The sequence below is a fragment of the Carassius gibelio genome, chromosome A23, assembly GCF_023724105.1.
Source record: "Carassius gibelio isolate Cgi1373 ecotype wild population from Czech Republic chromosome A23, carGib1.2-hapl.c, whole genome shotgun sequence".
Lineage (NCBI taxonomy): Eukaryota > Metazoa > Chordata > Actinopteri > Cypriniformes > Cyprinidae > Carassius > Carassius gibelio.
Genome location: NC_068393.1, coordinates 21,240,006 through 21,384,184, shown reverse-complemented (window position 1 = coordinate 21,384,184; position 144,179 = coordinate 21,240,006). Strand labels below are relative to the sequence as shown.

At 36.3% G+C, this 144,179-nt stretch overlaps 8 protein-coding genes and 1 long non-coding RNA gene across 15 annotated transcripts; 4 read left to right on the top strand and 5 right to left on the bottom strand.

The window, feature by feature from the left end:
* Positions 1–4,164: 4,164 nt before the first annotated feature.
* Positions 4,165–9,509, bottom strand: LOC127944974 (terminal nucleotidyltransferase 5A). The gene is made up of 4 exons (XM_052541424.1): positions 9,363–9,509; positions 8,997–9,254; positions 8,412–8,839; positions 4,165–7,029 (listed from the first exon to the last, which is right to left on the bottom strand). The coding sequence occupies exons 3-4, from the start codon at positions 8,796–8,798 to the stop codon at positions 6,247–6,249; spliced, it is 1,170 nt and encodes a 389-aa protein (XP_052397384.1). The 5' UTR covers positions 8,799–8,839; positions 8,997–9,254; positions 9,363–9,509; the 3' UTR covers positions 4,165–6,246.
* Positions 9,510–22,171: 12,662 nt separating this feature from the next.
* LOC127944487 (uncharacterized) lies at positions 22,172–24,172 on the bottom strand. Its single transcript, XR_008150368.1, has 3 exons — positions 23,916–24,172; positions 23,750–23,853; positions 22,172–22,422 (listed from the first exon to the last, which is right to left on the bottom strand). It is a non-coding gene; the product is annotated as an uncharacterized LOC127944487 (long non-coding RNA).
* Positions 24,173–25,327: 1,155 nt separating this feature from the next.
* On the top strand, positions 25,328–29,925 carry LOC127944389 (protein-glutamine gamma-glutamyltransferase K-like). The gene is made up of 14 exons (XM_052540278.1): positions 25,328–25,476; positions 25,802–26,298; positions 26,433–26,624; positions 26,755–27,006; positions 27,122–27,240; positions 27,435–27,542; positions 27,622–27,799; positions 27,887–28,025; positions 28,116–28,308; positions 28,389–28,542; positions 28,684–28,968; positions 29,129–29,289; positions 29,381–29,517; positions 29,707–29,925. Exons 2-14 carry the CDS (start codon positions 25,803–25,805, stop codon positions 29,852–29,854), a joined length of 2,562 nt encoding a protein of 853 aa, XP_052396238.1. The 5' UTR covers positions 25,328–25,476; position 25,802; the 3' UTR covers positions 29,855–29,925.
* Positions 29,926–37,060: 7,135 nt separating this feature from the next.
* LOC127944839 (chemokine XC receptor 1-like) lies at positions 37,061–40,914 on the bottom strand. Of its 2 annotated transcripts, XM_052541147.1 has the most exons (3): positions 40,839–40,914; positions 39,099–39,156; positions 37,061–38,987 (listed from the first exon to the last, which is right to left on the bottom strand). In XM_052541147.1, the coding sequence occupies exon 3, from the start codon at positions 38,877–38,879 to the stop codon at positions 37,896–37,898; it is 984 nt and encodes a 327-aa protein (XP_052397107.1). In that variant the 5' UTR covers positions 38,880–38,987; positions 39,099–39,156; positions 40,839–40,914; the 3' UTR covers positions 37,061–37,895. The 2 variants fall into 2 exon arrangements, with proteins under 2 accessions (XP_052397107.1, XP_052397108.1); XM_052541148.1 differs by lacking the exon at positions 40,839–40,914 and having other exon boundaries at positions 37,061–38,983; positions 39,099–39,231.
* A 1,396-nt stretch (positions 40,915–42,310) lies between these two features.
* LOC127944582 (FYVE and coiled-coil domain-containing protein 1) lies at positions 42,311–72,933 on the top strand. 4 transcript variants are annotated; one of them, XM_052540626.1, is made up of 18 exons: positions 42,311–42,411; positions 43,951–44,057; positions 44,457–44,563; positions 46,795–46,920; positions 47,867–47,973; positions 50,625–50,768; positions 50,979–51,072; positions 51,219–53,705; positions 54,210–54,302; positions 54,990–55,108; positions 55,311–55,478; positions 56,669–56,821; positions 59,049–59,272; positions 60,754–60,895; positions 62,321–62,413; positions 62,533–62,743; positions 70,720–70,829; positions 71,416–72,933. In XM_052540626.1, the coding sequence occupies exons 2-18, from the start codon at positions 43,997–43,999 to the stop codon at positions 71,489–71,491; spliced, it is 4,515 nt and encodes a 1,504-aa protein (XP_052396586.1). In that variant the 5' UTR covers positions 42,311–42,411; positions 43,951–43,996; the 3' UTR covers positions 71,492–72,933. The 4 variants fall into 4 exon arrangements, with proteins under 4 accessions (XP_052396586.1, XP_052396585.1, XP_052396584.1 ...); XM_052540625.1 differs by having other exon boundaries at positions 42,320–42,411; positions 43,948–44,057; XM_052540624.1 differs by lacking the exons at positions 42,311–42,411; positions 43,951–44,057 and adding an exon at positions 44,074–44,267 and having other exon boundaries at positions 62,324–62,413.
* A 1,384-nt stretch (positions 72,934–74,317) lies between these two features.
* Positions 74,318–102,099, top strand: LOC127944416 (growth hormone-releasing hormone receptor-like). The gene is made up of 13 exons (XM_052540322.1): positions 74,318–74,419; positions 85,949–86,057; positions 87,263–87,370; positions 88,148–88,239; positions 89,311–89,408; positions 89,664–89,796; positions 90,635–90,788; positions 93,099–93,159; positions 93,568–93,637; positions 93,743–93,834; positions 96,075–96,204; positions 98,328–98,369; positions 99,842–102,099. The coding sequence occupies exons 1-13, from the start codon at positions 74,375–74,377 to the stop codon at positions 99,941–99,943; spliced, it is 1,236 nt and encodes a 411-aa protein (XP_052396282.1). The 5' UTR covers positions 74,318–74,374; the 3' UTR covers positions 99,944–102,099.
* Positions 102,100–102,692: 593 nt separating this feature from the next.
* On the top strand, positions 102,693–124,477 carry LOC127944743 (G-protein-signaling modulator 2-like). Of its 2 annotated transcripts, none has more exons than XM_052540950.1 (14): positions 102,693–102,899; positions 114,532–114,753; positions 114,846–114,981; positions 116,458–116,597; positions 116,798–116,921; positions 117,995–118,110; positions 118,764–118,919; positions 118,999–119,107; positions 120,184–120,307; positions 121,348–121,424; positions 121,557–121,745; positions 121,861–122,020; positions 123,484–123,710; positions 123,781–124,477. In XM_052540950.1, exons 2-14 carry the CDS (start codon positions 114,533–114,535, stop codon positions 123,952–123,954), a joined length of 1,953 nt encoding a protein of 650 aa, XP_052396910.1. In that variant the 5' UTR covers positions 102,693–102,899; position 114,532; the 3' UTR covers positions 123,955–124,477. The 2 variants fall into 2 exon arrangements, with proteins under 2 accessions (XP_052396910.1, XP_052396909.1); XM_052540949.1 differs by lacking the exon at positions 102,693–102,899 and adding an exon at positions 112,847–113,023.
* A 366-nt stretch (positions 124,478–124,843) lies between these two features.
* Positions 124,844–141,486, bottom strand: LOC127944742 (protein-glutamine gamma-glutamyltransferase K-like). 2 transcript variants are annotated; one of them, XM_052540948.1, is made up of 14 exons: positions 141,339–141,486; positions 128,464–128,864; positions 128,138–128,329; positions 127,756–128,007; positions 127,522–127,640; positions 127,220–127,327; positions 126,918–127,095; positions 126,692–126,830; positions 126,409–126,601; positions 126,165–126,318; positions 125,739–126,023; positions 125,416–125,576; positions 125,188–125,324; positions 124,844–125,042 (listed from the first exon to the last, which is right to left on the bottom strand). In XM_052540948.1, the coding sequence occupies exons 2-14, from the start codon at positions 128,861–128,863 to the stop codon at positions 124,895–124,897; spliced, it is 2,466 nt and encodes an 821-aa protein (XP_052396908.1). In that variant the 5' UTR covers position 128,864; positions 141,339–141,486; the 3' UTR covers positions 124,844–124,894. The 2 variants fall into 2 exon arrangements, with proteins under 2 accessions (XP_052396908.1, XP_052396907.1); XM_052540947.1 differs by lacking the exon at positions 141,339–141,486 and adding an exon at positions 129,193–129,340.
* LOC127944739 (protein-glutamine gamma-glutamyltransferase K-like) lies at positions 136,930–141,010 on the bottom strand. Its single transcript, XM_052540941.1, has 13 exons — positions 140,562–141,010; positions 140,236–140,427; positions 139,854–140,105; positions 139,620–139,738; positions 139,311–139,418; positions 138,986–139,163; positions 138,760–138,898; positions 138,477–138,669; positions 138,243–138,396; positions 137,817–138,101; positions 137,494–137,654; positions 137,266–137,402; positions 136,930–137,120 (listed from the first exon to the last, which is right to left on the bottom strand). Exons 1-13 carry the CDS (start codon positions 141,007–141,009, stop codon positions 136,973–136,975), a joined length of 2,514 nt encoding a protein of 837 aa, XP_052396901.1. The 5' UTR covers position 141,010; the 3' UTR covers positions 136,930–136,972.
* Positions 141,487–144,179: the final 2,693 nt, after the last annotated feature.

Here is a 144,179-nt window from a genome sequence, read left to right as displayed (position 1 = left end):
TTTATATAAATTTTAACAATAATTGCAAACAAAATTCTTTTTGAGGTTGTCTGTGAAATTAAATGTCATCACACCGAGCATGAAAACTCATCTTCTTATAGTCACTTTTACTGTCTCATTTGTAATCATGCTCTTTCAAATATTCTAATGCATATTTTCCAATTTGTGGATTTTAAATGAAGATTGAAAGAGCTGGAAGATCAGTGGTGGAATGTGACCATGTTGTGATTTGTAAATGTTTAGCTTTTTAGTTTTAGTGACTGCATTTTGGCTTCAAAATGCAAACAGTGTGTGCTCATTGGTTAATATTATTATTAAACCATGTAGGGATAATAAACATTTATTTTCTGCAGTAATCCAAAAGCCATTCAAATTTAATCATGTTTTCTGACATAATATTACACATTATTATAGATAATCTAAGCAATGTAAAAATAACAATAATGAGTGTGCTATCATAGCAAATGACATTGTTTTGCTATATGATCATTTTAAAAGGTCCAGAGGGCCAAAAGTGTTCATAAATGAAGGAACTAAATGTATGGTTAAGAACCAGAGTCCATTGTGTAACACACTTTATGAAATCTGGACCAAACCCAGGTTTTCGAGAACTAGTGCAAAACCTTCTGTAATCCATTAATCAAACAGCTCTGATATGGCATGCACTAGTTTTGAAAGTACGAAGCCATTAAACAGTATTCATTGGCCATCCTACAGATCAATTTATCTGTTGCAATATTGTGAAGCAGCTGAAGTATTTTTCCGCAGCTCATTAAAGATGCAGTATGTCATTTTTGTCACAAGGAGGCACTCCAGATTGAACAAAGACAGACAGTAGGACTGTTGGTTTCAATTCTCTCAAAATAGCACATGAGGTGCCAGTTCATAGTCTTGGGAAGGGATTGCCTAGCATGAAGAACTGCATACAAATGGCACAAATGAATAAGTAAAAACACACCGTCAGATTAATTAGCATGTCACATGGTTAGCTTGAGGCTGGGTCAGTGGATGACTTGTCCAAGATTGCAGCTTAGCAGAGCGAGCTTTTGTTTGCTTTGTCTCAAAGCATGAGAAGGAGGTGAACTTGAGAAGGAAAGAACTTTCAGCATACCATTTTCTTTCTGAATCATTTTTTTTTTCTTTCTGTATCTTCATCTCAATAAAATGTAGGACACACTGACAAAACAATCTTAATTTGACAGTAAGGGAATGCGCTCTCACCTGGGCGAATGTGTACAATACTCATGAACCCGAGCACTTTAACTGCCCTAGACTGTTGAGCACAGGGCTATTAAGCATTTAATCAGATTAGGGGAGATGGGTTAATATCCCTCTCATGGAGTGCTAAATATAGCATATTCAAAGTGCTGCTTAACAAGAGGATAACACACAGCCCAGCCCACTTTACGTTAACATGCCCTCAGACCCAATTTATCGGCCAGCTGAACCCAGAGTGCAAGGTAAACTAGTGCACGTATGCCAAAGCGGGAACTAAACTATTTAGGCTCCTATTAATGTGGGTGTTAGCTATGTTAGCTCCCTTTGCCACATAGCTAATGTAACACTCACTGTTAACTTTAATGCATTATGGCATGAACTTTTATGTGAATTCCCTGGAAATCAAACTCCATGACCAAGTTGTTGCTTGTGTCACATTTAACTATTTAAGGTACAAAAAAACTGTTAGCAACAGTGAGCAACATTTAACAAATTTATTTGTGTAAGGATAGAATTTTACCTTCCAACATTAAGAGAGGGAATGTAAATTATTTGTCTGAACAAAAGTCTAAATATTAAAGTGAACCAAATCTACTGATTTCCCAAAATGCCTTTTAAATTTAAATTTGATTTCAAATTGAGGTAGCAAACAGGATGCAGAATTGCAATTTGAATGTAGAGAAGTAGACATGTAATTATTAACTAGAAAAACAACGTTCATCAGTGCCACGTTCGTTGACTTCACAGCCATGTTTTGAAAAATAACAATAAAAATTAAATTCAGATTCACATTAATTCAAAGGAACTCAGTTATGTTAATCTTAATTTTGCAAAACCATATGTTAGATCAGGTGAATATAAACAAAAACTTCAAAAAAGTCATTTAGCAAACGCTTTTATCTAAAGCGACTTACAAATGAGGAAAATGGAAGCAATCAAAATCAACAAAACAGAAATGATATACAAGTGCTATAACAAGTCTCAGTTATCTTAACGCAGTACACAGATTTTAAAATAATATAATAAATAAATAAAAATAAAAAATATAGAATACAAAAAGAATAGAGCAAGCTAGTGTTAGAGGTCTTTTTTTGCTTTTGTTAATTTTTATAGTAAATTAAAATAAAACAGAATACAAAAAGATGAGAAAGCTAGTTGTTTTTTTTTTTTTTAAGAATAGAATTTCAATTCTTGAAGATGGCTAAGGACTCGGCTGCTCTGATTGAGTTGGGTAGGTCATTCCACCAGGAGGGAACATTAAATTTATAAGTCCGTAAAAGTGAGTTTGTGCTTCTTTGGGATGGCAAAATAAACACAATCTTCTAGAGGGCATATAAGTCTGAAGTAATGAAGGTGTGCAGAGCCAGTGGTAGTTTTGTAGGCAAACATCAATGCCTTGAATGTTATGCGTGCAGCTATTGGTAGCCAGTGCAAATTGATAAACAGAAGTGTGATGTGCATTCTTTTCAGCTCATTAAAAATGTATATTGCTGCCTCATTCTGGATTAATTATACATTAAGGTTTGATAGAACTGGCTGGCAGACCTGCCAAGAGAGCATTGCAATAGTCCAGCCTGGACAGAACAAGAGCTTGAACAAGGAGTTGTGCAGCATGTTCTGAAAGAAATGGTCTGATCTTCTTGATGTTGAATAAAGCAAATCTGCAGGACAGGGCAGTTTTAGCAATGTTGTTTGAGAATGTCAGCTGATCATCAGTCATAACGCCATGGTTTCTGGCTGTTTTTGATGGAGTGTTGATGTGCCTAACTTGATGGTGAAATTGTGATGAAAAGATGAGTTTGCTGGAAACACAAGCAGTTCTGTCTTGGCAAGGTTGAGTTGAAGGTGATGGTCTTTCATCCAGCAAGAAATGTCTGTTAGACGAGCTGAGATGCGAGCAGCTACCGTCGGACCATCAGGATGGAATGAGAGGTAGAGTTGAGTGTCAACAGCATAGCAGTGATATGAAAAGCCATGTTTCTTAATGACAGAACCTAATGATGCCATGTAGACAGAGAAGAGAAGTGGTCCAAGAACTGATCCCTGAAGCACCCCAGTGGGTGGGTTTCTTAAGAACTGGGGTTATACGAGCCTGTCTAAATGTTTGGTGGGACAAAGGAGCAAGAAAAACGTTTTAAAGTGAATGTGAGAGTTAGACAAATTGTTTATTATGTTATAGTAGTATGTCCTTTTAGCAGTTGATGCATTAGCAGAGAAGGAAGAAAGGAGTGACTGATAAACATTTCAGCAGCTCTAAGCTTAGAGCGATGTTGGTGGAGAACATCAGATAACCAAGGGGTAGAAGGTGTGGTGCAAGAAGTGTCTTAACAAAATGTAAGAGTGGAGCAGAAAGTATCAATAGCACTGTTAGCATCAAAAGATGCTAACAGTTTAGAGGAAGGAAGCGAAGATGAAACCATAGCAGATAGCTTGGAGGGTGAGAGATGTACCGTTGCCAAAGTACAAAGTTTAAGAAATCGTTAAACAGGTAGATTGATGCATTGTTTAGCCTACATGATGTACTATAAACAGACTGACCAACTGCTACTTTAAGCATTAGAGACTAACAGATCAGTTTCTGTTGCATTGCAACAACAGATGGCATGGTAACAAAGTGTTAATTAGTTACATTCGAAAAAAATGTAGGTTTTTAACACAGTTTCCTGGTGAAAACATTATCTTACAACGGCACTGCGCTTTTAGGCTAGTCAAGGCTTGTTTGTGCTAGAAAGTGCTCGTGTTGGTTTAGCATGCTTTTAACCAGTAAAACCATCCAAAACACAACAAATGCTGGCTTATCAGCAGGGTGTGAATATCATATTTTTTTTTTTTTTTTTTAAACCACACAACAGGAAGAGATAATCTATAGAACAACAACATGATACAAGGGTTAAATAGAGACTTGTGTGTGACATTTTGTTGGTAACAAACATCATTGAGGCAATGTATTTAAAAAAGAAATCACCTTTTAATGAGTCATTCATATTTGCAAATACATGATGCATCGCAATATTGACAGCAGTGAGCTCAGAATTCCACATCTGAATTCACATACAAGTTTAATTTAGAAGATAAAACACACATAGACTGAGACATACTCACTTGTTTGGCCACCCAAATGCAATGACTCAAAATGAAATTTTACATCAACAGTTGTTGAGAATTTGCTGCACTACTGCTTGGCCGGTTCTTTCGACTCATAAAACACAACAGTAACTTTTCACAGCATTAGACTAAGGTCCTAACCTAGACCTCAGCTCAAACATGTACAAAAATAGAAGGTTCAGTAGAAAAATAGGAGATTATGTGTGAGTGAGAATATGGGAGGAAAGTGTCCATCTCTGTATGATCAGTTAATGCAAATCTACTGGACAGACTATGCAACATTGTATCACCAGAGTGTAGGCTCATATGAGGACCGCAAGGGCTTAGGGGAGCATCTAGAACAAGGCCTTGACATATGGCCATTTATTTTTTTATTCTGAAAGGTGCTCCTGAGTGCCCCAATGCCCTCCTTTTACCCATTTTACACCTTTGGACTGCTACTGGAAAATCTATGCAGCATTAAATCACTGAATTGTAGACTTTGCTGAGGACCACAAAGCCTTAGAGGAGCATTTGGGACATGGCCTTAAGATACAGCCATCAAATGCATGTGAACGAAGGGGGTCCCATTTCTTTAGATTCTAAACAAGAATGTGCCCAAGTGCCCCTAATGTCCCCCTTTTGCCCAGTCTCCACCCTAAGTCTACTACTGGACAGGCTATGCAGCATTGCGTCGCCAAAGTGTGGATTTGGGAGCATTGGGGGCCTTAACATATGTCAGAGCACTCACTTTCAGACTTCATGGAATAATTCAAGTGGGGGATTGTGTTGCATTAATTTCCAACAGCATGTAGATGCTTTTACGACAAATATTGTAATGAAGAATATCAAGAATATCTTTGGTATATGTCTTAAATGAGCTTCTGCTTCTCACTGCTGTTTCTCTGTTGGTCTTAATCCCCCAGGTTATGCAGGTTAGATGTGTCAAAGATTTAATCTCTGGATTTGGTGGCTGTGTGATAATTAGGTCTTCAGAAAGACGCCAGGTAACCTGGATATTACAACAACAATTTGGACATAACCTATTTTTACTAATTGTATTCCTGTTCAAAAGTGACCTGTTTTACTTCTCTGCATTAGATATAATGGCATTGCCCTGGACAGTTTAATCTGAGCTAAACCCGCACTGAGCCAACAGTACATTGAGGTAAATTTAGATGAGACAAGAAACTGTGGAAAACTCTCATGTTCAATCTTGCACACAGATATACAAATCTTGCCAGTTGCTTTAGATGGAAAAATGGCTCTTCATACAGCAACCCTTTCATACGGACCCCCCAAATTAATAAATTATAAAAAAATAAGTCTTACAACTATCTGTTGGAAATCCATGATCAAATGGCCTTCAAAATTCATCATCCATTTGCTATTGTACATTACCTTCACTCATATGTGTCTCCATAAAGATGTCTTGACTAACATACTTCAGGGTCATTCACGGAGTGACTTTAATTTTTCAGTATAAGGCACTGTTTTGGGTATCTGGTATCTATGAGAATATCCTTGGCTCAAGAAATGTGTCCATTCATTTCAGTCTGGTAGCATGAGTAATGAGCATCAAAAATGTATCTTGCTAATCTGTCTGCCCTTTCAACACATTATGTGGTATACCTTTGATTCTTCAAGTATGTCTGTTACACACACATATGTTCAAAAACAGTGTTGTGCTTCTGTAGGTCTGTAGGAAAGCCTAGGTAGACCGTGCTGCCTGACTGGAACAAATCCAAGGTACCTCACCTCCCCTACACCCCCTTTCTCTCATCCGGCGTGCTCGTAGCTTCTTCTGGCAGCAAGCAGGCAACAGCCAACTGGGAAAGTATTGGTTTTCCTCATGTTGTAGAGCACACAAAAAACTTGTCAACTAGTCTCATTGGGCGAGTGCTCTGATTAAACATGTTGGACAAAATTTGAGTTAAAAGTTGATCAGTTGCAGGGCAACCATGGCGAGAATGTGTGGGTGGGCTGGCAGGCATAGACTGGCTGCACCTGAGCAATGTAGTAATTGCTAAAGTTGCCATCTGCAATGTATGGTGCAGGCTGGTAATAGCAAGTGACATTAGCCACATTGGGAATTACATTCTGTTCTGCTAGAACACGTACCGCCAACATGGTGATGAGGCTCAGAGTCTGTCGCCTTTCATGTCCCATCAAGCATACTGTACTTTCATTGACGACACTGTATAACGTGGTCAGGTACTCATACTTCCTATCCTCTAATCCCACAAAGTGATTCTGCAGATAGGACTCTAACTTGCGCCTCTGTTCCGCCACATCTGAGAAGTCGATGAAGAACCGGGAACACATGTAGCGTTCGAGAAGCTTCATCTCGACTTCCGAGGCCGCACGGAAACCCCGCACCAGCAGGTGGCAGTACTTCAACAAGCCGCCCCCCCGGATCTCTTCTGGATTTCGCGTGCAGATCAGTTTCCGCTGCAGGTGGTCCAAGGCTACATTGAAGTCTCCGTAAACGCTCTCTCCCACGATGGAGGGGTGGAATGTCTCAGCCATAGGGTTTTCAGAGCACCCATAGAAGAGGAGGAGGGAGTCCAGACGGATCTGAAAAGAGTCAACGCTGAACTCAAACTGACGCCGCAGGGAATCCACAAACTTTAGTTCGACATTCTTCCCGCTGTTGTTGGAGAGGGAGATTAGACTCCAGCGGTCTGAATCATTACACACTTTCACCATCTTTTGCACATAAGCCTCCTGAGGAAAGAGAAAAAAGGTTTTCAAAAACTACAATGAACGACTCGTTTGGACTACAATGCATATTTTCTGGGATTTGTAATATCACAAATACTGGTTGAGCTGCACTATAAGTCAGAGAAGGGAGTGACATCACTATGAAGATGGACAAGAAAGATGGACTTAGAGTGTTTACAATCATCCGAGTTTAAATCGTGCTGGAATTGATTTGATTTTGACTAAATATTTACACTGAAGCTGGCAGTTGGCTATAATAATGGGCATGACATTTCCAGATCAGGCGCCAAGTGGTGTCAAACACAACACACACTGGACCAGCTAACCAATCACAGCACATTTCGTATTTCAGAAGGTGGGCCTTCATTGGATAAAGGGAACCATTTGAGCCTTTTGTGCCAGACTGGGGAGAGAGGTGTTGTAATAATGTAAAATGTAAAATGAGATCCTGTTCTAATACACCCCCAAAACAAAATCTTTGTAAAAGAGCAAAATACGACCCTTTTAAAATATAAATATGTTAAAAGATGCACAAAAGGGTATGTGGGTGCAGTATGAAATGTTTAAGCAGAGAAATAAATAATTATTTAAGTCATTGCCCTTGGTATTATTTAAATGTGTGCAAGAAAAAAAATGAATATATCTGCAATAGGCATACTCTCAAAAGCAGAAGACTACAGTTGCTAATTTTGTCATTGTAAAGTGTGTTTGCATATGAAGGCATTCCTTCACAATGCTATTGCTTTTAATTATATTTGCCTAATTTGCATACACGTAAAGGCTGTCTGCCTTTGCATACATTAAATAGAGAGAGGAGAAAGCGGATCCATAGTAAATTGGTTTAGACAAATCCTATTTGTAGTAGAAACCAGAATTTTTACTGTGGCCTTATCTTATTACAGCTTAAATGTAATATACGCTCTCTAGGACATGTCTAGATCCAGTCAGTGTTTAATCATAGCAGGTCGTGCACTTCCCCTTTATTAAACACATTAAACATATACATTATATCAGTAACAAAGTGGTTATTTAGCTGAATCTCTCTTATCCAAACTGACAGTATAAGGACAGTCCTGATGGAGTAACCTGAGGTTAAGTGATTTGCCGGAGGGTGACGAAACAACTCTTGCGAGGTTTGAACCCACAGCTTTTCAATTCCTAGCTAGGATTTTTAGCTAACTTGCTTAAAAACATCTTAAACCAGACTAAGCTGGTTTGCTGAAATTTATAGCTGGTCTCCAGGCTGAAAAATAGCCAAAACCCCTTAAAAAAAAAAAAAAAAAAGTATAATAATAATACAAAAGAGACCAGTTTATGATGGTTTAAACTAAGTAGGGCGCAACACAATTAAACAAATCAACATAATTTTCAAATAATATGGTCACCTTTAATGTAACTGGGGTGATTTTCTCTTTATTCACTCCTTCAGGCAGGAAATCCAGGAGCGAGTCGAGAACGATATCCTTGACGGTCTGAAACTCCACTTCTCCTTTCAGGTCCGCGCAAAATATGAGGTCAAGGTCTTTGTAGCCCAAACCGCTGTCCTCGTGCAGAACGTGACTGGCCGCGGAACCGTTCAGCCGGACCTCCCGGACGTGAATCTTGCGCTCCTCCATGCGCCTCCGCACGACTTTGACGATATCCCGAGGCTTCATCTCCAAAGTGGGGAAGTTCCATTTGCCGTGAATGGGGATGGATTCGGTGAGGATGACATCGAGACGCTTCACCTGCTCCCAGTTCAGCACGCTCAAGTTACTTAGATTCGCTTCCATGGCGAGTGGTTACAGATCGGTCTGTTATAGCCTATATAGTCCTACAATCGAGTCGTTTTGGGCCAAATCACACGAAACAAGTAGCGGATGAAAGAAGAAAATATCACAATTTCATTAAATAATTTTAGAAAAAGTATTTTTAGTCGGGCAAGAGTTTATATGCACGTCTATGCATTGCGTTTCGCCGCTGCGCCTCACCTCTGTGCGTAAAAGCTCTCCAGATGTCCAGTTTGCGCCTTTGCTCAGAGAGCTGGAGTTCGTGGCGAGCGTGGTTCTCTGGGGGACCGTGATGATCAAAATGATTGCTGCATGATTGCAAAGAGTTTTAGTGTCCGACAATAAAGGGTTTCGTGTTTCCAAGAATACGTATGTCAAATAGCAGAAGACCCCGTCCCTCTCCTCAACCAAAGCGAAAGTTGGAAGCTTCGAGTTTTTACATGTTGTTTTTGTTTTTATCTGTAAATAATAAATATATAGGTCAACCAGTAATATGCAGATCATGTTCAAGTGCGGACTAAAGAATACTGATGTGCATAATCATTAATAATTAAATGGAAGACCTACTTGCAGGATCACATTGTCTGCTGTGGCTCTGTGTAAACTGCTGGTTACTCATGTCATCTCGGTTGCACACAGTGAGGACGCGTAGAGATTAACCCGTAAACTAATGCAGGAGTGACGGAGACTTTGACTGATAGCTGCGCGCACCAATCCAGACAGTCCTCACCTACTACAGTGATATTATTCACAGTTATACCCATATACCGACCTGTTAAAACAGTACAGCAACATTTATAATGAGCAAAGTATAGCTTAGAATTTTTGTCTTATGTTATTTATTCTGTTTCTATGGCACAACGAAACAACTTTATTGATACAGGACAACACAATGTTTAAAATTCTACTTGCTATATGAGTCAAAAATGACAGAATTTCTAAAGGAAATTAGAGTGTAGGTACATAATTACTTAAAAATCGACCTTTCTGCCTTTATAGACAACAGTGAATGTCAATGCTGCCCTCTAGAGAAAGAAGTTGAATTGTACTTTTATAAATGTGAGTAAAAATGTTTCAGTCTCTGAAGCACATTAAGCAAGCCATGTGACATAAATAAAACCATGCTTTATTTCAGGGGATATTTTGCTGAAAAATGCACCTAGCTACTCCATATATGTCCTAAGTGGACATCCTTAAAAGAAAAATGCTTCATAAAGACTCCAGTGTCTTTATTCGCTTCCAAAAGTGCTGCAGATTTATTTTAGGGCTTGGATTGTGTGTTAGGGTTAGTCTATAGTAATTGAATTACTAGACTAAGGGAAAATCAACTCCCTGTTTAGATGGCTATGCAAACGTGTGTTTGTGAGGGAGTGAGACGGATGTGTGTAACTGTGTGTGTGTGTGTGTGTGTGTGTGTGTGTGTGTGTGTGTGTGTGTGTGTGTGTGTGTGTGTATGTGTGTCTGTGTAAGGAAGACTAGTTGGTAAGTGCGTGAGTATAAAGGACTGGCCGTAATGTCAGGTCAGGTTAGATGTCACCCAGAATCTATCAGGGGGAGCGGACCTGCGTCACAGTGGTAACAGCCAATAAAGCAGGATTATTCTAGATTACCCCCTACACCATGACTCTTGAACGACTTCTGAATGTGTGAGTTTGTGTGTTTAAGAGAGGAAAAGAAAGAAAAATTTGTATTTATTTTGAATCTGGACAGCATAAATTTACTGTAACTATGAATACATTTTATTAATTAGATTTTTTTTATAGAATTTTGACATTTACATTTTTTTTCTTCGTTAAACCATTTACATAAAATGATAGAAATAATGATAAAAACATTTATTGTCATGAAATGCAATTTAAAAAATCTTAATAGTTCTTAAAATGTGCTTTGTTTTCTTTAATGCAAACAATATCATTTTCTTTTAATTTCCTGGGGGAAATGTGATCTGGCCCATTAGCTGCTGGCATGTGATGTTGACTGGATCTGTAGGAATCTGACATTCCTCAGGGTCAGTTGAAGTGGTCAGGAGTTTCCTGTCTCTCTCTCTCCACACACAAACCAAGAGTCATAAACTTTATCACACTGTTTTTCTTTTAATTGCCCATATGCTTTCTCTTTAGCTCACACTAAAATATATGTTACAAAATTAGAAATGTGAGGGCCTACTATATATAAGTGTCTTCCTCACAAAATCTTTCTACTTAGGTAGCTAGACAGTGTCAAGGTAAAACAAAGACTGATGTTTGACTTCTTCAATGAGATCAGTTGAAGCTTTAGCCAATCCACCACCACAGCTATAACGGCGAGATAGTTACACACTTTCTCTCACTCTCTCTTTCTAACCCACACCACTAGCCACGTTAGCTTTTACAAAACTCACAGTATCATTATATACAGTATAATTCACAACCATGAAGCATACAGTATGTCCTTATTTGCATATTTGCTGTGTCAATGTCATTGATTGGGTGAATACAGTCTATAGCCTTGTGCATCCTCATACTAAAAATCACTATGTACTACCAAGGTTTTTTAATTGACTTTTCATTCTACAAAGGAAACAATAAAACAGTGTCTTCTTCACTAAAAATGCATGTCAGTATAAACATAACATAACTTGCATTTTTACAGTACTATGTTGTAGGTCTGTGCCATTGGTTAATCAGAAGTTATTCACAAACTTGTGGTCTTCACACCCACTTACACTTGGGCCAAACAGAGGAAAAACGTCATGTGAGTAAGCATGCTGAAGTGTAAAGACTGCCAATGTGGGTACTGGGATAAATTACTACAACAGAACATGAATGACCCCAAAATCTCAATTAAGCTATTTCACTGTAGTATATATATTATGTAACGTACATTGCCTTAATCAAAAATGTTCATTAACTGTTACTGTAGCCTGGACCTTAGGCTGAATGTCTGATCCATTCGACACACAAAATTTGAAACACTTCAGGAGTTTCAAAGTCATCATTGGATTGGTTGAAATATACAGGGAAAGTGTGTGTCACGCTCTTTAACATATCCTTCTGCCATCAGTCTGAATGACTGGCTACGTGTAAATAGAGGTTATAAACAGATGAAATACTATAACATTCCCAACAGTTAGTATTACATTTTATTGCTGTTTAATATTTCAATTAGAATTAAAACCGAATTTGATTACCACGGTTTTTAAAAACTCACAGTAAATACTGTCCAGCATTAAGCAACTCCAGCCAGTTAGGCAACTATGACTGAAGACAGACCTATTTGGAAGTCCTTTGGGTTTACATTTTTATTTGATTATTTTTAATAATATATATATATATATATATATATATATATATATATATATATATATATATATATATATATATATATATATATATATATATTTATTTATTTATTTTTATTTTTTTGCCGTATTTTTTGGACTATAAGTCGCACCTGAGTATAAGTCGCATCAGTCCAAAGATACATCATGATGAGGTAAAAAACATATATCAGTCACACTGGACTATAAGTCGCATTTATTTAGAACCATGAACCAATAGAAAACATTACCGTCTCCAGCCACGAGAGGGCGCTTTATGTTTTCAGTGTCGACTACAGGAGCACTGAGCAGTATAGAGCGCCCTCTCGCGGCTGTAGACGGTAATGTTTTCTCTTGGTTCATTTCTCTCAGTTCATGTCAAATTAATTTTGATAAATAAGTCGCACCTGACTATAAGTCGCAAGACCAGCCAAACTATGAAAAAAAGTGCCACTTACAGTCCAGAAAATACGATATATATATATATTGTCTGCTTATACGCGACTCAGCAGTATCTACAATTTCTCGACGTTAACTCTCTTGGTAAATATCTATTTCATCCAGCACTGTTTAGTCACTGTACTCTTGAATCGATTCACACCGTTTAACAAACTCATTTTGCCAAATAAACAAATTATTGCCATTGCTGATTAATATTAGAGTGGGGAAGGTTGCACTACTTTTTTTGCATTTCTTTTAGTTTCTCAGATATTGTTTGTATTACAAAGTAAAATATAAAAATAAAAATATGAAAACATCCACATCTGACAGCTACTTACCTGCACTACTTTAACATGTACACATGATAGTTGTCAAATGTTGCAACTGACCCCACAACAGGGGATGTTTGCAATAGTCCAGAGGGGCAGTTGCAACATTCATTAAAATGAAATGAAAATATATTCTTAAATATTATTTTGCAATATCTTTATTTTATTTGTGCACAGACAGGGTTTACAATAAGTTAAATTGGCTGTATAAAATAAAAAATAGTAAATGAAAAAAACAAAAACAAGTAACAACCATGTTTTGGTTAACTATTACAACACATTTGAACTTTTAATTCAATCATATTCAAGACACTGAAATTTAATAATAGCCTACTTCTGTTAACATCCGTGAAAGTTTACTGAACTGGGACCAGTTACATAAACAAAGCCACTAAGTTAAGACTGTGTCTAGTTTAACCAACTAGCAGTTAACCAAGGGGTAATCAGTCTTACTTTACAAATTCAAATTAGACAAATAACATTTTATGTAATTGACTTTATAAGTCTCTCTCTCTCTCTCTCTCTCTCTCTCTGTGTGTGTGTGTGTGTGTTTGTGTATGTGTGTTGCTTTGTTATTCTGTATTGTTGCCAGTGGCCAGGCAAAACATAAATAAATAAATTATCAATCAATCTAAAAGAGAAATCATGAGAAAATAATATGTTTACCTTCTCAAGCACCACCAACATAGGCCATAAAAATTTGCAACAATTCATAATAAATATGTATAATATTTATTATTTATTAATGCTACAACTTTACAAATAACTGCATTATTTTTCATTTGTTCAGATGTCTGTTGCCATCAGTTGGGCAACTTTCAGAGATTTCGCTAGCTTGTTTTGTTTGTTCATGATACTAACCTCATTGGGTGCATGACTGGTTTGTGGTTAGTCAGAACTTGAAGTGTACATGTTGTGTTTTCATGCCTCTGTGTGAAGTGGGAGTAAAAAAAAAAAGTGTTTGAAGAGTTTTAAACCTGATACATACTGTACAGTATGATTTACAAAGAGACCTGCCTGACTGTTGATGTTTTTTGGTGGACAGGCATTCAACCTGAGGCTGCTTTAACCAATTTGACCTTCGTCCTGTTTGGGGAAGTGTGTCTTCCTCTTAGAGAGGCTGGCCGCAATAATACATCAGATTTTCTTCCAAGGAACTGCCTCAAAATAAGTCTTAAGCAACTAAGCAAGATAAACATATATGAACAAGCATTTTGTAATTGAATCACATTTTATGAAGTATGTACAACATACATGTAAGCTTGAAAACGTGCAGTTATTACTGTACCTTACAAATGTCTTTGTTGGTGTCATTTTCTAATTAAGTCATGTTAGATATGATTTCTGATAGAAATTAAACTTCTTAAAATTTGTATAAATTACTTAACATGCACATTTTTAGGGTACTGGAAACAAACATTGGACAAATATAAGATATTTTGAAAAGGTTTTGTTTATTTTTTTCTGTTATTATTTATATTTTGTTTAAAATAAAACATTTATATATATTAACATAAATAATAAAAAACATTAATTGTCATGAAAAGCAATTCAAAATGCAATTCAAAGTCCTTAAAATATGCTTGATTCTTTATGCAAAATATAAATATTTTTATTTGAAAATAAATTTAGCTTAAATTAAATGAAAGTCATTGTGATAATATATATACATGAAATTTGCAAATTGATTGATATGACTTCCATATTAATTTATATCAATTTATATTAAATGTAGTTTTGTTCATTGGATGAAGGCACGTCACACAATCGGTCATTGTCTCAGTTTGATTAGTTTCTACCAAATGACAAATGAATTACTGTGTTTTGTGGCTAAGCCTATTTGCCTACCTATCTGTGATTACATGGTTAGTTGCAATTAGCATTGTGTTTTTCCGTTGCAACAGTTTTTAAGTTATGACTTAAACTGAAACGCCAGTGATCCTTACATTAATTAATTACTATTGAATTATGAATTATCATTGATCATTTAAATGAAATGGTGTTGTTTTGATACTCTTGTTTTCATGTTGTGGAATATGGACTGAATCCAGCAGAGGAGAGGTTGCTTACAACAACATGGAGAGGAAATGAAATGGCTTTCACAGTTCTGCTGAAATCGCATGTTCACTCCGGATTCTGTTTCCTGGTGATGTGTGGTTTCACACTCACACATATACACACACTCATGCTTTCTCTCTCACACAAAACACAATAATAACTCATTCCAGATGTGTGTTCTTAACTTTATAGTATGTTTATGGCCTTTTCATTTATATATTTGTCACAAAACCTTCACATACCATTCACGCAGATATGTGCAATGTACTGTAGAAACCTGTATATGTTTACATATATTTTACTACTAGTTTGGAAAGACATTTTTTATTAAGAAATGAACACTGTGGTCATTTAATTGTAATTTGCATATTTCTAAAACTCACTTGAATTTGTTTTAGTGAACCAGTCGCTTGACTGTTATGTCTTTCTGGGTGGTGAAACAGTGAGACAGCAGTTTGCGGTTTCACTCACAGCCTCGAGCTCAATCAAGGACTGAAGGTTAAGATGCTCATTAGAGCCCCCTTATGGCCACTATACTGATATTGCATATAATCATACAGTAGTCTACTTGTTTACTGAGAAATGCAATTTTGCTAATTCTGAACGAACTTGCTTAGTTAATTTAAACATGTATGTATGAACAGATATATAAACCGTAACCATAAATATATAAACCACTTTCCACAATGTTCTCTTGTTAGACACTTTATGATGACACAATTTAAGATGACTGAACCATGGGAAAAAACATGTGCAGCTTTGCTAAATCAGTGAGCAGGTAAAGATGCGTACAAGCTGACTCCTTTTTTTTTATATGACGACCTGACAATTCTTCCTTTTATTTCTCATCACAACATAAGTTGCGTTTCCATTACCTTTCAATCTGCACAAATCGAAAATAGGCCGAGGTGAAACATGCCAATTTCGTAAACACTCCCAAAACACAAAAAAGTGTCTATGCTCCCATGAGGTGGTTTTTAAGGCAATTTGAGAAAGGAATATTAAGCAAAACTGCATTGGAAACAGTTTTGTCACATTTACAGGTCACCTGGTGTAAAAGTGAAAGTCACATGATCATTCTTTAGTAGATTATAAGCTCCAAGAAACACCTTGTACGTGGCTGCTCTCAAGTATAAGGGGCTTACCTTGCCATTATATACAGTATATATCATATTGTGAGAATAATGGAGAATTTTTGTGTGCCCCTATCTGATCAGTACCATAAATGCAACACTTTACTGACCTAATTAGTGCCATTAGTATCCAGAATAAATAATTTACTGAGAAAGTCATTTATTCTGAAACTGTAACGTAACATTATATAATACGTGTCCTCCCTAAACTTCAAAGCACAAGAACTACCCAAATGAGGAGACACAAACTAAGGTCAAGTTGTATGGCAAGCAAAGGGATCTGATCTGATAATTCACTGGGAAAACCAGCCGTTCCTGCAGAGGCTAATATAGAGGTGTTATAACACGCAGGATGATTGTGCATAATAGCTTTTAATTGAGGCCAGATCAAACATATTGCAAGGTTAGATTTATCATTCATATAAAGCGCTTCCCACCATTAATGGTTAATTTACTCAAATGCATGTGTCCAACCCCTGATCAGAAATTAGGCAAATTGTGTGTCAGTTAATAGACACTGGACAAATAATTTGACTGATGGTATATCATTATTGCCAAACCTAACATTTATATTTACATTAGCATTAAAAAAAATGTTCCTACTCTGATTATTGTTTGATGATTAAGATGTAAATTACACTTAATTTCACGTTCTGATTCCTTCCTTTTATGCTTTTTGCCATTTTTGGGATGGTTTTGATGATGGAGGTTATGTGACAGTTATGAACCTCAGAATTAAATAGTTTACACACCTGCAGTGTTTCTGCGTTTCTAAAGATCTTTGGGTGTGTAAAGAAGGAGTTTTCTTGGTATACGTGTGTCTGAGACACTTGCTATTACCAGACCAACACAGAAATGATTTTGCCAACATTGAAGATTGATATGTAGTTTTGGATGCTGAGCATTTTACACTGCACTGAATACGAAACAATTACAAATGTATTTAATACTTTGCAAAAAGATTTTATTATTATTATTATTATTATTATTTGTATTATTATTATTATTTGTATTATTATTATTAGAGTATGTTCTACAAGGAAATACAATTTTAATGTTATTTGCCATTTCTTTGTAATAAATTTTAATTAAATAAAAAAATTAATTTATGCATTTAGCAGACGCTTTTATCCAAAGCGACTTACAGTACAGTGCATTCAGGCTATCAATTTTTACCTATCATTTGTTATTAAACTTATTATAGTAAGTTTCGTAGTTTTAAATTAAATAAATTGCAGGGTTTGATGTGATATGAGTTAATCGATCATTAGAAACAGATTCATCCGCACTGGATCACAACCCACGCATAGAATATAATTCCGCAAAGAACTGCAATTCCAGTTTTTCAAACATATAATATCATTCAGTATGAAGCCCAAGAGTAATTGAATAGACAGAGGGTGGCGAGTTTGAAAAAAAGCTGTTTTCATTCATTTACATAAACCTCATTGTATTTTAGTGACTTCACTATGATTCTAAAATATAGAAAACAGCAATAACAAAGAATGTTTGGGTGTGTCTAAACTGCTATTGTACAGCTAGCATATTCCATAAACTGGCTTATGTGTTCCTTTATGCTGGAATTGCTCAATTACAAGCTCTGCCTGTGAGTTTAATCATTCTTCTGTCAATTATAATCAGAACACTTACACTAAGCCATAAATGTGCACCATCACAGTTTGTTTTTCAAATTAACCTGTGTGATTTATCTCAAATCCTTTCACGGGGAAGAGAACAAAAAGTGAATATATTAAGATTAAAGTGTAGAGTAGTGTCACAGCGCAAGAAGCCGTGGTTCCAGCCAGACTTGCTCTGCTTTAGTAATTTGAGTTTAACTTTTACCAAACAGGGACAAAAATATCTTCAGATTCAGAATCACGCCAGAGCATGAACTAAATCAATCAACTAAAAATGATCAAAATGTTTTTTTTTAAAAGAGAAACACCACTATATGCAATTCATATATTTATTGCAGATTGTTTGTTCTTTCTTGATGGATAAAAGGCAACAAAATATCTTAGATCACTTAAATGACAACTAATATCAATCTCATTCTTTATATTTTGCCTCTCACCGTATGTCTCAGTTCAAGTATGGCCCGAACAACGACTTCTGCAACACTGGCCGTTTGGGGAAGTCGTGGCCTAATGGTAAGAGGGTTGGACTCCCAATCGAAGGGTTGTGAGTTGGAGTCTCGGGCCGGACGGAATTGTGGGTGGGGGGAGTGCATGAACAGTTCTCTCTCCACCTTCAATACCATGACTTAGGTGCCCTTGAGCAAGGCATCGAACCCCCAACTGCTCCCCGGGCGCTGCAGCATAAATGGCTGCCCACTGCTCCGGGTGTGTGCTCACAGTGTGTGTGTGTGTGTGTGTTCACTGCTCTGTGTGTGTGCATTTTGGATGGGTTTAATGCAGAGCACAAATTCTGAGTATGGGTCACCATACTTGGCTGAATGTCACTTCACTTTCACTTTTCACTTTCACTTTTCCCAGGCATTAATCTGGAGTCTGACAGTTTCTGGAAAGGGTCTGGCTGTGCATCACACCAGTTGTTGCCACAGTGATCACCTCATTGCCCGTAGAGGACAGTGTTTCCAGATGTGGATTGAGCTTTTCAGGGCATTCAATCCAAAATCTGACCAACTTCACCTGGAGCTGAAACTTGGTCGGTTAGGTCCTATCGATCAGTCTAGCGATGATGTGATTTTAAGACCATCACTGTTGTTTACAGTGCTATTTCAGTATCATTTATATACTATTTCGCATTCATTTTGTATCTTCTGTTTTCATTGTAATTTTTAAGTTTTAGTAATTCTGTTGTGTTTGTGTCATTTTATTTATTTTTTATACATTTTTATTTAATTTTTAGTTATTTTATTACTTTAAACTACAAAAATAAATGAGAAATGCTGCCTTGGTAACTAACTGAAATAAACTGAATGTTTTTTTTATTATTATTATTTGAGTTAATGAATATTTTATATTAAGTAACACAAGTTTTTTTTATATATATATAGTTTTAGTTTATGATGATAACCCTGGTTATTTCTTGTTGTTTTTATTCCACAGGGAATGTTCCATCAATTTGCAATGTCACTCTGGTGATTGTTCCATTAGTGGAAGAATTCAAGAAATGTCGCTGGGACGCCAAGATTGTCGAACGAGTACAAAACCGAATCAAACTGTGTGTGCACTCCTTTCCAACTGCTTGAACGCCAGTCAAGTATGGACAGAGCTTGGCCTTTGCTGGGGTCACCAACACACATAAGAGTTCCTGCAGAATGGACAAGGAGAAAAAGTTTTGAGAAAGAGATGTAATCCACTTATATTCCTCTCTTTCTCGTAGTGTTGAGGTGCTTTGGCATTCCTGCTCGTCCAGGAACAAACAATGACACTGATGTGTCTATGACAGTAGACATTTATTTTGATGAGAACTATGATCTGATTGATAACCTGAACCTGAACTGATGATTCAATCTGATAAGGTTTTGTATAAACCTCTTTCATTGTGTACAGTAACATCAGCATAGTGTCATGGGACAAGTACAAAAATAGAACAGTTTCTAAAACTGCTTATTATGAATATTTAAAAATGAATATTTTTTGCACACCTGTTATTAATAAATTATTACTGTTTATTACTAAACAGTTTATTAGTGCTTTGATGAGCACCACCTGTTGGTGAGAAATGTATATGCACTGAACATACATTGAATATTTTATTTTTTTGCAGTTTTGATCTAAACTTTGCAGTGTTCCTGAAAAAGCATAAAGTGAAGAATCTCCATTGCAACATTTTCTTGTATGCATTATTATAAAGTGAAAGTGAAAGTGAAGTGACATTCAGCCAAGTATGGTGACCCATACTCAGAATTTGTGCTCTGCATTTAACCCATCCGAAATGCACACGCACAGAGCAGTGAACACAAACACACACACTGTGAGCACACACCCGGAGCAGTGGGCAGCCATTTATGCTGCGGCGCCCGGGGAGCAGTTGGGGGTTCGATGCCTTGCTCAAGGGCACCTAAGTCATGGTATTGAAGGTGGAGAGAGAGCTGTTCGTGCACTACTCCCACCCACAATTCCGTCTGGCCCGAGACTAGAACTCACAACCCTTTGATTGGGAGTCCAACCCTCTAACCATTAGGCCACGACTTCCCTTAAAGACTCCGGAAATCCTGCTTTTCACTGGATTAGATAGTTTAAGCAGATTTAAGACATCTTCCTGCTTACACTAATTTGAATTAGTTAAAACTTACCGAAATATTTGCAGGCAGGTGGAAGCTATCTAATGTTCAAAAATAGTTTCTCTGTCTCCTCTATTTTGAATCTGTTCACAAAGATCATACTTCTAATCTTCTTCTTCTCTTCCATGTAGGAACTACCATGTGTGGAATGCGGCCTTGATGACTCGACCTGATCTGGTTTTGGAGGTTGGGAGGAGGTTGATTCCACTCCTCAGGAAACCAGTCTGGGCATCTTCCGTTGTGGCCTTGCCTCTGCTGCTGTGATCCGCAGCGGGCAGGTCTTCCTCAAATATGACACACCCTTTATTTTTGCTGAGGTATGAAAATGATTTTTAATTTAGTCATTAAGCATATACTGTTTTGAGGCAGTTATTCATGTAACTTGGATCTTTTTCTCAGTTTCTCTGTCTCACATACACACCATGGATGTTAAAGGTTCTTCATGGAACCATCAATGCCAATAAAGAACCTTTATTTTTAAGAGTCCAGAGACTCAGTACACTGTGAACCTGACCGATACATTTATTCCTAAGTGTCCTGGCCCTTACAAACTTCTGGCTTTGCTTGATTTTCCTCAGCTGACTCAGGTGCATGTATTCCTAGACATTGCTGTCAAAGAAAAGTGTACAATCTCTCAAATAAGCGGAGGAGCAGAAAGCTTTCAGCATGCTTTTCACATGGATTGATTTGCAGAGTTAAAAAAAGAGAACTTTAGATATGTAATCCATATAAAGGGTTAACCAAAGGGTGCATTTAATATTAGGAACTTGCTTTTATTATGATTTATGCCAGACATTGTTTTTATGGGGGTAATATTTTGGAATTATGTGATGAAATTGTAGTTGCACATATTTTAAGATAAAGTATTGAACTATTATAGTAATACACAACTTCAACTGCTTCATGTTGTTAGTCAACCTACCAAATAACAATATGTGGTTGTGTTCAATGATTTATTTACTCCTTTTAGCTGCACTGATAATCTGTCCTCACTCTTGCATCAATAAAAGTTTTTCTCTTGCAGTACTATGAATCTGTGGATGAAATGATCATGAAATCAACAACAACTCTATGGTTCTAATTAGGCTGTTGAGCATTACAGTATAGATTCATGTTTATAAGGTTTGTAAGTTTTTGTAAGTTTAAGCAATGTTTAAACTTTATTTAGTAAGTTAGTTCTTTGAACGTTTAAAAGGTTGCTGAAAACACATCCTGACATGAATAATTACACTTCTTAACCCTGAGGAATGTGGCATAATATGGAGAGAAAACAGTAAAAAATACCTAACAGATGTGGAATATAATTGCTGGGTTAGTGGCTTTAAAATGCTAAAAATATTCAAAGTTTCCCATACGATAACAAACATAAAAATAAATAGTCTGTCCAAGATGTATTTTAAATATGTACTAAATATATGTTGTAAACTGTGAAGCTCAGTAAAATCTATTTTCAACTCGAATATCATATACCAATAGATTTAAAAATATATTTCAGGAATATACCTTTCCATTCTTTTGAGACAGGGATAGCTGCAGCCTTAAGCCATTGACATGTAGAAAGTTGAATCAGTACAACATACAACAGAAACTACCCCTAGCCCAGACCTAATCCTACTCCCACACCCTGACAGACAGCTTTGTCGACCAATCATGACCTTTCTCCATGCCCATTGCTCCAGCCTGCAATTAACCCTACTTAGGATCTTTCAGTAGCCTGCTTTAGCCTTTATTTATTATTGTGTGTAATAGGCAACAAACCTTAAAGGGACAGTACACCCAAAATGAAAATGTAATGTTTATCTGCTTACCCCAAGGGCATCCAAGATGTAGGTGACTGTCACAGCAAAAAGGGACGGAAGCAAATGCAAGTTCAATAAGTTTAATGAAATAAGATAACACAGAACATCAGAGAGTAAACAAGGTCACACTGTGAATACGGGGTAAGAACTCCGATAGCCAGGGATCAGGTCCAGAAACAGACAGCAGGAGAGCGTGACACAGGGACTGAGATGGTCCCACGGTGAAACAAGAGTGAGCGATCATTGGTCTTTAGTGACACAGGAAACTATGAAGGACGAAAAGACCAGGCACGCACACAGGAGACTGCAACAACGATCTGACAAACACAAGACGAAAGACAGGGCAATAAATAGTGAGCTGGAAATGAATCACAGCTGCCGCTGATGTCACAAATAGCGGTCAGGCCCACATAAAACAATCAGTGATAATGAGACAAACACCAGACCCTACCCACCCAAGATCAAAATGAGACAACGGTTCTTCCAGCCGTGACACTGTTTCTTCAGTAGAACACAAACCAAGATTTTTAACTCAAACCATTGCAGTATATCACTTATAGTATAATGTAATTGGATGGGAATCCTGGTTTAAACATACGATAAAACAAAACCAAAAAAAAACATGCCAAATTAAACCCTGCAGCTCGTGATGATACATTGATGTGTAAAGACACAAAACGATCGGTCTGTACAAGAAACTGAACAGTATTTTAATGGCTTTTTACCTCTGATTCAGACAATGTCCGAACTGTTAGAACTCTCCTGAGCACCACCTCCTGAGCTGTTCTCTCAAGCAGGAGCATGAGGTGTCTTCTTCTTCTTGCTTTATGGTGGATTCCAGACTTATAAGTGCATTACCACCCCATTCTTTCAATTGAACCATTGACACTCCTCCTATGGTCCACTTGAGGGACAGGTGCCGGTAACACACTTCTAAGTCTGCATTCCAACATAAAGCAAGAAGTTTGCGGATATGCTTGGTCCTGGCAGATTTTAGAGACTATCTATACCTGGACATACTGTTTTTCCGTGCAATTCTAAAAACTTCCATGTTAGTTTTTCTGCATTTGCGTTCAAGTGGGGAAGTCGTGGCCTAGTGGTTAGGGAGTTTGACTCCTAACCCTAGGGTTGTGGGTTTGACTCTCGGGCCAGCAATACCATGACAATACCCTTGAGCAGGGCACCGAACCCCCGGGTGCTGAAGCATAAAAATGGCTGCCCACTGCTCCGGGTGTGTGTTCACTGCTATGTGTGTGCACTTTGGATGGGTTAATTGCAGAGCACGAATTCTGAGTATGGGTCACCATACTTGGCTGAATGTCACTTCACTTCAAGATTCAGAGTATCTTTTGAGGATTTCCTGAGAGAATGGATATTGCTCTGGTATCATAGCGTTTTTCAGTGTTTCTGTCTGCCGCAGCTTGGTGTTGTTAACCCTCATGTGCAAAATGCTCTTGCACCCTTCAGGATCAAGAGTTTCTGTGCAGAAACATAGAGAACACGTGCAACTAGAAACCAGTGAGTGTGCACTTTAATGATGAAGTCTCTGACGATCACAGCATTGCGTTCCATCTCGTGGAGGAGAGCGAAATGGTTCTGGGTGGATATATCAAAAACCGGTGGCGGAGGTGGATATGTCCTCACCTGGGGCCTCCTTGCCGCTTCCGCTGGTGGTGCACCCAGGGTACGTGGTGGCCTGCAACGGAGTGAAGGAGACCTGGGTAGATTGCATCCTGGCTGCATAGGGCCTGTGCAGAGAAACACATGGAGTAAAGGTGGTGGGAGTGTTAGCAGCTCACTGTATACTTACCCCCGGACTTGTGAGCATCAGCCTGAGATGTTTCCAGTGGAACTCTCCGCTCAGCTGGGCCTGCTTCCCCAACAAGTCACAGATCTGCTTGAGATCAGGTTGAATTAATCTTACCCACAGCTAACAATTCTGGCATGCTTCACTCCCAGATCATCGTTTTTCACCTCATGAATCTTTGAGGGGTGTGTGATATCAGTTTGTCTGAGCTGACATCTTTGGTGCTGATGCAGCAACCAACTGCATTTTTCAACACCAGAATTCCCATCACATCTCTGCTGCCAGTAGACTATAATTGTTCTCCTAGAACACAATCAACTTATATATCCCTTGACTTTTCTTAATTTTCTCTTGAAGTTTGAGTTGACAAGATAATTGTCAGGAAGAAATGAACTAAAATTATTTCACACAAAGACATTTTAAGTAAATCCATTTTGACATGGATTGATTTTGAACTGGATTAAAGGATGGATTGATGGATGGTCGGTCGGACTGAATTAATACTGAATAAATTAATATTGTCCTTTTCATTGTTTTCTGTCAAGTTTGAAAAGAATTACTAGACACACTGTAGTTATATAGATTTGCTAAAGCCTTTGCAGAGTTATTATTCATTTAATAATGTGCTGAACAGTTGATTTATGGATGTATTTGGGTCATTTTAATTTAATTGGTCATATTAAAGGCTTTTTCTACTTATTTTCTCATACGCCTTCTGGGTGGAGGATAAGGTTCAGGTTGGGGTTGGTGAACAATTATATTGTCCCTAAAAAATTAAATAAAATCATGACATACTTGAAAATGCTTTTTATAAAAAAAAAGTTTATAAATTCAAAGGTGCATAATGATTTGAAGTTATGAAATCAGCTTCCATACTTCCAAAAATTGTATTAAATTTAATTAAAGAATAAAACATGAAAATTAAATAAATACATTCTCTTGCATGATAATTTTCATATTCATTTTCTCTGCTTTCCAATTTTATGAGTCATTCTATTTAATAACTGACTAACAGTCATATATCAAAGAGTCATCCTTGTTCTGACAATCATGAGAATAAATGTAAGAGTAATAGACTCTTAACAATGCTGCAATTTACTTGCAGAGAATGTATATACTACTTAATGTTTATGTTGCATTTTAATTATCGCTATATACATTAACATTCTCTCAGAGATTGAGATATCAGAAACATTTTTTAAGCAACATGTGTCTATATATTTCTTAATGACCCTGTTTGTTAATCTCTGGTATAGATGTTAATCTAAAATTAAAGTTCAGAACAACTCAACTAAGATGTTAATTTGTCCCATTAATTCTCTAAAAGAAACAATTAAATGAATATGACTCAAAATCCTTTAATGGCTTTCTTAAGAGGACAACTATTCACACTTCAGCTATGAGCTGTGGATGGGGTGGAGATGGAGATGTAGTATAAATATCCCGTCTGCTGTAGAGACAAACTACAGAACGAGCCACAAGCTGGTTAAAGCAGGACTTACTGTTCACTTTCTGCAGCAGTTTTCAGTTCAGTTTCTCTTGAACAGACAAGGACAACATCCATGTAAGTAATCATCTCAGACATTGTTTGAAACTTTTTCAAATTATTAATTTCTATTAGAAAGCTGACATCTAGAATTCATAGTTTTGTGGATCAAGAGTTGTTTAAAAAGTATTGTACTGGTATGAAATTTATATAGTTAAATTTTGGGGGAACAGCCTGATGTTTCATGTAAGGATATGTCTTTTGCTGTCTAGTAATTGCAGCTTAAAAAGAAACTGGAGATCTGATTTCTAAGAACAAAGAGACTTAATTTATGAATTATTAACTATCTACTGACCAATTACAGATCACACTCATGACTCTCATTTCTTTCTTTTTTGCCCAGCATGCCTTTTGTATACAACCCATACAAAAACCTCTGCAGCGTTGGCCGTTTCCCAGCCATTAAACTGCAGGAGTACAACTGGAGGAAACCAGCATACTACACACCGGTTCACACCAACCCTCGCGTTAACCCATGCACTATCCCTTATCATTACCCATATGTTAACCCTTGCACTGACCCATGCACTACCCCTTATGCCTACCCATATGTTAACCCTTGTGTTAACCCATGCACTACTCCATATGCTACTCCTTGCGCTACTTCATATGATTATCCTTGCGGTACTTCATATGATTATCCTTGGGGTACTTCATATGATTATCCTTGGGGTACTTCATATGATTATCCTTGCGGTACTTCATATGATTATCCTTGCGGTACTTCATACGCTAATCCTTACGGTTTTGTTGCTCAATGCCATGATTATGACACAAAGGAAGTCGTCGTCAAGAATTATGTGGATGACTGTACAAGCACGCAAGTCTGTGGAGCAGAGAGTAAGAGTCTTCACATTTTCTTTATCTTTGTCCTGCAGTGTATGATGGGAAATGTGTTATTCTTACTCATAATAACTCAATGAATTATTTGTTTGATAACCAGTTACCTGTGTTCTGCTTTTATGTTTTCTCAGATGCTGTCCTCCGGGTGAGTAAAGTCGACCTTCTCAAGTGCAGGACCGGACTGAATCGTCAGGAGCATCACACACATTGTTTCCTTGATGACCATCTCATCGTCCGCAGAGGACAGAGTTTCAACATGTGGGTTGATCTGTGCCGTCCTTTCAATCCCAGTTGTGACAAGCTTCACCTGGAGCTCAAACTAGGTTAGTTTCTAAATGATCCAAGACAACAGAGAATAAACTGTATCTACATATGTAGAGGAGGAACATGTGAGGAGCTGAACCAGCATTTCTACCATCACTGGAATCTCTTGTTGTTTTGTATGTTTAACAGGTCATATCCCATCCATCCGGGACGGCACTTATGTGATCGTTCCAATTGTGGAAGAATTCAAGAAAGACTGCTGGGGGGCAAAGATTGTGGAACGAGCCCAAAACCGAATCAAACTGTGTGTGAACTCTGTTCCGACTGCTTGTGTTGGACGATACCAGCTCAGTGTCGTGACACACTGTCCAGGAGGAAGATTCACTTTACCTTATGTTCCTGAAAATGACATTTACATGCTGTTCAACCCCTGGTGTAAAGGTACGTGTTTTATTATACTTTAATATAACAACTGAAACCTAAATATGAAAATGTAATAGAGTGAGGAAAGAAAATAAATGCTTTTCCATTTAAAGTCCATTGTTCTCTTCATCAGATGACTGTGTGTACCTGAGTGATGAGGCGGAGAGAGCTGAGTATGTGCTGAATGACATGGGCAGAATCTACTACGGAACTAAGCAGCAGATTGGCTGCAAAACATGGAACTTTGGTCAAGTAAGAGCCAAGATTTCATTAATATATTACGAACGTTCAACGATGTTCATGATATGTTAGAGACTAAGGCACCGCTATGGTTTCTAGTTTTTCCTAACCTTCCCATACTTGAGAAATAAAAGTGCACAATATAGAATGAAGGCTTTTTTTTACACAATATCTAATTTTCTTCCTCTGCGATCTGTGATTCTTAGTTTGAGAAGGGAATCTTGTCTGCGTGTATGTATGTGTTGGAGAAGAGCTGTACACCTTGCTCAGGGTGGGGAAGCCCCATTAACATTTCCAGAGTGGTTTCTAACATGGTGAGTCTTCATTTCCTTCTTATCAACACTTTTTTTATTCAGTATTTCTATAATATTTTCAGTTGTCTTTCCTTATCAGGTTATTGCCAGCAAAGGCAGTGGTGTGCTGGTGGGTAACTGGTCACACTGCTATGGAGATGGAACTGCTCCTACATCCTGGTGCAGCAGCAGTGCCATCCTGAAACAGTTCTACAAATGTGGAGGAACGCCAGTCAAGTATGGACAGAGCTTGGCCTTTGCTGGAGTCACCAACACACGTAAGAGTTCCTGCAGACTGGACAAGAAGAAGTTTTGAGAAAGTGATTACAGATGTAATTATTTTGTTGTTCTTCTCTTTCTCGTAGTGTTGAGGTGTTTGGGTGTTCCTGCTCGTCCAGTTTCAAACTTCTGTTCTGCTCATGACACTGATGTTCATTTGTCAACTGATGTCTACTTGGATGAGAAATTTCAGCTGATCGATCACATGAACCGTGATCCAATCTGGTAAGTATCATTACCATTTATAATGTCACCAAGAGTTCCTCTGAATGTCCATGAAGTGTTTCTAGATCTGTCTTCTTCTCTTCCATGTAGGAACTACCATGTGTGGAATGAGGCCTGGATGACTCGGCCAGACCTGCCATCTGGTTTTGGAGGTTGGCAGGTGGTTGATTCCACTCCTCAACTGACCAGCCAGGGCTTCTTCCGCTGCGGTCCCACCTCTGTTGCTGCGATCCGCAGCGGGCAGGTCTTCCTGAAGCATGATGTGCCCTTCCTTTTCGCAGAAGTGCGTTATTTCCTTTAATTTACCATTGCATACAATTTACAGACAGCGATTATAACTTCTGATTCCTGTTGTGGCTCTAGGTGAACAATGATAAGGTTTACTGGCAGCGGAGATGTGACGGGACCTTTGGTGTTGTTCATATTGAGAAGGATGTAGTAGGTCACTGCATCAGTACCAAAGCTGTCGGCTCAGATCAACGTGTAGACATCACAAATTTCTACAAACACCCATATGGTAAAACCCACAAGCATTTCACTTAAAACATCTGCTTTAGCCCCTTAATACTTTGAACCATGGCTTCTAGAAATGATGAAGTTTGGTATCTCTCCTGGGATTCAATCATATGTCCGTTTTACTCTGTCTTTAATTGATCAGGTTCTTCTGAGAAGAGCACTGCTTTGGAAACAGCTCTTCGTCATGGCTTGAGAAGATGCACATACCCACTGCCCTGTCCTGAGGATGTTGTCTGTGAAGTCAGCCTGAAAGAGGATGGACTATGTGTGGGCAAGGATGCCTTGCTTTACATCAATCTTAAAAACAAATGCAGCTCACCTCGTAGCGTCACCCTCTACAGCCAGGCTGCAGCCACGTACTACACCGGAGTCAGGAAGACCTTCCTGAAGAGAGACCAGACATGCATCGAGCTCAAGCCCTCTGAATGTAAGAAATCATAAAGAGTTAAAAGATAAAGCTGAATGTGAGAAGTGATAGAGTTGCAATACATGATACCACCCAGTTGGCTTTATGCAGCTTATGGGTAAAGAGACTTGTAATGAAAGCATGAGTATTCATTCAGTGTTTGTCATTTTTGCTATAATAGGCAGAGCTCTGGAATGGACCCTGAGTTATGACGAGTATAAGGAACACCTGGTGGATCACACCTCACTGATGCTCAACCTCTTTGGACACGTGGCTCAGACGAAGCAGGTTCTGGCCACCCAGTACAACTTCAGACTGCGCACACCAGATCTTGTTGTCGCTGTGAGTTTAAAGTTAGAGTTTAACTGTTGAATCTTTTGATTGGTTGGAATTATTTAGTGTTAAATTGTGTCTTGTATGTGCTTCTTCTCAGCCTGTAAGTGATGCTGTCTTGGGTCAAGAAGTGCCAGTCAAAATCACTTTCCAGAATCCACTGCCTCGTGTCCTGAAGAACTCTGTATTCCGCTTTGTGGGACTTGGACAGCAGCATGCAAGAGTTGTCAACTATGGGTAAAATTGATTTAATTACTCAATAAAATAATTAATTATTTTTGCACTAATAATTAGTAATTATATAAATTATGATTGCTGAACATAATGGTAAATTCAATATATATTGCTAAACAGTTTTTATGATTATTTAATAATAATAAAAAATAAATATATATAGTAATATAATCATCTTTCCTTCTTTCACAGTGACATTGCAGGGAATGCCACAGTGTGCCTGACAGAGAAGTTTATTCCCACGTGTCACGGTCCACAGAAACTTCTGGTCTCACTGGACTCTCCTCAGCTCACTCAGGTTCATGGATTCTCCAACATTGCTGTCAAACAGCATTGTTAAACCAATCAAACAACCAAAACAGAAGAAACGTCATGGCTCCACTGAATAGAAAACGTTCACACTGAATTGATTTGCAGTAGACAATTGCAGACAAATGCACTAATGCTTTATGCAAGACAATATTGTCTTTTCATCTTTTCTGTTTTTTTTTTTTTTTTGTAGTCTTTTGGAAATTGCCATTTATGAGTTTGAAAGCTTATAAATGTAATTCTGAATATTAATTTACAAGTTTTTCCTCATTTAAAAGCTGAAGTAATTGTATAATGGTGTTGGTTACTCTGTCCTGTGTAGCTCAAATAAAAAAAAAATACAAATAAAAAGAATCCAGCATAATAAACTGTGTCAGTTTGTGATATTCAGAGGGATCTATTAAAATGACCCTTTACTCCTCTTGTCATGTTATGCTGTACATTATTGTCTTATATACTTTCATAACATAGAATTTAATACACAACTATCCAAACTTTTGCAGACTGCTTGTTTCTAAAACCTCAGAATATTAATATACTGTAGACCAGTGGTCAACAACCTGTCGATCGCAATCTTTATCACGGTGCCAGCTGCTGCCGGCAATAACAGAAAAATAAGTACAAAATTTTTTTATCATATTTTCCCCATTTTTGTTCTGATTTTTTTGTACTTATTTTACTTGTTATTTCTGGGGAGTTGCTGGGACAGTGATAAATGGATGCATGGGCGTAGAATACAGGGGGATATGGGGGATGAGTCCTCCCCTCTTTTAATAAAACAAATTCAATCCCCCACACTCCGGAGGAGCAGGAGCCCACCATGGTGGAACAGAAGAGCACCACGACAGAACAGTCTGATCGGGAACCCACAGCAGAGATTGTCTAGAGTCTAGGAAAAACTGACACAGAAAACAGAAACCATATACAGTCTTAAGGACTGGGGCAGGGAACACAAGAAGTTCATCAGTATTTTCCATGGTGACAACTTATTGGTACCCTTTAAGCTCACCCGTTCCCATTAAGCTTTATTAAAAAATATTGGTTATTTTAAGGGAACTTTTTAAAGAATAATTGTATATATATATATATATATATATATATATATATATATATATATATGTCGGGTCTCGGGGCTAATCACCTGTCTTTTTTGGTGTGTGTGTGTTTATCACTTGTCAGCTCACCGTGTCTACCTGTTTGAGTTTTCCCCGCCCTCCTTGTTTCTGTGTTGTGAACCTTGATTGCTCGCCACCTGTTTTCTGTTCTTCTAATTTTACACCTTTATCATTCCCTGTGTTTCTCTGCCTATTGTCAGACTGTTGTTACTCGTTTCAATAGCTCGGATCTTCTAGCAGTTCTTAGCACTCACCTTTGTCGTGTCTCGTCCTCAGGCTCCAATGTGTTAGCTGATCTCTCTGCCCCCTGTTCTTTCAAAGCGCAGAGCTCTTGGAAGATTCCTGTCCTCATCACTCCGGTCTCAGCGGTCATACGAATTGCCGTGGAGTGTTACTCATCGGCCGTGTTTCAGATGCTTCGACTATTCATCCAGTCACTACGAGTAATCCAGTGAACGTGACTCATCTGCTCTGACTCCTCTGCTTTAAATAAAGCCTTGTGTAAACCCGCATTTGAATCCTGCCCATTTCTCCTGATATATATATATATATATATATATATATATATATATATATATATATATATATATATATATAGGCTATATATATATATATATATATATATATATATATATATATATATATATATATATATATATATATATATATATATATATATATATACAATTATTCTTTAAAAAGTTCCCTTAAAATAACAGCATATATATATATATATATATATATATATATATATATATATATATATATATATATATATATATATATATATATATATATATATATATATATACAGTGCTTTAAGTGGCAGGTACGCACCGGTACCACCGACCACTTCCAAATATAGCTCTTGAGCTTACCGCCACCTCTCCATGGTCAAGAACATGCTTTTAGTGTACTGGTATGTTCATTTGGACATCTGTTTTAATAGAGGTTTTGATCCTTTGCCTGCGCTGCCGCTTTTCAGAGAACCCATCACAATGCACGCTTCCTAATTCTTCCTAGTTCGGGGAATGGAGCGTGAATCATTTGAACCAGTTCGGGAGTTCGGAGCGGGTTCGCAAATCATTTGAGTCAGTTCGGGAGTTGGTAGCGGGTCTGCGAATCATTTGAGTCAGTTTGGAGATTGCGAATCATTTGAATCAGTTCGGGAGTTCGGAGCGGGATCGCGAATCACTTGAGTCAGTACGGGAGTTCGGAGCGTGTTCGCGAATCATTTGAGTCAGTTTGGGGATCGCACATCATTTGAATCAGTTCGGGAGTTCGTAGGTTCGGAGTGGCTTGATTCGCGGCTCATTTGAATCAATTCGAGAGTTCGGAGCGGGTTCGCGAATCATTTGATTCAGTTTGGGAGTTCGGAGCAGGATCGCGAATCATTTGAGTCAGTTTGGGAGTTCGGTGCGGGTTCGCGAATCATTGAGTCAATTTGGGTATTGCAAATCATTTGAATCAGTTCGGGAGTTCGAAGTGGCTTCGCGGATTATTTGAATCAATTCGAGAATTCGTAGGGGGTTTGCGAATCATTTGAGTCATTTCGGGAGTTCCAGCAAGTAATGCAAGCATGGGCGTAGGTTTAGGGGGGGACGCTAGGTACTAGTCCCTATCAATATTTTGAGATGACAAATTTGTCCCCACCACTATTTAACAAAAACTGCTATTTGGATCTTTGCACTGCTATTTGGATCGATTCTAACGGCCAGGATGACGACAGTACAAGAAACGCTGTAATTTGATTGACGGAGGGGTATCTGACAGGCTATACGCGCGGACCGGGACTACTTTTGTGCTTGCACTAGCAGCGAGCGGGTGATGCGCGCGCTGTGTGTGTGTGTGTATGTGTGTGTGTGTGCGCGCGCGCATGTTGACGACGCCGACAGTAGGTTACCAGGGCTGTCTCTCTGCCACATACAAAGGCCAGAGTAAAAACATTTTAATATTCCGTTTTTTTTTTTTTTTTGCCCCTTTTTTTACTTTGTAGATGCCTTATGGAAAAGGGACATAAGAAGCTTTTTCATAAAGCAGAGTCAGAGTAGTGTAAGTAAGCAAAATAACTAGCTAGCCACACAAATAAACTAGCAGTAGTGACTGACCAGGCTTTCAATTGCATATTCTACTGTGGAAAATAGTATTAACTGGTGATAGTATTACCCAGGATAATAGAATACTACGTTAGCAAGTAACTGAATGTCAATTAGCCTTTACCTTAACTTAGAATCTTGCAGTCAACACAAACGTGAGTCTACTCTAGGGTAAATAGTGTTTATAATTCAAAAAGTTTATTATATTTATTTATTTAGATTTGTTATGTTTGTATTTTTTTGTTATTGTAAATACTAATGTACATAATAATTTATGTTAATAAACGTTTGGTTGTTCAGCATTACACAGTCTCAGGTGTTTATTTATTTATTTATTTATTTATTTTTTGAGAGTGCATTTATGAGATTATACAGTTATACTAGCTCTTTAGGGGCAGTATACCGGATGGTATATCGGGGTCAGGGCACAATATAGCGAGATGAAGTAGATTCACTTCTGTATTGTGATATTTTGTATTGCCAACAGTCTGAAATAAAAAAAGGAAATCATTAAATCACTGGTAACTTACAACAAAAGAATTTGGGGGGGGGGGGGGGGGCTGTATGGGGGTGTCCCCACCAAAGCTGAGACCAAACCTACGCCCATTAATGCAAGTAATGCCTGTGAATGATCCTTAGATCTTCAAGTGCAAATTATGTGTTGTTTTTATTTTTATGGTTTCCCTTGTCCTTTTATAATCATTTATTCACATAGCATTTAAAAATCATTAGTAATTCATATGAGTAACTGAGGAAAAACTCATGGCCTGGGATTTCAGGTTTTGTAGAGCACCATGAAAACCAGAATAAGCATGTTACAGATGCAGCTCAACACACACATGAAAAAAATGGAAATACAATGAATCCAAATTTCACCAACTCCTCTTTGCAACACAACAGGTTGCTATAGTTTTAGGCCTACTTCTTGTCAATTGAATTCTCATTGCTCATTTTGTTTCTGGAGTCGCAAACTAGCCAGATCAGATTTGACCAGACTTTTTTTTTAGAAAGACTTAAATAGTGTTTTCTTGTCAAACATAGTAATCTTTATAATGTGAAAGGATTTTTATACAGAAAAAAAATAGTTGTTGAAATAATTATTACTCAGAAATTGCTTGTAAATTTGACTAATAATTACAAAGAAATGTGAAGTAAATTAATTTTAAGGGGTATTTAATAATATATATATATATATATATATATATATATATATATATATATATATATATATATATATATATATATATATATTATTATTATTTTTTTTTTTTTTTTTTTTTTCTTGTGAACTGTATCCCTTTAATTTTCTCGTGAGTGATCCGACATAACAAAAGTTGTTCTGTACATTACATAACTGTGCCAACAGGTGGCAATACAGAATTGAATACAACTGATGGGGTGTTGCAGTATAGGTTTTCCACTTTACTGTACGTGTTCAGAATAACGACCTTCTTCATGTTGTGCAGTATTGTTCATTATTAATGTTTGGTGTAAACTTGCCTTAACCAAATGAATATATATATGAATTCTTGATGATACTGACCTTGTAGAGCACAGTGGTGATTAGAAAAGCACATACATTGACCAATGCAGACGACCAAAATCTGAAATGAACTGCAGTTTCATGAACTATGTTAATAGATCAACCAAGTACAATAACTGTAAGTTATACGAACGTGTCAAGTCAATGTATTAAAAAAAGCATAGTGATTTTCTGAGTGCTGTGAATAAGAAAATCATCCCTCAGACTCTTTTCACAGAGGAAGCTGAAGTGGCTTTGTGGTCTTTACACTTGACGTTACTGCTCTACTTTAATGACAGACCAGACACCTGTTTTTTTTTTTTTTTTTTTCATGAGCAAAAAGCCCAAATAACATAAACTGTGTCACCTCTTCTATGATTTAATGACAACACATTTGTTGGTGGGCTTCTTTCATTACATACTTTGTTATTTTTTTATATGCAAAAACTTTAAAACTTCAGCAAACACAAAAGGGAAGAAGAACACCGGTTATAATTTAGAACATGATATTCAACTGAATGCTTTTGAATTTTAGTATTCTCTTCTATAGTTTTATAAGAGAGTCACTTGTGCTCACATTTTCCAGTAGGCTAAACAGCTACGAATTTTACGAATTTAATAATTTTATCAAAATCATTGTCACTTGATTTGTAACTTCATTTGCTATAATGGGGGGAAATTACACGTAGAAGCAGGAAATAATTTACAACTTTCAAAATCATACAAAAATAGTTACATATGTACTCTTTGCCTTGATATGAATTGAGAAGTTTATTTATTGCACTCTGATAAATACGCTCTAAAAAGAGATTATTGAGCTGAGAGATAACAGGAAATCTATTTAATGTGTATGTGCAAGACCAGTGTGAGAAAAATAAATTTTATTTTAGCTTCCTAGACATCCATCTTTGCAAAAGTAGGCTACATCTTTAAATGGACATACAGTATATGTTGAATATATGACTGGATGTGATCAAAAAATCTGTAAACACATTTTTAACCAGTATTTCATATCCTTCTTAAAATGTCTATAAATGTGATCTTATAACTGGTATCATACCAATCATGCCTCTTTTTATTTTTCTAAACAAAATATGGAAGTGTGAACTCCTCTGTTAATTCGTTATGTCTCTCCTTTTCTCCACTGAGCAAGGAAGTGAAAGATATTGAATTTATGATAGTGTTTTCATTTATTACTTAGGCTTCTGCATAAAATACCCAGTCACAAAAACTCTAAAGCTATCTAATGACTGGGCTACTTTTGGCCTCCATAAACATAATTGCTTTTACTTAAATGGAAGACATGTCCCTAAACTCAAATGTTATACCTTCCACATGAAAGACCATTTAGATATGGATAATATTACAGGTTATCTACAGTGCGCAGGTAAATTTACATTTCTTTTCTCCATGTCAGACTCAGTGATAAAAGGGTGATGAATGCTGTTGTCTTTTTCCATTTTTCCTGTGGCGCTTTGTAATTGATTTAAAGATGGCATTGCTTAATTTAAAGTCTTTAGTATTTATGATGTTGTTTTTTGTGATGTAACGGTTAATACCCATTTTGATCAACATTTTCCACTTTTTATGTCACTTCTAGCAAGAAATTTATATTTCTGCAATGATGTCCACTTAGTTATCACCAAAGCTCTCTATATTTTGCTGTAGATCATTAAACCATTACTCTACCTCAGAAGCCTGTCCAAATGTCCTGTTCATGAGGTGCCTTCATGCAGAAACACTGCCAGCAAAGTAATTGCCTGATACCGCAGCGAGGCAGCAAGTCAGCTGCCTACGTTTTTGGATGCGGCCATTGTCTCTTTAAGACAAGTCATGTGACTTGGCGGCCATCTTTGAAACGCCTCTCAGGCATCCAAGTGCAGCTCCTATCTTTTTGAATGGGGGAATATAAAATTCTCCAAAACTGTTCACTAAGCTTATGATTAAATTTCAAATTCGAAATCAGCAATTAACCCTTACATCATAAATGTTGTTACTTTTGCTCAAATAGCATTATAAAAAGCTTATTTCTCAGGATAGATGAGCCAGTGTGCATGCGCACACTTTTATGTGATGAAAGTCAAGTTGAAGTCGACTAGTCGCTAATGTCATCATTAATGAACAAATAAGTCTTGAGCTGTGAAAAACACCCGATTGCGTGTGTGAATTATTTCTACATGGTAGTGTCTCTCTAAGTGACCCCGTGGGATTAAGTTATAAACAAACATATGCTTGAACTTTTTTAGTTTCTAAGCTATTTTATTGAGAAATCCCAGAACAGCGTTGACAGTGAATGATTCTGTGCGCGAGCGATCTGCACATGACGTATGAGCTACTGTTACTCTTTGTGTGTGCGTTACCGTGCAGCAGCGCATTCGATTAGAACTGCATTTAACTTACCTCTACAATAAGCTGTTTAGAATGTGCATTCTCCCGTTCAGTTTCAAGCATCCAGTAATATAATCACACGTCTTGTGGACCTTTCGGAGTATACATTTATTTGTCATTTTAACTGTTTGGAAACGGTGCGTAAATGTGGAAGTCCTTCAAACATGTATTATCCTTTTGCGCCCTCTATAAGATTTTGGAGCAAGAGCAAATGCCATTGAAGAGTGAACAAGAATTATTTCCAAGTTTGAAGAATATTTCAATAAACTTTTTTTCACTATAAAATACCTTTTATGCAATGGAAAGGTTCCATGGATGTTAAAGGTTCTTCATGGAACCATAGATGCCAAAAAGTACCTTTATTTTTAAGAGGGTGTAGCTGCATAAACTGGAGTCATATTTTATGCTCATGCAGTATTTTACTTTTACTCTGCATTATCCATTTAATAAATTGTACAAACAGTGACATAAACATGAAATTCATAATATACAGTAAAAGATAGAAGAAGAATAGATATATTTTAAATTCATATTGTAATATTTCCTGGATTACTTATGACATATTTGTTGGTGGGGTTCTTTCATTACTTAAATTCAGTTATATTTTTATTTACAAATAATGAGAAATTTACCCACAAGAAGTAAGAACACTTGTTATAATTTAGAACATAATTTTCTCACAACTGAATGTTTTTGCTGCTTGATAGAGAGAGGAATTATCCTGTAAAGTGGCACTTTATTTATTTACATTTTAATCACTCAGATCTAAAAGTTGTATATATTGGCAGAAGCTTTGCAATGGCGCAAAAAAAGTTATAACAAATAATTAGCTTCATCATATGAATAATAATAATAATAAAATAGCAGCAGCATCTCTATATGATTCACACTGTATTTTAAAATTAGTTCATTGCAGTTCATTGCAATCAGTAAAAGTACTTGAGTTTTCTGTTAATACATTGAACCCTGTGACTGATTTTTTGCCAATCTGGTTTGACTGGAATTGAGGTTTTTTTTTTTAAAGATCTTCACCAGAATCATTTTTAGATGATTCCTGAACTTTACTCCAACAAAAACGTAAAACACAGGGTTCAAGCAACAGTGTGTAAAAGCTAACATTCGGCAAGCATAATATGCATAATCTAGACCAATGCTCACTTCACAGTCTGTGAATGGATGGACGTTCAAAGATTTTAGGAACATGACAATGTTATATGGAGCCCAACCAATAAAAAACACCAGTGCAATGCAGAATATTAGTCTAACAGTCTTGTGTCTCTTATTAGTCCGTGATTTGGTGATTGTCTGAAGCATTCTGCCATAGCAATAACCCATGATTACAAATGCAAAGAGGAAAAAAGCATTTTGAAAATAAACAATGCCATATTTCCACTTATCACTGCCATATTCACAGTACGTGTTGTCAGACTCTATCATGACTTCGCTTTGAAGTGAACTAAGCAGTGCAATAATTCCACTCAGGATCCAAACGATAAAAGGAGAGACTGAAAGGCCTCTGCATCTCTCCCAGTCAGACAGAGGATGAACCACTGCCATGTAACGCTGAACAGTCATTAGAGTCAAAAACAACACGCTGCTGTAAAAGCCGAGGTAGAACAGAAACTTCACAGCTTTACAGCCAACGTCTCCAAATGTCCAGCCCCAGATGTAGTACGAGGCCCAAAACGGTAGTCCAAAAGTGAACAGCAGATCTGACAGAGCTACATTAAGGATGAAGACGTTGGTCAGGCATCTGAGGCTCTCGTAGAGTGCAAGGATGACCAGAACGAGGATGTTACCGATGCAGCTCAACACAACCACTGCTGTGAAAAAGATCGGAATAACAAAGGATCCGACTTTCACCACCTCCTCTTTGTGACACATCTCATCTTCATAGACTTGGCTATATTCATATGATGCAGTCTCATTAGTCATGTTGTTCGGAAACAGCAAACTATTTCAGTCAGAGCAGATCTGGTTTGTTTCTTTATAACCTATCGACGTTTGATGTGGAGAATCAACTCAAACGTCGATAAAATCTGCCTTTTCATTAAGACAAAACAAGAAAGAGAAAAAAAGTTAAATTAATCAATTTATCTACATTTATTCCAGTTTAAACATACCAAATTAGTTCATTAAACATTTAGTTCTTACCTGTTGCTTTCCTCTGTCAGTTTGCAAGACAATAAACTCTCTTCAGAATCAAACTAATCTGAAATGAAATATATAAGGCTTTTTGAGCTGACCTTGTTGAACAGACAGACGATCAGATATGTGGTAGAGGTGTGTGTTTTCTGTTTTCACTATTTATATACTTGAAGAGGAGATTTTTCTTCCTCTTTTTTTTTCAACAAACCTACGTACATGTACGCATGATGAACATTGACACAAAAAACCTTTCGGTGGGGTTTGGGTGTTTTACCATGATATTACTGTGCTTGACTGGCCAGCAAACTCACCTGACCTGATCATCTATGGGGTATTGTGATGAGGTAGATAAGTAATATCTGACAAACAGAGGAGTTGAAGGCTGCTATTAAAGCAACCTGGACTTCAGTAACGCATCAGCTGTGCCAAAGGCTGATCGCCTCCATGCCACGCCACACTGAAGCAGTAATTCATGCAAAAGGAACCCCAACCAAGTATTGAGTTCAAACCTGCTTTGGAGGTCTTAAACATTTTTTGTAAATCATTTTTTGATTGATCTTTGAGAGAATATTCAACATTTTGAGATAATGTAAATAACAAAAAATAAAGAACTTTTCCATGATATTACATTTTTTTTTAGATGCACTTGTAAAATTACAAATTTAATTTATGCATTTAGCAGACACTTTTATCCAAAGCGACTTAGAGTGCATTCAGGCTAACAATATTTACCTATCATGTGTTCCCGGGGAATCAAACCCCCAATCTTGCACTTGCTAATGAAATGCTCTACCTGTCATGACCTAGGTCTGAGTTGCTGTGTTTTTGTCCTGTTGTCTGTGTGCCTAGTCTCTGAACACATGGGTTTTGTTTTGACAGCTCATGTGTTTCTTCCCCCTCCCACTCGTTATCATTAATACTCTGTGTTCTGTCACACCTGTAGCCACTCTTTCCTCATTAGCTCTCCTCTATTTTAGTTCCTCTCGTGCGCTGTATTTTCTCAGACTGTCGTAAGTTGTTTAATGTTTGTCTGGAATCTTTCCCTCTCATCCTGTCAGACTTGACTGGTTCTGCTTCCAGCCCTGGCATCTCTTTTCTGTTGGGATCCCCAAGACCTGACTCCAGCCCATCTCTGAACTCTATAGTCTCATTTGGGGAGTTTGGTGGGCCTTCAACGCTGTGTTCCAAGGACGCTCAGATCGGTGTGACTTTGACGTTGTGTCACGGAATACGCTAGGAACGGTCCCCGCTGAGAGGTTTCTTTTTGGCCCTGTGCTCTTAGTGCTCACTCATTTGTTTCCCTGTATGCCCAGTGGGGGCGAAAAACTTTTTGTTACCTGCAATTGAATCCTGTGTATTCCTGACACTACCACTTGAGCTACAGGAACACTATAACTTGTATTTATCTACTGAACTTGTATGTATCGACTGCATTTATCAAGGGTGTGGACCAATCTGAGAACAACTGTGAGCGAAGAAAAGCTCTTAACTTTTTTTTTTTTTTTTTTTTATGCTTTATTAATTCAATGTCATTGACTTATTTCCGTGAGGAAGCAGAGCTGACCCCGTTGCTAGCTATACAGTTTTTTTTTTTGTGTGAAGATTTTGATTGGTTGGTTGTCCAAGAAGGAAATAAAATGACCCTTTTAAAAGTAGGATCTATTAAGCCTTCAATTTGAAATTACAGGTGTTTTTTTTTTTTTTTTTTTTTTTTTTTTTTTTTAGTTGCTGTCTGTTACGATTTACCTTGTAATAGTCACAGCAGAACAGACGAGAGCCGGACACTAGCTTCACTTTCACTTTTATTCTTCTTTTTTGTTTGTACCAAACATTCATTCCCATGTCAGCTACATCGCCCTCCACAGGTTAAACCATAACTCAATACACAACACTGTCATACTTAACACATTTTATAGGAAATAAACGGTGAAAATTTAATGTTTTGGTTACACAACGCAATATGTCACAGAAATCTGAAATGCTAAAAATGTCCCACATTAGGGCAATTCACCCTAACTACAGAAGAGTAAAGTTTTAAAAAATATTGAAACCCTTCGATCATTTTTGAGCAAGATGCTAACGGACTAATCGGATTCGATGATCTATGTTAAGTGAGCATATTATCTAAAACAAATAAAAATGGAGTGTTCTTTACAAAGGCCAAAAAGCTGAATCAACAAGTAAGTATTTTGCAATTAATTTCATAAGAAAATAGAAAAGGTCAATGATGGAGTCTCCAGAACGTGCACCGTTAAAGCCCTCGTGTGAGCGCAGCACTGCGCGGTTTAAAATAGGGTGACCATAGTTTAGTTTTCCAAAAAGAGGACAGAGGTGAGGAGCAGGGGTCTATAGTGTGGATGATTGGTGGTTATAGTAGTGCCCAAAGTAGCGCACTGGCCATATCCCACATTTTAAAACTCAAAATATGTAATTTCCATTGTCCTACCTAAGATAAATATTTTACAGTAACTGTTATGCATATTGATCATAAACACAGCTAAAAAGCTTCCTGCCACTGGCCCTCGTTCACAAAACTTAACAGCACACTTTTATCATAGGTAATGCAAAATTAATTTATGCAACATTTCAAACCTTTAATCCACGGGGGAAAATCAACCAATGTCAACAGTTTAAGAGTCGGGTTTAATTAGATTTGATGTAGTCCTAAATTAAGCAAATTAATATTTTTTTTTAAAAAAATGATTCTCATCCACGTAACAGCTGCTGAACCGTCGTGAATGGGTGTTTCTTATTTTAGCTCACTGAAGGTGGCAACCCTATGCATTGCGCAACACATGTATTCTCCCTCTTCAAGTTTTGTCCATTTTCTCCACTGCTAAAGAGACTCATAAACGTCTTGAATGTCCTCGTCAGTACTCTTAACAATTCTGGACTTTAAAACCTCTTTTAATGGTTAAGATGCTTTCTGAATTAGTTTTTTCTACACTAGGATATTTTTCTTTAATTTTAAGAGGAAACACCCACATGTCTCAGACTTTTCTTAGAATTTTTTTAATAGGAGCAACTCGTAGCACTAAGATTTTTCATGATTGAATACGGGCCTATAATGAGTTTCAAAGAACCAAATAATCCAAGATCATACAAAATCGTCATCAAATCCATCTCACTGAGAACGGGCTGTTTTGTTATCGTAACCAAACTAAGGCGGGGCTATTTTTCTCGGTCCAATAAAAAATGAGATTGGTTGTGAAGCCTGCCGTCTATGGAGGAAATTTCTGTCAATCAAAACGTAGCCTAGCAAGGTTGTTTCGCGATGTGAACTAAAAGTGGACCTTTTCGGATCCTTACAAAAGCCGAAGTACGTCAGTTTCTTTTTTCACTTTCAGTACATTTATAACACATTTAACAAACGTCCAGCTGTAATAAATGCATGCCAACTTCAGTCTAAAAACCGCGTTTATCCGGAATAAACATTCTGACATGTCATCCTGCGCGTGACTGGCTGTTTACCCTTATGACATAACTTTTATATAGTTGAACGTCTGTTCGTTATTATTCTATATATATATATTTTAAATCTGGTTTCTATGGCAACAAAAGAACTCATTCCAAAGAACTCGTTACAGTGAAAGACAAAGGAATGTGTGAAAGAACGCGGACGCTGATGTTTGTTTACATTTCAAAACAGCTGTTTCTAGCGAACAGTACAGTACAGTAAAAATGCATGTTCTTTTTTCTCTTATAGATCTTATATCTGTTCCACTCTGAGGGTTCAGATGGCATGTGTGATCATTTTGTAATTTGATTTTTTAAATTCTGGGTAGTCATAAAAAAAGTAGACGCAGTGAATGTCATTTGACTATTTAAGAAGAACCAGATAAGTTAAAATGCCTTAAATGGAAAATATGTCTATATTTTATTTATCTATACATTAAGGCCACGTATATATAAAAACAAAACTGTCAGCAAAATTTCTGTTATTAGTTCTTAGTATTTTTGTTTCACAGAATCTTCACCAAACCAGTTTAAACCAACTGTTAAAATAGATTAGAGAAGTAGGTTTTTCTCACCTTGTTTTAAATTATCTTTAGCTTGCGACTGGTACAATTTTAGTAGTTCCTTTATAGTGAAAATATTTAGCTTTTACATTAGCAGATTTTGTATTTCTGCTTAAAAGATGCCTAGTTTAGCAGAAACATTCAGGACAACTGGTTCGATGTATTTCAGCAATGATCCTGATTATAGCGATACCAAAATAATAAGAAATGTAATTGATCTCTACTACTTGGAAAATAAAGCATTCATACATAGAAAGGGGAAAAAAGTATAAGCACTAGTAGTGATGCTTTACTGCTTAATCCAAAAATTTTCTCTGGTCATCCAAGATGTAGATGAGTTTGTTTCATTATAATACCAGATTTGAAGAAATTTGGAATTGCATCAATTGCTCACCAGTGGATCCTCTGCAGTGAATGATTGCCAACAGATTGAGAGTCCAAACAGCTGAAAAAACATCAATTAACATCCTGTAAAGAAAAAAGCTGCACGTTTGTAATAAGCAGATCCACTGTTAAGGCATTTTTTAACTTCCAACCATCGCTTCTGGCTAAAATACAAGCCCTCTTTCCATAACATTCCTTCCTCCAGTGGAAAAGTAATCTCGTTTGAATCAGGATAGAAATATGCATGGATCAAGCACTGTTTATAAGCGAAAACAGTCCAAAACAATAAACAAATAGTAAACAGATATGTTGGTGGATTTTGATGTTGGAGGACAACAAGGGATACCACTCAAAATCACTAATATTACCGATATATCATGCTTCTCTGTAAATAAATATAATGTGCATATCAAATGTGAGTTATCTTTAGTCACTGTGATTCTTTCACTCAGCAGACTACGGATGACCTCTTGACCTTGTTGGCAGGAAACTAGTCAGACCATGGCCGCTGGTGCTGCAGTCGGGGAGGGTCAGATCCAACGGATTATCAGAGATCTGCGTGGTACGGATGTGCGTTGGCTTTCATGAGAGAGGCAGAGCTATTGTTTAGAGAGTGAAAAGAGACATGTGGTCCATGGTGGAGCACGTGCAGTTACAGTCCTCAGGGTGCTGGCTTTCAACATGGGGGAAAGAGAAATGCAAAACCAGAGAGACCTGCTTTTCAGAGTTCATCCCTTATGTGTGCCGTATCAGTTCCTGAGGAGGATGAAAGGCGCGTGGAAGACATACAACTAAAAATGGGCTAAAGAAGACACTTTTTAAACCCTTGAAAAAATGACTATAAAATTGGGTTTTGTTGTCTGTGATCATTATTAATAGCAGTGTGTTCCTCTGTTTTAAAATGTGCCTTTACATATCTTGATGTCATTCTGATGGTCATTCTGATGGTCTTTTCTAACAGATGCTGTTTCAGAACTGACAAAAGAGTATAAGGAGAACGGCGAGCCCATTACAGATGACAGCACCAACCTGCACAAATTCTCCTACAAACTGGAGTACCTGCTTCAGGTCAGAGACATGGACACGGAAAAAAAGATGTAAACGGGCTCCAAAAAATTCTTATTTGATAGATCAAAGTTGTTAAAAATGCGTACGGTTTCATTGTATTTGTTGTGTAAATTCTCATGCAGCCTGACCAACAAAACAGTATCACATTCTCACCTGCCAATCAAGCATTGTGCTAAAACAAGGATTTTTAACTTTACTGTTATTTAAAGCTGCAGTAGGGGACTTTTGATGCTCTAGTGGTTAATAAACAGAACTGCTTGCGTCTTGCGGAAGAACATCGTAGCCGGAACTACTTCTCTCTGTTTATGTCTATGAAGAATCACAAAGGTACTGGGTTACTCTGCCGCGGTACCCCCGAAGCAATCTAAAATAGTCTGAATATAAACACTTATTACAGGTGCACCCTAGTGATTCAGGACAAGCTAAAAACACGGTTTGGAAAATGGATTCATGGTGTACTCGCTTATTATATACATTTTTCTACATTTTAAACACAAACAAAGTTACGGACCGCAGCTCTGGTTGTTTTTTACCGGGAGCGGATGACTTTCTGCAAATGACAATAGGACCACTGGGAGGAGCCAGAGGAGCTTGATTTTTTTCACAGATTATCTGTCTCATATTCTACTGTCAGGACATAATGACAGGTTTAACAAATATGTAAAAAATATATTTTTACAAAAGTTACCTACTGCAGCTTTAATCAAGATACACTTGGAATGCAAATGTAAAATGATGTCTTAGAAAAATTAAACAAAGCAATAAAAATAATTGGCTAATGGGCTATTAAATATGTTTTCCCTTTAAATGAATTTGTTATGTACAGTGGCCGAGAGAGCTCAACACACTGCGACTTAAGAAAGCACATGCTAATAGACGTTTTCAACGGCAACGACATAAACATACGATACTGTGCATGCTCGCTTTTGTGGCCCTAACTTAACTTCCGGTAGACTTCCAAATAGAATCAATAACAACAGCTAAGTAGTCCATCTAGAGTAGATTATTTTTGATAACATCCAAAATATGTTTGAATCTTGAAAATATGTAAATCAGACTTACTGAAAATGCTAATTCATTCTCCACCTGCAGGAGGTGCTTTAAAGCGGGAGAAACAGGTTTCCCGGGTAACTGTTGTACACAAAGCAGCGCTGAGCTCACAAATGCTGTTTTATCAGACATATAACATGTGAGATGAAATGAAAATTACATCGAAAATTTTGTAGACTAATTAAAAATAGTCTTCCTTCAGAAATACAGTGATATAAAAACACCCGCACCTCGTTTTGATTTTTAAACGTGCAGTACGTGCTCATGTTTATTCAATGAAGCCTTTTGGAAAATCTGTCAGTTTTGATATTGTGAGCACCACAAATAAATACACATATGGTAAACACATCCCACAGCACAACCTCCTGAGTCTTGAGCCCAACTTCAGTCTACTACTCATAATCTTAACTTTTAACTGTGTTTGTAGACAGCACCATGGCCAGACTGATAAACAAAAACAGACCAGAAGTTAACTTAGGGTCAGACGCATATGCCCGATGAAACCGTCTAAGCACCAGCAAATTAAGACAACATCTTCATCATTTTGACAACACATGTGCTACAAATTCTCACAACACGACCAAATACAAAAATGCACTGCAAATACACACAAAACGACCAAATACAGAATCACACAGCATGTAGTGTGTGTGATTCTTAACCATAATTATATTATAGAAAAGGTGTATTAATTATGTTTTTGGTCTTTGCTATTTTTTACAAGTACCATTTTTGGGGGGTTGATTTCCATTTGTGTACTTACTACACAAATACAACAGTTAAACTATGGTTAGTGTCATTTGTGATTACTAGGGTTTAACTATAATAACCATGTCTTCTTAATTTGCTGGTGTTTTTTCTGTTTGCATGTGTTTTTTTTCATTTGCAGTGCATTGAGCTCTATGGGCCACTGTAGTTTTGAGCTCGTTGGCAGATGTTTTAATCATGAACCCACTTCAAAATTGAAAGTATTATTTTATGTAATTGCATCTCAAGTAAATATAACTTGATATAATCTTAAAACATTAATTTTATTTTCATAATCTAGTGGTTGGTAGAAGAGCTTTTCATACCTTAAGGTTTTTTTTTTTTTACTTTTTCATTTAAACTTCTTTGAGCCTGCTTTTAAGATGTTTCTCAGTCATCTATCTGAAGTGTTATGTTATTGTTGTGTTGCTCAGTTCGACCAGAAGGAGAAAACAACTTTTCTGGGATACAGAAAAGACTACTGGGATTATTTCAGCGACTGCCTGGCCAAAATCAGAGGAGCAAACGATGGAATCCGCTTTGTTAAATCAATTCCAGAGGTTAATATCAATCTCACTCTCATTTTTTTTACAATGTTAGCAATAAAAACAAACTAATGCAAATGCATAAACATGTAATACAGGAAATAAAAATTCATAAACCTGTATCATTCACATTCACTTATTAATAACTAACTAACAATACTAGTTATGTGACTAATATTTTATTATTAATTTATAATAGTAATAATTTATTGTTAAATGTATTATTCTCTTGCTTGTGTATGCATGAAAAAGCGGAAAAGGTCAATTTTAACCACCCTTTCTTTTATTATGATGTGCTGTATTACTGGACATCTCTTGTCTGTAAAAACAGACCTATTGTTTAAACAAACCTTCCTGTCAGATTTGTCCAGTTCTCTTGTGATACTATTGTTTAGGTTGTTCCTTGTCTGCCCGCATTATTACGCTGATCTAAAGGCCATGTTTTTTTTTAAAGAGCCACTTCCACTTGAAAGCTGTTTGATATTGTTCACGGTCAGATTTTTTGTACTGTCTTGACACTGAGCTCTTCTACAGCGGTGACCAACTTCCATGTTTCATGGTGTGGTCAGTTTCGGTCTCATAGATGCTGAATTTTGGGAATTAAATTTGATTAACAATAGGTAAATTATTCAGCTTTGACTGGTTACAGGTTGTAGTCTCTATGCATGTATAAACAAAGGTATTTAATTATGCCACACAGAAAAAGTCAAACATCCACCAGTTTAAAAGGAAAAAAATACTGTCAATTAAAAAGTTTTAACATTTTAAAATGTCATTCACCTCAAATAGTAAGTAACCACCCAAAAAATCCTAGCAATAACTTGCAACTACCTTGAAAAATGTCCAAAAAAACAACAATTATTTGATCCGTTGCCATTCAAATTTGAATAATGTCCGATATGTTTTGGAACAGTGCAGATACTTGAGTGGCAGTAAAAGCTTTGATCTTTTTCTGTCTTAGCTGAAGACGTCTCTGGGTAAAGGCAGAGCATTTATCCGTTACTCACTTGTGCATCAACGGCTGGCTGACACACTCCAGCAGTGCCTCATGAACCACAGGGTCACCAGGTAACACTTCACTGTCACCTCACCTGTCATGCTACCCATCTTTCTTAATAAACATAGAATTTAGTATTCAGACACGTAGCCAAGGCTTTGTTTGAATTCCAAATATTGCACTGAAATGTTCCTGACATTATTATTTTTAATTATTTTATATATTTTTTTAATGAATACAAAGAAAAGTGTGTCAGTGCAATGTTTCTACATGTATGTGTATGAATTTTTTTTTTTTTTTACATTAATGCAGTACTTTGTTAAAAGTTTGGAAAATTACCATTTTAACGTTTTTGATAAAGCTGTTTAAAAAAAACAGTAAAAACAGTAATATTGTGAAATATTATTACAATTTAAAGTTAATGGTTTTTATTTCAATATGATTCAAAATATATTTTTTTTTCTGCGATGCAAACTGTATTTTCAGCATCAGTCTTCAGTGACACATGATCCTTCAGGAATTCTGATTTGCTGCTCAAGAAATATTTCTTATTATTATCAATGATGAAAACAGTAGTGTTGCTTAATTATGCAGAAACCTCGATATGCTACCATTCAAATTTTAATTGTGTGTGTTTTGATTGTGTGTGGTTTTTTTAAATAGAAATGAATGCTTTTATTTAGCAAACATAGATCAGATTAATAAAAATGACAGTAAAAAAATGTTTTAATAATGTTACAAAAGATTCAATTTTCACATTTTCAATTTCAGACTCTTTTCTTCTGAACTTTCTATTCATCAAAGAAAAGTAAAGTGGAAGACTAGAGTAATGATACAAAAAATTCAGCATTTTATCACAGGAATAATTTACATTTTAAAATCTATTCACAAAGAAAACAAATATTTAAGTTTTTACAGAAATTTTTTTATCCAATAATTGCAGCCTTGCTAAGCATAAGAGACTTCATTACAAACGATTACAAATTCTAATGTTTCAAACTTTTGACAAGTACTATATACAATATGGACATTAATAATAGTTATAATGATAATAATTAACTTATTTGGTGTATGAAAAATATGAATATTATATATATATATATATATATATATATATATATATATATATATATATATATATATATAAAAAATAATAACAAAAGTTTTATAAAATAGTTTATATGGACATTTGAAAAATAACTGTTGTTATAATCAACTATTATTGCACCTTTAACAGTACTTCTCAAACTTCAAACTAAAAAAAATAATAAAACATGCAAAAAATACATAATGTGTATATGTGATATGCATTGCATATATGCAGCAATGTGTGACTGCATTTTAAACACGGCAGTAAATTTAATTATTTTACTTTATTAATAATTTAAAATGGAAATACAACTTGATATTTTAATCAAGTTTTTAATCAAGGTTAATCATTTAATCAAATAACTTATTGTAATCCAACATTTGTATGCCAAAGTTTAGCAAATACACAAAATGGTTTCATGCAGCATTTCTGTGATTATGGAGAAATACACCTGAAATAGGTTGTGCCATTATTCATGATTATTCATGCTGATGTCTGTGTTCACCATCTAAACCAAAAAAGGGGAAAACTTGTGCATAAGCTGCCATTTCCGCTTGTTCTGTTTACAGTGTTTTAACAACACACAGCTTAATTCAGTAGAAACAATACTGAGAGTGCTTCCCTTTCAGTTTTACTTCTTTAAATTGGCTTCCCTCTTTAAATAAATCACCTTTACTTTTTTACTCAAGGATTATGGGTCTGTGCTATGTATGTTTATACAAACATTTTTATTTTATTTTTTTCTGTGTGATCAGAAGGTAGTCTAAACATTATTTCCATATTCTAGTTGTATTCAAGTTTAAGTTTTTTGTGAAATGAATTAAAAAGTAATGAAGATGTGTTGGAAGCTTTATTTTCAAACTTTGAAGCATTACTATTTGTGGCGAGTGGGGCGGGGCCGAGGGACGTGGGAACAAGGAGTGAGGCCCCACTCGCCACACTATTATAAAGTCAAGTCAAGTTCAAGTGACTTGACTTTATAATAAAGTCACTTGACTTTTGACATTTACACTAGAAAACATATTGATGTGTCATTGTATCATTTTATTCCTTAAAGCTGCGGTAGGTAACTTTTGACGCTCTAGCGGTTAATAAAACAGAACTGCTTGCGTCTTGCGGAAGAACATCGTAGCCGGAACTACTTATTATAGGTGCACCCTAGTGATTCAGGACAAGCTAAAAACACGGTTTGGAAAATGGATTCATGGGGTGCTCGCTTATTATATAATTTTTTCTAAATTTTGAACACAAACAAAGTTACGGACCGCAGCTCTGATTGGTTGTTTCTTACCGGGAGCGGATGACTTTCTGCAAATGGCAAAAGGACACTGGGAGGAGCCAGAGGAGCTTGATTTTTTTCACAGATTATCTGTCTCATATTCTACTGTCAGGACATAATGACAGGTTTAACAAATATGTAAAAAATAAATTTTTACAAAAGTTACCTACTGCAGCTTTACATTTTCTTTACTTGGTCTTAAAAGGTCTTACATTTACCTTCATAAACACCTGCAGAAACCCTTAATGTAATAAGATTTGGAGTGCCATCATTTTTATTTCTTACTGAAGAACTAGACTTTGTTTTTTAATGCCTTATTTTATTTAATTTTTTTAACTGGTGTTTTTCTGTAGTGACTGGTATAATTCCCGGAGCCCATTTCTGAAACCCCATCTCAGTGTGGACATCATTAATTACCTCTATGAGCTCAATGATGTTCAATTTGATGTTGCATCCAGGGGTCATGACCTTGACTCAGAGTGGCCCACTTTTGCGAGGTAAGCAGACTATGAATTTATAAATTTCTAATATAAACAATGAAACATCAGCCGTATATTACTACAAAAACACTGGCACACATATAATGCTTCTAATTTATGGTCCATTTACCATTTACCTGGAAATAGTATGTGTGTGAATTTGTTTGAATGAGCTGATTAATGTTCAGTTAATATAATTTAAAGCTAATTAAAAAAAATATCTTACAGTAGGACACTGGGAATTACTAGCTCCCCCAGTCACATGTGGAAACCACCGAGTCGTAGTTCCAGCATCAACAGTCTGGCCAGTACATACTCTCAGGTACCAGCACACCTTTTGAAGGTCCCTGTTCTCATGTATCATTCTAAACTTAGAAATACTTAAACTACTGTTTTATATCCAGTAGATGGCTTTGTTTGTGTCTCTTTCTTTCATTCTATGTATATTCCGTCTAACATTCATTGTAGCAGGCCCATGAGTTTCCTGGGAGTCCAGACTTTGGACCTGGACTTCTATCTGACGTGTCTGTCCAAAACTCCAGTGGACTAAATGATTCATCCATCAGTGCTATAGACGAACTCCGTCTGGAGCTGGACCAGTCTGAATTAAAGCAAAGGGAGCTCCTCGACCAGGTTCAGCAGTTTGGCAGAGAGGCAGGTGAACTCCACGGGGTTGTGGTAGAGCTCCAAAGGCAGCTGGATGTCTCTCTAGCTGCTCAAGGTAACCATCAGGAGCTCCAGCGGAACCTGGAGGTGCTAGCTGAGAGCGAACAAGCACTATCCCATGAGCTGGAGGTCTTAAGGGGACGTGAGACTATCAGGGAGGCCTCCTATAAGGACCTCCAGGACATGTTGGCAGCAGCAGAACGGAAAAATGAAGAACTGATGGCAAGGCTAGATGGAGTATTGGATGAGAAAGGCCAGAGGGCGGCCAGTGACTTCAACTCTGCCCAGAAGATTCACGAGCTGTTAAATGAATTGAAAGAGGCTGAGAAGGGAAGGATAAATGCTCTGGCAGAAGGAGAAGAGAGGAGGAGGCAGGCGGAACAGCTGGCTGAGAAAGTCAGAATGAAGGATGAAGCACTCAAAGAGACTGAGGTGAAAATGGCAGCTTGGATGGAAAAGGGTGAGCAACTGCAAACCAGCGCAGAAGAGCACTGTAATGTCATGGACAAACTTCAAGGGGCACTTGCAGTGCGAGAGAAGGAGACCAGCAACCTGCAAAAGCAACTGCAAGATCTCCAGCACTCTCAGGAAACTATGGAAAAGAAGGCCAAAGTGGAGCGGAAGGAAATGCAAGAGGATAAAGAAGAGCTTGAGAAGAAGGTGAGTGGTCTGGAAGAGCAGTTGCAAACATCACGGACACAGCTGAAGACTAAGGAGTCCAGTCTTCTCTCCAGTATCAAGAGAGTCCAGCATTTGGAAAAGGAATCAGAGAAGCTTAAAAGCGATAAACAGAATCTGAGAGAAACCATATCTGCACTGGAGAACAGCACCAAAGAGCAGGCCAAGAAGATTGAGGAATACAAAGATAGCTGTGGCAAGCTAATAGAGGAAAACAGCAAGCTCCTCCAGATGGGGAACAAAAATGAACAGACCAAGAAGGAGTTGCTTGAAAACAAATCTTCCCTGGAGAGTGAACTGGCTGGATTGAAGGCCTCAGAGAAGCAGTTGCGAGCGCAAATTGATGATGCCAAAGTGACTGTGGATGAAAGAGAGCAGCGGCTCAGAGAGGAGAACAGAAGTCTGGATGAAAGGCTGCATAAGGCCAACTTGCAATTGGAGGAATCAGAAAGTTCAATTCGCCAACTGAAACTGGAGAACAAGGACAACATGGAGGTTCAGGTGACTCTTAGAGCATCTCTCACAGCCATGCAGGAGGAGATTCGCAATATCAACAGCCAGATTGCTGAACTTGAGAAGAGTCTTGGAGCTGCGAGATGCAATGAGGCAAACCTGACGGCACGGCTTAAAGATAAGGATTCCCAAATTGAGGATTGGGAGAAGCTCTGTGAGGAGCTCCAGGGAAGGGTGGAAGAACTTGAAGGTCGGGAGAGGGATTTGGAAATGGAGAAGACAAAGACCGAAAGAGCCTTAGTTAAACAAACAGAGATGATTAAGACTCTTGAGGCCCAGAGGACAGCTGTGGAGAAGGTCCAACTTGAGCAGAGTGCATTCCATGCTAAAGAGACCCAAGAGATGGCCTCAAAAGTCACTCTCCTGGAAGATCAGCTGGGACTGAGTGTGAAAGAGGTTTCTAGGCTTCAAGAGGAGGTGCTTGATCTCAGGGCTAAACTTTACAGTGCTGTGGAGGAAAAGGACAAGACCAAAGCAAAGCTGGAGGTCACAGATGCTTCCTGTGCAGAGCTACGAACCTTGACCGAGCAGTTAAAGAAGCAGGCAGAGGAGCAGAATCGACTGCATGTGAAAGAGCTGCTGCAGTCAAGCCAACGGGTAGATGCCATAGCTTTGCAACTGAATCAGGAAACGTCCACATGCAAGAAAACCACTGCTGAACTCACTTCAGTCCAAGAGGAACTTGCAGATCTCAAGGCCCAGAATGAAAGGTTGGTTGTGGAGAATACAGAGACCAGGGAGGGTCTCCATCGCGTCAACACAGAAATGGCAGAGTTGGGAATGACAGTTTGCAAGCTCACCGCAGAGCGGGAAGAGGCCCGGGAACAATGGGCTGCAGAAGCTGCTAGGATCCAGGAACTTCAACAGCAAGGAGTAAAGGAAATAGAGCGACTTAATGCTAGCTTGGTGGCTCTTCACCAAGAAAACTCCAGTCTACAAGAAGAGCTCCAGCAGATGGAAAAACATTCAGAAACAGTGCTGGAACTAAAGGAACTGCTGGACAAAACCGAGGGTGAACGGGACGCTGCTCGTGAAGAGATCGCCGCAGTGAAATTTCAGATGAGCACGGAGAGTATGACTTTAAAAAAACAGATAAAGGTAAAATAATCCCAGAATCATCAGTCATTATCACTTCAAATCTATTTTGTCAAATACTTGTGCTGTGTTCATGTCATGGTTAAATCACCATAATAAGAAGTAGACAACTCTACTCTGTACAATGTTTCTGGAATAATTTGTTTATATAAAAACCCTCATAATGCAAAATGCATTATAGAAGAATTATAAGACAAAACCATGTTGTGTGTGTGTGTGTGTGTATAGTTTCTAAAACAGTATAACATGTTTTTACATGTCACACAGTTAAGTGAGAAAAGCTGGTCATGAATCAAGTTCATGTGAATGCTATATAAAAGGCAGGAACTCATAATTACAGTATTTCTGTGTTGATATGAATGCAGCATCAGTAGCTTTTTGATTAACAGAAATCCAAGTACTTTTAAGTAAAATAGTGATCTTAGTGTTACAAATATTTTCCTTTATTAACTACTTTATCCATTTTTTCTTGATATAGGCCTTATTAGTATTTGTTTTTTAATCTAGAGCCTTAATGAAGAGATTAAGGGGTTGAAAACTCAGCTAGACATGGAGTTGAAGAAGACATCTGAGCTGGAGGCCAAATTATCTGAGTTAGAGGTACAGTATGCAAATGTTGAGCCAGATGAGGCCAGACTAACAGCATCACTTTTAATACTTCTATGTAATTGAACTACATGATCATCAAATAGTTTTTGAATACCAGCATGTGAATGAATATTATTCATCTCTGTTGGGTGATAACACTGGTATTGATAGGTGATGAACGTCTGATCTCTCGCTGCTCCTTTTGTTCTTGTTCATTAGAGACCCACTGTGCCAGACAGTGGAACAGAAGACAAGAGATTGGGGTTAATTGCCAGACAGTGATGCATTTGCTTCTCATTAAGTCTATAATTAGGAACAGTGCAGGCTGTTACCTGCAGATGTTTGTCTGTTTGTCTGTATAAGTGCCACTGTAATAAAAAAATTAAAAAAAAAAACTGTTATTCCTCTGTGAAAAACTTTATAATAGAAGCACAGTGGTCAAGTGTATTTGATGGTAAAACCAAGATGCTGAATTATTGTTCATGCACCATGGTATTTAAAAGAATATCACAAAACAAGCTATTATACAAAAAGCAGTACTGTGGAACTATAGTGATGTAAGATGGTAATACTATTGTGCCTTGAAATGGACAACGGTAGTAAAATGCATGTAATAAATCCAAACGAGACAAAATAACTGTACAGTGTTTCTGTGTACAAGTTGTGTTCATGCATTTGGCTGTTTGTTTGTGTTTTTAGGCAGTAAATCTTGAATACTCTCATCTGATTGAGGAGAAAGACTCTCACATCACTGACTGTGAGACTCGAATGCGTGAGAGAGAGTGTGAGACACAGCAACTGCAAGAAAGTGTATCAAGGTGAGCGATCAAAAACACAATAAAAGCGCTCATGAAGTACAGATAATGGATCTGCATGTGTAAAAGCCATCACTAATGGATTTCCAATTGTAACCTCATAAGGATTTCTTGGACCCTTAAAGAGATTCAGTTTTAGTAATCGGTTAGGTTATATTTATATGCATTATTATGAGCTTCTGTTTTCTTTTTCTCTCTCCATAAGTACCAAAGAGGCTCTTAGTGAGGTACAGAAAGAGAGGGAAGAACTGAAGCAGAAATTGGATCAAGTGTTGTCAGAGACTCAGAATCAGCATCTCCGGATGACTGCAGAGCTGGAGGATCTGGGCCAAACCAAAGTAAACCTGGAGGAACGGCTCATCGAACTTATCAGGTCTGTATATAGCCTTGCACTTCAGGGTTAACTTCTTTTTCCTTACCTAAAAACAAGGTTATTTCATTGTTTATAATTAGCTAGCTTGTTTCATGATTATAGGTTAGGTTTGAACTTAATCCAGTTTTTCTAACATGTCTTGTCATGTTTGTAAAGCTCTCTCACACCTTGCAAGTTTTGCCCCAAAAACAGATTTCCACCTATTTATATTGAGAATTATTAATTTCACTCTTGGTGTAAATATATTTTTTACGAAAATCATGATTAAGTTTACTTTTTGAAAATTCTTTAAATAGTTTGAAATAGTTTTGATGCAAAAATAACTAGTTTTGTTCTTTTATAAGTTAAGGTGTCAAAATAATTGGATGATTTGTAGGAGATTCTTTTGGTTTATTTTTTAGTTTATATATATATATATGTGTGTGTGTGTGTGTGTGTGTGTGTGTGTAAAAAAAGTTTACATTTAAAAACAAAATATAAAATTTTCAAACAAAAAATCGTCCAGTCATTTTCATTCAAAAACTAAATATATATATTGTTTTTGAATGAAAATGACTGGATGATTTTTTGTTTGAAAATAATTGAAAATAATAATTTTATAATAATTTTATACTTTGTTTTTAAATGTAAACTTTTTTCTCTTGATCCAAGCACCTCAATTTATTTTACTACTTCACCTTGTATGTCATCTTGTGCTACTTGAAATAAAAAGCTCCAGTCACGCTTCAGAGGAGAAAAAACTTTTAAAAAGACTAAAACCTGTTTTACAGATGAAGCTGCTTGAATTATCGAGATGTTAAGAAAAACTGATAATAGCAGTGTTCAGTGTCTGTATATTAAAATACAATAAGCATAAAAAATCAAGAGAAGAGCCCATTCTCACCTGCTGGATTGTTGTTACCCTCTCTCGGTTTAATTCAGTATTTTAACATTCCTGCCACACTCACACGCAAGCAGATGTTTGTTATTTGCTATTTTTAAGTGCATGGCTTATTGAGTTCTAGGTGAATAATATTATTCACATAATCAAACCGCTGCAGATGTAATAAAACTCTGTCCTTGACATGAAAAGGAAATGAACCATGAAAGGTGCTTTAAGACATTGAGGACCCCAAAAGACAAAAGAGAACCAAAGGGATTTCTTTGAGAGTCTTTGTTTCTATATTCTCTTTTTTCTATCTGTGTTTCAGGGATAAGGATGCTCTGTGGCAGAAATCGGATGCTCTGGAGTTCGAGCAGAAGCTGAGAGCGGAGGAGCAGTGGTGGCTGGTTGATAAAGAGGCCACACATTGTCTGGGCTGCCAGGGCCAGTTCACATGGTGGCTGCGGCGCCATCACTGCAGGCTGGTGATCTCCATAACACCCTCTCTGATCTCAAGTTGAAATGCAAAAAACTACAGAAAAAAAATGCATGGATAGTAATGTTACTAGAAGTAGAAGTATTGTACACATCTTTTGAAGAAAGGCTCAGAAAGATTTATCAATCACATCACGGTAGTTTAGCACACTATGTGCTAAGATTTTTTTTTTTTAATGAAATTACAGTACACTTCATTGAGAGTATGTATTGTAAAGTGCACAATGAATATTTTGTTTAATTAACGCCAGTATGCATACATTTTAAAGTGAGTTTTGAGCTTCCAAATCAATTTGTTGTGTCTGTATGTGCGTTTATGTATGTGGTTTAGCACTGGAGGAATTTATATTCAGTCATTGGGCCCTATCTTGCACCCAGCGCAATTGACTTTGTACACCGACGCATGTGTCATTCCTATTTTGCACCTGCGCAAAGCACGCTTTTCCCTCCACAGAAGCACGTCGTTAAACTAGTGAATGAACTTGCGCTCCCTGGGCGGTTCAGCGCAAAAAAGGAGGCGTGTTCCGGTGCAAACAATCCCTGGTGCTATTTTGCTGTACCATTAAACAATTGCGCCACTGACCAGAAAAAAACTAGTCTAAAGTCAGTGGCGCGTTGCGCGTTGTTCATTATGCTATTTTAAGGGCGCATGCTTGACCATAATGTATAGCGTGCATAACGCGCATACACTTTGCTCATGTAATCTACACAGATGCAACAGTTATTTTTGGAAATCATAAATTGTTACACTTAAAAAAAAATATTAACACATGAGATGACGGAAATCATTGTGGTGTGCCACGAAGATGTGAAAAAATAGGCATAAATCTAGCTTACAAATTATTCAGGCTAATTGTAGTAATTAAGGATCAGACCTGTTTGAGGTCATATATGTATTTAAGGACATCTGACAAATTGGTTTGTCCGTCAAGAACCAGGAAAAAAAAAATTGATGAAACAATTGTGGCTATTTCCTCCCACGCCTGTTTAACCGACGCTATTTTGGGTGGGTTTCTCCCATCCCCATACAACACAACTTCTCTGTCTTTCACTGCTCTTACAAGAACATCAGTCTCCTCGGCTGTGAACCGCTCCTGGCGTGCGCCTGGTAAATATGCCATAATAATAGCAATCCATAATGGAACTTGCGCACCTGCTTTTAAAGGGAATGTTGGATGACGCTCTGATTGGTTTATTTCACGTTACGCCCAAACCACACCTATGAATAATGAAGCTACTTCAGACCAACCCATTTTAGATTTGCGCCGGGCGCAAGAGCCATTTATCCCGCCGGGAAAATAGCAACAGCGCCGAGACCCGCCCACAAACTTACTTGCGCTTCGCGCTTTGACACTTGCGTTTCAGATCGTTAAAATAGGGCCCATTGTCTTTTTCTGGGCAAACACAACACATCTTTGGCTGTTTACTTTGCTACCTGATCTACATAATGACTTTAGTCAATCTGGCTGAAACAATGCAGACGAAACATGCAAATAAATACCATTTCATTCTTAGTCAATCCTCACCTCAGGTCTTTTAGACACATCCTGAGGTTTTACTGCAATTCATTGAGTACATTAAAGGAATTGTTCACCCCAGAAATTAAAATTCACCATCAGGCAGTCCAAGAACAGATTTGGAGAATTCAATCATTAAATTACTTGAATACTAATGGATCCTGTGCAGTGAATGGGTGCCGTCAGAATGAGAGTCCAAACAGCTGATAAAACATTACAATAATCCACACCACTCCAGTCAATCAGCTAACCTCTGGTGAAGTTAAGTGCTTTCCACTTCACAAGACAATAATTGATGGACTGGAGTGGTGTGGATTGTCCTGATCTTTTTATCAGCTGTTTGGACTCTTATTCTGACGGCACCCATTCACTGCAGAGGATCCATTGTCGAGTAAGATATGGGGATGAAGAAACAAAACCTACATATTGGCCTGAGGTTACATTTTCAGCAAATTTTTATTTTAAAAAACAGTTTTCAGTACTTATTATAACATTTTTGCATTATGTATAAATTTAATAGAATTCTTATTTTAAGACCTGCTAAGTAATTTGCCAACAATTTTCTGCAACTATTTACACTGAGTATGAAATTTTTATCAATGGAAACAAAACATATTTGGACGCCTAAATTGACTTTCAAATTATTATTATTTTGTTCCAAATCTGCTGACTTTAATTATACTGTGTTCTTGGCAGGTTGTGTGGCCGTATCTTCTGTTACTACTGCAGCAATAATTTTGTGATGACCAAAAACTCAAAGAAGGAGCGCTGCTGCCGAGAGTGCTACACACAGCACAGCGCTGTGGTGGAAAGATTCACGAAAGCCGAACTCAACCACTCATCAGAGAATCAACCTCCGCCTCTTCCAAATGCTGCCAGTCAACCACCACCACCCTATATACCCACACCAAGAGTTACAGGTACAGATGCAGCCAAAAACAGACCCTACTAATACTTATGAGTTGATTGCACATGAATGCGATGTGAAAAGTTATAATTATATACATGTTAATTGTGTAGTTTAGTTTGAATGCATTTTGTTTATGAAGAGTAGCCAGAAAAAACTACTCATTTAGCTGATTCATGAAGACACACCCGTGCAATTAACTTGCATTTCTCATGATGGATACTCAAACTTAAATTGCACACCACATGTGCATCATTACTCTTCATTGTGTTGCACTAGTGCTAAAAAACTTTCTGCCTCCTGACAGAGAAAAAAAGAGATATCTGAAGTGTCCATTTTATTCTTTATTATATCATAGTTTCTGCCTTGCAAGTATGACCTTCCCAGCAGGTCTTGAATGTAAAATTATTCTAGTAGTTGTAGAGTAGTTATTCTTTATGTTTTAAATTCAGGAAACTTTTTCCATTTAAGAGCACCTCAAACTCCCTCAGCAAGCATCAAAGTTACTTTTCTTTCCTGTAAACTCTCTACATAAGTACTGATAAAAAAGGACAGTCACCGTTGAGTGGGTTTTTCATTGTGTGTGTGTGAATATACAGTAGCAGCACAGATTCAAAAGAGAACCTTCAAGGGCTTAAATGTATTGTTCTGCCTGGCATTCATCTTTAGTGACTGAAGATTGTCTTTATGAATGGATTGACTGGCCGGGAAGTCCATTCCTGAATGCTAAAAGACTAGAAATTGTCTTTGTCATCATAATTGACAGGTGGAACGTCATAGATTTGTCTTGACTCTAACAAGCAGTCCTGTCATTGATGTACTGGACAGCAAATATTGCTTGTTAATAAATATATCTGTGTGTTTTTCTCAAGGAGGTGTCTGATGGTTCAAAAAGCCAGATATACAATAAAAATTCGGACATTTGACGTTTGTACTAAAGAAAGGATAACTGTTCAAATCCTATCGATTTCAAGGTTTGATACCTGACATGCATATAGAAATCATCTCCAGCAATCTCTAGATATTTAAAAAAAAAAACAATATACGTTCACTGCAGACTGTGATTGCTCAATCCTGACCAGCACTGAGAAAAGTAAAGTACCATGTGACAGCGCCATCTATGTATCATCAGTAATTCAAACCTGGATAATGATACTTGAAAACTTTAGTGAATTTAGAGCCACCTAGCATTATTGTAATATTATTTGTATAGTGATATAGTATTTTTAATATTTTAAAATACATTTTATTTTCATATTTCCTTTTAATTTTAAAGTATTCGTATTTTTCCTTTGTGCATTTTCTAATTTATTTATTTTTTTAAGATTTATATTTAGCTTGAATTAATTTTTACTTCAGTTTTAGTTGTAGTGATTTAAGTTCTTCAATTTGTTTTATTTCAGTTAGATGACAAGGCAGAATTTTTAATTTTTTACATTTCTCATGGGTCAGTGTCATATTAATGCATATAACGTCCCGTGTCCTGACTTGCAGTCACAGATCCTGGCGACAAACCGGATGATGGGGCATTTGACATCATAACAGAGGAGGAAGTGAATGATACCTATGACAGTGACTCGCGCACCACCACCGGGTCAAAGGAAGAAGGAGGAGATGGAAGACAAACTGGAGACCTGTAAGGATGATACATGCACACACAAACAAATGATCCCAGACAACACCACCTGTAAAAACATTAATGTTCAGAAATTTGGGTTCAGTAAGATTTTTTAAGAAATCAATACTTTTATTCAGCAAGGATGCATTAAATTGATCAAAAGTGACTTCAAAGACATCTGTAAAGTTACAAAAGATTTCTATTTCAAGTAAATTCTGTTCTTTTGAACTTTCTATTCATCAGAGAATCCTGAACAAAAGGAGAACAACTGTTTTCAACACTGATAATAATCAGAAATGTTTCTTGAGCAGCATATTAGAATGATTTCTGAAGAATCATGTGACACTGAAGACTGGAGTGATGATGCTTTTTTTTACTGTATTTTTGTTCAAACAAATATAACACACATAAGAGACAGATGGAAAAAATCTTCCAGACACCAAACTTTTAAACAGCAGTGTACCTGCTGAACTAATCTAACTTTAAACCTGGTTTTCAGATATGCTTCTTCCATTTGAATTTAGGTAAAAGTAAACAAAAAATAAGAGCTCAGTTTTAAGGTATATGCTGCTTAGGGTGTGTAGTTTTTGCAAATAATGATGCTTTCAGACTTATTATTGGAATAAGGCTAGGTGAAAGCCGGCATCTTTTTATTGCAAGACATATTCCATTCTTTTAACCTTAAAAGAATCATAAATGCACTAAATAAGGAACCACATTTATTAAATGAAATCATATAAAGAATTGCTCACTTCTGTATGAAGAGACCAGAGACAATGGAGGTGCTAAAACATTCCCATGTCCTCACAATCACACTTCGAATGTGTCAGTTTGTAGCAGTGTTATCAAGATTCCCCAGGCTGCATCTCCGGCCTCTGTTTAGAAAATTGTGCTGTGATGCTTCTACAAATAAGTGTTACAGACAGACAGGAAGTCCTGCCGGGAGACTGATTGCAGGGGGGGATGATGACTGTCAATTTATGCGTTTCATGCCATCTTTGCATGCATTTCCTGACATTTGTCACTCTGAGATGAGCACCTGCCTGGCATATAATTCTACAGCAACCTCAAAAGATCATTTTCCTGTGGGTGAACAAGGTTTCTGTAATTAGATGCACTGCCCGATAGAAAAATTTATATTTTTGGTTTATTTATTTAAATATTAAGCAGCACAAGTATTTTCAACATTGATAATAATCAGAAATGTTTCTTGAGCAACAAAACAGCATATTCAAATGATTTCTGAAGAATCATGTGACACTGAAGACTGGAGGAATGATGCTGAAAATACAGCTATGAATTACCATACATTTTTAAATATATGAAAATAGAAAACCGTTATCTTAAATTGTAATATTATTCTCCAATTACTGTCTTTACTGTATTTTATTATTTATAGCTTCAAACGGTGTTCCATCTGTTTCTGATGATTGTCTTTTTCAGTAGCATATCGAGTGACATGACACCTGATGAACAGGAAGAGATGGTCCCTGTACAGGATGCAGAAATCACCCTCCTCAAGTCAGGAGAACTCACGTTAGTATACGCCTATAGAAAACACACACACACACACACACACACACACACACACACACTCACACTCATCCGGTTATACAGTTATTTTTTCTGTTGATTGGGTGCATGTCTTTCTGTAGTGCCTCTGTGCCTCTGGATATAGATCAGATTCTTCATTTCGGTGATGGTTCCCGTGAACTGTTTGTCAAGTCCAGTTGCTACAGTGCCGTTCCCATCACTGTGGGCGACCGAGGGCCCATCATCAGCTGGGTTTTCTCTTCTGAGCCCAAGAACATCTCCTTCACTGTGGTGTACAGAGAGACACTTGACACTCCTGTTGAGCAGGCCAAGGTATCAAACACACACACAAACACACACACACACACACACACACACTGCCTTCAACACCTGTTTGGTTTGCAAAGGGTGCCACGGACAACTCATTCGCACATGCACGAGTCGACCATCACTAAAGTTAAAATAACTGCCTTGTTAGTGTGATGCTCAGTAGATAGTCTTTTGAAAACTGCAATGCATTTCTGCAGAGTCTCAGATAATTTGGTAATGGACATCTCTGTGTCTTAAAAAATGATTTCTCAGAGCTCTGATCATAACTCTAAAAATTGCCCCTTGTTTAGTGTTGGGGAGTTATAAATCAATTAGAAGAAACATTTTAATATTATTGTTACGGCCCATTACCATTTCAAGGCTCGTGAATTCTAAGGACACAGGCCGAACATATAACAAAGAAGAATCACAACCCCTGATGTGAATTCCAAGACGTCTCTATTTAATTAAAGTTCAAAATCAAACATTCACAAATAATATTTATAATAAAGAAAACAATCCAATGGATGATAAAGAGAACAAACAGTTCACGGGTAGGAAAACTAAGAAAACAGTTCCCTAACTACACCTGCTCTCAGAGTAAAGTTCTTACCTGGCTACCGAAAAATAAAAACAGGTGAGTCTTCCGGACATCTGCTTCCCTCGCTCAGTTCTTACTAAATAAGCAAACGTGAACTAATAAATAAATACATACACCACCCGCAACTGAACAATAAGAAATATACTAAATATCAAAACACAACTTTATACGTTAAACCTAAGCTTAACATAAAACAAACAAAAACCGCCTCCAAGAGGCGATAAGAGACGCTGATGAATGGGAAGCGGAGAGAAAGAGAGCACCGCCATTGCCGTCTCGGAGCCTTTTATCCGGTATCCCCGATGACGTCATAATTCTCACATAAGAAATCCTCCCACAACGCCACCTACGGACTCAGAAATAATTAATCACACAGATACACATAACACCCTCACCCTTAAGTGAATAAATTGTAAAAGTAATCTTTCTTACCCGGTTCTTTTTTTAATCCTCTCTTTTTAACAAAAAGGGAGGAAAAACAATTTATTCCTATTAGACACGTGATAAAGCGTCAGCGATAACATTATCTTTACCACGAATGTGTCGAATCTCTAGGTCAAACGTCTGTAAAAACAAACTCCAACGCATCAAACGTTGGTTGTTGTTTTTCATTCGGGCCAGAAAGACTAATGGGTTATGATCGGTGTAAATAATCAACGGATACGAAACAGAACCCACATAGACATCGAAATGTTGGAGAGCAAGGACAAGAGCTAACGCCTCCTTCTCAATGGTGGAGTAACGTTGCTGATGTTTATTAAATTTCCGTGAAAAATAGCAAACGGGATGCTCAACACCAGTCTGATCTCGTTGGAGAAGTACAGCTCCAGCACCTGTGTCACTTGCATCGACAGCAAGCAAGAACGGAGAGGAAAAGTCAGGAGCAAAGAGAATAGGAGAATTAATCAGAAGCGCTTTAATCTTTTGAAAACTTGTTTGACACGGTTCTGTCCATTTAAATGGCACTTTTGGACTGAGGAGATCAGTTAAGGGAGAGGCGACAACGGAAAAATTTACACAAAAATTCCTGTAATACCCAACCATGCCCAAAAATCGACGCAACTCACGCCGCGTAGTGGGCACAGGAAATTGAGTAATAGCCTCCACCTTAGACTCGACAGGCCGAACTTGACCGCCCCCCACAATCTTTCCCAGGTAAGTCACCATAGCTCGTCCGAACTCGCATTTCGCTAAATTGATTGTAAGATTCGCGTCAGACAGACGACTGAAAAGAACATGAAGCTGTTCTACATGTTCTGACCAGGATGCACTATAAATAACCAAGTCATCCAGATATGCTTCAATGTTGTGCATGCCGTCAATAACACGATTTACCAACCTTTGGAAAGTCGCCGGTGCGTTTCGTAGACCAAAAGCCATTACAGTGTAATGCAGGAAGTGATCCGGTGTTACAAACGCAGAGATTTCTTTTGCGCGATCCGACAGAGGCACCTGCCAGTAACCTTTCAAAAGATCGATTTTGGTGACGAAAGCAGCATTTCCAACACGATCCACACAATCCTCCATACGAGGCAGTGGGTAGCTATCTGGTTTAGTTACGGAATTAACACGTCGAAAGTCGGTACAAAAACGAAACAAGCCATCTGACTTTTTAACCAGCAAACAGGGTGAACTCCAAGGGCTAAAACTTGGCTCAGCGATGTTATTTTCGAGCATGAAAGTAACTTCTTTTTTCAACTGAGCTCGCTTCTCAGGATTCACCCTATATGCATGCTGTTTTATAGGCCTTGAATCGCCAACATCAATATCATGCTCTACCAGCGAAGTACGTGAAGGAACGTCGGAGAACAGATTACCATATGTCTGAATTACACTAATCACGTCAGAGCGTTCGATAACAGTCAAATGAGAAAGAAAGGAGTCAAGATTTTGAATTATCTCAGAATTTCTCAACCTTCCCGCCACCAACTCTGTAGAAGGAAAATCAACATCATCCTCCAGTGTGGTTAGGACGGCAGCACTATTATCAGAGGTATGCGAGAACAATAGACAAGGCAAAGGTTCAGCACTGGACAGCACCCCATCAGCAGGTAGATCAGCACTGGACAGCGCCTGCTCTTTGACCACCGGAGAATCTGTAGGTGAAACTATTAACACAGCTGACTTTGCTCTAGACAGATCTGGCTGTCTCTCAAAGTACGGTTTAAGCATGTTAATATGACACAGACGAGTTTTTTTCTTTCTATCTGAGGTCATTATCACATAATCAAGCTCACTCACCTTCTCCTTCACCTGGTAAGGACCATGATAACGAGCCTGCAGTGCAGATCCAGGTACTGGCAACAGCACTAGCACTTTATCACCAGGAGAAAAACTACGAAGTTTAGCACCACGATCGAAACGTGTTTTCATTCGGTGTTGTGACATCTTCAAATTTTCTTTGGCTAACTCACATGCACGGTGCAGTTTCAAACGGAACTCTGAAACATAATCAAGAACATTGTTTGTTCTCAGATCATTAGTCCAATGATCTTTGATTAGCTTTAGTGGGCCACGAACAGTATGACCAAACACTAACTCGGCCGGACTAAAACCTAACGATTCCTGTACTACCTCCCTCACTGCAAACATTACCATAGGCACTCCTTCATCCCAGTCTTTCTGGAACTCTAGACAAAACGCACGAAGCATTGATTTTAAAGTCTGGTGGAACCGTTCGAGTGCCCCTTGGCTTTCTGGATGGTAACAACTTGACGTGCAGTGTTTGATGTGTAGCTGATCTAGAGCCTGTTTAAACACACGCGACATGAAATTCGTACCTTGGTCGGATTGAATAGTACGCGGAAGACCAAACAGTGAGAAAAACTTGAGAAGTGATTTTACGATCACCGGTGCAGTAATTTTCCGCAAAGGAATTGCCTCCGGAAAACGCGTAGATGTACACATTATTGTCAATAAGTACTGATTACCAGACTTCGTTCGAGGCAAGGGACCGACACAGTCAACCATCACATGCTCAAATGGTTCACCAATGGCTGGAATTGGATATAACGGAGCAGGTGGAATATTTTGATTCGGTTTCCCAATCTTTTGACACACATGACAACTTCGGCAATAACTTGCTACATCTTTTTTTAAGCCAGGCCAGAAAAAATGTCGGATCACGCGATCATACGTTTTGTTTACTCCTAAATGACCGGCGAACGGACCGTCATGCGCAAGTCTCAAGATTTCAGGACGATATGAGGAAGGAGCTACTACCTGTTTAACAATCTGCCATTCGTCAGCTGCAGCAGCATTTGATGGTCTCCACTTCCTCATCAACACACCATCTTCAACAAAGTATCCTTGCGATACACACTCGAGTTGCTCAACAGGAACAACAGCTTCAAAGAGGGATGACATTTTCTCATCTTTCCTCTGTTCAACAATAAGCTGCTCGCGTGACAGAGACAATTTATCAAGCTCCATGAAATGTTCATCTCGTTTCTTGATGGCGATGCCGATGTCTAAACCATCAACAGAGTTTGAACACGTCCTTTCACCAAAATCTGAATTCGAGAGGAACGTATTATTCAAATCAAATTCCCACTCACCTTCTGATTTATCAAAGCTTTTATCTTTAAGTCTCTGTGAAATAGCGCGGGTCACAGCACACGAAGGAAATACCTCTGGATATTTCTGAGCCAATTCATCAGGAGTATCACAGGAAAGAGGAACATTTGTTACCTCAGGGCTGGCAAAAACTTTTCCTCCCGCCAAGTCATTCCCCAAAATAAATGTGACATCACTAACGGGAAGACACGGACGCACTCCAACAACAACGCGGCCGGTAACAAGGGAGGTCTCAATTTCAATTCTGTGCAAAGGCACATTCACAAAGCCCATCTCAAATCCCTGTACCAAGACACTTGAACCAATAGAGCTCTCATTTGACAAGGGTAATATTCCTTCTAGAATAAAACTCTGAGCCGCTCCTGTGTCACGAAGTACCCTGACTGGTTTTCGCGAATTTGCATTACCAACCAAAGACACAAATCCGTCCATTATGAACGGGACATACCCCTGTTTTTCACACATGTCAGCCTGTAAAGCTAACGACTCCAGTCCTTCTAAATGTGGCGAGGACATCAATAAACCTACCGGTTTAGGGACACTATTTTTCTTTTTGAGTGCTTTGCACTCAGCAATAATGTGTCCATGTTTCTTGCAATAGAAACAAACGGGTGAGGACACGGATTTGATCGTATTCTCCGCCACTTTATCCTCACGCGGAGCGCGATCCAAGATGCGCTTTACCCGTCGACTGTTGCTACCAGGATTTTGTGCAGTACCAAACACAGTCTTATGTGTAAGCACATATTCATCCGCTAGAGCAGCAGCGGCAGAACATTTGAGAACTTTCTGCTCATTTAGATACGTTTCAACGCGTTCTGGTAAACAGTTTTTAAATTCTTCTAAAAGAATCAGTTCACGTAGCTCTTCATACATTTTTACTTTCATAGAAGCACACCACCGATCAAACATTGACTCTTTCTCACGAACAAATTCAACGTAGGTCTCATCAGTTTTTCGATGATTACGAAACTTTTGGCGATAAGCCTCCGGAACCAATTCATAAATTCGAAGAACAGCAGCTTTTACTTCCTCATAATCGAGAGACTCCTCCACGGACAAAGAAGAATAAGCTTCCTGGGCTTTCCCCACAAGAACACACTGCAACAACATGGGCCAAAATGTTTTCGGCCACTTAAGATTAATGGCAACCCGTTCAAAAAGAGCAAAAAACTTGTCTACCTCTTTTTCTCGAAAAGGAGGAACCATACGAATATTGCGACCCACATCGAAATCCGAAACATCCGCGGCACCCCTTTCACGAGCTTTCAGCTCGATTTCCTTGAGGCGGCAAGCTTGTTCCATCTCAAGCCGTTTCAACTCAAGTTCATGCCTCTCACGCTCTCTTCGTCTCTCTTTCTCACGCTCCCATTCTTCCCTTTCTTTTAACAACTCTCTATCGTGCTCTTTAGCTTGCAACTCCAACTTCTTGACTTGTAAAGCAAGATCTAAACTAACCTCATCCGCTTCAGGATAATCAACCAGCTTTTCCTCCTCACCAAAGACGCCCTGTTTATGCAACGAATCCACAAGCAACACCTGAAGTTCCCGTTTGGACTGCGTATTACGAAAACCAACCTTATAATGTGCAGCAATCTTCATAAGATCAACCCTATTAATTTGGAACAACTCAGCTTGCGTCGGATTCGCAATAAAATTTGTTAATTCAAACATGATTTATAAACGTCTCAGGTTAAAGAGAAAAACAAAGCACTACACAATCCAAAAAAAAAAATGCCCATCAAAGTCTGTGATTCAACAAAGTTACAAAGTAACAAATTCAAGTGTGAACAGATCAAAAAGATCACACGAAGTCACACAAAATCCAGATCAATCCCGGATGAGCCCCCAAATATGTTACGGCCCATTACCATTTCAAGGCTCGTGAATTCTAAGGACACAGGCCGAACATATAACAAAGAAGAATCACAACCCCTGATGTGAATTCCAAGACGTCTCTATTTAATTAAAGTTCAAAATCAAACATTCACAAATAATATTTATAATAAAGAAAACAATCCAATGGATGATAAAGAGAACAAACAGTTCACGGGTAGGAAAACTAAGAAAACAGTTCCCTAACTACACCTGCTCTCAGAGTAAAGTTCTTACCTGGCTACCGAAAAATAAAAACAGGTGAGTCTTCCGGACATCTGCTTCCCTCGCTCAGTTCTTACTAAATAAGCAAACGTGAACTAATAAATAAATACATACACCACCCGCAACTGAACAATAAGAAATATACTAAATATCAAAACACAACTTTATACGTTAAACCTAAGCTTAACATAAAACAAACAAAAACCGCCTCCAAGAGGCGATAAGAGACGCTGATGAATGGGAAGCGGAGAGAAAGAGAGCACCGCCATTGCCGTCTCGGAGCCTTTTATCCGGTATCCCCGATGACGTCATAATTCTCACATAAGAAATCCTCCCACAACGCCACCTACGGACTCAGAAATAATTAATCACACAGATACACATAACACCCTCACCCTTAAGTGAATAAATTGTAAAAGTAATCTTTCTTACCCGGTTCTTTTTTTAATCCTCTCTTTTTAACAAAAAGGGAGGAAAAACAATTTATTCCTATTAGACACGTGATAAAGCGTCAGCGATAACATTATCTTTACCACGAATGTGTCGAATCTCTAGGTCAAACGTCTGTAAAAACAAACTCCAACGCATCAAACGTTGGTTGTTGTTTTTCATTCGGGCCAGAAAGACTAATGGGTTATGATCGGTGTAAATAATCAACGGATACGAAACAGAACCCACATAGACATCGAAATGTTGGAGAGCAAGGACAAGAGCTAACGCCTCCTTCTCAATGGTGGAGTAACGTTGCTGATGTTTATTAAATTTCCGTGAAAAATAGCAAACGGGATGCTCAACACCAGACTGATCTCGTTGGAGAAGTACAGCTCCAGCACCTGTGTCACTTGCATCGACAGCAAGCAAGAACGGAGAGGAAAAGTCAGGAGCAAAGAGAATAGGAGAATTAATCAGAAGCGCTTTAATCTTTTGAAAACTTGTTTGACACGGTTCTGTCCATTTAAATGGCACTTTTGGACTGAGGAGATCAGTTAAGGGAGAGGCGACAACGGAAAAATTTACACAAAAATTCCTGTAATACCCAACCATTATTTACTTTGACTTCCTTCTGTGGAAAAGGAGGACATTTTTTTTTCATACAATGGAACGGAAAATTAGGCTTTTTATTGACCTAAAACCTTTTGCATCGTCTTGTTTATATCGAAATAATATTTAGTTAAATACCATTGTTTCCAGCTAATTTTAAAATAATTTATTGAACATTCTTGGTTTTTATTATTTTAGTTAAATGTATTGCTATTTTATGCATGCACTTTAGATGCTTCCATTCTAATTAAGGTCTCTTTTTTTTATGTTACTAATAAATATTAAATGATCAAATCTGCCTGACTAAGTAGCTCTAATGTAGTTAGTGTTTGGTAACTTCTAGTCAGTGTTGTTTTAATATTTTTTTTATATATGCTGTTTAGTATTTATTCTTTTTTTTTAAATTAGCTTTTATTTGTATATTTTCAGTCATTTCATTTCTTTGTTATTTACAGTAACTTAGACTGTGTATGATAACTGTATGTTGAATAATAATCAGTTAGGCTAATACAAACTGCTGCATTTCTTCACAGACGTTGCATCAGCTTGCATTGTTACTTCCCTTCTGTGTGGTAGTGTCTCAAATGCATCCATCTTTATTCTCACTCCTTAAAATGATAACCATAAAGCAGCCCTTTTACCTCTTAGAGTGCTAAATCTATTTGATGTCCCTGTGGTTCAGGTTCTGATTCCTCTCACACGCTGTAACTCGCATAAAGAGACCATACAGGGCCAACTGAAAGTCCGCAATCCTGGAGTCTATACACTCATCTTCGATAACTCATTTTCCAGGTACAGTAACACACAGGTAGCATTTATACACTCCGGAGAACCTTTCAGAGCTTTTTTGCTTCACAGAAAATATCTACTCTTTTGACTGGTAGTATTTTGCTCATGATTACTATAGTAGGCTGTTTTTTTGTTGTGCAGTGCATTTTATTGGCTTTCTGTGGGTCTTGAAAGTATTAATTCACCCATCCACAAATTAAGGCCTTATAAAAGCAGAAAGTCCAAAATTCACAAAATCACGGCACTATATTACATGCACATTGTGACAAGATCAGTAAATACTGGAAACAATATCAGTGCTTTTAGCTGCTTATGCACTATAATTATAATAACTTTTTAAGAGATCAGTACACTGAAAAAAGCTTGTTATAAAAGCAATATTCACTCGGATACAGTTAAAAAGAAATGGCAAGTAACACATTGAACAGTATTTTGAAGTAGAAAAACTGAAATAACATATATTGTTTTCAATCGTTTTGCAGTAATCTTTGTTTTATTTACAACTTAAAAAAAATGTTTACAGTGTAGTTATTAATTGGAAGGATGGAATGAAACAATCCCTGTTTCTCCTGTGTTTTCTTTTCTACAGATTTCTCTCCAAGAAGGTCAACTACCAGCTGACCATTGAGAAGCCCATCGTCTATGATGGAAGTGACTTCCCTTAAATGTGGCTTTGTGGTGTGTAGCGTCCTCGTGTGAACTTGATGTGCTTTATTTTCATCTTTATTCATCTCAGACCTGTTCCTGTGTGCCAAGAGTTTCTGTTTTAGAGTTGTATGGGTTAGAGTAGTATTAAAGTCATGTTTTATCGCTGATAGCATTCAGGTTATTCACAGTTTCTACAGCATATGTACTTATTGGAAAATGCTTTTTGTTCTGAACTCATCTACATCTTAGATGACCTGAAGCCAAGTAGATTTTAAGGAGGTTTTTGAGTGATTTATTCCTTTAAAAAATGGCAATTCAGAGAAGTCATTTTAATTTCTAGCTGCATATGACAGAGAATACAATTTAAGTCTGCAAACAAGACTTGGAGATATCCAAAAATGGCAGCAGTTTGTATCGATATCACACTACAGTTCCACTACGGTTGTCCAAAACGATAGCATGTGCTCTGAGTTTACCAAGTACACAGGGAAAAGAGAAAAATGTGTATTTTGACATATTTTCTTAAAGAAATGCTACATTAGGAATTTCATACAAGGTAAAACTGCATGCTTCACAAAAGCAACAAGCTATGCTTACGACACTCCAGTTTTTTTTTTGTTTTTTTTTTGTTTTGTTTTTCTCCGATGTGTCATGACATAGTCCTGAAAGTATAACAGTTTTACTATCTTTTTGTAGTCTCCACCAACTGTCAAATTGTCACAGCAATATTTATCTGCTCACTATTCTTGTGTCATCTAAAGCATTAATTATTCACAATTTATACAGGTAAATATGGCACTTTTTATTTAATCTACTCCGTGGACTATTTTGTATACAATATATTGAATTAAATGGCGGATACTATGTAGTCATTTAGCACTTGCACAAAGTGTCTATTTTTGCAAAATATAAGGCTCAGTTTTTTAATCTTATAAAATTGGATTGCATAGTATTTTTGACATGTTCAATTTTAATTCCTCCTTTCTGTATATGCATTACTGAATCTTCATCCTGGTAGATGGCCAAACACTAGTAATATGAACACTAAGGCTGTTAAACGTGTCTTGTTTGGTTTTAACAACTTTGAAAGCAAATATCCAAGACACTCATGTTTATCCAGGTGTATGTTTCACATACATTTCCAAGTGACAAAGCTGAACTAGACTGCTGCTCTTATGAAGATCTGTTTATATATTTATATTGTATCTCAAGCTCTTATTTGAATTTTGCGCAATTTTACATATTTTCCTAATAGGACTTGCTCTTTTACAGGAGTTTTCATATGGTATTTTAAATAAATTGGTGCATTTTAAATACATTTTAATGGATTGTTCAGGAAATTGTGAATATTTCATGAATGTAACTGAATTTGATGATATTTGTGAATCTATGCAATCACAGTGCAGTGTTTACAAATGGCTGAACCCTTTAAATGTAATAAAGTTGAGTTGGTTCAACATTTAGTGCATCTGCTTCGTTTGTTCAGAAACATACTCTTGTCTGTATACATGCACACGATGATAAACAAGCGTTTTACATTTTTTTGAATAGCCTGATTGAGTCTGTATTGGAAACACTGTGGTGTGTTGCTCACTAGATCTTCTGCTGGTAATTTGGTGGTTTGCATGACATTGTTGGTCGTGATGTCAACATGAGGGGGCGACCTTCTCCAGGTAGAATGAAAAACAGTTTTCATAAAGTGTACAATATTAATATTATCCAACAAATTCATTGTGAAAGAAAGAAAAGAACAAAAAAACAATACAGAGTACACAATTTTAAGTGTATAAAAAATACATAAAACAAATATGATGGAAGCCAGTTAAAGCTATAGGAAATAAAAATAAAAAGGTAGTTGTGACTTTTTTTTCTCACAGTTCAGACTTTTTCCTTGAAATTCTGAACTAACTTTATTTATTTCATGTGTAAAAAAAAATAAAAAAAATAACAATTTGCATCAGAATTAAGAATGTTATCTCCCAATCTTGCACACTCAAGAAAAGGTTCTATATACTGTAGAACCATTTTTAAGTGTTCAATCAAAATAATCCTTTAGGGTTCTTTGTAGTTGGAAAAAAAAAAGTTCTATATAGAACCCTTTAGAGGTTCCCATAAATTTTTCTTATATTTTAATTGACTTAAACTGCTCGTAGATACTTTATCACTAGCAATATATCACTTTGCAATACTGCAACAGTTACAGAAATTAACCCAAATCTGTGTTTATGTATGCACACTTTTATTTGAATTAATTGTGTCCTCTTAAATTGACAAAATACAATCAGTTTTATTGTCCACACTGCGGAGGTTTACAACGCGTTAAACCTTCTTCACTGCTATACACATTTACTTATTTCTTCCTGATAGTTTTGTTACTATAAATGAATGTATTTAGGCTGATAAGTGATATTAAGTATTTTAGACTTCAGTAAAACCAGTTAATTTGGATGGTGCCATTTTTTTTTTTCAGTGTACAGGATCATGTTGTAATTATTTTAAAACTTAATCTTGAAAGAGCAGAAGTAGCCTACATTTTAAATTTATTTTCTTCATAATGAAAGGTGTGTCAGTAAAATGTTTTTATTTATTTATTTTGTGTGTGTGTGTGTGTGTGCCAAAGAGGGGTCTTTCTGCTTATATAGAAACTTTTTTGGCATAAAGGGTTGTTTGGATTTAAGTAAAGAACCCTAGGGTCTATATAGAGCCCCGATGGACCTTGTCTGGTTTGAGGAAAGTAACCCGAGCTGTAAAAAGTTGCAGCAGAGATGCAGAGGTTTTGAAGGCAGAACTGTGAATGATGTGCGCTCTCTCCTCTCTCTTCTCTGATTGGTCAGATTCAGTCTATAAAGCGTTTGATCTAACTACAGCCGTCAGCGCGCGCTGTGGACACGGCTGGAGACATGCGCTCGTGTCGCGGGGTCCTGTGGTTGACATCTCTTACAACTGTGAGTATGCACAACCTCATTTAATGAGTCACACCTGAAATTAATATCTTGTCACATTTGTGTAAGAAGCATCTTTATAACTACAGACTTTTGAACGGATTTTGTAGTCTGGCAAGCTAATTAAATTATTCCACGCGCTTAGAATGAAGACTGAGAGTTTGTGTTTCATATCTCTTTTATTAATTTAACTTTGTATTGTTTTATTAAACATTTTTTTGGCTCATTGAGAATATGATGCCGCTTATGTGATCTTAACTAATACATTTTTGCATGGAATATCCCGTCGATGCGCTGCTTTAGTAAAGCTGGAGTCGGCGATTGTTATAGACTCTCTAAACAGCGAGAGAGAAAAAAATTTAAAGAAAAAGAAAGAGAGAGAGAGCGGCATGCGCTGTTTGATAATAGCCTGGAAAATCAAAAGGCTCTTTGTCTATCAATCATTTTCTGTGAGCATGTTGTCTATAATATCCTTGGAGGGAGGGGTTTTCAGCGGATTTTCTTAATAATAATTCATTATCGTGTGGATTAAAGGAATCTCTGCAATGAAGCTCATTTGGTAAATTGGTATCCCGTTATTATTGCATAGCAGTCTTTCTACTGCTTATTATTTATTTTAGTCAAAACAAGTGTGCAACGAAAACCATACTGCTCATTTTGGGATAACATAGCATAGTTGGTTAACATAGTAGGCTATGGAAGTTCTAAGCGGCCATGCATTATATATATTATTTTCCTTTTTTTTCTCGTTATAATGACTTAATCTCGACATAACGAAAGTCATTTTCTCGTTATAACGAAAGTCGTTTTATCGTTATAACTACTTAATTTTCTTGTTATCTCCTCATAACCAAAGTTGTTTTCTCGTTATAACGACTTAATTTTTTCTAAGAAGTTGGTGGCACTATAGACCTGAATATAACTGATGGGGTGTTGTACACTATCCACTTTACTGTACACGGACCTTCCTCGTGATCGCTATAATTTGTGCAGTCTTTTTCATTACTGACATTTAATTAATTCATAAATGTCAAATGATTGAATCAATATGATTATTTTGTGTATTAAGTTCTTGCTAGATGAGTTTCAACAATGCGTTCTGTGTCATAAAATAACTGCTTATCAAAACCAAGGTTGACGTCACTGTATTCTCTTTGCACCTATCTTTATTTGTGTTCTTTTAGGCACATGATTAGGTAGTTAATAAGCAGAGATGTTCTGTTTATCTACAGTAGGACGGGATTTAACGATAGGCTATTTGTGATGTGCTTCTTTTCCTTATTCGTAATCTTTATTGTTAACCATATTGATGAGAAATGTGATGTATATGTAAAGTGCATAGGCTAATTAAATTTAATTGTTCTATAATGTTGTAATCGTTTTTTTTTTCTGCACACACACAAACACGTACTACACGTACACATAAACGCTCTTTTCAAACAGAAGCTTGTAACGCACATGATATATCTGTCACAGCATATAATGACTACTAAAAATAACAAATTTTATATACTTTTATTTCAAATAAAGGGAAAATTAAAAGTGAGTTAAATCCAAGCAGCTCTAGAAGATCTTAGAATAGTTCTGCATCCTTCTGAAGTGTTCGCGGTGTTGCCATTTAAACATGTTAATTAAAAAAAACAAAACGTTTGGTGTACTGTCTCTGGAAAAATCCACAGTGATCAATCACCCTTTATTTACTGTATGTACAGTATTGTAGATGTTGTTACCTAGGCGAAGCAAAATTTGCTGAAATATAGGCTACGGTAAGAGCGCCTAAATGGTTGTCCAGATGCATGTCAAAGTTGAGTTCGTTACTATAGAAACAGTAAAACTGTTATGTCCTTATAACAAGAAAAAAAACTTTCATTATGTCGAGATAACGAGAAAATGAAGTCGTTATAACGAGAAAGTGACTTTCGTTATGTCGAGATAACAAGAAAATTAAGTCGTTATAACGAGAAAGCGACTTTCGTTATGTCGAGATAACGAGAAAGCGACTTTCGTTATGTCGAGATAACAAGAAAATTAAGTCGTTATAACGAGAAAACGACTTTCATTATGTCGAGATAACAAGAAAATTAAGTCGTTATAACGAGAAAACGACTTTCATTATGTTGAGATAATGAGAAAATTAAGTCGTTATAACGAGAAAGCGACTTTCGTTATGTCGAGATAATGAGAAAATTAAGTAGTTATAACGAGAAAACAAGAAGGAAAAAAATTATAATACATGGCCGCTTAAAACTTCCGTATATTTATGATTTCAGGCATAATTTTTTTTTTTTTTTTTAAATAGCGGTCTAACATTGTCAATGCCAATGATCAATCAAATCAAAGAAGGCGGGGCTTAACTGAACATAATATTTCAGTGCAATCCTTAATTTTTAATGGTAAAAGGGCGAGGTAAGCTAATATCAATTTTTAATACATTAACCAATTATTTTACTGCTGTGCCCATGTTCAAGAAGACAGAGGACAAGAAGACTACGGAGTAGGTAGTTACTACATTTTGTTTAGAATTTGCTTTGCCACCGTTAAAGGGGTCATTGGACATTGGTTATTAGAGGTCATTGCATTATAAAAGCATTCTGTAAGAGCTCTTTTTCATTAGTCTAAAAATGGCTTATATTGAAGCCAATCTGCAAATGAATGGTTGAGGAATTTGTCATTCTATGACGTAGAGGCTAAACCCCGCCTCCTGATTCTACATCACCACCACGTCAGTCATAACTTAACCTGCCTGCATGAGTTGCATTGCTTCACTGCCCTTCTTAAATCCTCTCCTGTGGCCTCATGGGATAGTAAAGTGTCCATAGAATGCACCCTTCAGAACCTGAGTGTAAGAAAAGGGTATTTCATCATCTGGTTATTTTTGCTCACGGTTTTTTGAATACTGTTTCGGACATGCTACTAGCACACTTGCTCACATACTGTTTTTCGCTTACTATATAGTAGGGAAGTATGCAATTTTTGATGCAGCAATGGTTACCGAGTGTTCCAGGAGTAAAAGTGCCATTAATTATCTCTTTAAGGAAATTTAATTTTAGTGATAACTTATTAACCTTTAAAGAAGACCTACGGTCAGCTCTGAGGTAGTGAACTGATGCTATATGCTTTTGTTGAAGCCATCTCTTTGCATTTTTTTAACTTGTTTTAAATCATGTTTAACAGTGGAATTGGAATACAGAATACCCCTGATTCTGTTAAGAAAATTCCATCAATCAGAGAATTGCAGTGAGTGCCAAACAAGTGCAGACTCCGCCCACTTCCATTAATTACCACATATGACATAATCAAATCCATCTCCCATGCTCTCAAAACACTTAAATGTTTGAATATATATATGCATCTTTTGCAATAAACTGGTATTGTTTCTACGTGTACAATCAATCATTTTGTTAGATATTTCTCCATTGTTTTAAACTTATGTCGTTTGCAATGGTCCATGGGATTAGTTCTTTCTCTCATTAAAGCCGTAAAGTAAACAATTTTGGACTATTCTCTTTTTGTCAGATTTACACATACTCTTTAAATAAAAGTTTGAAACATTGTGATACACCTTATAGCTGCCTGGTTTGGTTCTTAGATTATAATGCTTTGAATTAAGACTTTTTTAATATTCCTATGGGGAAAATTAATGGAAAAAAATACTGGAGCCAGCACCGCTGTTACTTTCCATATGAACTTGTGTAAAGTTTTAGAGGTATTTATAATAGCCAAAGCATGTATCCATGTTTTCCCACCTGTTGCAGCTTATGATCTTCCTCTATCACCCACATCTCTGTGTTTTAGCCACTCTAAACCTCAGCATTGATGAAAAAAGGAAACTGTAACATTTCTGGTGTCAAGGTTGCTATCTGAGGTTAGAGGTTTGAGTATGACATTTGCAGTTTTGAAGAAAAGAGAAAACTCTTTTTTGTGGAGTGTTAAATTCTCCTATGTCAGTGCGGATTGGAGAGCAAGTCAGGATGACTTCAGATACGGTTATTTTTGGACACATCTAATTTAACCTTCTTGCAATAAAGGTTGTCATCTCATCTGTGTTTGATGATGACTTTTAGTTTTGAATTTTTCATTACGTCTCCTGCGGGAGCTGGAAAATACAGGTGTATGTGAATGTCGTCACCAGGAGAAGGCTTTGAAATGATCTCAGGCTTTCTGGCTGTCAAAAATAAGTGAGCTCTCAACTTTCCTCTGGTGCATTTGGTTGTGCACTTGTGTGCCCATTTCCTTGGCAAATGCACTGCAAAACCACAATAGGAAGTAAATGTGGAGGCACAAGCGCCATCTGCGATCTGAACTGGGGGACCCTTGTTGGAAACGGGGCAGTTAATGGATCTGCATGCTGTCGTGTAGAGTGGAGATTAATGTTCTCCAGAGAGAATGCACAGTATAATAGAGCTCTCTGTAAACGAGACCGGTGATTTCATATGGCGCAGGTGGTTTTTTTTTTTTCTTCTAAGTGCCTGTACAAATAAGCATTTTCTTTTTCATTTTCTTTGCTGAAGGACATTAACATTTCAGGCCTTTGGAATTCATAAGTGGAATCAGTGGTTGCATTTGTGTGACATTTTCAGATTAGTTATTAGTTATTGCATTAATTTGAAGATTCAAGATATATTTCTAAATATATCCAGGGCATTTGTAGCCATCAGTACTGGGGCACAGAAAAGTGTGCCCATATCTTGATACAAATGGATATAAATCATTCACAAACTGCACTTGCAATAAAGAGCTGCTTCATTACTGACAGAGGATAGAAGACATTTTTTTGTCAGTGAATTGTAGGTAAATATACTCGCTCTTTTTGATCCAGTGCATGAGCGATCTATCCAAATAAATCAAACTGAAACACAAACCATTTCAGACATTTTCACAAATCTGTTTCAATCCGATCACAAGAGTAATTCATTTATGAATTGTAAATTGCTAGGTTTTTATTATTATTATTATTATTATTATTATTATAAACAGCTGATTAAAAAAAGCACGACTTAATTGCAGAAATAATAAGAATGTTTTTTTTTTGTTTGTTTGTTTTTTTTTTTTTTTTTCTCAGATAATCAGTTTTTTTGTAAAGAAATTAACACTTTTATTCTGCAGGCTTATTTTAGTAAAAATAAAATAAATAAATAAAAATGTTAATAAAAATATTTTCTTGAATAAAAATAAACGGAAATAAAATATTTGTCTAAAAACATTGCCCATTTGGTTTAACTTGATTAGTCAAAATAACTCAAAACTGCAAAACAAATAAAAAAAAAAATAATAATAATAATAAAAGTGTACATGAAATATAATAGTATTTATAAACTACTAAAAATGGCAAAAACAACAAAATTACAAAAACTTTAATTACAATAAATTGAGAATATTATAATAAAACATAAAAAATAATAAAAGCTATAATTGTCTCTCAATGATACATTAATAATTAGAAATATTTCAGCAGCAAGCAAATCAGCTTATCAAAATGATTTCTGAAGGATCACTTGAGACTTAAAATTCAACAGAAATAATATTATATATATATATATTAGGGCCGGGACTTTAACGCGTTAATTGAGATTAATTAATTACACAAAAAATAACGCGTTAACTAAGATTAATTAATTACAGAAAAAAATTCCCGCATTTTAAATAACTTATTTTTGCACCGCGGAACGTTTCTCACTGGATGAGTTTCGGCGGGACCGATTATACTGGAGCACCAACTAGCGTTCGCATCGGTTCGCATCGGTTCGCATATCACCGCATAGTGATGGGATTTATGGCTCTTTGAGGGGATCCGGATCTTCGCGATCCGTTCCTATCAAAGAGCCGTTCAAAAGAATGGCTCTTTTGGCTCTTTTTAAATATTTAGTCAGTTTTAAGAAGCCAGCTTGGGAGCATCTCAGTTTATCCTGGAAATAATCACTGGGAGGTATTATGAGGTGAGATTTGTAGTCAAATAATTAAAGCTCAGATATCACACACCAATATCTGAGTTTGAATTATTCTGAAATATTGATTATTACCTCATTTCTCATGTGTCGACTATATTCCATAGGGTTGCACAAATCCCTCTGCTTAGACAGTGACATCATTATTTTGATTTACCTTTAGTACAAAGTGTGTGTGTGTGTGTGTGTGTGTGTGTGTGTGTGTGTGTGTAAAACTACGTTGACTTATGTTATTCATACAATACCTACTCACAAATAAACATAAAAAACAAAGCCGGCTGCAATGAATTTCTGTGCAAAACAGCTTTTACTACAAACACTTCCACACAAGAACATTGTTATCACACAAGAACATTTTGATAGAAAACTATTTTTTTTTTAAGTAGATAAAATTAGAATAAATAAAATGGAAATGTCTACATACTACATACTATTACTACTGTAAACTTTGCAAATAGGACATCAGCCCCTTCAAGTCAATGAACAATAACACAATGAATGTCTGTGAAAACAGCTTTTAGTGAAACATTTCTATACAAGTACAGTATCACAAAAGAACATTTTTAATGATTTTAAAATAAGTTTTAAATGAACACAAAATGCAATGTAAATGCATGCACAACTAATAACTAATATCATCACGCTATAAAGGGTTGGCCTGCGCTGGGTGCGCCCCTCCCCCTATAACTGTTCTGTCTCCTGGCGGAGCTCATTTGTATGAACACGCATAGGAAAAAAGAACGATAGAAAGAACGGCTCCTCTCCAGTCGCGACTCGGCTCCCATCGTTCATGTTTATGAGCCGTTCAAAAGAATCGGTTCGTTCGCGAACGTCACAACTCTATCACCGCAGCACATCCGAGCCTCAAGGATCACCTCACCGCAAAACATATAGCAGCTAGCGTGGACTTTACACTTTATGTTGAACTATGTATTATTTTGTTGGTGCAACAGTTTATGTTGAACTCTTTATTGTTTTGGCCAAGGTTATTGAGAGTTAGACTTAGTATGTTATGGCCTCTGAAGCAACAGAGAGATGTTTTCTAATAGTCAGTGTTTCCAATGTTCTGAATGTAATTGACAGTATTGTGTTTTACTTAAAAAAAAAAACACTTTACAGAAGGTATAAGCTTCCTGAATTTCTGAAATGTACTATTTCTAAATTGCTATTGCTACACTTCATGGCAAAAATTGCACTGGTCTGCTAGACTTGGTTGAACAAAAATAAACAATATTTTGTTGCTTAAGCTTATGTATTCAGTCATTATTCAATGGTATACTATAAATCCATGTGAAAAAAATTACTTCTCACTGTTCTCAGGTCAAATATTTATCTGCGATTAAAATGCGATTAATTTCGATTAATTAATTACAAAGCCTCTAATTAATTAGATTAATTTTTTAATAGAGTCCCGGCCCTAATATATATATATATATATATATATTCAAATAAAAATATATTGAAATGTATTCATTTCACAATATTACTATTTTTTACTGTACTTTGATTAAAAATTAGTTTATAATTAGGTGAAAACATTCAGCCAACATGCTATTATGGCTGAATACTATTAGGCAGCTCAGGATCAAAACCATAAAGTAAAAGCCCGTAACTGTATTGAATTTTTCTGATGAATTGCATTCTTTAATAGCAGAAAGAGAGAAATAAAACCACGGACAGAAGAGCATGTGGGGTAAAATATCCACAGCGTGCAGCTCTGAAATCCATGGAATCCAATTGTGCGTGATATCATAATAACAGCATGAATGCATTAATGGACTCTCTTTTTATTTCATGTCCAGAGAATCAAAAGCATTAGTGACAAAAGCAATAGCTTTCTTCTATCCTTTTTAATCTAATCAATCAAATCTACTGCAACTCTGAACACGGCGGAGTATCCGGGTCAATTTTAGCATCCGCCAGTATGAGATGGAAATGAGCGTGGAGCGTTGCGAAAATATTTCTTTTGTGTAATGAAGTGGGTGTGAGACTTTATGAATGGAGAGAGACCTTGAATGATGCTGCTTATTTACAAATCAACTCATGGAGCCGTGGATAACCGAAAGAGATTTTAATAGTTTCCTATACAGGGGGTATATCCAACACAGGGAACAGCTGTAAGACCCGACAGACTGCACAGAAACACAGGATGAATACCAAACATAGGTGCACAGCATTGTCTAAACGAGGACAGGAACATGATCCAATAGGGAACACAGGAACAGAAACAGGGGCAAACCTGACACAGAACAGTCCAGAATCCTGACACAGAGACAGCAGTGATTCAATCACTGGTTACACTGTCAGCTTTTATTAGCAAGATCTCAGACAGAGGTTTGATTGATTTCATGCTCATATCCAGTCAATAGATTCCATCAATTTAAACAGCATGACACTAAACTTACAAACAAATGTCACAGTCATATTTCTCTTAAATAATAAGAACACCTATTCTGCATACAGATTAAGAAGCCTAGTTTAAGGAAGATATTACATTGTGGGTCATGACATTATTTTCCTTTCAAATTTTATTAACATTACTTATATATATATATATATATATATATATATATATATATATATATATATATATATATATATATATATATATATATATATATATAATCTTGGTGCTTCAACACATTTCAGTTAGTAGCCAAGGCAAATTTTCTAATTTCTTATTTGTGTTAATGACCTGTACAAGGATGGTAAATTTGCATTCTTCACAGAGCTCTCTTCTCTTCATAATTTGCCAAATTCACACCTCTTCCACTTTTTTTCAGATTAGAGACTTTGTTAAGAAAACATTTACCCACTTCCCAAATCGTCCCCCCGAAACACTGACTGACTCCCTCTTGGCGACAGACCCCAATCGTAGAAAATGCATTTCTGTGTTGTACGAGTAATTAGGATCTACCTCTGCACACCCTGGTACCCTTTCAAAGGGTACTTGAGCATGGCTATTACGGTTGAACAGTGGGGCCATGCTAAGGCTATGGTTCACTCTTCTTCCATATGCGCACGTCATGGTCTAATCCAGTGTAAGATCCTTCATAGAGTTCACTACACAAATGCAAAATTGTCTAAAATATACCCTAATGTCATTGATGCCTGTAGAAGGTGTAACCAGTCCCCTGCCAATCATACGCATATGTTCTGGTCCTGCCCTAAGCTGACAAATTTTGAGATGAATTTTTTCGACACCTTGTTTACTCACCCAACCCTTTATCAGCCATTTTTGGCGTCTCCCCAGACGCTGACCTCCCTGTTGCACTGGAAAAGGCCCTGGCATTTACATCATTGCTAGCTCGGAGGCTAATTCTGCTCAATTGGAAACTTCCCCGCCCCCCGCACACATGATCGTTGGATAAAAGAAGTGCTTGACAATCTGAGGTTGGAGAAGCTCAGATCCTCTCTGAAAGGCGCTACCTCAAAATTTTTGTGAACATGGAACCCTTTCCTAGGGCTGGTTGATTCCCTCAACCTATCCCCTGATTTGGAGGTTTGAATCCCTACTTTATTTATTTATTTATTTTTTCTAATTTATTTTCAATTTAATTTGACCTTATCAAGTACTTGTGTGTGTGTGTGTGTCTATACTGCTGAATGTTTGTTGGTATGCATGTATCTGTATGTTTGTCTATGGGCCTGTGTTGGGTCTGTTCAGGGGTGACGTGGGAAGGGAATCGGGTACAGATGCCATTTTGGTCCCACTTTGTAATGTTTTTTGTTAACTATACATTTGTTACCTGCTGTCAAAAAATGTAAAATCTACTCAATAAAAAAAGTTGAAAAAATATAAATAAATGTTCTAATATGTATACAAAATAATACATTGCTACTGTATATAGCATTTTCTCTAATATTTTATATAAATATATATATATTATAATTTATTTCAGCTTTATGTCTGATCAGGATGTTTTAGTTGTCTATAAAAGTCCTGCTTGCAATGTGCAGGAGTCAAATTTTTCTAAAAACACTCCACTTTCTCATTATTTAGTATTATTTGATTGAATTGTTTTTCTAGTTTTCCCTCCGTTTCTGTTTCCCAGCTGTGCTTTGATTTTTATTTTATTTTTTCTTAAGAGACTGAAAATGGCAAGTGATAATATCAGTTTACTGCGTCTCTAAGGCTTGAGGATTAAAAAGAAGGAGATGAAGAGAGATAAACGTAGAGAAAACCCAGTAAATATGAGAAGATTAGGATGAGATAGTGCTGCTGTATGAGAGTATAGCACCTCACAGACGACTGCCTTCTCTGTAGACTTGTTTATGGTGTCGAACGGCTCAGTGCTTTTGAAGAAATCTTTTAATGAACAATACCCTGCTGCTGACCTGTGTTGTTCATTCAATGAAATCAGAGACGTGACCGCTTTAGAGATGATTTACCTTTAAAGACAGACTATAGCATGTACAACCAGCCTTATCGGGCAGCCAGTGAAGAGCATAGTGATGAGCTTTTAACTTCTCATGTGTAAAATAATATATTTATTTAACTTTTCAGTTTTATTGGCAAGAACTTGTATCAAAGTAAATGTTAAATGGGAGTTATTCTTGGCAAATGGTGGGGAATTTTTTGTCATTGGCTTACTATTGATGTGAAAACCGCTGTTTAAGTTGGTTTTTGAAAGATTTTATAAAGAATTTTGAAAAAATATATACTTTTATGCAACAAGAATTTATTAAATTGATCAAAAGTGACAGAAAAAAACAAGTTACAAAATATTTTTGTTTCAAATAAATGCTGTTCTTTTGAACTTTCTATTCATCAAAGAACCAGGGTTCTTGGCCTCCACGCCATTCATAATAAATGTTTAATGCACAGCTAGCCATGCATTATCCCTTCCATATACGTATAAGGCTATAAAATTATACATTTATTAAGAAAGATTTTTGTGTGTAAATCTTTAGTAAATTGAGTAAAAACAAAAAACAGTTCTCTTTCCATTTCAGAAACTTTACTATAAATGATTTATGGAATATTATGAATTATTGGTACCACATGTTTACCACATTTATGAAAGGCCTTTGAAAATCTATATTTGTTAAATTGCTGTTGATTGTGATTGCTTTCAAAAGCTGCTAGAGATCATAGTAACATTTTAACCTGCATAAACTCACACTGAAGTGTCTGATTGGAGACACTCTGAATCAGCGCTGTGATTGCATGTACATAATTAATGCATGCATATATGCGTGTGTTTGTGCATACACTACATATGCTGAAATTGTTAAGGCTGTTAATGAAGTAGCCCTTGTCAAAAACCGAGGAAGCAATCATTTGAAATGTAATGGTGTATTTATTAAATTGAAGATTGATTGAAAAGAAGAAATTTCTCCTTTCTGCTAATGCAGTCAGAATGAATGTTGTTCTGTGCTGTTAATACCAATCTTTTTTATCACATGCTCTCTCTGTGTTTGGAAAGTGGGTCAGGATTGCAAATGCAATTGATAGTAATATTCTTTTTTATTTTATTTTTTTGAGCCTGAGTGTCTGAAGATGGATCTTTAAGTGTTGTGTTATAAGGTAGACCTGCATTTTTATGCACCACTCACTCACACATTTCATTTTCTCTCTTGGCAGGTGTTGTCTAGTTTGCATCCTGAGTGTGAGTATATCTTTCAGCTTGCAAGAGATGAACAGCGGTGTCTCAGAGAGATCACAGATCTCGGGAACCTCAGCAGCTCCTCAGGTAGAAATAAACCGACACTCCTGATGAGATTTTAAACGTAGGATGTGAGAAGCGTGCTAAAGAGCGCTGAGTTTCAATTGAGAGAAAATGGAGACTTTTGTTAAGGCATAATGCTTCTCAGATTTTTCTCCACAGAAACTGTGTTCTGCAATCAGAAGTCACAGATCTCAATATAAACTCAAACATTTCTCAGATGTATCCAGGACTATTATATAACAAAAAAATGTGGGTTCATTAAGATTTTTAAATGTGTTTAAATGTGCTCACCAAGGCTGCATTTATTTGATAAAAAATGTACTAAAATATTGTAAAATATCATTACATTTTAAATGAACAGTTTTCTATTTGAATATATTTAAAATGCATTTAAACTGAATTTTCTGCTCCAGTCTTCAGTGTCACATGATCCTTCAGAAATCATTATATTATGATTCGCTGCTCAAGAAACATTTCTGATATAATCATAATAATTGTGCTGATTAATGTTTTTTGTGGAAACTGTAATTTTTTTTCATGATTCTTTGATGAATAGAAAGTTCAAGAACAACATTTATTTGAAACAGAAATATATCGTAACATTATAAATGTCAGTACTGAGTTCATATTTTATTTGATTTTTAAATCAAATTAACGAATTCTTGATGAATAAAAGTATGAAATCTTTCAAAACCTGACCCCAAACTGGAAATTCAGCTACTATAAAATAATTTACTATATGTTTTTAATTTCTGTATTATTTCTAAAATAAATAAACCACAACATCATCAGTAATTTCTCCTGTCAACTTTTTGACTTTATTTGAAATGACATGAAAACAGGTCACAAACACTTGAGATGTCATTTAAAATAAATCACATCTGCATGGCATTTAGCACTGCCACAAGCTGTCAGTGGTGACATTCAGAGACAGAGTTTAGTACAAGATCAGACTCATTGAAATGCAGCGCCTTGCGTTTGTGTTTCCCAGTGAATCCCAGAAGTGAAGTCGTGTTTGGCAGCGGCTTTGCAGGGCATTCGCATACACACATGTGATCGTGCCAATCCAACATGGCAAACTGGACATTTATATAGCAAATACAAGCTGTTACATGCCACGGATAGCCTGTCAGATGGTGCTTGAGTGCATGGGTATTTACTGAATAAACACATGCTCTTCGTGTGTATGTGTGTGCGTGTGTGTGTGTGTGTGTGTGTGTGTTGTGAAGGTTGTCTGCCAGTATGGGATTCAGTAGTGTGTTGGCCCAGGGCTGCAGTGGGTGAGACGATCCACTCGCCCTGTCCTGCTGTTTTCTCTGTCATCAAGAACAACACGGGTACGACACACAACACACTTGTGCATGATTCAAAACTGAATTTTAAAGTTCAGGACTTTAAAAACAGTCCTGCCATATTCATGCTTGTTTTTAATTATCCAGCATTGAATTAAAACATTGCATTTTTTATTTTTTTATAAACAACATTTGAGATGCTAACTAGAGAAATTTGTACATGAACTTAATAAATTAACTTTAATTTAATGGGCCATTTTTATTTGTTGAAAATGATCAAAAGGAATGTTGTGGTCATTATGTGATGTTTTAACTCTACACATTGAGAAGATGAATTGAAACCTCAAATGGTAAAATGCACAGCCTCAATATTTGACTTTGTACTATGTACTCTACCAAGACTTAAATTTGACCCAAAAAAAGGCTTTTATATTTGCAGTAACTTTTTAAAGTCTCCACAGATCCAGCAGTATATCAAACTAAACCTGGTCTAAGCCCGACCAACCAACACTGCATTCACATCTGAAAGCTCTCAAATGAAATTTGCACTCCATCCTTGTATCTCTGTCTGGTGTAGAAAAGGAAACAGGCTTCATTTCACATTCAGCTTAAGCACAAGCTAATTTAATGCATTGCAGCTCATTCTCTAGAGAAGAAGTCAATACAAACCACATGAAATGTCAACTTGTGTTTATTCATTTAATCTGAAAGTGCTGGTGACCGTATTAGCATATTTGTTATAAGTTGTTGTTTTTTAAAAGCTTGCAGAGACTGCCTTGCATTATTGTCATTGACCTTTTGACCTATCATTGATTTCTCCAGGTATAGTGAGTCGTAACTGCACGCCTGGCGGCTGGTCACATCCGTTCCCTCCGTACCATGAGGCCTGCAGTGTTGAGGACGAAATCCCAGAGGTCACACATGCTCTGAAATTCAGACTCATTTTTAAAGACACAGTCAAGAATCTGAGTATGAACTCAAACCAAATGATCTGGCTTTGGATTTAAATTTTATGTTCTAATAAATGAAGTTAATTTACAAATATATTAATACATTAATTGTAAAGTTATTATTAAATTAATACATGTTTCATAATAAGAATTACTTAATAATTTTAGTGACTTAATTTAAATCTAGTAACATTGATTTAACTCAATATTACTTATACTACACTTTATATTACATTTTTATTGTAATATAAATCTTTTTTTTTTTTTGCAGAATTTTTTTTTTCTTTTCTTTTTTTTTATAAACAGGCTTTAGGCTTTAAAAATTATGTCTGTATGTCATAATTCTCACTTATAGTTTATAGTTGGCTTATAGTTTTTCATTTTATGATGAAATAAGCACATGTAGTTAATATAGAAATAAATGAATACATCAATTGTAAATACAATTTCCAGATAATTTAATTAACTTAATTTTAATCTAGTTACATTCATTTATTTTATTTAAATACAGTTATTTTTTATATTTAATGTTTAATATAAAATGGATATATATGTATATATATATATATATATATATATATATATATATATATATATATATATATATGTGTGTGTGTGTGTGTGTGTGTGTGTGTGTGTGTGTATTTGTGTCAGTTCAAGTCACCTTTAGTTATAAACACTTTCTACAATACAGATTGTTTCAACGCAACTTTAGAGTAATAAAAAAAGCATAATGCAGCTTTAAAAAGACAATAGTAAACTCAAACTAATTTTAATTTACATTTTTGAAAAAATAAATATTTAAAATGTATTTTAAGTTTTAAAAAAATCTGTATAAACTGACTTTAGGGTTTCATAATTATGTCTGTTTGATTCAAATGATTATTCATTCATTCATCATTGCGTCAAATAATGATGGATCTATTGATTCACTGCTTTACCCTGTATCCAGAGAAATGTTTCTTGTATTTAAACCGACTCTGTGTCCTGAACATGGTCTCAGATGTAATTGATTTCTGCTTGTTTGTCCCTCAGGAGTCATACTTTGCCACTGTGAAGCTGATCTATACTGTTGGATATGGAGCATCACTGCTGTCGCTCTCTGTTGCCGTGGCAATACTGATGCTCTTCAGGTACTGTGCCTTTACAATGAGTTCTTATTGATGGACAAAATAGAAAAATCCAAACCTAAATACAAAATCCCCTCATGTAACCTGAAAGTTGTTGTAAAAAAAAGGCCTGCTTTAATATATTTAGTCTCTTTTGTGAGTAATATTGTTTTTACATAAACCTGACCCTGGCTATACATCTTTAAATAATTTGCAAACGTTGGTAAAAAACTGTGTTCTTTAAAATGAAAGAAGTGACCTGTTGTTTGTATTCTGTAGGCGATTACACTGTGCTCGAAACTACATCCACATGCAGCTGTTTTTCACCTTCATCCTGAAATCGGTGGCTGTGTTTATCAAAGATGCTACGCTGTTCTCCAGTGACGACACAGATCACTGCACGCTCTCTACAGTGAGTCCATCAACACCACAGTCCTCACAGAGAACTGGACAAAACATGACTGATTGTGACTCAATGCATTCTGGGATTGCTTTCTCCATGAAGGATGTATGTGATATTGCCTGATATTGTGAAACCAGCATTTATTTGATCAATAAATGCAGTAAATACAATACAGTAAAAACCTTAATATTGTGAAATATTATTACAATTTAAATAACTGTTTTAATGTTTTACGCTTTTATGCTCATTAGGGACGCATTTATTTAAACAAAAAAAATTAAGTAAAATTGTGAATAATTACTACAATGTAAAATAATTTTCTATCTGAATCTATATTAAACCATAATTTATTCCTGTGATCAAAGATGTATTTTCAGCATCATTCCTCCAGTCTTCAGTGTCACACGATCCTTCAGAAATCATTCTCATATGATCTGTTCCTTAAGAAACATTTCTGATTATTATCAATGTTGAAAACAGTTGTGCTGATAATATGTTTGTGGAAACATAATACCTTTTTTTTTTCAGAATTCTTTGATGAATAGAAAGTAAAAGAACAGCTTTTATTGGAAATATAAATCTTAACACAGACCTAAATATAAAAAGGTTTGAAAAATCACCTTTTTATTTAAAAAAAGAACAGAAAAACGTAATTAAAAATGTATTAAGAGTTTATTTTGTGCCCTGTTTATGGAAAGATCCTTAAAATTGTCATTGTCATTGTCATTTCCTGCTGAGTTTGGGCTTTCTCCATCTGTTTATTTCTTCTTCTTTTTTTGCCGTCATCCCCTGTTTATCATTCTCAGCATCTCTCTCTCTCTTTCTCTCTCTCTCTCTCTCTCTGCAGGTGGCCTGTAAGGTGTCAGTGGTATTTTGTCATTATTGCATCATGACTAATTTCTTCTGGTTGCTGGTTGAAGCTGTGTATCTGAACTTTCTGCTGGTCTCGGCCTTCCCGCGCAGCCGCCGCTGTCTCTGGAGTTTCGCTCTTCTGGGCTGGGGTGAGACGCTCATATCTGTCCCTACAGCCACCCGGCCCTGTCCTCTCCCAAACACTTTCCTCTGGCCATCACAAATGAGGTTCATCTACTAGTGTAGACTATGTGAGTTATTAAAGGAAGAAACAATGAAAACTAGGGGTGCTCCGATCACGATCGGCCGATCGTTAATGCGCATCTCGACAGTAAAGCCGGTTCTCTAATCAGCGGTTAATTCCATCATTTTTTGGTGCATCTTCTCGGTTAAAGGCTCTGCGTAGTAACAGCTGCTCTATGTGAAATCACGCACCTGATGGAATTAACCGCTGATTAGAGAACCGGCTTTACTGTCGAGATGCGTATAACGATCGGCCGATCGTGATCGGAGCACCCCTAATGAAAACTTTAATTTAGTTTGTTGTCCTGATATTATTTTTGTAACTAAAAGTCTGTTCACACCAAAAATGAAAACTACGTATAACAATGAATATAATATTTTGTTTATTGTAAGCGCATTGCAGTTTTGTCGTCTGTCACTTTAAATGCTCAAGCTCTTTTAAAGCAGGATGGATTCTGATTGGCTGTCAGTGTACTTATTGTTTATCAAATGGAAAAAATGCCAACATTATCAATCTTCTGTGTCATTATAGTTATATTTGCAGTGTGACCAAAAAATGAGACCAAAGACCAAATGAAATAGCAAAAGTAATAACACATCCCATCCCCAATGTATCCCATCTGCCATTGGTCAAATTTACACACAGTCCCGCACCAAAATTATATTATTGGTTGAGTGAGTGTTGCAGTGTCAGGATACTCAAATGGTATATATATACACACAACTGATTTCAACATTGATATTAATAATAATTCAATGCTTTTATTCAACAAGAATCCATAAATTTTATTATGGATTACAAGTGACAATAAAGTCATTTATAATGTTAAAAAGATTTCAAATAAATGCTGTTCTTTTCATCAAAGAATCCTGAAAAAAAAGCATCATGGTTTCCACAAAAATATTAAGCAGCACAACTGTTTTCAACAATAATAATAAATGTTTGTTGAGCAGCAAATCAGCTTATCAGAATAACTTCTGAAGGATCATGTGACACTGAAGACTGGAGTAATGATGCAGGAAATACAGCATTGATCACAGGAATAAATTACATTTTAAAATAGATTCAAATAGAAAACAGCTATTTTAGTAATTTTTCACAATATTACTGTTTTACTTAATCTTTTAATTTTTTTGTTTAAATAACTGCGTCCTTAATGAGCATAAAAGCGTAAAACATTAAAACATCTTAACCATGCTAATAATTGTAATGGAAATATATGTATGTAAAGAGTAATGTATGTGTATCACGATCAGTCTAGGGTTTTATTTTTGCAGTAATAACCATTACATTACTGACTGTACATTATGATGTGTATTTCTGAAACCTGTTATTTTTCTGATGTTAGCAGCTATTACAGTCTCAGTTGCTCCAATCAGTGAAGTACAGCAGGATCCTTCTGTTTCTCAGTTTCCAGTTATATCTCTCTCTCTTCCCTCCCTGTCTCTGTTACCCCGGGAGGGCTGAGAAGTGTCAGAACAACTTATGTGATTGGCATTTCTGTGCTTTTTGATTTGAGCAGACTCTGAAAGAAAGAGTTCAAATGAACTTGTCGATGCTCAATACAGAGCTGCACGGATCATGTGCAAATCACAGTTCTTGTTCTTATGCATGTTCCCGGTTCTATTGAGTACAGTTTTATTGTCAGTGATCAGCGCATGTTACTTTAAAGAACTATTTTTAGTTTTAATCTGAGATACATTTTGGTGTATAATGCTTCTAGTCAATTCCTGGAGGATTAAATCAAGTGTTGCATCTTTTCCCTGCTTCACATACTTTTGTATCAAATTTTGGAAAGTTAAAGAGGTTACAAACTGCATTCCATGCAGACTTTTAAGAGATTTTTTTTTTATAGTAAGTACATGAAAATCGATGATTTCTTGTGCAAATGTTTAATACTTAATGAACACTGTCTAAATGCTGGATAATTTCCATAAACGTTTAAGCTTATTTTCATAATTGCTTAAGTTATTAATTTAGAATTTTGCCAAATTTTGGTCATTTGACTAAAAGGCACTTTATGTTTCATGCAGCATAGCTCAGATTTTTTTAAATGTGCTTCTGTCTGCATGTCACTGAATAAAGTCTGACTTATTCTACACGCAGTGTCATTACCATGATAATCATTTAAAGTAATAGCTTCTAGGTATATTACGCGTGCTTTTTATTATTATGTTATTCAATCTTTTTGTCTGTCTCTTGTCTTTTCTTGCAGGTTTTCCCCTTGTCTGCATCATCCTCTGGATCTGCTCTAGACTATATTTTGAGGACACAGAGTAATTGCACGTTTTTCTTTACCTTACTTAGTGGTGCTTCCTCATACTAGGGTTAGGGTTTGAACAAGTTCTTAAAGCCAAGCGAGATTCAGTCTCATCGCCTTTGATGTTTTCAGTCGGCAGCTAGTCTGCTACAAGACTTGGGGCTAATGACCCAGAACAGAGTCAGAGTCAGAGAGACTTTATTATCATTTCAGCTCTATACAGCAGTACACAGTGAAACGAAACAGCTGAAAAGTAGAATGACTTGATTGACCTTCTACCGGGTCACATGATCTTTGAGAGCAGTTGAGTGTTTTTATTTCTCATTAGATCCACAGTTGGACACAGTCTTTTAGTGGATTGTGTGAGAGAAGAAAAGCGATGGATTTGAATCAGCTCTGTCTTATCCCTCTTTTATTTTCTCAGGTGTTGGGACATAAATGAAGATTCTCCTTATTGGTGGATCATCAAGGGTCCAATTGTGGTGTCCATAGGGGTGAGATAAAGCTCATATATATATATATATATATATATATATATAAAGCTCATAAGCTCATGAGCTCTTTTCAGCTCATATTTTCCCGTTTACCTTCCCAACCAGGTGAACTTCTTTCTCTTCGTGAACATCATCAGGATTCTGGTGCAGAAACTGAACCCTCGCTTGATCCAGTTCAACAATTCGGCTCAGTACAGGTACAGAAATCAAGGCAACACCACACACCCATGAGCAGGGATATCAAAATGGGACAGTAAATGCATGAGTGGGTGTTTTCAGTTCATTCTCTATGGGAGCTGAGCAGCAGGTCTGTGTGGAGAATTGTGGGATAGCGTGGCTCAAGGGAGCCTAACAGATTACTAGGTTCAATGCATCAACTTTAGTATTAAATGTATTAGGTATTATGAACTGAAAGGCAATGCTAGTTTATTAATATACTATTGTTCATTTTTAGTTCATTTCAGTTTATAATGCATGATCTAATTTTAATATATTCCTTAAATATTATACTGTAGCAGTGTATACAATTATAAGGTTTATTGATATTTTGAATTAGATTTTTTTTTTTCAGTTTTAATTTGAATTCCTTCATGTACTTTTGTCATTTATATTTAATTTACATTTAATTCATTTTAAGTCGTTTTAGAACTTCAGCATATTTCAGTTTAGTTGCAGGGCAACTTTTTTCATATCTGTTGCTAATACAAGTTTTTCATCTAATATTTATGTTTTTATTTTATTTCAAGTTCATTACCAACAATACTTTTTAATAGTTTGAGTTTTACTAACAACACTGTTATATGTTTGGATGTTAAAATGAACCAACATTAATAAATGCTGCAAAATTCAAAACTGACTGGTTACATTAACGCGATATTATTACTATTTATTATTATTTATATGACTGAATCAACTGGACAACATCAGTTTACGCCAATGAAAGTCATTGTAAGGTCAGATTATTTAATAATGTCTTATGGTACTGAGTCTATCTGAGTAGGACAGGATGTTATACAAAACTGGCTCTCCAGGGATGTGGTAATGAAATGCATGGAGCGAAACTAAGATGCAAAGGAAATAACTGACAGGAAATAAAATCGAGTTCCCAGAATGCCGCTGAAGGAGATTGATGTGGACTCGACATATCATTGTCACTGATCCTTTGATCATTGTTAGCCACTGCAGCTGATGGAAGTGTAATTATCTTAAGTGAGTTTGTTCTTCCACCCTCTAAAGCGTTTCTACTGTACTTCCCTCCACGGAGACCTGCAGATAGCAGCACTGGTGATCATGACAACCACTGGAAATAAGATTGCTTTGCAATTTTAGGTATTTTAATAGATAACCCTCAAGCAGAGTTATTTCTGAATTATTATAGCTTGAATGAGCTTTATTTTATTTATATACACTGGTAATCAAAAGTTTTGAAGAATTATGTTTTTGAAAGATGTTAATTGTACTCGAACTGTAATCGATTGTTTTACTAAAAACAAAATCATAATAAACAAATCCTCCGCCTGTTCATATAGCTAAACTGTTAAAGCTAAAGCTGTTGCCAAGTAACAAAGCAATCAAATTTCACTACTGTTTTTACATCCAGGTGTCCAAGGATGATTTCCAGTACATTTCTGCCTGGACACAGCTCATACATAATATCTGGAGAGATAATATGACTTTATGACCTGTTAATGGTAACATCATGAAGAGCGAGGCTCTTTGTTTTTGCCAGAAAGTAGTGTTTGCTTCTGTTGTGTTTATATTCATAATCATACATATAAAGATGTAACACAGGCCTGTGAATGACAGCTACACTCTCTAAACTGGGTTTTTAAGAGTTTCTGTCAGAATATTTGATGGTTAATATTTGCAGTGGTGCTAATACATAAAAATAAAAATAAAAACACAGCGAGTTCATTAAACTGTGAAATTGAGTGAAATTTTAATATATTTAACACTGAGGGACCTTAAAGGTATAGCTCACTTTCAGTTTCACACAAAGTTGACTTTCAAGTTATAAAGACTACGTTTATGCAACAGTTCTTTATACAGATTTGTTCTCTGAAAAAGGTTACTAAATCTCTGTATTCTACGAAGAAAGAAAATCATAGGTCTGGAGTGTGAGAAGATGAATGTTTTTCTTTCTCTTTAAGCTCAGAATGATGGTTCTATAAATTACACATTTTTAATTTATGTTTTAAAATCAGCAATTATAATAATCACTGCAGAAATGTTTACATTAATACATATTTTTATCTGTCTCACATATGAAGAACTATACAAACATAAGAAAATATATTACTGGAAGATATAAATACAACATTACAGTATTTCTTATTCATTTAAGGTTATTCAGATCAGTGTGCAAATACAGAGGACACAAAGGAATATTAAAGGAACAGTTCACCCTAAAATAACACTTTATCTCTCCTCCCCTCAGACGACTGACCAAGTCCACCCTCCTCCTCATCCCTCTCTTCGGCACTCATTACATGGTCTTCAGCTTTCTCCCAGACTACTTCAACGTGAGCCTGCGGCTGTGCATCGAGCTGTGTCTGGGCTCCTTCCAGGTTATTCAGCCCACTATCAGCACAACACAGCCTAAACACACACACAGCACGCATACACTTATTAAGGCTGGAATACAAGACACCATTTTTGACCAGATCTTCAGCCTGGGCCTGTTGACGCTTTAGTTGCCAAAAATCAGAACCAGTCTGCAGTTTTCAGCACTTGGAAGATGATTTGCAAACAAATGACTCTTTCTGATTCTGGTTCTTTTTAGTGAATCTAAACCATGCCGCACAAATTGTATAGTCCAATTCATGAACAAATTTATATTTTCTGTTCTTTTTATTGAATCAGAAACACACGGGAAAAACAGTACAGTCTGATTCACAAACAAATGTCTTAAAACATTCAGTGTAGCCCGAATAACTAACAAATGATTCTTTTAAAATGGTTCTTTTTAGTGAATCAAAAACATAAAAACCAATCTGTGTAGTTCATAAACAAATGACTTTTAACCAGTTCTTTTTATTGAATAATAACAACACAAAGCACAAACAGTACAGTCCGATTCACTAACAAATTACTTTTTCAAACGGCTCTTTTTATTGAATCACATACAGCACAACCATGGTAATCCAAATAACTATAGTGACCAGTGGTCTTGTAGTGACCAGCGTAGCCTGGTTCACCAATAAATGACTCTTTTAAACCAGTTCTTTTTACTGAATCATAAACACGCAGCACAAAAAGTACAGTCCGATTCACAAACAAATACCTCTTTTAAAATTATTCTTTTAGTCAGTCGTAAACATTCATTCATTTGCAACCAGAATAGTCTGATTCACAGACTGACTCTTTTCAACCATTTATATTTATTGGATCAAAAACATGTAGTAAACAGTATAGTCCGATTCACAAACAAAAGACTCTTTAAAAATGGTTCCATTTAGTAAATCAAAAACATAGATAGCAACAAAAGTAGTCTGATTCACAAAACTTTAAAACCAGTTCTTTTTACTGAATTAAAAACATGCAGCACAAGCAATGTAGTCATATTAACTAGCAGCAAATAGCTTTTTTCTTTTTAATGTGTCACACACTAACAATAAGGCGCATGTTTCTGCAGGATTTTGTTGTGTTTCGGTGTGCTATCCCCAGTTGTTTGGTATATGAAGACCAGTTTTTCTCCCGTTTTCATCCATTTACAAAATCCGAAAGTGTATGATGCCTAATGTTCTGTTCAGATTTGTAAAAGTCATGTAGTGTACTTTTTTTCTTACTTCAGATGAGCTCAGATCAAAACAACCTCCGAGCAGACCTCATACTCACCTTTGATCTGTTGACACAGAAGATGGACACTGGGGCTTTAGAGATATTACTTAGTTAGATAGAACCCTAATTGAGTTTCCTGAAGGGCCGGTGATTAATTTTAAAGATTAATTCCATGCAGGACGTTGAGAAACATAACATGAAGGCTTTCTTGTAAAGGTTTTATATGATGTCCGTGATGTGTGTTTTTTTTTAATGCTAATTACTTTCTTTGAAGGCTAACATTGAAGCAGGACTATGTTATTAATCTTGAGTAGTCAGATATGTCAGCTCACCCTGAATGTGCAAAATGACTGACAGACAGAGAAATGCCTCAAGTTTACAGATTGCTATTTGATGTTTACAAAGTCTACAGTGGTGCTAGTGACAGGTTTGATATCCTAAGACATCTATTTTAGGGCAGTATATAGGCTGTGTGTGTGTGTGTGTGTGTGTGTGTGTGTGTGTGTGTGTGTGTGTGTGTGTGTGTGTGTGTGTGTGTGTGTGTGTGTGTATATATATATATATGGCTTATTGATCTGAAAGTACAGGGATAGTTCTCTTGAAAATGACAGTTGTGCCATTATTTACTCATCCTTGTGTGCTGTGTGCAAACCTGTATGTTTGTAATTTGAAATTTGAAGAGTACAATCTGTTCTGTGGATACCATTTGTAAACTTAATTTCTCGTGTTAGACATTGACTATAATGTGCAGAATTATTCTAAAATGATAAACTTCCAATTTTGCAAATGTAAACATTTTTAAAACATCCATGAAACGTTAAAGAATGTTTCTGAGTCTTTTTGAATTGTTTATTACAGGTCTGAGGAACATTAATTCTATTTTCACTTTCTCTTCATTGATTTTCTTAAGGGTCTTATTGTGGCGGTTCTCTACTGTTTCCTGAACCAGGAGGTGAGTGATTATTATTTAGCCCTCTCACATCATAAAAATACAAAATACACTACAAAATTCATAATAATGTGTTAAAAGCTAGATTCTTTAAGTGCAATGCCCTTATGCATTTGCAAACTGTAAAAATGCATGCATGTCAGATATCTGGACAAACCGGCTTGTGTACAGTTGATTCTGAAAGTCAGGTTTGTTTTTGAATGGAGACAATCAGTGTTCTCAGAGACCTAAACAACATTTGTAATCAAAATCTGGCCCAATAAAATCCTTGACAAACATGTTTGCCAATCTTTATTAATTTGATTATGAAACCGATTGGGAAATTAACAAGAGGACTGCTTAAAGGCCAATATGCAATTAAGGATAAATAATAATAATGCATTGTATTTCAGTCTTACATTTAATTAAAATCATTTTTAACATCCAATATATTAAAGAAACAGTTCGCCCAAAAATGTAAACTTGCTGAAAATCTATATCCAAGATAGTTTGTTTCTTCATTTGAAAAGATTTGAAGAAATGCAGCTTTGCATCACTTTCTCGTCAATGGATCCTCTGCAGTGAATGGGTGCCGTAAGAATGAGAGTCCAAACAGCTGATAAAAACATCACAAGTAATCCACACAACTCCAGTCCATCAGTTAATGTATCATGAAGGGGAACACTGTATGTTTGTAAGAAACAAATCCTGTCATGTGGTTATTTGTGGATTATTATGTTTTTATCAGCTGTTTGGACTCTCATTCTGATGGCACCCATTCTTCTTTACATCTCTAACAGCACCATATATATGTGTGACCCTGGACCACAAAACCAGTCTGAAGTCGCTGGGGTATATTTTTAGCAATAGCCAAAATAAACATTGTATGGGTAAAAAAAAAGAAATATTTTTCTATTATCCCAAAGATCATGTTCCATGAAGATATTTGCCATAAATATATCAAAACTTAATTTTTGATTAGTAATATGCATTGCCAAGTATTCATTTGGACAACTTCAAAGGTGATTTTCTCAGTATTTAGATGTTTTTGCACCTTCAGATTCCAGATTTTTAAATAGTTGTCCTTCTGCCAAATATTGTCCTGTCCTAATAAACCATATTCCAATTCCAGTCCTTGCGCCGCTTTTTCGATGGCAACTGCGAGAATCAAAGTTACACCTTCTTTCTTTGTGTGAACAATTGGGCGGCATTATGTTATTCTTCCCACACAGTGACGTAGACACTCGGGGAGCGTGTTTAAACGAGGTGTTTTAAGAAGACGTAGTCAAGTCTTTAACTTTTATGAAAAATATCTCTTTGGGTTTGAGACTTCAGTGTTTGCAACTTTAGGAATCTTATCTATTCACGAACAGCTTGTAACTTGAAAATTTGAAATCACATCATATGTCGCCTTTAAAATGTACGTTAGATTTAGGTTTGGTTTTGATTGAAGTCTCTCGTGGGATTTTGTGATTATATATATGTTTGTCTGTCAGGTTCAGAATGAAATACGCTTACGATGGATGCGAAATCAAGAGGGGAGTTACGTTGTCGTCCCTGTTGGAGCCAAAGGAAGTCAGATGGATACTCCATTCTAGTCGCTAAAACTCACCAGTGCCTCCATACAGACCTCAACACCTCCAGAATACATGAACATTTGAATGAAACGGTTTTATTAAATGCAGATCGTATTGCTCAGTTTATATGAAAACCAATGACTTAAAGAGTGTATCTAAAGAGAGTATATCTGTGAATTACACACAATCAAAACAGTTAGTTACAGTAATGCAAAATTTGTTGCACTTCAAATTCAGATATTTAATTATAATATTTATTTATTTGTGGAAATGTTAAACTGTAAAAAATTACTCAATATAAGGCAGTATGGCAGGTTTAATATTTATGTATTTATCTGTATGTAAGTACATTATTTAAAATAGAGAAATGTAAAGATTAATTGGAAGATTTAATGGATTTCTGAGTGAGATTCAAGTAACCGGGGCAAGTTTTTACATGTTTTATATGTTGTAATTTTGTAGAGTTTGTAAGCTACACTTTCTGTTGGCAAAAACAGAGGTTTTTATATGTCCTTATCTTTCATTTCACAAGCTGTTTTGTGTGTGATAACTATATTTCTGTTTACATTTGAAATGCCTGTAATAGGTAGTTTAATGTCAAGTTCTCATGTGTGACAACTTACCCCATATAAAGTCAAAGTAAACACTTGAGAGAAAAACAGCTGTGTTTCTGTATATTAGATGCCTTGCAGGTCTTAAAGTGACAGCAGTCTAACAGTACTAAACATGCTGCCGCTTGTCATTAAAGGAAGAGTTCACCCAAAAATTATAATTCTGCCATTATTTACACACTCTCATATTGTCCCAAACCTGCACTGATTAACACAAAAAAAGATATTTTGAAGAATTGGGTAACCAACCAGTTGCTGGTCCCCATTGACTTTAGTAGCGAAAAAAAATAATACTATGGAAGTCACTGCAGGACCAGCAACTGTTTTGTTACCCACATTCTCCAAAATAACTTTTCTGTTTAACAGTAGAAAGAAACTCTTTCAGGTTTGAAACAACTTGATGAGCAAATTAAGACAGAATTAATTTTTTTATTTTTTATTTTTTGTATATTATGTGTATTTGAACTTAGTTTATGTAGTTAGGCTGTACTGCTCAGACAACTTGCAAAATAGTAAAACCAACATGACAAAGAATCGTAAGTTTACTGAAAAAATACAAATAAATGATACCACAATCCCATAGTGTGATAACATGCCCTGCAGTTTGCTCATCATTTGTTCCTACATAATTTTTTCCTGCAATAACAGTATAAATGTTCAAAAGCATCTTTGTAGCAAAGACTGAAAGTAATGTATAAAGAAACTGACTTTCAAACTAAACCCCCGCTCGAAGCTGAAAGTTTGACATCTAGCCCTGGTATCTCATTTCTGCTGCTCGATTCTTTCTTGGTCACTTAAAAAAAATGATTGATGTATTTAATTTTCATTTTAACATAGCATTCGTAACTTGAATGTGTGAGGCTTCTGGTGCCATTCACTTCCAGTTATTTTAGCTGTAGGCCTACTTCAAACATTACGTTATGCTGCTTGACAAACTAGTAGGCCTAGTTGTTAAGATATTATTTTGATTATTTATTCTCACCAAATGTGCATTTATATTTTGTTGCCTATAAACAGCTAGTAAAAGCATTGTAAACTTATTTTTGATATAAATATTGTATTATACTGTATATTTTTTTCAGCTGTAATACATTATTTGTTTATCTGTCTGTTTTCACATGCTCTTGGAATGTCCTTAAGTGTATAAATGCATTAAATCATCAGAGTGCTTTACAGAGATGGAAATATTACCAATTTTATAAATGCTCTATCCGTGTAATGGATGTATTTATTTATTTTATTATGATTTTTTGTCTATTTTCTTCCCTTTAATAGTGCAGTTAAGCTGATGTTGTCATGTGCATGTGTATGTCCATAAGCAAGCTGGCGCAGTTTGCTCATTGTTTTTCAGATTTTGGTTGAATGTTGATATATCTGCTTTAATGTCTAAAATATAATTATTATTTTTTTATAGCAGGAAAAATGTACAGAATTGCCAAATGTCCAGGCTTCAGAAATCTATTAAAGATTAGTCTGTCTGTAATAAACACTGACCTCTGCTGCTCGATACATAACACTACTACTGTATTTACTCATCATACTTATTTTAATGAGAATAAAGTCATGTTTCCTCCTTCGTTATTTATTTGTTTATTTTTATTAAAGTAATTTTTGCATGTTTTCACGAGCATTTTCATCTAATCTGCCACGAACAAGCCCAATTTTGACACAATTTTGCAATTAATTATACGAAGTAATTTGGATCTAGCAGCTACCACTAGGACGTCCAATTCACTTTATCGAATTGATTCTTTGATCAGTTCAGATGAATCGATTCACCGCAAGTCATCACTTATTATACATTTTTTTTTCGCTTTATTTTTATTGTTAAAATGTTTTTTTTTTTTTTTAGATTAGTTTATAGCCTGTTCACCTTTAACAATATTTCTACCTTCATTGCTAAAGTTTTATTTCTACAGTCAGGTGATTCACAAATACTTTGTGAATTGTTTCGGCCCTAACATTTGAATCAATCGGCTCAGCATTAGTTTGTTAAAAAATAATATCCCTAATTATAAGTAATATTTCCACAATATTGCTCCCTCTTCAGTTTTTACAGCGATTTGGGAATCGCTTGGTGAATCATTCAGAAGAGTCGGTTCATTAGAACGATTTGTTCGCGAGCATTACTTCAGCACTGAAGCATTCTAATGGCGAGGCGTGGCGTTTACAAACTCCTGTGTAATGACTGGCGTGCCAAAGTAAAAGACGCTTTCCTTTTTTCCGAAAAAGGTTAAAGGGAAGTGTCTTGAGAAAACATGGCGGAGTAAGAGAAAGAGACTTTACCGATGCTTCTTCAAAAAACGAGAAACTCTCCCACCACAGGACATGTAGCGCGATTAAAGCTGTACTAAATTTAAAGTGAGGTAAGAGCTTGATTTCGTTTCTTGATTTTTTTATTTTCTAAATCTAAACAGCTTCTCATATTCTGTATGTGTCGCATAAGTTAAGTACTTCCTTGTATTTTTTGAGAAAGTTATTGCATTTCTTTTTTTAACTTATATGATGATTTCGTGAAAAAGGCTTCTAACTAGTCAAAGTGATCTTTAAAGTTTATTTCAAAGACACTTCAGTGTATGCTGGTCATGGGATGGATAGTAGTAGTGACGGTGACCACAATCAGTTCTGTCAAAACGTAACGTCACTGTTAATTTGTCCACCACTATGTTATATTTATATTATATTTATACATAAAGTAAAAAGCTGCTTTGTGGCATTATTTAACAAATTGTCACAAATTATCAAGCAAAAATAAATAAAAATCATATCTGTTAGTGTAGTGCACTTAAAATAATGATCTATTATTTAACTTAATATTAATGTATTTATAACTTCAATGTAGTATAATACAGAATTTAATTTGATCTGTATTTTATGGGGCAGTTTTTTTATTTTATTTTATTATTTTTTTATTGTCAAGACTGAGAATTATAAGAATTGCAAAAGTAAAACATCGGTTTTCATTAAAATATTTTGAGAATAAGTACAAATATGAAATTGTAGGCTACATTTTTATGTTAAATGTATCTTTTTTTTTGGCAGTGGCTATTTGCACTGTGTAAATTGCAATTAGATGCTATTTACTCTAAATTGTATTTACACTGTAAAAATTTTACTACTTATTGCAAATAGTAGCAATTATCTGCACCTTGGTATTGTAGTACATTGTAAAACAGTATGCACTATTAACTCATTCATTGAGTGTAAATTTTAATTTCAATACAAATTAATAAAGGGATGCCACCTTGTTGGGACAATAAAGTCTTCCCAAACCAACCCTAACCCTACCATATACTTCATTTTTAACTCTTTGATTCATTTTCATTGAAAATAAATGTCTTCTGATGTGATTTGAAATTTGAAAAGGGAAAAAAAAGTTAGACAAAAGGCTGATTCGAACCCAGGTCGATTGCGTCAAAATGAACATGTTACACATGTTACGTTACACATGTTACCATCTGCACCACTGGAGTGGAGTTAGTGTAAACCGCCTCAGCCAACAAGGCGGGCTATTTGCACTTAGTGATTTTGATTTTAGGGGGAATTATTATTATGGTACAGTATTTAAGATTCTCACGAAAGGTTGTTGTCTCACTGTAAGTAGTTCCCCAAAGTTCACTGCTTTCGAAGGCCTCCTGTGGGACTTTATGAGAATGGACACAGCAGCTCATTGTGTTTGTGTGCTTGAATCTTTTCATGAATCACAGGCGTTTACAGTGCACAGGCTGTACCTTTGTGTTTTATTCTGTTGTAGACTGACTAATCTGCTCATTCATTGCTCACAAAGCTATTATTATCACCTTTCTAGAACCCTTTGAATAAGTGGATCAATGGTTCTGGAACTGTTTGTATGAAGAAGAACTGAAATGATGATGTAGTTGTTTCGTTATGTCATTTTGGACCAGTGTTTGAGAGGATAAATGATCCTGACATGCTTGTTTAGTGAAATTACGCTATATAGGAAGTTGATATGTCAAACAAAAATGAAAATTCATAGAGTGTGTCTTTTATCACATGCTTGAGTAAATATATGGTTGGACATGGCCTGGGCTTTGCCAGGAAAGGACTGTGTTTGGCATTGCAGAGATGAATATTCAGATTGTTGGTTGGTTGATCCAGTTTTGAACGTGAACAATGCTTTAAAGGTGCCATTGAGGTAAAAATATCCATAACATGACCTACACGAATCAAAATAATGAGAAGAAATAAGGGCTATGATGTAATTAAAAAAATGTCAAGTTATAGTGCTGCAGAGATATCAACCTTAATTAGCATTAGCATTACTAGCCCCGGCCCGACAGGTGTCGTAATACCAGTTTCGGCCATGGGAGGCGGTATGCGGGCAACATAATCACCAGCCAACCTACAATACACGAATAACTCGCACGGCTTGTGGGCGTGTACTTGAACCTGATGTCAATCATGTGGAAAGTACAGCCCACTAGTTCATTTCAGTTCATGGGAAGAGAGCATCACCCGCTACAGGGAAACAACCGCGCTCGGAAACACAAATCAAGAGTAAACATCGGCACTGCTTTTAATCACTGGAGACAACTGATGGACCTGAAAGAAATGAGGTTCGACTCCGATCTTGCAACATTTCTTTTGGATTGGTAAGTTAGATGCTGTTAGTATTTCGCTAGAAGTTTGTTTTATATGTTTGTGTATTTGTTTTCGGGAAGTTATAACATAGAAATGTATCGAAGGCTGTTCGATAAACGTGCTAATGTTAGCGTTGGCTAACCGTAGCTACGTTTGATATTTAGCTAGCTATAACTTAACGTTACCCATTTTATTATATAGGGCTGTGCATGTCTTTACTCATGTACATCTCATCAGTAAAGACGCTCCTGTAATTAGAAGTATAGACGGTTTCATCGGGCGCACGCGCCTGGACCTAAGTTAACTTCCGGTCTGTGTTGTGTATATCGGTCTGGCTGCGGTGCCATCTACAAACGCAGTTAAAGGCAAGGTGATGAGTAGACTGAAGTTGGGCTCAGGTGGTTGTGCTGCGGGATGTGTTTCCCATACATTTATTTATTTTTGGAGACTCGCCACAATTTTAAAACTGATCGATTTTCAAAAAGGCTTTGTTAAATAAACATGAGTAACGTAACGTTACGTAACGTACTGCACGTTTAATAATAATAATTCCTTACATTTATGTTTAAATATCAAAACGAGGCACAGGTGTTTTTATATCGCTGTATCTCTGAAGGAAGGCTTGCATGTTATATGCGTGATAAAGCAGCGTGTGAGCGTACCAGCTCTGTTTTGTTTACAGCTGTTACTGGGGAAACCTCTATTTCTTGCGCTTTATGTCTATGCTTTAAAGCATCTCCATCTGGCAAATAATGAATTAGCATTTTCATTAAGTCCGCCTGATCCACACAGAAAACACATTTTGTTTGTTATCAAAATATATCTACTCTAGAGGGACTTGGCTGTTGTTATTGATTCTATTTGGAGTCTACCGGAAGTAAAGTTAGGTCCACAAAAGCGCTCACTCGCATTAACGTTTGTTTATGTTGATGCCGTTGAAACCGTCTATATCTCCAGCACGTGTGTTCAGATCAGGGCTGCCAGGTTTTCACAACAAATCCTGCCCAGTTGCTTCTCAAAACTAGCCCAATCGCGTTTCCGGGAGGTTCCCCGATAAAACATTGCTTCCCGGGGTTAAAATATACGTTTTTTAGCAGGGTTGCCTTGGTATAATTCGCATTTTAGGGACTAAAGTTCACGTTATTTGTATTGGGGTCGCTGCGACCCGCAGACATGAAAAACAACCAACACAGACTTGGCAACACTGGTTGGCATTTACTACACAGAGCCGTAATTCACTGACAATCTACACAAAATCGATGTTAAAATCGCAGGCGATTCTTTGTCGATTTTGAAAGCGATTTTGTGTTAGTTGTCGGTAGACTACGGCTCTGTGTAGTAACTGCCGCTCCACCTGAACCAGTGTTGCCAAGTATGCGGTTGTTTTTCATGTCCGTGGTTTGAAGCAAACACAATACCAATAACGTGATATTTAGCCCCTAAAATGCTAATTTTACCAGGGAAACCCTTCCCAAAAATGTATATTTTAACCCCAGGAAGCAATTTTTATCGGGGAACCTCCCGGAAACATGATTGGGCTAGTTTTGGACTAGTTTTAAGAAGCAACTGGGCAGGATTTGTTGTGCAACCTGGCAACCCTGATCTGAACGCACATGCTGGAGATAAGTTATACTTCTAATTACAGGAACGTCTTTACTGATGAGAGGTGCATGAAAATCGCATTCGATTTTTTGCACAGCCCTATTATTATATCATAACTAACCTGCTCTGTCTAGTCTGTTGGTCTCCATGTCCTCTTTGCTTCATGGTTTTTCTGTGCGTGAAAAAATTGATGTGTGGCATGAAAGCGTGTGAAAAGAGTCAATTGCGTGTGTCTCACGGTGAATGCTTGAGAGTTGGCACATTAGTTCTCAAGCAGAATAAAGGACAGGTTGATTATTGCTGTTTAGCGTTTGTATTAATCTATGATGTGTCCCTGTTTGCCTACAGGGACATAAAAAATAAATTAAAAGTGATACGTGGACCAAGGTGTCTGAGATTGTTCATTTTAAGTAAGGATCCTCATATTTCGTCCACAACAATATTTAATGAGGTTATAACACCTTGTGGTTAGTCTGCACGAGATCAACAAGCTTGTTTGCTTTGCGGCCGCTTTAAATACAAAATAAGCATTCGATCTATGTTAGAGCGTCTGAGCGCTCACAAATCTTTCTGCAGCGTCGTGAGCAGAGCGGCAAGAGCGATTTTTGACGCTCTAGACGCCGGCGGTGTGAACGCACAGTTAGGCTTCGGCTATGGCTGTAGTGTTGTTGTGAAAGTAGGGGCGGAGCATAGAGACTATGCCGTTTCTCGTTTGTTACTCTAGAGTAGACCAATTCACTTTGAGGCATACTGCCCCCATCTGGTATGGAATGTGGAGTATGACTTGATTTTTTTTGCCAAACATTACAGATGGCACCTTTAAGATTTCTGCTCAATACAAGGAATTCCTGAAGTACAAACAAATATGATTTCTACCATATTTTCCCACTGCCTGTTCAGTTTTTGATCAGGATAAAGTTAATTCAAAGATAAAAGGTTTGCCACTCACCATTTTGTTTTCCCAAACTCAGGACTTTCTTCTGTGCAGTGTTGTATTAGTATTGTTGTTATATACTATCAGTGTTTATTAGCTTTTGTTTTTATATTTTTATTTTTTATTTTTTTAAAGTTTTAGTAATCTTGTTATATTTTTGACAATGTTATTTTATTTTGTTTTAAATTTACATTTCTCTACTTAGATTTATTTATTAGTCATTTTAGTTCTTCAACTTAAATTTATTTGAAAAACATAAATAATTAAGGCAATTATGTTTCTTTATGTTTAGGATTTTAATCCATTTTATTTTATATTAATATACAAAAAAATAAATATGTATTTTATTTAAACTTTATTTTATTTAACAAAAAGGAAATTGTTGTTATTATTATTATTATTATTATTATTATTCGTTTTATTATGAACAACTAATTATTATTTATTAGATCATTTTAGTTTTAATTAACAATGACATGGTTGCATCCGTGGAATGCAAAAGGAAATACTGTAAAGATGTAAATTGTCAATTTTTTTTATTTATTATTTTCTCAAAAATATTGCAAAATCGCACATCTTGTTTGCACAAATGCATATATTCAGACATTGCATGAAGAAGCATCACACTGGGTTTGACATCAGCGTTTCCCAAGTGGCATTGAATCCTTGGCTCTTCCCTCACATAAAGCTATCATATGACTTCAAAATAATAGTATGTGAGTCATATGGACTTTTTTATGATGCTTGTCTGTCAGCTTTGTAGCTGGACAGGTCGTGGCCACATTTTTGAAAATGTCTGCGCTTGAGTTTCTTGGAAGAAATGGGTGGAACTCATATGGGTGGGTCTGAAATGATGTAAGGGTGAGGAAATGGTATCTAATGTGTCACTGTCCTTTCAGATGAAAACATTCGTCAAGATTTTAAACTCTTTGTTTTTCTCATGTACTGGTTCATCTGACACTTGTCCGGGTCACGTCAAAGAGACAATGTAATGCGACATCTTTCCATCCAGAAAGAAAATGTCTTTTGATGATCAGATGGTTGCTCATGAGGAAGTCAAGAGACTTCCTCATGTTCACTCTTCCACATGAGATGCAACATGATACAGTACATACCAAGTCAGAATTAGCTTGTACTTTGTAGGGTGGATTAATCAGTCACTGACTTTTTTTCGTAATGAAATCACTTGCACATCAGTGTGTGTGTGTGTGTGTGTGGTTGTGGTTGTGGTTGGGGGGGCTCATGTTTCTTAGACTCTTTCTTTAGTGACACTCACCAGTCAGAGGATTGGTTGAGATACGGTGAAAACATGAACATCTTCGCTCCGTCTTTATGTTTGTTCTTTATTTTAGAGTTGTGATGATGTGATGTTTGATGTTTTTCCAAGTCTCTTGTGTCTCTGCTGTGGGGTTTTGTTTTACACTTGGACTTTTACTATGAACTTAAATGGATGTGATCTCAAAGGATGAGGATCAAGCGTTTCATGTTCGTTCCAGGTAGGAGAACAGACCTGTCTTATCATATATTAGCTAGTTTTACAGCGCATCTCTATTTTTACTTCAAATAAGCCGTTTAGCACAAGTGTTTGTCATTCTTTAGCATACGATCCAGATCCACTGATGTGCTCTCGTTTTTCCATCAGATGAATGGTTTTGAAATGTAATACAGCATGTGGTGGATGGAGGCGAGTGAATGAGGTTTCAGTTTGGTCCAGAGATCTCCTGTGTGTGAATTTTTAATAGGTGTGTTTAAAAATTAAAACAGAGGCGCAGTTTTGTTTCTTGTCTTGCTGTCGCACATCCACAAATAGTGGAGGAGCATTTCACACTGGACCTGAAAGATGAGTCAAGTGGATAAGTTTCTTTCCACACGTGCAACTTTTGGAGAACGGCTTCGAATTCAGCATGTTTCGAAGCACATGCACAAACCACTAGGCCATGGCTCCAACAAGGCCCTGATGTTTGGATGAGATGGATTATCTAAATTTGCTCATCTTCATATAATGCCAAACATTTCTTTTGTAAAAAAAAAAAAAAAAAAAAATGTTTTAAAAGATGTTTAAGCTGTTTTAAGTTTTAGTCATTTAGTGTAAGTTTTAGTGCTTTTGTCTTTTTTATTCATTAATTTTTTTTATTTCTGGTTTAGTAATTGTAGTACACACTTCATGTTTTTTAAGAATGTTTTTTTTAAGTAAGTTTTTCGTTTAACTATATTTTATTTAATCTCTTTTTTAATCACAGAAAATGTAAGTTCTAGTTTTAGTAAAGAGTAACGTCACTTTTACAGCACTTATGATGTTTTATTTTCACTTATTTATATTCTATTCTATTATAATGTATGTTAATATTTTAAATTAGCATTTATTTGTTTATTTAAATGTTAATTTAAGTTTTAGTAATATTATGTGTAGGACTGCCTGATCATAATCATAATTGTCGATTATTCCACTGAAATTGTAAATGCGATTATTAATTATGATTTTCCCAGTTTACAGTGAATGATGCTTATACCATTGTTTGATGCAACTGCATGTCGTAATTTTGGTATTATAATATGAATGGTATTATAATGTTATTCTAAAACTAAAACAATGGAAAAACCCTTAAGATAACCCTTAAGATTTTGAATGATTATATGATTGTGGCATCCATAATTGTAATCACGATTAGAAATTGTATTAATTGTGCAGCCCTCTGTCACTTTTTGTCAAATTTTTTATATTTAGCCTAACTTTATTTTAGTTTGACTTAAGTCTTACAACTTTTCGAGGCAGCTTTTCTAGTTTTCTTTAAGTTTTTTCATGTAATTATATTTTATTTTATTTTGTTTCGTTTTTATTTTAATTATTGACAACATTTTTTAACAGTTTTAATCAATAATAACAACAACACTGAAAGCAGCTTAATTTACAACTTGTTCCTCACACAGTGCTCTTGTTTGGATTCAGAAGCTTCTGGTTCGAATGGGCTTCTTTTATAAAACTTTGTTGTTGTTCCTTTTTGGTCAGAACTTATTTTATTTAGATGGAAACGAGATTGTGCAAGATTTTCTCATTTTGAGTTTACAGATCTCATGGAAAGACATGAGGGTGAATAACTAATGACGGAAGTTTAATTTTACAGTTGGAGTTTTAGAAATGAACAGAAATAATGAGCAACATGTGCCTGGTGTTTCATTCAGTATCAGTGAAGTTCATGACATCATGCGTAGTATGAGTTGGTGTGAATTAGTCATTTCCATCGGTCAGTGGAGAAATCACGTCAGCCGCTCGGCGCTCGTCCCACCTCACTGAGGATAAAGAAATGAGAACATGTGAACGCTGCCAGCCTTCTTCTGAGGGCACTCTGGGCAAAGCGCAGGGTTTAACTTGGTTTAATGGATTTTCCCAGCGTGGCCTTGATAACCTGACAGTTTCTCTGGCTGGAGTCGATTCGTTCTTACTCTACTTCAGCAGATTAATCAATTCTGGCAGGTTTTCTTGGATTGCTTTATTCCTCCACAGCTCTAAAGCCTTCTTACCTTGTCTTTCTCTTGCTAATTGTGGATTCTAAGGTGTTCTTAATGGTGCCAAGGTGTTTAGGTGCTTACTTCCCGGGTTCCTAAAAAAAAGTTACAAATTGTTTGTGGGCAGTTAGATAAAAAAAAAAAAAATATATATATATATATATATATATATATATATATATATATATATATATATATATATATATATATATATATATATATATATATATATATATATATATATATATATACACACAGTACAGACCAAAAGTTTGGAAACATTACTGTTTTTAATGATTTTGAAAGAAGTTTCTTCTGCTTATCAAGCCTGCATTTATTTGATCAAAAATACAGAAAAAAACAGTAATATTGTGAAATATTATTACAACTTTAATAGTTTTCTATTTGAATATACTTTAAAAAAAAATTTATTCCTGTGATGCAAAGCTGAATTTTCAGCATCATTACTCAGTGTTACAGCCTTCAGTGTCGCATGTAACATCCAGTCAATCACATGATCATTAAGAAATCATTCTAATATTCTGATTTATTATGAGTGTTGGAAACAGTTCTGCTGTCTAATATATTTGATGAATAAAAGGTTAAAAAGAACTGCATTTATTTAAATAACAACAAAAAAAATTCTAATAATATATACTCTAATAATATATTTTCTTTACTATCACTTTTTTATCAATTTAACACATCCTTGCTGAATAAAAGTATTGATTTTATATATATAAAAAAGAAATAAAAATTACTGACCCCAAATTACTGACCAGTAGTGTATATTGTTATTACAAAATATTTATATTTTAAAAACATAGCTTCTTTTTTTTTTTTTTTTTTACTTTGTATTCATCAAAGTATCCTAAAAAAAGTATCACATGTTCTGAAAAAATATTAAGCAGCAGAACTGTTTCCAACTTTGATAATGAATCATCATATTAGAATGATTTCTAAAGGATCATGTGATAATGATCCTAAAAATTCTGCTTTGCATCACAGAAATAAATGATAATTTAAAGTATAATACATTTAAAAACTTAACTCTTAAAAATAAAGGTTCCAAAAGTCCACATAGAACAACAATTTTTGGTTCCCCAAAGAATCTTTCGGTGAACAGTTTTGAAAAGAGCCATTTTCTTTTCTTTTTTTTAATTTGAAGAACTTTTAAATCTAAAGAATCATTTTTTACATTATAAAGAACCTTTTGGAACCATGGATCCATCTATGTCTATAAAGAACCTTTATTTTTAAGAGTGTAAGAGGAAAAAAATCAGAAGCTGCATGGCATTTTTTTTTTTTTCTAAGGTTGACCCATCCGACTGGAATAGCGGGTTTAGAAGCTGTTGGAAGCACATTAGAGTTACTCTGGTTCCTCTTTTACGCGTGATAATCTCCATGTGTCATCTCACTCTTAATTGGAATTGACGCTTGCCATCGGGTGTCCGCAGATAACACTGGCATGTCACACTGTTGCATCTGTTATCAGAAGGCTTACTGCGCTGACCCTCCGTTCTGTGTGAAAGACCCAGCGTTACCTGTTACCACGGGTCAACAACAAAACATTTTACAAGCTAAAGCCCAGTTTGGTTGTGCAGAGGCTTCTCACTGGAGTAGAGGGTTTGTTAAAGGTCTCACAGAGGGGGTTATCCTGGAATTCAGTGTCTTTTGGAAGAGGTCAAACTGTTTCAGGATGTGTCTGAGAGGGTCGAAGTCGTGGGTCTCATGCTGCACCCCATGGAGAATTAAACGTGTCTATCACACCAGAGGAGAGAAAGTCATGCAGAAGATTGAGATGTTTAGACGGTGCACAGAATGTTTCAAAAAGAAAAAGGAGAAAAGGTGAGGTTTGTTTTGGTTTGTGATTTTTCATGCACACAGTTGACACGTGTGGTTGCTAGGGTATTGCTATGTGGTTGCTAAGGTGTTGACAGGGTGTTGGAAGTGATTGCTTATTGGTTTGAAAAGCCATTCAAAGGTTTGGAGTAACTTGCATTGTTTTTGATAGAAATTAATATTTTTGTTCTGCAAGGGTGCATCATCAAATTGATGAAAAGTGAGAACAAAAACATACGAGACATAATATTTGTATAGAGAACAGTTATGTATAAAATATGTGCTTTTGACAAAAAATAGCACCTTATGACATGAAAACACACCTAAAAAAACAAATAGAAGTCCATTTATTGCAAATACAACATATGTGTTTATATTTTGAATATGTTTTTTTCATAATTTAGACCGTTTCCGAGCATTCAGGTCAGTTTTGTGGTTGTTGGTTCATGGAAGCATTTTAGCTGAGATTCTTAGTCAGTCTGTGACACTATTTGTAAGGGAGTCATCATGTTTTTAGTGCATGTTTAAGAACTTGTGTAGACAAAGACCTAATGATGTTGTAATAATATATATATATATAGTACAGACCAAAAGTTTTGAAACATTACTATTGTTAATGTTTTTGAAAGAAGTTTCTTCTGCTCATCAAGCCTCCATTTATTTTATCAAAAATACAGAAAAAACTGTAATATTGTGATATATTATTACAATTTAAAATAATTGTTTCTAAATTCATTATACTTTAAATTATAATTTATTTCTGTGATGCAAAGCTGAATTTTTAGGATCATTATCACATGATCTTTTAGAAATCATTCTAATATGATGATTCATTATCAAAGTTTTTTTCAGAACGTGATACTTTTTTAGGATACTTTGATGAATAAAAAGTATATATAAATAAAAAAAAGAAGCTATGTTTTTAAAATATAAATATTTTGTAATAACAATATACACTATTGGTCAGTAATTTGGGGTCAGTAATTTTTTTTCTTTCTTTTTTTAAAATAAAATCAATAATTTCAGCAAGGATGTGTTAAATGGATAAAAAGTGATCGTAAAGAAAATATATTATTAGAATTTTTTTCTTAAATTTTGAAAAAATGCGGTTCTTTTTAACCTTTTATTCATCAAATATATTAGACAGCAGAACTGTTTCCAACACTCATAATAAATCAGAATATTAGAATGATTTCTAAATGATCATGTGGATGTTACATGTGACACTGAAGGCTGTAACACTGAGTAATGATGCTGAAAATTCAGCTTTGCATCACAGGAATAAATTATTTTTTTAAAGCATATTCAAATAGAAAACTATTATTTTAAGTTGTAATAATATTTCACAATATTAATGTTTTTTTCTGTATTTTGAGCCTTGATGAGCAGAAGAAACATCTTTCAAAAACATTCAAAATATTAATGTTTCCAAACTTTTGGTCTTTACTATATATATATACTTTACTATATATATATATATATATATAAAATATAATTTCTATCATTTTTTCCAGGATGGAAGCCTCATGTCTGGAACTGGCTCTGGAAGGTGAGCGTCTGTGTAAAGTGGGAGATTACCGTGCTGGTGTCTCCTTTTTAGAATCTGCCATCCAGGTGGGCACTGAAGACCTGCAGATTTTGAGCGCTATCTACAGTCAGCTGGGCAATGCCTGCTTCCACCTGCACGACTACAACAAGGCGCTGGAATACCATCGGCATGACCTCACGCTCACCAGGTCTGAATCTGGACGCTTACGCCACGGTTTCGAAGCTAGTAGGATAATGTCCTTATCTAAAATCGCATGTCTTGTTATTCTGACTCTTTCAGATCTATCGGAGATCAGCTGGGAGAAGCTAAAGCCAGTGGTAACCTTGGAAACACATTGAAGGTTTTGGGTCGCTATGATGAAGCAGCAGTTTGTTGCCAAAGACACTTGGACATTTCCAGGATGCTCCATGATAAAGTGAGGTTTTTAACACAACCAAGGGGCCTTTTAATGCAATAGCTGAACCCCGAAATGACGTTTTGGTCATCATTTATCATCTGTAATGCAGAATAAGATATTTTAAAGAAACTACAGTATGATTCTCACTAACCAATGGCATTCTTTACTGATGTCAAACCCGGCGTGTCAAGGCACATTGTACATATGTGCGATGTGTACGTGTGAATAAGGTCTGACAGCTATCGTATGGCGTCATCAGACTGGAAACATCACATATTGAATGGCATTGACTATTTTTATGGCACTTTTTTGTCCTTTTTTTGGAGCTTGAGGCTCCTGGTCACAATATGAATGCAGAACCAAAGAAAAAGTTAAAGTAAAACGAAACCAAAAAACAAGACTCATTAATAATAATAATAAAAAAAAATATATATATATATATATATATATATATATATATATATATATATATATATATATATATATATATATATATATATATATATATATATATATACGATGAGGAGATATAATAAAAAGGCACTTTAGATACAATTATGGACTGATTTTATTTATTGATTGATGTAAGAAATACTAATTTATTTATTGATAAACTGATAAATTAAGCTGTTCATAGATATAAATAAAAGGGTATGTATTTACAGTATTTTTGATAATACTAAAAAAGTAAATTAAAGACTTTAAAAAAGTAAAATAAAACAATGATTTATTTATTGATCAAATAAAACTGAATGTTCAATTAAATAAATACTAATAGAATTGTAAATAATATGACTTTTTATTCATTTTAAATTTTTGTTTAATATATGTATATTAAATATGTATATATAATAATAATATATATATATATATATATATATATATATATATATATATATATATATATATATATATATATATATATATATATATATATATATAGAGGTATAATAATTTAGTTTAATATATGTTTATAAATGATCAACTAAAATGTTTTAAGAATATTGTGACATAAAATGTTCACCTAAAAAGAAACACGCCTCATCTCTTTAAAAAAAAAAAAGAAGCCAAACAGATTTAATAAAAAGCTAAAATTGTCAGTGGATTTGTTGATTGGTAATATTTATTTAGTAATGTAAATAATAATTAAATGAAATGTAAATAAATAATATTTGTTTGTTGAACAAATACAAATAAAACTAACTGTTCAAATAAAATTGTCTTTTTGGTATCATGAACCAAAATGTAAGATTATTATGGTCTAATTTTTTTATATCTCTCACGTTATTCCTTTAAACTCTGTTTGAATAGTTCATGGCCAAGTTTGCCTCAGATGTTTTTGGAAGCCCTGTTATCCCGAAACACCACTTGATCTATTTTAACAGACCATAAACATATTTATGTTTAAATGCAAGGCTTCAATCCTATTTAGGTGTGTAATGAGCGTTTCTTGTGGACTGACTGTTGTGTGCGTGTCTGTGTGTGGTTTGTTAGGTGGGGCAGGCCAGAGCGCTCTATAATTATGGGAATGTGTACCACGCCAAGGGGAAGAACATATGTTGGAGCGGTATGGATCCTGGAGACTTTCCCGAGGAGGCACACATCGCTCTAAAGAAAGCAACTGAGTACTACGAGTGAGCCAGCCAGCATTTGTTTTCATTCTTTTAAACACCCAAACCAGTGTGTAGACGACACACATGTGCCAAGAGACAAAATATTTCATTTCTGAAAGAACATAGCAGAGATTGCAGTAGAAAGTTTTCCAAAGGCATGCTTTAGCTTCTATTGCGTTATCCCCTCTACTGTATCTAATAGTGCACCTCTCTGTTTGAAGAGCGAATCTGGCCATCGTGAAAGAGTTGGGGGACAAAGCGGCTCAGGGCAGGACCTACGGTAATCTTGGCAACTCACACTATTTGCTCGGAAACTTCCAGGATGCTGTCTTGGCTCACGAACAGGTATTTCATACAGAGAGTTTCTTAAATTAATCAACTTGTGGTTTCTGTCAGGGATGGGAATCGCCAGAGGCCCCATGATACGATATTATCACGATACTTGTGTCACAATACCATATTATTATTGACCTTTTTCCAACTTCAAATTATGTTCCTAAACTTCAACTTTGGCAACATCTGTTTCAACTAAAAAAAGCATTTCTCAGTTTGTTTATCTCACTTCAGTGTTATTGCTGCAAACAATCGATAATTAATTTAAAAAAAGTTCTAATTCTGTAATTCTACAATTCCGTAATTTATGAAAATAACTGTAATTTTTACCCTTTTGTCAAATATTGCACTGCAAAGAGCAGTGCTACTTTTAACTTATCCATAACTTAGCAAATGACCATGGAATAAGCGCGATAATCAGTGCTTTAAAAGATTGCATTAAAAGATTTTAGAAAAAAACTAAACACCACCAACTTGTGGACTGTAAAAAAATATATTTTATTATTTTACCAAATAGTATAATAAAAGATTGATACTTGGCATCCATGTCTCGATAGTATTGTTGCGGAAAATATCGCAATACTATGCTGTATCGATTTTTCCCTCATCACTAGTTTCTATTAAAATGCACAGATAAACTGATAAAGGTTGGATTACTGTACAGAAAAAGTCTGCTATTATGTGCACAATAATATATATTAGTGCTGTCAAAATTTGTGAAATAATGGATGCAGTTATTTTTTTTTTTTTACAGTTTATTGCATTACAGATATTTAACGCAATAAATGCAGGGGCAGAGCCAGGGTTGGCCACCCCACTCACAACTGCTGCGTCTGTCTCTTTTTGCATTTATTTAGACACAGAACATCTTTACGACCACATCAAATGGGAGATTTTCAGACGCACACCCTAACTTCACCTCAGCACTAGGCGCTAGTCAAAGAGCCCAAAATAAAAGCATTTCATTTGGATATACAATAATAATGCAGAATCTTGTGCAATGTTCAATCAAATCACAATCAAATCAAATTGTTTCATGAATCAGCAGAGTTTATAATTTTTTTTCTTCATTTTTTTTTTTACAGCGTCTCCTTATTGCGAAGGAGTTTGGAGACAGAGCTGCAGAGCGGAGAGCGTATTGCAACCTTGGAAATGCATACATATTCCTCGGACAGTTTGAAGCTGCAGTTGAACATTACAAGTCAGTTTTATTTTATTTTATTTTATTTCAAATTTTCTAACAAAATATACAAAGCAATGAATACAAATAAAGCAACAATGGCAATTGAATATTTTTATCTTATTTGTTTAACTTTATATCCAAAGAAGTAAAATGAACAATTCAACAATAGTGATATTTTTTTAATTAATTATATTATTTTTATTTATTTGAATTATTTTAACCTGATACTGAATTTATTTTTCACCTTCCTATTAAACTTATATTATTAAAGACATTATATTATAGCCCTTATAAGTAATGTTTGCTCATTTTTGTCCTTGCAAAAGAGAAAGAAAAAACAACAACTGGGGTGTTTTTTATTATTATTATTATTATTATTATTTTTATTTTATCATAATTAATTTCCAAATTATAACTCATTTACTTTCCACTTTCCTTTATTTACCTAATTTCCAGTCATATAGAAATTATTGATCATAGCCATTAAAAGCCATGTTTATAGTATTTTTGTTTTTCCTTGGGAAAGCATCCGTTTATTAATTTGACTCAACATTTCATGCCTTAAAATAAGGGTTTTACCATGGTACTTGTCCAAAAAACATGTACTTCTGTATTTGACTGTGAGATGAGCTGGAGTGATATGATGAGCTGGTTTTGGTGTTTTCCTGCAGGCGGACACTGCAGTTGGCGAGGCAGCTGAGGGACAGGGCTGTGGAGGCTCAGGCCTGCTACAGTCTGGGCAACACCTACACACTACTGCAGGACTACGAGAGAGCCATAGACTCTCACCTCAAACATCTCATCATAGCTCAGGACCTCAAGGACAGGTACCCTGTCACGCACACTTCCTGTTTGGGCTGCTGCTCTTCCTGACGTCTAACCCTGTTTCTGTCTCTGTGTGTGAAGGATCGGAGAAGGGAGGGCATGCTGGAGTTTAGGGAATGCCTACACCGCACTGGGAAAGCACGAGCAGGCCATGAGCTTTGTTGAAAAACATCTGGAAATCTCCAAAGAGGTGTGTGTGCGTGTGAACACTGAGATAACACCAACACACTTCCTGCCTGCACAGGAAAGCCTAAGGATGAATCTCACAGAAAAGAAAAATCTCAAGAAAAAAAAAAAATCATGCCAAAAATCAAGAATAAGAATAAGAAATTATGCTTTACATGAAGAAAACGAAGCTTATTTTAGGATTAGTAACATTTTTGGTGTTATAACAAGTGCTATTTTAGTATCTTTACTATACTATTATAGTTTTTTGCTAATATTTTAATTGAAATTTTATTTTTATATTTTAATTTTAGTTAGTTTTAGTAATTAAAAATTGTATTATGTTCATCATTATTATTACAGTTGTGGTCAATATTTTGTCATCAATACATTTTTTTGTCCACAACTGCATGTATATATGTTTTTTTTAACTTGGGGGAAAAAAAGAGTATTTTATTTCAGGTATTTTTGGGCTTTTAGTTAACAACAGTAACTCTGAACATGACCTTATTTTTTATGACAATTGAGATCTCTTTCACCCCTAATTCTCAATGCTAAAAATCAAGTTCCCATTGCTCCCAATGACAGATTTTCTAATTACAGTGATACAGTTTATTTGTATTTAATTCAGCATGAATTAGTTTGTACAACACACACTTAAAACATTATTTAAAACACATTCAATTCATCATCAAAATTAAACAGGTTTATTTTCTTAATGCACATTCCTGTGAATGATAATGTCACTGTTATTCCACTAAATAATTTCCTCTGAAATCATTTTTTGTTTTTTTTTCTTCATTTCAGTATTGAGAATTAGGGAAAATGTGTTTACATTTACATTAATCATTAGCAGATGTTTTGTCCATAGTTAGTTACAGCAGAGGAACATGAAGGATACAAAATCACCTTTATTTGAACACTAGATTAGATTAGGAAACAAAGGTGAAAAGCAAGAAAGAGGATAAAAATTATGTGAGAGCAAAGCAAATAAAAATTCCTATTTCTTTCTTTTGATTATGAGGGGAAATATGATTTAAACAGGCTTTGCGTGCTTGCTTTCTAATGTTTTTTTCCTTTCTGTGTGTGTGTGCTGCTCAGATTGGAGACCGTAGCGGGGAGCTAACGGCTCGAATGAATCTCTCTGATCTTCAGTTAGTTCTGGGTCTGAAGCAGAACAGCTCTGCCTTCATCGAGAGTCCGCCCGGAGACAGCAGTCTGACTGGTAACAGCACACACAACTTTCCTCAGACTTTAAAACCACACATGGTAGATGCTGTTGAATGTAAAGATGAACAAGAATCCTTAAAACAAGAATCCTTAAAGGTGCACAAAGTTTGGTGTCCTTGTTACAGTGTAATTTATATATTTAAGTACTTTGAAAAATGTGTTATTTAATAACATGTGCTTACTAGGGCTATTTTTATTTATTTATAGGGTTATTGCAAGTCATTTTGTCTAATTACTCTTCTCTTATTACCTTCTTTTATTATATGTAATGTGTAACAAGGACATTGTAAAATAAAGTGTTAAACAAACTTCATTATTATTATTATTATTTATGATATATTTATATGTCTGTAATACAGAGAGGGCTGGAGAAACAACCACAATATAATAAATAATATAAAAAAAATACAAAATTTAATTTAGATAAAAGGTAAGTAATTATGAAAATAAATATAGTATTTTTTGACCAAAAATAGGACTTTAATATTAATATTGAGAAATTGAATAAATTGAAAACAAAATCCCAATTAAGCCATACTGAAGTAATATTAAGCATATTAACTATCATCCAATAACTTAACAAATCTTAATCAAAACTTAAGATCTAAATCATTTTAAAAATAAGATTTTAAAACAAAAATCAGATTAAAAAACTTGTAATGCAAACAATTGCAGTACATGTATTGAAATGACATTCCCTTAAACATGGAGCTCTCCTGTATTTTGGCATATTTGGCACATAAAAGTTTAATTTGAGAGTTTGGTGTTGGGAGTTTGCTGATAGCGCCACCTACTGGATAAAAAAAACTGTACATTTTGTTTAAACTTCAATTCAGTTATATGGCTTGAATATCTTTTTTTTTATTTACAAATACATACATTTAAAATGTACAAAATTAGATTGTGCATGATTAATATGCTTGGCAGCAAAAAATACTAGTAAATCGACATATCAGCTTATAAGCAATAACTGCTCTTAGCACAACTGATCTAAAGAATGAGAGTCACAGTACCTGCTTCTTTCTGGTTTTGTAGATGGAAGATCCAGAGGAAGCCGGAGACTCAGCATGGAGAACATGGAGCTCATGAAACTCAGCTCTGACAAAAATACAGTGAGACAAGACTTTCACCGCGGTGCTTTTATTAGTGTGCTAAATGCTGACTCCAAAGATCTTGGATAATTATACTTTTCAGGAAAAAAGTCAGTGACTAGAACAAAAGTTTTCAATGCTTCATCTGTCCAGGGCCAGACCTGTGAGGAGACTACAACTCCTCAGGAAACCAAATCGCCAACCAAATCATCCATAGCCAAGCTTTCCTTCATCAATCGCTTCAGGAGCAAAAAACACAGGATAAATGGCTCAAACTCCAGTCCACCAGCTGAGAACCACAGCAGCAGCAGCAGCCCACCTTCAGCCCGTCTGGACAAACAGGTCAAATACTAATCTTTTCTAAATGACACGACAAATAGCATAGTTGTCAGTTTAATATTATAAAAGATGTATTACTTATTAATATTCTCATTTCCCTGAATGGCTTTTCCCACAGAACACCCCAGACACTCTGGGTGACGACAGCTTTTTTGATCTTCTGAGCCGTTTTCAAGCAAACCGCATGGATGACCAGAGGTGCTCAATACTGGACGGCCTAAGCCGTTTTCCCGCCCCTTCCGTACCCTGTGAAACCCCACCTGTAGTCTTGAAGAAATGTGAGACATCCTTCCTCCCTCACTGCACTGACCTGTGCAAACTATACTTGTATATGAAGGTGCAAAATCATTGAAGGTGCATTCACACTGACAGCGATTCAAAGCAGAAAAGTAGGAGCAGTTGATTTGAATTTACAGAAGTGAAACAATGTGAGCAGAATCTAACTTTGTGCTAATATAAGAAACACCCACTAGCAACTAACAGACAGTGACAGTGTGAACGCACCTTTAGTTTGTAATAATTATACCAGTGTATAGAAGTGCACACAGGGACAATACTAGAGTATTGTGTCGCATGACAGAATCCCAGCCAATTATAAGATACTTGATGTTTCAAATAGACACAGTGTAGAAAAACATGTCTTCAAACAAACATATGTGTGTGTGTGTGTGTGTGTGTGTGTGTGTGTGTGTGTGTGTGTGTGTGTGTGTGTGTTAAGTTTTTTCTACACTGGTGGGGACTTAAACCTGAATGCACTCCAACTCATGGGGACTTGTGTCACCGTGGGGACCTAAATTAAGGCCCCCATGGGTACAAAAGCTTATAAATCATACAGAATGAGATTTTATAGCAGAATCATAGCAGAAAGTTTCCTGTGAGGAGTAGGTTTAGGAGTAGGTGTAAATACAGTTTGTACTGTACCATTACAGCTATGGGCAGTCCCTACAATGATAGTGAACCAGACGTGTGTGTGTGATTTTATTTGAATGAATTTAATGAATTTTTTTCATTTGTTTTAATAAAAATAAGTCTGGTATAAAAAAACTTTTTTTTTTTTTCTTTTTTTTAAGTAGTCGCTTATACTCTCCAAGGCTGCATCTATTTGATCAAAAGTACAGTAAAAACAGTTACTGTTTTTTTTTTTTTTTTTTTTTTTTTTTTAATTAATACGTTGAAAAATGTACTTTTATTCCTGTGATCAAAGCTGAATTTTCAGCATCATTACTGCAGTCATTACTTCAGTGTCACATGATCCTTCAGAAATCAGTCTAATATTGCTGATTTGCTGCTCAAGGCAAAGCAAGGCAAGTTTATTTATATAGCACATTTCGTACACAATGGTAATTCAAAGTGATTTACATAAAAGTCAAATAATCATGACGTAAAATAAAATAAAACAAGCAATTTTAAAACATTTAAAACATCAAGAAACATTTCTGATTATCAATATTGAAAACCGTTGTGCTGTTTAATATTTTCGCAGAGCACATTTTCTTTTTTTTTTTTCAGGATCCTTTGATGAATAGTTAAAAAAAGAACATTTGTTTGAAATATAATTTTTGGTTATGTTATTTACTTGACAATTGTCAATGTTATTGGCTTTTGACCATTTGACCAATTCTTGTTTCCTTTCTGAATAAAAGTATTTATATCTGTAAAAAAAAAAAAAGAATCTTAACTACCCCAAGCTTTTGGACAGTGTTTAAATGGTCCACATTGTGCTGTTTTTAACCTTGTTCAGCTATTTCCGCATCCGGAGCGGAGGCCTCGGCACAGCCTGGTCATTTCCTAGACCTGCTGGCCAGCTCACAGAGCCGTCGGCTGGACGAGCAGCGGGCCAGTGTGGACCGTCTCCCAGGTCTCCGGCTGGACCAGCGCCACAGCCAGGACGTTCTCAGCAAACTCATGGCCTCGGCCGATAACAAAGCAGCAGATGAGGACTTCTTCGACATGCTGATTAAGAGCCAGGTTAGTGTTGTTTATTATCAGTCTCTCTCTTTGAAAGTGTATGTTTGATAGCTGTTTTTGGCTTGTACAGGGATCCAGACTGGATGATCAGAGATGTGCTCCTCCACCTCCTCCCACCAGAGGCCCTACAGTCCCAGATGAAGACTTCTTCAGCCTCATCCTTCGCTCCCAGGCCAAACGGATAGATGAGCAGAGAGTCATCTTGTCATCAGACACAAGACCACTTCAGACCAATCCTGAATGACCTGTTCTGTATGAAGCCAGAATACTATTTTAGGACCTTGCAACATCATTGAAGTTTTACTCATGAATCAATGCCTTGTTGAAAAAGAGGTCCTACAAGGTGAAATCTGTTCTCATTTAACAAGATCTTTGAATCTTGAGATACATGAAGTTCTTTCATGCTTCCTGCAGACCAAGACTGTAGTCTCTTTCTCAGGGATTCAGTACAGTGCACTGAATGCATTTCATTCACCTGGATAACTGGATGGACTTAATCAGCGGTAGATTAGGATGTTTGACCATTTTATATATATTTTTAACACTAAATGTAGCATCAGTTCTATTTTGATTCTGTCTTTGACTTGTATTGTATGTAATGTTATCTTTTAATACCAGCAAAGCAATGCTCTATTTTAATGTTCTGAGATTTCAGAAACGAGCAGTCTCCAAAAGTTCGGATTTATGTGAATTTAAAGTTGTGTTCTGGAAATTGTGAAGAATGTATTACTAATTTTAAATAAGACGAACAAAGCCTCATTTTAATAGATCCTGCTCAATTACAAACGGACACAGTTTAGTATGCTGGAAACATTTTATTTGAAGCTGAAGCTACACAGGACAGAGTGACCAACACCATGATAACATTACTTGAGTTTTCAATTGAGGAAAAACTGGGTAATAACTATTCAGAATTACATTTATAGTCTCTCAAACTCTCATGAACGCCAAATAACAAAAGAATACAAAGAAAATCAGAAAAGATGAAAACACATTGTCTTGCATAAAGCATTAGCGCAATTGTCCTACATCATGATTAAATTAATTGTGAGACATTTAAGGTTTACAACCTGAAAGTTAAGAGAAACTAACAGCTGTTATCTAACTCTGCAAATCAATTCAGTGTGAACGTTTTCTATTCAGTGGAGCCATGACGTTTCTTCTGTTTTGGTTGTTTGATTGGTTTAACAATGCTGTTTGACAGCAATGTTGGAGAATCCATGAACCTGAGTGAGTTGAGGAGAGTCCAGTGAGACCAGAAGTTTCTGTGGACCGTGACACGTGGGAATAAACTTCTCTGTCAGGCACACTGTGGCATTCCCTGCAATGTCACTGTGAAAGAAAGAAAGATGATTTTATAATACTGTGTAATTATATTTTACTCTTCTTCTTTTTTTGATTAAATAATCACTGTTTAGCAACAGTTTGAATATAATGCAAAATTAATTTACGGTTTAAATAATTAAATCAATTTTACCCATAGTTGACAACTCTTGCATGCTGCTGTCCAAGTCCCACAAAGCGGAATACAGAGTTCTTCAGGACACGAGGCAGTGGATTCTGGAAAGTGATTTTGACTGGCACTTCTTGACCCAAGACCGCATCACTTACAGGCTGAGAAGAAGCACATACAAAACACAATTTAACACTAAATAATTCCAACCAATCAAAAGATTCCACAGTTAAACTCTAACTTTAAACTCACAGCGACAACAAGATCTGGTGTGCGCAGTCTGAAGTTGTACTGGGTGGCCAGAACCTGCTTCGTCTGAGCCACGTGTCCAAAGAGGTTGAGCATCAGTGAGGTGTGATCCACCAGGTGTTCCTTATACTCGTCATAACTCAGGGTCCATTCCAGAGCTCTGCCTATTATAGCAAAAATGACAAATACTGAATGAATACTCATGCTTTCATTACAAGTCTCTTTACCCATAAGCTGCATAATGCCAACTGGGTGGTATCATGTATTGCAACTCTTTATCACTTCTCACATTCAGCTTTATCTTTGAACTCTTTATGATTTCTTACATTCAGAGGGCTTGAGCTCGATGCATGTCTGGTCTCTCTTCAGGAAGGTCTTCCTGACTCCGGTGTAGTACGTGGCTGCAGCTTGGCTGTAGAGGGTGACGCTACGAGGTGAGCTGCATTTGTTTTTAAGATTGATGTAAAGCAAGGCATCCTTGCCCACACATAGTCCATCCTCTTTCAGGCTGACTTCACAGACAACATCCTCAGGACAGGGCAGTGGGTATGTGCATCTTCTCAAGCCATGACGAAGAGCTGTTTCCAAAGCAGTGCTCTTCTCAGAAGAACCTGATCAATTAAAGACAGAGTAAAATGCACATATGATTGAATCCCAGGAGAGATACCAAACTTCATCATTTCTAGAAGCCATGGTTCAAAGTATTAAGGGGCTAAAGCAGATGTTTTAAGTGAAATGCTTGTGGGTTTTACCATATGGGTGTTTGTAGAAATTTGTGATGTCTACACGTTGATCTGAGCCGACAGCCTTGGTACTGATGCAGTGACCTACTACATCCTTCTCAATATGAACAACACCAAAGGTCCCGTCACATCTCCGCTGCCAGTAAACCTTATCATTGTTCACCTAGAGACACAACAGGAATCAGAAGTCATATGTCATTATAATCGCTGTCTGTAAATTGTATGCAATGGTAAATTAAAGGAAATAACGCACTTCTGCGAAAAGGAAGGGCACATCATGCTTCAGGAAGACCTGCCCGCTGCGGATCGCAGCAACAGAGGTGGGACCGCAGCGGAAGAAGCCCTGGCTGGTCAGTTGAGGAGTGGAATCAACCACCTGCCAACCTCCAAAACCAGATGGCAGGTCTGGCCGAGTCATCCAGGCCTCATTCCACACATGGTAGTTCCTACATGGAAGAGAAGAAGAAAGATCTAGAAACACTTCATGGACATTCAGAGGAACTCTTGGTGACATTATAAATGGTAATGATACTTACCAGATTGGATCACGGTTCATGTGATCGATCAGCTGAAATTTCTCATCCAAGTAGACATCAGTTGACAAATGAACATCAGTGTCATGAGCAGAACAGAAGTTTGAAACTGGACGAGCAGGAACACCCAAACACCTCAACACTACGAGAAAGAGAAGAACAACAAAATAATTACATCTGTAATCACTTTCTCAAAACAACTTCTTGTCCAGTCTGCAGGAACTCTTACGTGTGTTGGTGACTCCAGCAAAGGCCAAGCTCTGTCCATACTTGACTGGCGTTCCTCCACATTTGTAGAACTGTTTCAGGATGGCACTGCTGCTGCACCAGGATGTAGGAGCAGTTCCATCTCCATAGCAGTGTGACCAGTTACCCACCAGCACACCACTGCCTTTGTTGGCAATAACCTGATAAGGAGAGACAACTTTAAGTATTATAGAAATACTGAATTAAATAAAAGAACAAATCTGACTATTGTGTCGGGCTTTCCAAATGAAATCAGGTGTTGATAAGAAGGAAATGAAGACTCACCATGTTAGAAACCACTCTGGAAATGTTAATGGGGCTTCCCCACCCTGAGCAAGGTGTACAGCTCTTCTCCAACACATACATACACGCAGACAATATTCCCTTCTCAAACTAAGAATCACAGATCACAGAGGAAGAAAATTAGATATTGTGTAAAAAAAAACCTTCATTCTATATTGTGCACTTTTATATCTCAAGTATGGGAAGGTTAGGAAAAACTAGAAACCATAGCGGTGCCTTAGTCTCTAACATATCATGAACATCGTTGAACTTTCGTAATATATTAATGAAATCTTGGCTCTTACTTGACCAAAGTTCCATGTTTTGCAGCCAATCTGCTGCTTAGTTCCGTAGTAGATTCTGCCCATGTCATTCAGCACATACTCAGCTCTCTCCGCCTCATCACTCAGGTACACACAGTCATCTGATGAAGAGAACAATGGACTTTAATTGGAAAAGCATTTATTTTCTTTCCTCACTCTATTATATTTTCATATTTAGCTTTCAGTTGTAATATTAAAGTATAATAAAACATGTACCTTTACACCAGGGGTTGAACAGCATGTAAATGTCATTTTCAGGAACATAAGGTAAAGTGAATCTTCCTCCTGGACAGTGTGTCACGACACTGAGCTGGTATCGTCCAACACAAGCAGTCGGAACAGAGTTCACACACAGTTTGATTCGGTTTTGGGCTCGTTCCACAATCTTTGCACCCCAGCAGTCTTTCTTGAACTCTTCCACAATTGGAACGATCACATAAGTGCCGTCCCGGATGGATGGGATATGACCTGTTAAACATACAAAACAACAAGAGATTCCAGTGATGGTAGAAATGCTGGTTCAGCTCCTCACATGTTCCTCCTCTACATATGTAGATACAGTATATTCTCTGTTGTCTTGGATCATTTAGAAACTAACCTAGTTTGAGCTCCAGGTGAAGCTTGTCACAACTGGGATTGAAAGGACGGCACAGATCCACCCACATGTTGAAACTCTGTCCTCTGCGGACGATGAGATGGTCATCAAGGAAACAATGTGTGTGATGCTCCTGACGATTCAGTCCGGTCCTGCACTTGAGAAGGTCGACTTTACTCACCCGGAGGACAGCATCTGAGAAAACATAAAAGCAGAACACAGGTAATTGGTTTTCAAGCAAATAATTCATTAATTTATAATGAGTAAGAATAACACATTTCCCATCATACACTGCAGGACAAAGATAAAGAAAATGTGAAGACTCTTACTCTCTGCTCCACAGACTTGCGTGCTTGTACATTCATCCACATAATTCTTGACGACGACTTCCTTTGTGTCATAATCATGGCATTGAGCAACAAAACCGTAAGGATTAGAGTATGAAGTACCCCAAGGATAATCATATGAAGTAGCGCAAGGAGTAGCATATGGAGTAGTGCATGGGTTAACACAAGGGTTAACATATGGGTAGGCATAAGGGGTAGTGCATGGGTCAGTGCAAGGGTTAACATATGGGTGATGATAAGGGATAGTGCATGGGTTAACGCGAGGGTTGGTGTGAACCGGTGTGTAGTATGCTGGTTTCCTCCAGTTGTACTCCTGCAGTTTAATGGCTGGGAAACGGCCAACGCTGCAGAGGTTTTTGTATGGGTTGTATACAAAAGGCATGCTGGGCAAAAAAGAAAGAAATGAGAGTCATGAGTGTGATCTGTAATTGGTCAGTAGATGGTTAATAATTCATAAATTAGGTCTCTTTGTTCTTAGAAATCAGATCTCCAGTTTCTTTTTAAGCTGCAATTGCTAGACAGCAAAAACATATCCTTACATGAAACATTGGGCTTTTCCCCAAAATTTTGACTATATAAAGTTCATAGCAGTATAATAGTTTTTAGCCAACTCTCGATCCACAAAACAGCCTATGAAATCTAGATGTCAGCTTTCTAATAGAAATGAATAATTTAATAAAGTTTCAAACAATGTCTGAGATGATTACTTACGTGGATGTTGTCCTTGTCTGTTCAAGAGAAACTGAACTGGAAACTGCTGCAGAAAGTGAACAGTAAGTCCTGCTTTAACCAGCTTGTGGCTCGTTCTGTAGTTTGTCTCTACAGCAGACGGGATATTTATACTACATCTCCATCTCCACCCCATCCACAGCTCATAGCTGAAGTGTGAATAGTTGTCCTCTTAAGAAAGCCATTAAAGGATTTTGAGTCATATTCATTTAATTGTTTCTTTTAGAGAATTAATGGGACAAGTTAACATCTTAGTTCTTTGTTCTAAACATTCATTTTAGACTAACATCTATACCAGAGAATAGAACTCATTAAAATCAGCGTGACACTGCCTATGCTGGATACACCAAGATATTGACAACAGAAATAAAATGTATATATTATATATAAACTTAATTTTAAACTTATATTAATGTGTATGTTGAATTGTACTTATTGCAGTATACATTAACATTCTCTCAGACACCTAGATATCAGAAACATTCTATAAGCAACGTGTCTATATATTTCATAAAGACCCTGCTTGTTAATCTTTTTATATTAAGAAAGCAGCACAATGATTTGTGCATTTGTTGCAAAGGAGAAAAAAATATATATGTACATACATTTGAAGAAATTAAGCTCTCTTCAACAAAGAGATTAGAGAAGAGATTTTAAGGCCAAATTTGCTCTGATACATACAGTAATAGTGCATTATTAAATTAAATTGCAGTATTGATAGGAGTCCATTACTGTTAATTCTACATTTATTCTCATGATTGTATGAACAAGGATGACTCTTTGATATATGACTGTTAGTCAGTTATTAAATAAAATGACTCATAAAATTTTAAAGCAGAGAAAATGAGTATAAAAATTCTCATGCTAGAGAATTTATTTAAAAAATTACCTGTTGATTTTTCATGTTCATCTTTAATAAAAATTCTCCTTTTCCATGACAGAAGATAAAATGCTGCTTCAGGCCCTGTGAATAAAACAGCGTCCCCATGCAGTGATGTTGGAAGATGTGTCTATCTGACAAGAGCAAGTGGAAGTAAGGAATCTGATTTCATAACTTCAAATCAGTATGCACCTTTGGATTTATCAACTATGTTATAAAAGGTATTTTCAAATAGGTCATGATTTTTTTTCTGAAACGATATAATTGTTCATTATCCCCAACCTGAACCTTATCCTCCACCCAGAAGGCGTATGAGAAAATAAGTAAAAAAAAAAGCCTTTAATATGACCAATTAAATTAAAATGACCCAAATACATCCATAAATCAACTGTTCAGCACATAATTAAAAGTGTGTCTAGTAATTATGTTTAAACTTGACAGAAAACAATGAAAAGGACAATATTCATTTATTCACTATTAATTCAGTTCGTCTGACCATCCATCCATCCATCCATCCATCATTCTTTCAACCATCCATCCATCCCTCATCCTGTCCTTTCATTCATCCATCCATCCATATTTCATTCCATCTATCCTTTAATCCAAATCGAAATCAATCCATCAAAATGGATTTACTTAAAATGACGTTGTGTTTATCACACCATAATAATTTAGTTTAGTCAGTGAAATCAGTGCAATTTGTGATGGTGTGACACAGTTGATGTTGGATGGAAACCAAAATTTTGTAGATGCAAAACTCTCAAGAAGTGCTCAATGAGCTTTCAGCACTGGACTTTTGAAAAACAGGGATGCTCTGATACCGCTCTTTACTGTAAATGTATAATCTCCAAAATAATATGTATTATGTATTACAGACCAGCGAGTGTGATTTCACCAAGTACAACATGTTCCTTGGACAACATTCCAATCAACCAATCAGAATTGAGATGCACACTGATTCTAGGAAAACATTATGGGTAGGGTTAAGTTTAGGGGTAGGGATTGGGGTTTTTTCATCAAATGGTGTTGATCCAGGAATATGTATTACCTGGCAAAATCACAATGACCTTTACAGACCATTATTATAATGCTCTAGTCAGTCTTACCCATAATTAATCTGACATGCTGCAGACCAAGTCCATCAATACAGAAATATCCAAGACAGTAGGAACCACACATGAACTGTTGATGGTCACTGGATTTGTCTTGGAAAAGAAAAAACATGTTTGGAAAGGTTGGGGCATTTTCTCCTCTCTATTTTACTTAGCTACATCACAGAAACTACTAGACTTTTCATGTCATCTCAGAGACTGAAATCACTGTTGTTGGGAGTTAAATACTTAAAGTTTCTATCTTTCAATTTCAGGCTTCTTTAGTGCAGTTGGTTATCGTGTGAATTATTATTATTATTATTATTTTATTTACTACACTTGTTTTTATGAATATTCATTGGCAGACATTTTAATTCTTTCAAGAACATAATCTCTTTAATAAGAGTTCTCTCTTTAAAAAGCTGCATGCATGTACAGACAGACATAAAAGTGTTCTTCATATTATTCAAATTCATCATATTATTCAAGTTTATTTTATTTCACTTCCTTTAAAATGTAATTTTACATGAAATTATGCAAAATGTGTAAGTGTTTTGCATATTACACAAAACAACGCCAGTGACAAAACAGTGTCCTTTTTTTCTCATTTTTGTGTAATAATATGGCATAAATACCTGCTTTTACATTTTTATAAGACGCACAAGAGCAAAAAATAAAAATAAATAAATACATAGTTTCTTTATTTGGCTGATCAATTTGAGCTGATTTGTCACATGAACTGTAATTCAGTCTGGTCAAGTACTATTTGTTGCAAACATTACATTTTACATTATTGCAATAAATCACTCAAGTCTTTGCGTTTTAACATTTCAAAATTCCCACCCAAAAAATTAAATTTATACTTAAACATCTTAACCGACATGTTAGACATCTTAACTGCCTTCGAGACTTCTTAACTGACATCTTAACCGACTTCTTAACTGACATCTTAACCAACATCTTAACTGCTGTCAAAAATTGGCCAGATGAAGGCATCTCAGGAGACAGGAATTGTAGCTTACACTGAATTTAGACGTGCCTTAATGCCTTCCTACCTTTGAATTTGTCCTCCGAAGGCAGCATTTTCAGTTTTCGGATGCAGTCTTTAATGTCTCGGTTAACTAATGACCCGATATAGTCCGGCTATATTTCATCATTCCATATATATATATTTGACATGTTCAATACGTAGCCTGTGGGTGATTCTATAATTGGAGATACATTTGACAAAAGTTCATTTAAGTAATTCAACTCAGATTGTGAAACTTATGTATTAAATAAGTTAATTGCACACAGACGGAAGTATAAGTCTTTGGTTCTTTTAATTGTGATGATTTTGGCTCACAGTTAACAAAAACCCACCAATTCACTATCTCAACCAATTACATGTAGAATACTTCATAAGACCAAAAAAAAAAAAAAAAAGTATGTCCATTTACTTAACATGTACTCATTACTTGGTAGAGGCTCCTTTTGCTTTAATTACTGCCTCAATTCTGCGTGGCATGGAGGGGATCAGTTTGTGGCACTGCTGAGGTGGTATGGAAACCCAGGTTTCTTTGACAGTGGCCTCCAGCTTATCTGCATTTTTTGGTCTCTTTTATCTCAATTTCCTCTTGACAATACTCCATAGATTCTCTCTGGGGTTCAGATCTGGTGAGTTTGCTGGTCAGTCAAGCACACCAACACCATGGTCATCTAACCAACCTTTGGTGATTTTGGCAGTGTGGGGGAGGTGCCAAATCCTGCTGGAAAATGAAATCAGCATCTTCAAAAAGCTGGTCAGCAGAAGCAAGCATGAATTGCTCCAACATTTTTTGGTAAATGGGTGCAGTGACTTTAGTTAAAAAAAAAAACCCATAATGGACCAAACACCAGCAGATGACATTGCACCCAAAATCATCACAGACTGTGAAAACTTAACACTGGACTTCAAGCAACTTGCCACCCTTCCTCCAGACTGAAGGACCTTGGTTTCCAAATGAAATACAAAACTTGCTCTCATCTGAAGAAAGGACTTTGGACCACTGGGCAACAGTCCAGTTCTTTTTTCTACTTAGCATAGGGAAGACGCCTCTGGCGTTGTCTGTGGTTCAGCAAAATCCATGACACCTCTGTGTGTAGTGGCTCTTGATGCCTTGCCCCCAGCCTCAGTCCTTTCTTTGTGAAGTTGACTCAGATTCTTGAATCAATGTTTGCTTGACAGTCCTCATAAGGCTGCAGTTCTCTCTGTTGGTTGTACATCTTTTCCTTCCACACGTTTTCCTTCCACTCAACTTTCTGTTAACATGCTTGGATACAGCACTCGGTGAAAAGCCAGCTTCTTTCTCAATGAATGTTTGTGGCTTACCCTCCTTGTGAAGGGTGTCAATAATAGTCTTCTGGACAACTGTCAGATCAGCAGTCTTCCCCATGAATGTGTAGCCTAGTGAACCAAACTGAGAGATCATTTTGAAGGCTCAGGAAACCTTTTGTTTTGAGTTGATTAGTTGATTTGGCATGTCACCATATTCTAATTTGTTGAAATATTGAATTGGTGGGTTTTTGTTAAATGTGAACCAAAATCATCACAATTAAAAGAACCAAATACTTAGGGCCCTATTTTAACGATCTGAAACGCAAGTGTCAAAGCGCGAAGCGCAAGTAAGTTTGTGGGCGGGTCTCGGCGCTGTTGCTATTTTCCCGGCGGGATAAATGGCTCTTGCGCCCGGTGCAAATCTAAAATGGGTTGGTCTGAAGTAGCTTCATTATTCGTAGGTGTGGTTTGGGCGTAACGTGAAATAAACCAATCAGAGCATCATCCAACATTGCCTTCAAAAGCAGGTGCGCAAGTTACATTATGGATTGCTATTTTTATGGCGTATTTACCAGGCGCACGCCAGGAGCGGTTCACAGCCGAGGAGACTGATGTTCTTGTAAGAGCAGTGAAAGACAGAGAAGTTGTGTTGTATGGGGATGGGAAAAACCCACCCAATATAGCGTCGATTAAACAGGCGTGGGAGGAAATAGCCACAATTGTTTCAGCGATTTTTTTTTTTCCTGGTTCTTGACGGACAAACAAATTTGTCAGATGTCCTTATATACATATATGTCTTGCCACTATCAGGCAAACAGGTCTGATCCTTAATTACTACAATTAGCCTGAATAATTTGTAAGCAAGATTTCACAATGATTTCCGTCATCTCATGTGTTAATATTTTTTTAGTGTAACAATTTATGATTTTCAAAAATAACTGTTGCATCTGTGTAGATTACATGAGCAAAGTGTATGCGCGTTGTGCACGCTATACATTATGGTCAAGCTTGCGCCCTTAAAATAGCATAATGAACAACGCGCAACGCGCCACTGACTTTAGACTAGTTTTTTTCTGGTCAGTGGCGCAATTGTTTAATGGAACAGCAAAATAGCACCAGGGATTGTTTGCGCCGGAACACGCCTCCTTTTTTGCGCTGAACCGCCCAGGGAGCGCAAGTTCATTCACTAGTTTAGCGACATGCTTCTGTGGAGGGAAAAGCGCGCTTTGCGTGGGTGTGTCGGTGTACAAAGTCAATTGCGCTGGGTGCAAGATAGGGCCCTTAAACTACTTCAGTCTGTGTGCACTGAATTTATTTAATACATTTGAGTTGAATTACTGAAATAAATGAACTTTTCCATGACATTCTAAGTTGTTGCGACACACCTGTAATAACTCATGGGATCCTGATAATATTTCATGGCCATTTGATATTAATTTGAGGGAATGTCATATTAACTCTTGGGAATGTGATATTATGTTGTGGCCTCAAGATCATTTTGTTAAGGAAGGACAACCTTATGTTGTGGCTGCAACTTCTTATGTTGAGGGAATTATATATTTTTCTAGTGGCCATTAGTTTAATGCATAAACAAACCTGCATGACCATAGAAACCCGGGATTATCAAAAATAGATCATTTAATTTAATATTTGTATATGATTATTATTATTACATTAACTTATTAGGGCTATATTTTTATATTTATTGTTGTATATAATTTCTCAATGAAATACTATAGCATTTATAATTATGGTCCATTAATTAGCCGAAATAAAATGAAATGTATGTTAAATTTAAAATGCAATCTAGCAAAAATTCTAGTCAGCATAATCAAAGCTTTATTGGCATGCCGAACATTTACAGTAGGCTATTATTTAAAAAAGTATTCAGAATGTTAGGTAAAGAGATTGAAATGAAGGGGTATACGCGTTAATTGACTCCAGAGGGTTAATGAACTGACAAGACTGTAGGATGGATAAAAAGGTTTTCTTGTAGTCCTATTTTATATTATGCACTTTATGTAACATTTATTCATCATAAATTTGAATGCTGCTTATCGCATTTAGTCTGATAGCCAAGGACTATGGTTAATATAATAATTTAATAATGTCACAATTTCTATAATAAATAATATAATACTTTCTAACTTGCTATGATAATGCAGGTTTGTTTACATTTAATTCCTGGCCATGAGAAAAATATTTATTAGTTCCCTCAACATAAGAAGACATAATATCACGTTCCCACAAGTTAATATGACGTTCCCTCAAATTAATATATCCTGGTCATGACATATCAGGATCCCATGAGTTATTATGTTGTGGCTAAAACAAAACTAAGTGAAGTGACCATGTCTCCTTAGGGGCACCATAGAAGGGAGATGCAGGGAACAGGGATTGTAATTTTGCAGTAACTGATGTTGTAGCTGCAAACAAGTGTTTGTGCTTTTCTACATATATCTATTAAAATACTGATATTCTGGTCTATTCTGGGACGAATTTACGTTTTATCAAAAGTTGGGAGGACATGTCCCCCATGTATTCTGCGCTCATACATCCATATAACCCCTCACCCCAAATCCAGTATTGAAGTTTTTTAATTTTATTATTATTATTATTATTATTATTATTATTATTTTACTATATTTCGCCTATAGTAAACAGTAACAGTGCCTGCTTTTAAGTTTTTCATCTTAAGCATCTCTGGTCTTAAAATGACCCGTTTACTAAGGCATTGTGTATTTTTCTTTATCACTGTCCCAGTAACTAGCCCAAATAACAAGTAAAATAAGTACAAAAAATGCAGTACAAAAATTGGAAAATTTCATTATATTTGTTTAACTTATTTTTTTGTTAATGAAAGCAGCAACTGGGACACTGATAGAGATTGCGATCGACAGGTTGGGGATCACTGGTCTATATTAATATTCTGAGGTTTTAGAAACAAGCAGTCTGCAAAAGTTTGGATAAATGAGTATATAAAATTATCTGTTATGGAAAGTATATGAGACAAGAATGTATGACTAATTTTAAATGACAAGAGGAATAAAGCCTCATTTTAATAGATCCCTCTATATCACAAACTGACACAGTTTAGTATGCTGGATTTTTTATTTTATTTTTTTTTATTTGAAGCTGAAGCTACATAGGACAGAGTAACCAACACCATGATACAATTACTTGAGCTTTCAAATGAGGAAAAACTGGTAAATTAATATTCAGAATCACAATTATAAGCTTTCAAACTCATAAAAGGCAATTTCAGAAAGACTACTAAACAAATCAGAAAAGATGAAAAGACAACATTGTCTTGCATAAAGCATTAGTGCAATTGTCCTACATCATGATTAAATGCATTGTGAGAAGTTTAAGTTTTCCAACCTGAAAGTTAAGAGAAACTAACAGCTGTTATTTAACTCTGCAAATCAATTCAGTGTAAACACTTTCTATTCAGTGGAGCCATGACGTTTCTTCTGTTTTGGTTGTTTGATTGGTTTAACAATGCTGTTTGACAGCAATGTTGGAGAATCCATGAACCTGAGTGAGTTGAGGAGAGTCCAGTGAGACCAGAAGTTTCTGTGGACCGTGACACGTGGGAATAAACTTCTCTGTCAGGCACACTGTGGCATTCCCTGCAATGTCACTGTGAAAGAAAGAAAGATGATTTTATAATACTGTGTAATTATATTTTACTCTTCTTCTTTTTTGGATTAAATAATCACTGTTTAGCAACAGTTTGAATATAATGCAAAATTAATTTACGGTTTAAATAATTAAATCAATTTTACCCATAGTTGACAACTCTTGCATGCTGCTGTCCAAGTCCCACAAAGCGGAATACAGAGTTCTTCAGGACACGAGGCAGTGGATTCTGGAAAGTGATTTTGACTGGCACTTCTTGACCCAAGACAGCATCACATACAGGCTGAGAAGAACCACATACAAGACACAATTTAACACTAAATAATTCCAACCAATCAAAAGATTAAACTGTTAAACTCTAACTTTAAACTCACAGCGACAACAAGATCTGGTGTGCGCAGTCTGAAGTTGTACTGGGTGGCCAGAACCTGCTTCGTCTGAGCCACGTGTCCAAAGAGGTTGAGCATCAGTGAGGTGTGATCCACCAGGTGTTCCTTATACTCGTCATAACTCAGGGTCCATTCCAGAGCTCTGCCTATTATAGCAAAAATGACAAACACTGAATGAATACTCATGCTTTCATTACAAGTCTCTTTACCCATAAGCTGCATAATGCCAACTGGGTGGTATCATGTATTGCAACTCTTTATCACTTCTCACATTCAGCTTTATCTTTGAACTCTTTATGATTTCTTACATTCAGAGGGCTTGAGCTCGATGCATGTCTGGTCTCTCTTCAGGAAGGTCTTCCTGACTCCGGTGTAGTACGTGGCTGCAGCCTGGCTGTAGAGGGTGACGCTACGAGGTGAGCTGCATTTGTTTTTAAGATTGATGTAAAGCAAGGCATCCTTGCCCACACATAGTCCATCCTCTTTCAGGCTGACTTCACAGACAACATCCTCAGGACAGGGCAGTGGGTATGTGCATCTTCTCAAGCCATGACGAAGAGCTGTTTCCAAAGCAGTGCTCTTCTCAGAAGAACCTGATCAATAAAAGACAAAGTAAAACGCACATATGATTGAATCGCAGGAGAAACACCAAACTTCATCATTTCTAGAAGCCATGGTTCAAAGTATTAAGGGGCTAAAGCAGATGTTTTAAGTGAAATGCTTGTGGGTTTTACCATATGGGTGTTTGTAGAAATTTGTGATGTCTACACGTTGATCTGAGCCGACAGCCTTGGTACTGATGCAGTGACCTACTACATCCTTCTCAATATGAACAACACCAAAGGTCCCGTCACATCTCCGCTGCCAGTAAACCTTATCATTGTTCACCTAGAGACACAACAGGAATCAGAAGTTATAATCGCTGTTTGTAAATTATATGCAATGGTAAATTAAAGGAAATAACGCACTTCTGCGAAAAGGAAGGGCACATCATGCTTCAGGAAGACCTGCCCGCTGCGGATCGCAGCAACAGAGGTGGGACCGCAGCGGAAGAAGCCCTGGCTGGTCAGTTGAGGAGTGGAATCAACCACCTGCCAACCTCCAAAACCAGATGGCAGGTCTGGCCGAGTCATCCAGGCCTCATTCCACACATGGTAGTTCCTACATGGAAGAGAAGAAGAAAGATCTAGAAACACTTCATGGACATTCAGAGGAACTCTTGGTGACATTATAAATGGTAATGATGCTTACCAGATTGGATCACGGTTCATGTGATCGATCAGCTGAAATTTCTCATCCAAGTAGACATCAGTTGACAAATGAACATCAGTGTCATGAGCAGAACAGAAGTTTGAAACTGGACGAGCAGGAACACCCAAACACCTCAACACTACGAGAAAGAGAAGAACAACAAAATAATTACATCTGTAATCACTTTCTCAAAACTTCTTCTTGTCCAGTCTGCAGGAACTCTTACGTGTGTTGGTGACTCCAGCAAAGGCCAAGCTCTGTCCATACTTGACTGGCGTTCCTCCACATTTGTAGAACTGTTTCAGGATGGCACTGCTGCTGCACCAGGATGTAGGAGCAGTTCCATCTCCATAGCAGTGTGACCAGTTACCCACCAGCACACCACTGCCTTTGCTGGCAATAACCTGTTAAGGAGAGATTATTTAAACTAATTCATTTTGAATGCAGTGAACTTTGTGAAGAAATACCACATTCAGAAGAGAACAAATCTGACAATTTTGAAGGATTTCCAAATGAAATCAGGTGTTGATAAGAAGGAAATGAAGACTCACCATGTTAGAAACCACTCTGGAAATGTTAATGGGGCTTCCCCACCCTGAGCAAGGTGTACAGCTCTTCTCCAACACATACATACACGCAGACAAGATTCCCTTCTCAAACTAATAATCACAGATCACAGAGGAAGAAAATTAGATATTGTGGAGCAACCCCTTCATGCTATATTGTGCACTTTTATTTCTCAAGTATGGGAAGGTTAGGAAAAACTAGAAACCATAGCGGTGCCTTAAGTCTCTAACATATCATGAACATTTAGTTATTGTTGAACTTTCGTAATATATTAATGAAATGTTGGCTCTTACTTGACCAAAGTTCCATGTTTTGCAGCCAATCTGCTGCTTAGTTCCGTAGTAGATTCTGCCCATGTCATTCAGCACATACTCAGCTCTCTCCGCCTCATCACTCAGGTACACACAGTCATCTGATGAAGAGAACGATGGACTTTAATTGGAAAAGCATTTGTTTTCTTTTCTCATTCTATTACATTTTCATATTTAGGTTTCAGTTGTAATATTAAAGTATAATCAAACACGTACCTTTACACCAGGGGTTGAACAGCATGTAAATGTCATTTTCAGGAACATAAGGTAAAGTGAATCTTCCTCCTGGACAGTGTGTCACGACACTGAGCTGGTATCGTCCAACACAAGCAGTCGGAACAGAGTGCACACACAGTTTGACTCGGTTTTGGGCTCGTTCCACAATCTTTGCCCCCCAGCAGTCTTTCTTGAACTCTTCCACAATTGGAACGATCACATAAGTGCCGTCCCGGATGGATGGGATATGACCTGTTAAACATAAAAAACAACAAGAGATTCCAGTGATGGTAGAAATGCTGGTTCAGCTCCTCACATGTTCCTCCTCTACATATGTAGATACAGTTTATTCTCTGTTGTCTTGGATCATTTAGAAACTAACCTAGTTTGAGCTCCAGGTGAAGCTTGTCACAACTGGGATTGAAAGGACGGCACAGATCAACCCACATGTTGAAACTCTGTCCTCTGCGGACGATGAGATGGTCATCAAGGAAACAATGTGTGTGATGCTCCTGACGATTCAGTCCAGTCCTGCACTTGAGAAGGTCGACTTTACTCACCCGGAGGACAGCATCTGAGAAAACATAAAAGCAGAACACAGGTAATTCATTATCAAAAAGACAATTAATTTAGTTATTATGATTAAGAATAACACATTTCCCATCATACACTGCAGGACAAAGATAAAGGAAATGTGAAGACTCTTACTCTCTGCTCCACAGACTTGCGTGCTTGTACAGTCATCCACATAATTCTTGACGACGACTTCCTTTGTGTCATAATCATGGCATTGAGCAACAAAACCGTAAGGATTAGCGTATGAAGTACCCCAAGGATAATCATATGAAGTACCCCAAGGATAATCATATGAAGTACCACAAGGATAATCATATGAAGTAGCGCAAGGAGTAGCATATGGAGTAGTGCATGGGTTAACACAAGGGTTAACATATGGGTAGGCATAAGGGGTAGTGCATGGGTCAGTGCAAGGGTTAACATATGGGTGATGATAAGGGATAGTGCATGGGTTAACGCGAGGGTTGGTGTGAACCGGTGTATAGTATGCTGGTTTCCTCCAGTTGTACTCCTGCAGTTTAATGGCTGGGAAACGGCCAACGCTGCAGAGGTTTTTGTATGGGTTGTATACAAAAGGCATGCTGGGCAAAAAAGAAAGAAATGAGAGTCATGAGTGTGATCTGTAATTGGTCAGTAGATGGTTAATAATTCATAAATTAGGTCTCTTTGTTCTTAGAAATCAGATCTCCAGTTTCTTTTTAAGCTGCAATTGCTAGACAGCAAAAACATATCCTTACATGAAACATTGAGCTGTTCCCAAAAAATTTAACTATATAAAGTTCATACCAGTATAATAGTTTTAAAACAACTCTCTATCCACAAAACAGCCTATGAATTCTAGATGTCAGCTTTCTAATAGAAATTAATAATTTGAAAAAGTTTCAAACAATGTCTGAGATGATTACTTACGTGGATGTTGTCCTTGTCTGTTCAAGAGAAACTGAACTGGAAACTGCTGCAGAAAGTGAACAGTAAGTCCTGCTTTAACCAGCTTGTGGCTCGTTCTGTAGTTTGTCTCTACAGCAGACGGGATATTTATACTACATCTCCATCTCCACCCCATCCACAGCTCATAGCTGAAGTGTGAATAGTTGTCCTCTTAAGAAAGCCATTAAAGGATTTTGAGTCATATTCATTTAATTGTTTCTTTTAGAGGATTAATGGGACAAGTTAACATCTTAGTTCTTTGTTCTAAACATTCATTTTAGACTAACATCTATACCAGAGAATAGAATTCATTAAAATCAGTGTGACACTGCCTATGCTGGATACACCAAGATATTGACAACAGAAATAAAACGTATATATTATATATAAACTTAATTTTAAACTTATATTAATGTGTATGTTGAATTGTACTTATTGCAGTATACATTAACATTCTCTCAGACACCTAGATATCAGAAACATTCTATAAGCAACGTGTCTATATATTTCATAATGACCCTGTTTGTTAATCTTTTTATATTAAGAAAGCAGCACAATGATTTGTGCATTTGTTGCAAAGGAGAAAAAAATATATATGTACATACATTTGAAGAAATTAAGCTCTCTTCAACAGAAGAGATTTTAAAGCCACATTTGCTCTGATACATACAGTAATAGTGCATTATTAAATTTAAATAAATTGCAGTATTGATAGGAGTCCATTACTGTTAATTCTACATTTATTCTCATGATTGTATGAACAAGGATGACTCTTTGATATATGACTGTTAGTCAGTTATTAAATAGAATGACTCGTAAAATTGGAAAGCAGAGAAAATGAGTATGAAAATTCTCATGCTAGAGATTTTATTTAAAAAAATGACCTGTTTAATTTTCATGTTCATCTTTAATTAAATTTCTCCTTTTCCATGACAGAAGATAAAATGCTGCTTCAGGCCCTGTGAATAAAACAGCGTCCCCATGCAGTGATGTTGGAAGATGTGTCTATCTGACAAGAGCAAGTGGAAGTAAGGAATCTGATTTCATAACTTCAAACCAGCACCTTTGGATTCATCAACTATGTTATAAAAGGAATTTTCAAATAGGTCATGATTTTTTTTTTTCTGAGACAATATAATTGTTCACTATCCCAAACCTGAACCTCATCCTCCACCCAGAAGGCGTATGAGAAAATAAGTAAAAAAAAAGCCTTTAATATGAACAATTAAATTAAAATGACCCAAATACATCCATAAATCAACTGTTCAGCACATAATTAAAAGAATAATAACTCTACAAAGGCTTTAGCAAATTGTTATAACATAACTACATTGTGTCTAGTAATTCTGTTTAAACTTGACAGAAAACAATGAAAAGGACAATAGTCATTTATTCAGTATTCATTTAGTCTGACTGTCCATCCATCCATCCATCATTCTGTCCTTTCATTCATCCATCCATATTTCATTCCATCTATCCTTTAATCCAAATCGAAATCAATCCATCAGAATGGATTAACTTAAAATGATGTTGTGTTTATCACACCATAATAATTTAGTTTAGTCAGTGAAATCAGTGCAATTTGTGATGGTGTGACACAGTTGATGTTGGATGGAAACCAAAATTTTGTAGATGCAAAACTCTCAAGAAGTGCTCAATGAGCTTTCAGCACTGGACTTTTGAAAAACAGGGATGCTCTGATACCGCTGTTTAGGGCCGTTTCATAGTCAACGCGAGAAACGCGAGCAAGCAACGCGAGCGACGTGCTCCCTTTCATAGTCTAAACAGTGAACGCAAGCGTCACGGTTGATGCGTGTATGCAATACACTGCTCACGCAACAGGGGGTAGTAGAGTCGGGTGATATTAGTAGAGTCGGGTCGCGTGATATTCAGATCACAATGGCAACTGAAGAGGAGTGTATTCTGTTGCTGATGAACTATCGTATACATGTGGATGAATACGTATAAGTTCGCATAATTTTTCCTCTTCGCCCTCCATTGTATTCAAACCTTCTTCTTCTGTAAACACAATATACTTGAATTAATGTACAATACTTGCAATGTCACCCCCACCGACAACGCATAGTATTGCGTGAATCGGCGTGTCGCGTATCAAAAACTAGGACCACACATTTGGCTACGCACCGACGCATAATGGCGGCCGAAGCGTATCGATGAGTAACCTCGGGGACGCGTATGTGTACAGATGCGTTGACTATGAAACGGCCCTTACTGTAAATTTATAATCTCCAAAATAATTTGTATTATGTATTACAGACCAGCGAGTGTGATTTCACCAAGTACAACATGTTCCTGGAACAACATTCCAATCAACCAATCAGAATTGAGATGCACACTGATTTTAGGAAATCATTATGGGTAGGGTTAAGTTTAGGGGTAGGGATTGGGTTAAGTCTTTATTTCTGTACAATAATGTTGATCCAGGATCATCAAAAGGTGTTGATCCAGGAATATGTATTACCTGGCAAAATTACAATGACCTTTACAGACCTTTATTATAATGCTCTAGTCAGTCTTACCCATAATTAATCTGACATGCTGCAGACCAAGTCCATCAATACAGAAATATCCAAGACAGTAGGAACCACACATGAACTGTTGATGGTCACTGGATTTGTCTTGGAAAAGAAAAAACATGTTAGGAAAGGTTGGGGCATTTTCTCCTCTCTATTTTACTTAGCTACATCACAGAAACTACTAGACTTTTCATGTCATGATCTGTTGTCATCAAGTTTCTATCTTTCAATTTCAGACTTTTTTAGTGCAGTTGGTTATCGGTTGAATTATTATTATTATTATTTA

Excerpts from the sequence above, each read along its gene's own strand:
- LOC127944582 (XM_052540623.1), top strand. The coding sequence starts at position 44,177 with ATGGGGGAAAGAGAAATGCAAAACCAGAGAGACCTGCTTTTCAGAGTT. Across the intron at positions 44,564-46,794 it reads AACTGGAGTACCTGCTTCAG|TTCGACCAGAAGGAGAAAAC; the intron begins GTCAGAGACATG and ends TGTGTTGCTCAG. Across the intron at positions 60,896-62,320 it reads GGAAGACAAACTGGAGACCT|TAGCATATCGAGTGACATGA; the intron begins GTAAGGATGATA and ends TGTCTTTTTCAG.
- LOC127944742 (XM_052540948.1), bottom strand. The coding sequence starts at position 128,863 with ATGCCTTTTGTATACAACCCATACAAAAACCTCTGCAGCGTTGGCCGT. Across the intron at positions 126,831-126,917 it reads TGCTGGAGTCACCAACACAC|TGTTGAGGTGTTTGGGTGTT; the intron begins GTAAGAGTTCCT and ends TCTTTCTCGTAG. Across the intron at positions 125,577-125,738 it reads CGAGCTCAAGCCCTCTGAAT|GCAGAGCTCTGGAATGGACC; the intron begins GTAAGAAATCAT and ends TTGCTATAATAG.
- LOC127944416 (XM_052540322.1), top strand. The coding sequence starts at position 74,375 with ATGCGCTCGTGTCGCGGGGTCCTGTGGTTGACATCTCTTACAACT. Across the intron at positions 86,058-87,262 it reads GAACCTCAGCAGCTCCTCAG|GTTGTCTGCCAGTATGGGAT; the intron begins GTAGAAATAAAC and ends TGTGTTGTGAAG. Across the intron at positions 93,160-93,567 it reads CTATATTTTGAGGACACAGA|GTGTTGGGACATAAATGAAG; the intron begins GTAATTGCACGT and ends TTATTTTCTCAG.
- LOC127944743 (XM_052540949.1), top strand. The coding sequence starts at position 112,875 with ATGTGTCTGAGAGGGTCGAAGTCGTGGGTCTCATGCTGCACCCCATGG. Across the intron at positions 116,598-116,797 it reads AAAGCAACTGAGTACTACGA|AGCGAATCTGGCCATCGTGA; the intron begins GTGAGCCAGCCA and ends CTCTGTTTGAAG. Across the intron at positions 118,111-118,763 it reads GCTGCAGTTGAACATTACAA|GCGGACACTGCAGTTGGCGA; the intron begins GTCAGTTTTATT and ends GTTTTCCTGCAG.
- LOC127944974 (XM_052541424.1), bottom strand. The coding sequence starts at position 8,798 with ATGGAAGCGAATCTAAGTAACTTGAGCGTGCTGAACTGGGAGCAGGTG. Across the intron at positions 7,030-8,411 it reads TCACCCCAGTTACATTAAAG|GAGGCTTATGTGCAAAAGAT; the intron begins GTGACCATATTA and ends CTCTTTCCTCAG.
- LOC127944739 (XM_052540941.1), bottom strand. The coding sequence starts at position 141,009 with ATGCCTTTTGTATACAACCCATACAAAAACCTCTGCAGCGTTGGCCGT. Across the intron at positions 139,164-139,310 it reads CCAGAGTGGTTTCTAACATG|GTTATTGCCAGCAAAGGCAG; the intron begins GTGAGTCTTCAT and ends TCTCCTTAACAG. Across the intron at positions 137,403-137,493 it reads CACCAGATCTTGTTGTCGCT|CCTGTATGTGATGCTGTCTT; the intron begins GTGAGTTTAAAG and ends GGTTCTTCTCAG.
- LOC127944839 (XM_052541147.1), bottom strand. The coding sequence starts at position 38,879 with ATGACTAATGAGACTGCATCATATGAATATAGCCAAGTCTATGAAGAT.
- LOC127944389 (XM_052540278.1), top strand. The coding sequence starts at position 25,803 with ATGCCTTTTGTATACAACCCATACAAAAACCTCTGCAGCGTTGGCCGT. Across the intron at positions 26,299-26,432 it reads GCAAGTCTGTGGAGCAGAGA|ATGCTGTCCTCCGGGTGAGT; the intron begins GTAAGAGTCTTC and ends ATGTTTTCTCAG. Across the intron at positions 28,309-28,388 it reads TGCCCTTCCTTTTCGCAGAA|GTGAACAATGATAAGGTTTA; the intron begins GTGCGTTATTTC and ends TTGTGGCTCTAG.